The 142496-nt window shown below is 50.3% G+C and overlaps 1 protein-coding gene across 1 annotated transcript; it reads left to right on the top strand.

The window, feature by feature from the left end:
• Nucleotides 1-57039: 57039 nt before the first annotated feature.
• Nucleotides 57040-101288, top strand: ZBTB40 (zinc finger and BTB domain containing 40). The gene is given in 24 exon segments (XM_032131330.1): nucleotides 57040-62794; nucleotides 63798-64600; nucleotides 65202-65335; nucleotides 70594-70684; nucleotides 71567-71860; nucleotides 72368-72510; nucleotides 79945-80137; nucleotides 84304-84390; nucleotides 84393-84436; nucleotides 85504-85672; nucleotides 89581-89965; nucleotides 89967-89986; nucleotides 90432-90446; nucleotides 90449-90492; nucleotides 90494-90516; nucleotides 90518-90603; nucleotides 91403-91573; nucleotides 91991-92159; nucleotides 92161-92200; nucleotides 93028-93190; nucleotides 95676-95759; nucleotides 96721-96944; nucleotides 97672-97808; nucleotides 97810-101288. Coding segments are annotated over 23 exon segments (3462 nt in total). The 5' UTR covers nucleotides 57040-62794; nucleotides 63798-63888; the 3' UTR covers nucleotides 97844-101288.
• The last annotated feature ends 41208 nt before the right edge of the window (nucleotides 101289-142496 follow it).

Here is a 142496-nt window from a genome sequence, read left to right as displayed (position 1 = left end):
CTAGAGAGGTGCCCCAAAGGGATGAAGCCCTTCCTGACCGGAATAGAAAGGATGGGTCCCTGTGCCTCAGCTCTGATCAGTCTCCTCATGGTTTGGCTGATAATTCTGGGACCAGCTGAGAAACAGCTCCAGCACTGTCCTGCCTTTGGTGTTTCCAACTGTGCCCCAGCACCGCATGCTACCAACCACATAGTTGTGAGTGAGTCCAGTCCCACATACCATGCACAGGATATACAGGGGCCTAAGTCTGCTCCTGGAGCTGAGACCTCCCCTTGGGTTCTGCCTTGTGGATCAGAGAGAGGTAGTAAGTTTTCCAGGAGAACAGCTTCATCCCATGCTCAGCTCCAGCTGGATGACTAAGGCAGGGGAGCTGCAGGTGAGTGTGTACAGGATACTGAGGCTGGAGGGTTTGAGGGGGCTGGATTACAGTGTACACCCAGACTTTCAGAGTGGCTGGAAGTGCTGTCTTGTGTTTGCTTCCTTTCTTTCATCACTTTCAGATCCAAAGAAACAGCTGAAACCTCTGGAAACAGCAAACTTAAAAGGAGAAAAAAAACCCCAACCCTAAAAATAAAGATCAAGGGATCTTGAAGGGCTTTATCTTCCAAGAATCTGGGTTTATTTTTAGGAAGGCAGATGGGGCAGAGAAGCAAAAGACAGCAGATAGCCCCTGCTTCTGGTCCCATTGGGCTGTGGGTGCCGTAAGGCCAGCCCACGTCTTAGATCCAGCTGGGCAGATCCCAGGCTGTGGAGAGCCAAGACTCAGATTTATTTCTGCAGTTTCCCATTATCCGAATGTCCTGCTGGAACAGCACCAGAACATGGTGCTGGGAATTTTGTAACCCTATGTCTCGGTTTTGAAAGACAGGTGTCTGCTAAGGAAGGCAGAGGCCCCCCCTTGAAGTGGCAGATATAACCCCTTTTCCCTCCAAGTTATTATATTTTGAAATCAAGGGCCTTTAGGCAAAGATATGGGAAATAGGAATAACAGTTCTTTACTCTATATATATATGTGTATATAACCAGTCAAACAAAACAACAACAACTATGGCAGTAACAGCAATCACAAACCCAGTCCCAGCCTTCTCGGCTGTCAGGCCCTTTCCCCTCGGGTGCAGTTCCGCTCGCAGCCGGCAGGGGCGCTGGCGGCTCCCGGTGAGCAGGGCAGGTGCGATGGTTCCCCCGCGGCTGCAGGGGGCGCTCCGGAGCGAGCTCGGGAAACACGCGGCACCGGTGCTCCGGGGATCCCGGGAAGGGATGGGACAAAGGCTTCACAAACCCCTGGGCAGCCGATCCCGGACTCTCAGGAACAGCAGGCTGGAACGGCAGAGACGGACGCAAATCCCGGGTGGCAGGCGAGATGTATCCAGATGGGAGAACCCCACGGAGGCCCAGGCAGGCAGGGCGAGCAGGGCTACAGCGTAGCGAAAGCTCGAAGCAGCAGCGGGGCAGGGCAGCCACAGCCCGATCTCCAGCAGGGCAGGGAAAGCGGCTTTTGGGGTCCCGGCATTGCTTCCAGCAGAAAGAAAGAACGGCCAAAAAGAAAGAAGCAGCAGCTCCTTTCTCTGCAGCTTCTCTCTCCGGACGCTCAGAGCGAACTGACCCCACACCCAGGTGTAGACAAAGGAGTAGCCAGGTCTGCCCCACTCCCCTTTTGTCTTTCTTAAGTACAGCTATTTGTCCCCTAGCAACATGCATATGGGAGAAAATTCCTTTAACAGGAAAAAAAACAGACTAAACTAAAACCCCAACATTATCCACCCCAAATTTTTTCCCATACTAACATGTTACATGAAACTTAACTTTTTTTAACCATATAAATCTATGCATTACCCAAATTATATACAAATATACATGCTGATACTGATACAAGTACAGAGCCATGGGTAGTTCACCCTAAAACAAGGTCCCCTTGAGGTAAGCATCGGGTCTCTCCATCCTTTTGCATCACCCACCAGGTGCAACCTGGTCCCTGAGCAAAAACAACCCCACGGATGGGTTTGTCTTTGCTCAAGGCAGACTTTACCCAAACAGTTTTTCCAAGCATACCTCTCATGTGCACCACTGGAACCTTATCCCTGTCTGTTGTTTGTAGGGGTTCAGATTGGGCAGGGCCTGCTCGGCTGGTGGAACCTCGAGTGTTAACTAACCAGGTGGCTCTTGCTAAATGCATCTCCCAGTTTTTGAAAGTCCCCCCACCCAGTGCCTTCAAGGTGGTTTTAAGCAGTCCATTACACCGCTCAACCTTCCCAGCTGCTGGTGCATGGTAAGGGATGTGGTACACCCACTCTATGCCATGTTCTCTAGCCCAGGTGTTTATAAGGCTGTTCTTGAAATGAGTCCCATTGTCAGACTCGATTCTCTCAGGGGTGCCATGCCTCCAAAGGACTTGCTTTTCCAGGCCCAGGATGGTGTTCCGGGCAGTAGCGTGAGGCACAGGGTAGGTCTCCAGCCATCCAGTGGTGGCTTCTACCATTGTGAGCACATAGCGCTTGCCTTGGTGGGTTTGAGGCAGTGTGATGTAATCAATCTGCCAGGCCTCCCCATACTTGTATTTGGACCATCGCCCACCATACCACAGAGGCTTCACCCGCTTGGCCTGCTTGATCGCAGCGCATGTCTCACAATCCTGGATAACCTGGGAGATACTGTCCATGGTTAGATCCACCCCTCGGTCTCGTGCCCACTTCTGGGTGGCATCTCTGCCCTGATGACCTGAGGCATCATGGGCCCATCGAGCTAGGAACAATTCTCCTTTATGTTGCCAATCCAAGTCTATCTGGGACACCTCTATTTTCGCAGCCTGATCTACCTGTTTGTTGTTACGATGTTCTTCATTAGCCCGGCTCTTGGGGATGTGAGCATCTACATGACGGACCTTCACGGATAGCTTCTCTACCCGAGTGGCAATGTCTTTCCACTCTTCAGCAGCCCAGATTGGTTTTCCTCTGCGCTGCCAGTTTGCCTTATTCCACCTTTCCAGCCAACCCCACAGAGCATTGGCTACCATCCATGAATCAGTGTAGAGGTAGAGCTTTGGCCACTTCTCTCTTTCAGCTATGTCCAGAGCTAATTGGACAGCTTTGAGCTCAGCAAATTGGCTCGATCCACCTTCTCCTTCAGTAGCCTGTGCAACTTGTCGTGTGGGGCTCCATACAGCGGCTTTCCATTTCCGGCTAGCGCCTACAATTCGGCAGGAACCATCAGTGAAGAGGGCGTATTGTCTTTCACTCTCTGGTAGCTCGTTATATGGTGGGGCTTCTTCGGCACGTGTCACCTGCTCCTCTTCTTCTTCAGAAGATAACCCAAAAGTCTCACCTTCCGGCCAGTTCGTAATTATTTCCAAGATCCCAGGGCGACTTGGGTTTCCAATTCGGGCGCGCTGCGTGATGAGGGCAATCCATTTGCTCCAAGTAGCGTCGGTGGCATGATGCGTGGAGGGAACCTTTCCTTTGAACATCCACCCCAGCACCGGTAGTCGGGGTGCCAGGAGGAGTTGTGCCTCTGTGCCATTACTTCTGAGGCAGCCTGGACTCCTTCATAAGCTGCCAGGATTTCCTTCTCTGTGGGAGTGTAGTTGGCTTCAGATCCTCTGTAGCTTCGGCTCCAGAATCCCAGTGGTCGGCCCCGAGTCTCACCAGGCACCTTCTGCCAGAGGCTCCAGGACAGACCATTGTTCCCGGCTGCAGAGTAGAGCACGTTCTTCACCTCTGGTCCTGTCCTGACTGGGCCAAGGGCTACGGCGTGAGCAATTTCCTGTTTGATCTGAGTGAAGGCTTGCTGCTGTTCAGGGCCCCAGTGGAAATCATTCTTCTTGCGGGTAACCAGGTAGAGAGGACTCACGATCTGGCTGTACTCGGGAATGTGCATCCTCCAGAAACCTATAGCACCTAGGAAAGCTTGTGTTTCCTTCTTGTTGGTCGGCAGAGACATTGCTGTGATCTTATTGATGACCTCAGTGGGAATCTGACGTCGTCCATCTTGCCACTTTACTCCCAGGAACTGGATCTCTCGGGCAGGTCCCTTGACCTTGCTCTTCTTGATGGCAAAACCAGCTTGCAGGAGAATTTGAATTATTCTCTCTCCTTTCTCAAACACTTCGGTTGCGGTGTTCCCCCACACAATGATGTCATCAATGTACTGCAGATGTTCTGGAGCCTCACCCTTTTCTAGTGCAGTCTGGATCAGTCCATGACAGATGGTGGGACTGTGCTTCCACCCCTGGGGCAGTCGGTTCCAGGTGTACTGCACGCCCCTCCAGGTGAAGGCAAACTGAGGCCTGCACTCTGCTGCCAGAGGAATGGAGAAGAATGCATTGGCAATGTCAATAGTGGCGTACCACTTCGCTGCTTTGGACTCCAGCTCGTACTGGAGCTCCAACATGTCTGGCACGGCAGCGCTCAACGGTGGAGTCACTTCATTCAGGGCACGATAGTCCACAGTCAATCTCCATTCCCCGTCAGACTTGCGCACAGGCCAGATGGGGCTGTTGAAGGGTGAGTGGGTCTTGCTGACCACCCCTTGACTCTCCGGGTCATCTTGTGGATGGGGATCACAGCATCTCGATTTGTCCGATACTGCCGGCGGTGCACTGTCGAGGTGGCAATTGGCACTCGTTGCTCTTCCACTTTCAGGAGCCCAACTGCAGAAGGATTCTCAGATAGTCCAGGCAGGGTGTTCAATTGCCTAATGCCCTCTGCCTCCACAGCAGCAATCCCAAATGCCCATCTGAGTCCTTTTGGGTCTTTGTAGTAGCCATTCCGGAGGAAGTCTATGCCCAGAATACACGGGGCCTCTGGGCCAGTCACAATCAGATGCTTTTGCCACTCCTTCCCAGTCAGGCTCACCTCAGCTTCCAAAAGGGTCAACTGCTGTGATCCCCCAGTCACCCCAGCGATGGATACAGGTTCTGCCCCCACATGTCCCGATGGCATTAAAGTACACTGTGCCCCAGTATCAACCAATGCATCATATTTTTGTGGCTCTGATGTGCCAGGCCATCGGATCCACACCGTCCAGAAAACTCGGTTCTCCCGTGCCTCTTCCTGGCTAGAGGCAGGGCCCCTCTAGCCCTGGTTATCATTCTTTCCCTGGGTGTACATGCTCGAGGTACCTTCAAGGGGATCCGACATATCATCCTCCTTTCTGTAATACCTGGCAGCTCGGTCACGGGAGGCTGAGGCTACCTTCACCTTAGCGGAACCCCCTCGGTTAGTGCCTCCCTCCTTGAGTTCACGCATCCGCGCTGCCAGGGCAGAGGTGGGTTTCCCATCCCACCTTCTCATGTCTTCCCCATGCTCACACAGGAAAAACCACAGCTCAGCTCGTGGGGTGTACCCTCTCTCTCTAGCAGGGGGACGATGGGCTCTGACTTGGGGGCCTGTGACTCGCACTGGTGCCACACTGACCCTCCTCATCTCCTCCCTCATCTCCTCCCTCATTTCCTTCCTCATCTCCTTCATCTCCTCTTTGAGGTCCTGGACCACAGCAGAGACATGAGCTTTCAGCGGGCCATTGATCATGCTGTCATAATGCCTGAGCCTGTTGGCAACAGAGCCCACTGTTTCTCGTGTATTGTCAGCATCAATCGTTGCAATGAAGGTGGTGTATTGTGATGGCCCTAGCCTTGCCAGGTTCCACATCATCTGTCCTGTGCACCTGACCTTATCGGGGTCATTATCATGCTGTCCATCCTTCCCAAAGAGTACCTCTAATATTGCCACCTCTCTTAGCTGTTGGATCCCTTGCTCGAGTGTCTTCCACTGCATTCTATGATGATACTCCTGCATTCTTTCTTTGTGAATGAACCTTTCTCTCACACTCATTAAGAGCCGCTCCCAGAGAGAGAGAGGCCCTGGCTCCCTCACAAATATCTGGTCCACACCTGGGTCCTGGGTCAACGATCCCAGATACCTTGCCTCACCACTATCCAGTTGCACACTTGTGCCCATAAGGTCCCAAACCCGAAGCAGCCAGGTGGTATAAGGCTCACGCCCCCTTCGCACAATGTCGTTTCGCATAGCACGGAGACTGTCGTGCGACAGGGACTCAGTGATGACTTCTGGCTCTGGCTCTCCTGCTGGTTGTGAGGGCCCTGGTTGCCCATCATCATTAACTGGTCGTACTGATTTGGTCTTATACTTCCTCCTTTGCACAGGGGCGACTGCTGCTGGCTGTGGTTGTCCTTGTGGTTCAGCTGAAGCCTGGACGGTTGTAACATCCGTGGGTTCCACTGCTGCACCATCGGACTCACCCTCTTTGGGGCAGGGAGAGGGTTTTTCACTAGCTGAGGAGGTGTATTCCCTTAGCAATTGGCATATCTCCTGGCGCACCTGGCCCATCTCCTGGCACATCTCCTTGCGCACCTGGCCCATCTCCTGGCATATCCCCTGGCACACCTGACCCATCTCTTGGCACATCTCCTGCATCCCTTTTGCCAGTACCCCCACCCAGTTTGGGTAGTCCATTTCTGAGGTGGACTGTTGGGCAGTATCAGTCTGTGGGGCGGGATCTCTAGTGTCTGGGGCTGTGGCAGGCTCTGGCTCTGGGGTAGGATCTCTAGTGTCTGGGGCCGTGTCAGGTTCTGGAGTAGGAACTCTACTCTCTGGGGCCATGTCAGGCTCTGGGGCAGGATCAGGCTCTGGGGTAGGAACTCTACTCTCTGGGGCCATGTCAGGTTCTGGGGCAGGATCTCTAGTCTCTGGGGCTGGTGTCTGGGTAGATATCCAAGCCAATCTCAACTTATCCTTGAATGCTAAATAGAGTAGGCCTATCAGCAGCAGATGGTTAGTATTCAGAGGGAATTTAAACCCTTCGAAAATTGATGGGGTGGGCCCAAAGAACTGCTTGAGGGGTTGGGAGAAAACTTCCCCTGGTGTCATTTCCTCACAGAAAGTACCATTGTTAACATAACCCCAAAAACATGTGCTCAGTGTGTGATAGCTGTTTATCCATGTGCCCACATTCCGGAGGAAGTTAAAAACCCATGAATTCCTCACCTTCTCGACCCATAACGCAAGCTGGATAACAGCAATGGTAGCCTTAGTCAGAGGACCCATATTCAAGTAAGGAGCTGCAAAGGGGAAGAATATAGCCACGGCTACATGCCACCCAAACCAGGGTAAACTAGACCACATAGTGCTGCCTAACAAGGTTCCAATATCCAGCACACAAAATAAAGTTATCGAGGAACTGTTATTCCTTTTTCACCTCTATCTCTTAATGCCCTCAGGCCCCACGTTGGGCGCCAAGATCTGTCTCGGTTTTGAAAGACAGGTGTCTACTAAGGAAGGCAGAGGCCCCCCCTTGAAGTGGCAGATATAACCCCTTTTCCCTCCAAGTTATTATATTTTGAAATCAAGGGCCTTTAGGCAAAGATGTGGGAAATAGGAATAACAGTTCTTTACTCTATATATATATGTGTATATAACCAGTCAAACAAAACAACAACAACTATGGCAGTAACAGCAATCACAAACCCAGTCCCAGCCTTCTCGGCTGTCAGGCCCTTTCCCCTCGGGTGCAGTTCCGCTCGCAGCCGGCAGGGGCGCTGGCGGCTCCCGGTGAGCAGGGCAGGTGCGATGGTTCCCCCGCGGCTGCAGGGGGCACTCCGGAGCGAGCTCGGGACACACGCGGCACCGGTGCCCTGGGATCCCGGGAAGGGATGGGACAAAGGCTTCACAAACCCCTGGGCAGCCGATCCCGGACTCTCAGGAACAGCAGGCTGGAACGGCAGAGACGGACGCAAATCCCGGGTGGCAGGCGAGATGTATCCAGATGGGAGAACCCCACGGAGGCCCAGGCAGGCAGGGCGAGCAGGGCTACAGTGCAGCGAAAGCTCGAAGCAGCAGCGGGGCAGGGCAGCCACAGCTTGGTCTCCAGCAGGGCAGGGAAAGCGGCTTTTGGGGTCCCGGCGTTGCTTCCAGCAGAAAGAAAGAACGGCCAAAAAGAAAGAAGCAGCAGCTCCTTTCTCTGCAGCTTCTCTCTCCGGACGCTCAGAGCGAACTGACCCCACACCCAGGTGTAGACAAAGGAGTAGCCAGGTCTGCCCCACTCCCCTTTTGTCTTTCTTAAGTACAGCTATTTGTCCCCTAGCAACATGCATATGGGAGAAAATTCCTTTAACAGGAAAAAAAACAGACTAAACTAAAACCCCAACACCCTATTTTCTACAGCAGTGCATGGAGCCTGCACATCCCACACCTGCCCCGGCTTCCTGCCTCAGCCAAAGTGTGAGATGAGGCCAAAGGGGTATTGCCTGTCCTGCAGCACTCCAGATATTCATGTCCAAGATAAATGGAAGCTCCCTCCCAGTGTCACAGAGAGGTGAGAGATAGTGGGATGCTGGCCCTGGAAGAGGGGATGTGTCCCAGCTTCATTCCTTTTTCCTAGGGTGAATGTTTGGATCGGGCAGCGTGATTTGACCCTGGCTGCATCTCTTCTCTTCAGCTCCCTGTTCCTTGCCTCCCAAAGTTCTTCCTTGCCTCTCCAGAAAAGTTTCTCCAGCAGGGAGCCAGGATCTAGTCACAAACTATGAAATAAGGCAAATTGTCACCCATTTACCCCAAAATTAAAGCTTCTACAATGAGAGACATTAGAAACATCTCACCTTGGGGCAAATCGAGTCAGAGTGGCTAGCAAAGGGTCAACTCCCACCTGCATCTGAGCTAAAGGAAGAGGTGCGATGTGTTCCCCTAATGCTGTGGTTCTCCTTCAAAATACAGCATCACTTAGTGCAGGATCCCTTTCCACTGGGGGCACACAGGGTTGCTCTGCAAAGCACCGCTGGCCTGAATGGGTGTTAAAAAAAAATCACCTGTCTAGCCAGGAAAATCCCATGTAGGTTTTCCTGCAACATTTGCAGGTCGAAGAGCTAGACAGCAACTGCCATCTAAGGAGAGGATTTCTGCACATCTGCAAAATAACACTGTCTGCAGTTGAGGGGTTTGTCTGTAAAGGGCTTCTGAGGTGTCAAAAAGTGGGTTTTTTGAGTGGGTTTCTTTCTCTGTGTGTTTCTGCATGTGACACATTACTCTTTAAGAGTATGACACTGGCTTAGAGAAATAACTGGTTGGAAGCTGTCACCCCTCCCTCTGAACTCCAAGACATTTCAGCAAAGCCTTATGAGGCAGAGGCACCTTCAGTCTATCTGGTCCCAGCAGGTCCCAGGTGACTCACCCTTGCCCCAGAAGGAGTGTGCTGGCTGCTCCGGAGAGGCTGCTTTGCTGCACAAGGACGCCTGTGGCTGGAACACAGGTTGCACAATCCTGCTTGGCAGCTCTGGCTGTGGGGTTGCAAAATGCAAAGCCATCCATGGCAGTCACGCTCCAGCGACTCACCCAAGAGCTGTCCTCATCTGCCTGGGCTGCCAGGCTTTCCAAAAGCTGGTAACAAGGGTCTTAATAAGTGATAAATTGAGAAAGTCCTTATTTCCTACTGAAACTGGGCAAAACCTGCAGCTGCTGCTATGCCCTGATATTGCAGATGTCAAGGCACATGTGAAGTGCTGGATGCTGGCACAGAGAGGAAGGGATGGGGAGAGAAGGGATAAGTTTTCATTTTTCAATACACTTTTCATAAATAAAGCACCTGTGTGAGTGCACATCAGGCCCTGCTGTGTTGAGGACTGGGAGCTGTGCCATGCTGGGTGGCTGTGCCAGCTCCTATCCCTAGGCAGGGCTGTTCTGGTTTAATGTGGCTAGGAGCAATCCCACACAATTATTATGAACAAGTGCTGTTTTCCTTGGAAATAAAGGGCCTTCTTTCAAAATATCCCATTTTTATGAAATATTGTTTTTTCTGTGGCCAAGTTTGATTAGGATTTTTTCCAAAAAATTACGACTTTTTAAAGGTTGGTTTTGTGGTTTTTTTTTTTGTTTGTTCTGTTTCTTTAGTCTGAAACTCTCCCAGAAAACTCCATCAGAGAGAATGGAAAGAGCATGGAAAGAGCAATGCGTCTTCTGCTATAGTGCACCCAGGTTTGGTGTGATGAGCAACCTTGGTTCATTAATCTGAGGCCCTGGCACAGGGTGCCCAGAGCAGCTGTGGCTGCCCCATCCCTAGGAGTGTTCAAGGCCCGGTTGGACGGGGCTTGGAGCACCCTGGGATAGTGGAAGGTGTCCCTGCCCATGGCAGGGGGTGGAAGGAGATGAGCTTTAAGGTTCTTTCCAGCCCAAACCATTCCATGATTCTATATAGCCAGTAATGCTGTAGTAGAGCAGGGGAAAACCACATGAAAAACCAAAATCCATCAGAGCCAAAGCATCAGCACCCACCACAGCATGTCCTGCACTCTAGCCTAATGTACAGAAACTGGATTAGGAATATATCCCAGGAAAGGAAAGTAAGAAAACCTCTTTCTCCTTGGGCTTGATTCTCCCACACAAGGAAGAGGGATTCTTTAACTGGTGTGGGATTGCTTTCCCAACCACATGACAATGGCCAGGGTCTCTGTGGCATTAAATTTGACAGCCTCTGCTTTACATGGTATAGTTTGCAGGCTGAACTTCAGAGCTATTTGACTGGGCATGACGAAGTTTCCTAGAAAATTTTAGCATGTGAGCTTGGCGTTGGCACCTCATAGCAATAAACAAGCTCAGTGCTGGTGCTTTCCATCCCCAACACTGCAAGTGAGAACATCAGGGGTTTCTCTTTCCTGTGAAAAGCCCATAAACCAGCCAGGTAATTAATTTTCTGCTTTTGAGGAGAGCTTAGTCTGGCAAAGAGTTCAAGGCTGGAGCATTAGCAGAGCTCAGCTTCCGCTCAGCCCTAGGAGAGATGGATGTACCTTCTCCTCGGGGCCCGCTCAGCTGGGAGGCAGCAGTAAAAGCAAAACAGGCTTCCTAACAGGAATTGCATCCTGAGTCATTACTTTCAGATACTTGAGTGTCAGCCAAGGACATACAGTTAGTGTGTCCCAGTGTGAGCCCTGTTGATTTTATTGTCCTGTTATTCCACTGTGCACGAGGTTGCTGCCTGGGGGGTGTGGGGGAGAGGCTGGGGGTTGTTTCTGCCCCTCTCATTGTTGTAGTAGTCATCCTGAGGGAGCGGGGTTACAGCTTTCTCCACGTGCTAGGATCACTGACCTGCAGTTCTGTGTGAGGCGATTTGATGAAAGAAAACCACACATTTTGCCAAGTCTTTTTGTGCTGTTTGCTCTTGATTGACAACTGCTGCCTGTGCCCCAATCAGCTCCCTGTACAGGTGGGTTTTAGCTGGTGGTCACCATGGAGGGGCTGCTGCATGCTGAGTTGTGGCTTCTGTGCAAACCCAGGCACTGCTCCCAGGTCGGCTGGGCTAAATGGGCCACTTAGGGCAGCAGGCAAAGCCACACCTGCCCAGCACACTCTCCTGTGGGTCCCTCACTCAGGGCCATGCCACCTCTTGGCCCCAGGAGTGTGAGCACCAGCCACCTGGCAGACCTTGCATGGGCTGGGGGCCTCATGCACGATCCAGGATGGGTCCCTTGTTCAGGCCTGGCCTTTCACTTCTGCTGCTGCAGTAGGAGCACAAGTCAGGGGTTTATTATGACCCAACACAACAACGTGGCACATCACCTTGGGGACAAATGCATGTCTGTGAGGAGTGACATTTTTCTTCCATGCTGCTTGTCCCCTCTATCCTTTCCTTTGCCCCATCCTGCTGAGCCAGGAGTGCAGCAAATGCCTCCGCAGCAGCTTGGTGCATTTTTTCAGGGGCTGGTGGATGACTCCCCCTGCACTGCCCGCTGTGTGTAAGTGTTTTATTGTTTGCCTGTTGAGGTGTGAATGAAGTAATGGGCTTTCTCAGTCACTTCATCCGTCTCCGGCTGACAGCTTTGCTTAGACACATTGTGCTGTGCTGTATAAACCCTGTCACCTTGCCATCTCCAAACAGACAGCTTCCTCTGGGAAACTGTAATCAAGCCCTCCTGAGCACTCAGCTAGCACTGTCCACGGCTCATAAATCACAGCAACTTTCCTGGAAAATTGTGAGAGGAGACAGACGGACCGACATGCACGCACCCAGCCACAGGGTCCCACAGCTCCTGGGCAGGCGCCTGGGCAGCAGGGCTTTCTGGGAAGGAGCAAAGCTTTGGCCGCTGAGGTGAGCATGCCTGGATGGGGCATGAGGACCTCAGCAAGGTGAGGAAATGTCTCTGTTGACCCCAGCACTGCACAAGACCCTGCATCAATTGGCACTGTCATAGCATCTCTGATGTGCCTGAGGTTGGAAGTGCCCCTTTTGGGAGCCAGGGCTGATCCACTGGTCCTGAGGATGCTTGGCAGGGTCACTGCGTAGACCTCTTAGCACCAGGTGAACAACACATGGGGCTTTTCTCTATCCACCTAGGTTTAAACAGTGTGCCAGGAGGACAGATGGCTGCTTCTGTTTGCAACCCGTGCCTCTCCCTCAGTTATTTTGGGAACAATGCTCAGCCAGATTCAGCTCGGAGCTGGTGGGGAGTGACTTGGTCACTGTGATGAATTGCCACCACCAATCCTGGAGCGGCGTAGGCACGGATGTACCCTGTGGGACTGGCTGTCCTGACTGGCTGGGGCTGCGGAGAGGTGCTTCAGGGTTTTGCCCTGCCAAGTGCTCACTTGTCCAGGGACACTTCAGCTGGAAAAAAGCATCATGCTCTTCTCTCTCATTTTTATCCACTGGCTTGGGAATTTCATGCACATGGAAACAGAAGCAGGATGGGAATGACTGTTTAAGCATGGCTGGAGAAGGTCTGTCATTCTACTGAAGGGACCAAACTCCCACTTCCCCACTGACCTCCGTTGCCATCAGTTTTGGACAACAACAAGGCTCTATGGACCAGTCCTCATTTCATGCTCCCCTTTTCCCTGAACACCATCACCGCTTTCAAGTCATCCTTTGCCTGAGTCCAAACTTCTGGCAAAGGTTCTGAGAGCCACAAAAGAGACCAGCAAGCTGCCTAATTTGTAGAAGATGAAGGCAAGTTGCTGATCCAGCACAGGTGTTGGGGAGGCATTGATCTGGCCTGGGATGATGGAGCATTAAATACCAGCGAACAGGGAAGGAGACAGGCCCAAGAAGAGTTGGGGCTCTCTATGAAATACAAGAGGACTTTCTGTCTCTTCAGAGCCTGCAGCAGCAGGCTGAGGTTGAGCTGGAGCACAGTGCATTAACCTGGGATTAACAGAAGGCTAATGATCACCCGTCAGTGCTGTCATCCCTCAGTGTGACAGATGCTCACAGATTTTGCTGGCATGGTCCTGGAAGATGGACCAGTATGGCCGGTGTGTGTGTGGGGAGAAGCAGTGAGCCCCGAATTCCCAGCCCAATTCAGGAAACCATCAGCATCATATGCAGCCCTAATTAGGCAAATAAACTTAGCAAAGAATTCAAACATAAATTTGCTCTTGCTGATTTCGGGCTTCGCACACGTTTACCGAGCGGATGGGCTCCCCCAGGACCCCAGATTGAGATCTGCACTGTCTCTGATTTATAAGGTCCTCTTGGACATGCTAAATATAGTATTAAGTGTAATAAATGCAGATCGCTTTCTTAAATATTCTGTGATTTATGCCCAAGCTCCTTCCCCTGAGAGCTGGGCTCATAAATCCTCTGTGCAGATCTGTAGTGGGGGCACTTTCCTCAGGTGGGTTGGAGAGTTAGTAAGCAGGAAGGGACCAGCAGGCATAAAAGGGAGCAGGGGAGAAAAGCGAAGATGGGGAGGGTCAGAGAGAAAGAGGAGGGAGCCGTGGCGAAAGAGGGCGGGTTCCCATTGTTCTTTTTTTTGGTGTATGTGGCACCCTCTGTTGGGCAGCAGGACGCTGGGATGCTTCTGCTGGGAAAGGGGCTGTGGATGGCTCCTCCATGCCAGGCAATACGGCTCTAAAGGAGTCTGTGGAACAGCCCTGAAGGGCTGGACACTTTACTGTGGATAGGATAATGTGGCTCTGGTTTGTAGGTTTGCTTGGCTGAGCATCCTCCTTTGCTGGCTTAAAATAGTCGTATCCTACCGGCATGGGCTGCTCTTTGCCCCCCTTCTCCATGCAGCACCCACCATGAAGATTAAACAGGGGAAATGGTGTCATGAAGGCTAGAGGATGTGCTGGGAGACACTGGAGCCCAGCTGGAGCGAATGGGAAGTGGCTTACTTACATCCTGGGAATGGATGCACAGCCTGGGAATGGACGTCTCTGGGGACACCCAGGGCAGGTCTCCACCCTTCCCCTGGGGACCACAATGAGACCTGCATACCACCATGTCCTCTGCTAGATGGAGCAGCTCTCAGAGCCTTGCAGTGGCGTTAACCCCACCACAGCCTGGAGACTAGGGCTGCTGCTGGAAAGGGCTGAGGAGTGTGGAACGACAAGGGAAGATGCTTTCCCTGCAGGGCTGTGGCAGGGGCTTTTCTCAGCTGAGCTGTCTTCTTCTTCAAACTTGTGTCTGCTGATGCAGTCCTTCTTCACTGTTCTCTCCCCTTCTGACCCTAGCCACCTCTTTTCTTTTTTCATCTCAGGCGTGATTCCCTCCGTTTTGTTCCTCATACTTTTCTGGCAAGGTCCAGACGCCTGCACACCACCCCATCACAGACCTTCACTCTCCTCCCTACCAACCACTGACCTTCTCTTCCCACCCCTTCTCCAGTGCCCATTCTCCAACCTCATCACTAAACACACTAGCTCATCACCCTGCCCTCTTCTTCCCATGGGACCACCCTCTCCAAAGCTGTTGCTGCAGCTCAAGCACTGTCTTGGCAGTGGGGGGACCAGCAGCTAAAATCGTGTCTCCCACACATGCTCCCCAGGCCCCCCTTGCAGTTATTTCTCACTCCACCCCATGAGGAAGCAGTCCAGGATGAGGTGTGGTATCTGACGGGAAAGCAACAGTGCAGGATGGGAAGGCTTGCAAGTTCAGAAAAGAAACCTCTGGGCCAAAGGGGAAGGGGACCTGTTTGAAAGAGCCTCTCAAAGGGAGGAGAAAAGGGAAAAAAAAAATGGAAGAAGTGAAAAAATAAAGCTGTGGATTGACATCAGTGTGCCCTGTGGAGAAAGGTTCATTTGTGATCGTGGACCGTGCTTCCCGAGGAGGACAAGAGGGTGATTTATCTGCAGAAACAAGGGATGGGTCAGGCAGGCAGAGATGTGAAACACAGATTTGGTCATAGAAAATGGTCCAGCCAGCCCTGGACACAACAAGGGAGGCTGTTGTGGAAGAGAGGAGTCTAGCAGTCCCTTTTTTGGGGATGATTGTCCCAGTTTGTCTCCTTGGCATGCAGAAGGATAATCCCAGGGCGCAGTTTTGTCACTGCTCATCCATGGCTGAGGCAGGAGGGCTTGAGTGGGGCATGAGGCTAGTTCTGTAATGACCCTGCTCTGTGCTGAGGATTTCCAGTAAAAATCCATCATGATTAACACATTGAATTTGTCACAGCCTAGACTTTCATGACAAAAACCATGACTTTTTGGTTTTTTTCACAACAAGTCATGTTCTTTGTAATCTAATAAGCACTGCTCCCCCACAGTCCTTTATAAACTCAGCTCTGTTTGGTTCCTGGGTCGTCACAGATGGGAAAATGACCAGAGCTGTGAAACACTTTAATGCAATTTGTCAAGTTTTATTAAATGGCTTGGAATATTTTTATTACCAAACAAGGGTTTCTCAGTGGGGCTTGGGACCCTGCGTGGGCCCTACTCCATCTCCAGAGCTTTTGTGTGTTTTTCGTGACTCTTTTCCCCTACTTTGCCCCTACAAACAGGCAGCTTAAATGAGAATCTGAGATTTCTCAGCAGCCTTTTGTCAAGCAGAGGAAACCTAGAGGAGCAGTTGTATTCAGTTGCTTGAGGTATTTCAGTGCAAAAATGTGGACTGAAAATGGCAGCAAAGAGGCAGTGAGGTACAAAACCTGTTAAACCATTTTTCTTTTACTGGAAGGAAAGAAAAACACCGCACGAAAATTTGTCCCCATTGGTATCTGCTGCAAGAAGCTCCCACAGGTGAGGATGGGACATGCAGGTCACATCACAAGCATGACACCTCTGCTCTCCATCCCCGGCCATCCCTTCCCTGTGCCATGTAAATTCATGCCACACCACGCCATGCCATCCTGCCTTATCTTATCCCATCACCTGTTTCTCAGTGTTGGCCTCCTCATTCCCTGCTTGCAATTCATTTCTAAGGTCAGTGCAGGGACTCTTGCATGGAGAATGCATCCCGTCCAGTCAAAAAGTCTCTTGGTCTAAATTTTTACAATGAAAATTGAGAAAGAGGTTATAAAAAAGAGGGAGAGGGACTTTTTACTTGAGCAGAAAGGGATAGGACAAGGGTGAACAGTTTTAAACCAATAGAGGAGAGATTTAGATTAGGTGTGAATGAAGAAGTGAACGAAGTAATTCTTCCCTGTGCCCTGGCACAGGCTGCCCAGAGAAGTTGTGGCTGCCCCATCCCTGGAAGTGTCCAAGGCCAGGATGGACGGGGCTTGGAGAACCCTGGTCTAGTGGAAGGTGTCCCTGCCCATGGCAGAGGGTGGGAATGGTTTAAGGTCCCTTCAACACAAACGACTCTGTGACTCTCTGAAGAATGTGAAATCCTGGCAGCTGATGTGAACTGTACAGTAACAAGCTGGTCTTAGTACATCATCTCTGCAGCCAGAGGGTATTTGTGACCCATGCCACAGAAAGCCTGTGTACAGTTTAGGTATTTATTGAAGAAATTTCAGGGATTTGGCAAAGAATGATAAGGATACAGTTTGGAAAATCTTCCCGCCATGGGGCTTTGTCATGAGAGTTGGGGACTCCCCACTATAGGAAACTGTTGGAGGAGGGTTTCCTGGGAGACAAAAATGTCTTGATTGTTTTGACCAGGCTTTAATTATCTGGCAGGAAGATGGGGCTTAACCTGGGGCAGACTATCCACTCATGTTAGGCCAGGTGAGGTACAGCCAGACCCCCAGATGACCTGGATGTCTGGACGACTCTGCAGCACCTTTGTGTTTCTGTGTCCTAGGCAGTGATGATCTGGGCAGAATTTAATGCTAAAAGTTCATTTTTCTATCTCAGGGGAATGTTCTTCCTGTGATGACAGCAAGACTGGACTGGTACCAGTCCAGGCAGACTGTGGGGATGAAGGTGTAACCTGCACTGGAGCACAGACAAGGGACCACCAGAGGGTCTGAGCGCAGTCCTGAAGAGACGCCCCTGCACATGTGGTATCAAACAGACAGCCCTGCTCAGTGCCTAAGCCTTAGGGCAGTGCTTTGCCCTGATACATTTTGTCATGCTGAGTTCTACAGTACCTTGAAGGCTGAGGACTCTGTAAGATTAACTCTAAAATCCATAGCCAGTAACCCTGGTCCAATAATCCAGGGTCCGCACCGTGATGTCTCCTGAGTCTCAAGGGCCAAGATTGTGCTTTGGATGAAACAATGGTGTGCATTGCACTGATGAAAATGAGCTGGCTGCTGGAACTCTGTTCATTGGATGCTGAACATGTGCTGTGGGTTATGTGATGCGATTATTTATCCAGAAAAAACATTTTCTTCTGTGCAAGCCTCACAATCATCACTGTGCAGTGTGCACTCCCCTGCTCAGCAAAGAGCAACACATCCTCCAGCCTAACCCGTGAATAAGGATGAAATACTTGAATTTTATGTAAGTCTCTGTAGGTTGGGAGACAGTTTGTGGGACCAGATTCAGTATGATATTGGAGTCTGCAGGCTAGTTTGCTCAGGAAGAGAAACCAGCAAGGAAAGTCTAGCTAATCTCCTAGTGCAATCCAGTTTTTCATCTTACAGATGTCACTCTCCCATCACAGGCATATAGGAAGGATCCTGGCAAACCTAGGGAATGGGCTTCTTCCAGGAACGGTTGCAGGTAGATGGATGGGGAAAGAAATTACTAAATCCTATTTTAGGGGTTTTGTCCAGAGTTTTTGCTTGTTCCCCAGGTTGAGGCTGATGCTGGGAACATGACCCAGCTGTGGAGTTCAGGGAGTCACAGACCTGGGACACCAAATCCCCCTGGAGCCATGTCCAGTCTCCCTTCCTGCTGCCTGCAGCAGTGATGGATCTCCAAGAGGTCAGTGAATTGTACTGAGTCCAAGCACCTTCTATTTACTTCTCTGCCTTAGATACTGCATTTTCCTGAGCTGATGATTGCCTAGTTCTGCCCCAACAAACCTCCTCTGTAGAGGCTTGCTGCGTGTTTTCATTTCACAAATTAATATTATTTCTTCCTGTCCTTAGTACTGAGCACATTCAGCTATTTGAAACTTCCCCTGTACCATTTGGTGTTGGCAGTGTGTCTGGTTCTCTTCATCTTATCAGGATAGTAACTTTTCTTTGCTATGATATGATATGTCCATACATAGATATCAGTGTGTTCAACTTGCCTGTTTCCCTTCTCACCAATTTAGTTTGCTTCTAACCTTATGGGTTCTTTCAGGGCTGTTGCTCAAACCACGTGGGCCCTTCTGTTGTTTTTTATGGTAGAACCCATGTCCACCTTTCCCGAACAGAAGCCTGAGGATATTGGACGTGCTTCATTACCACGGTAGTACTGATGATCTTTCAAGAGCTGCTCCGTTGTTCCCCTTCAATTGGAAAGTGATCCTGAAATGTACAGTTACACCAAGCATTGTTCTGACTCACTCCATGCATGTCTGAGAGCTGTTCAGGTTCTCAGGAGCCTGACACTGATTTGGTGCGTCCAGCACCATCCATGCCCTGCTGCCATAGCACACACTGTCACATACTCTGTCGCCATGTAAGTTCTTGGGTTTTTAACTTTTTTCTTTTTATAAACTCCTGTTTCACATTTAGTAGTAGCAGGAAAACACAGATATTTCTGTAGGATGAGAACATTGCCATCTGGTCTGGAAAGGCAGGTTTATCTTCTTGGGAAGGATGCTGATAGCATCTTTAGACCAAAGGGGCTGCATGCAAGAGAGAGCAGAAACATCCTGGGCTGGTACAGCAATGCCTGGGGGAAATGTTCTACTGTAAATCCAGGATCTCAACAGGCTAGTGGAAGGGGACTCAGGGTCTCCAGACCAGCCTCCCACCAGCAGCAGGACTGTCTCCAGCACTGCCTTGGTGGGGCCATGGCTTTGCCTAGATGAGCCCTGGAAAATCCCATCCTGCCCCTCTCTGGGAACCTGCCCCAGAGTTTCCCAATGCCCTGCCTGGACCTACTGGAGCCACTGCCCCAGTTTGGAGCCACTGCCCTGATACCATCAGTTTGGCTCTGTGCTCCGGCTCCAGGAGTGGCTGCTGCATGTCATGGCAGGGCGAGGTGGCTGTGTCCAGACTGCCACCCAGTGCCTGCACTGGGCAGAGCTCAGAGGATACCCCAGAGCCAAGACAACCGGGCACCAGCCCTCGTATATCCCTGTGGCAGGCTCCCCACAGCTGCCACTTGTGCAAGCAGAAGAGATTTATGCTGACTTTTCATTCTGTTGTTTAGTAAATCAGGAACTTGGAAATCAGCATGGTTTCTTGTGCGAGCCTCACTAAAGGCCGAGGTTATCACAACAGCTATAAATCCCCCTCGATTCTGGATGGGAAATCTCATTATTTCTCCTCTCTCCTCCCCTCCCTGGGCCATGAGACCTGGCAGAGCCATGGGAGAGAGGAGTTGATTCAATCCAGCTTTGGCTAAAAGTGATCAACCATGAATCATCATCTGCTGGAGACCCTCTCCTTCACCGAGCCTTGACTCCCAGGGAAGCTGTGCTGACTGGTCCATGAGCAGGAACTGCCTTCAAGGCCAGAGCATAGAGTGAGGTAAGACACCTCCTGTCCTGACAAGGCTGGTCGCCATGTAAGACAGTGGTAGGAATTATGCTCATTTACTTGTTTTGTCCCCTGCTGCTTCTCTCTGGGGACACAAAATGACCAAGACAGAGTGTGGACAAGGATGCTGGGATACCACCATGAACAAGTCTTCTAGGACTGTAAAAGGCTGTAAAAGGCCTTCAGTCAGTTCAGACATGAGTAAAAACACTCATCAAAAAAGACAGACCCAAAGGGAATTCCTCTCCTCTCTCCTACTGCCTTCCCATCTTTCTCTGCCCCCTGGGAGGGAAGTGTTTCCTCTCAGCACCCTGCCCCATAGGTCCCACTCCCCTGCTGCCTGCACCCCTCCTCCTGCACCCCCTGAGCAGGGGTGTTGTCTTAAAGAGATGTTCCAGGGCCTTGCAGTTGGCATGTGAGGAGGACAACTTCCTCCTTGTCAGCAGCCCAGAGAAGTCAGATGGCTTGTGACCTTCCCTTGCACTTGGAACACTGGACAAGCTGTGGGTGTCCGTGTGAGGCCACCTGAGCTGGTACATATTGTACAAATCGCTGCTAAGATAAGAACTGCTGCACTGCTGCACATCAGTGAGTCCCACAGCATCTTGTGTGAATTACTCCCTGACACCTCACTTTTGGGTAACAGAAGAGGGTGAGGTGTAGGATACTGAGTTGTGTGGGTATCCCTATCCCAACATCTCCTCCTTGCCTGCTCGCTCCACCAAACTACTCTCCTTCCTGGTGTCCCTGGTGCACTCCACTGCTGTTGCCCTCCAGCCTTTCCGCCCCTCTGCTCCCCATATCCCATGGGGTGGGGCAGCACAGGACCGTAGGAGAGGGAGCAGCTTGGGAGGAGGGCACCCTGCTGGCTCTGTGATGGCTTTATAATGTATTCCAGATTCCACCCATTCCCATCCCTGCTGCGTCCTATCATTTGCCTGGTTATTTTTGATTGCTGCTGAGCACAGATCTTCGTGTGCATATTTCTGTCAGTAGTTCAGTCATTTCATTCTTATGTTCCTACACAAGTCTTGGATGCCTCATTGGCACTCAGTGACTTATTGCTCTTTGGCATGTCAATTTATTCCAGCATCTTCTTTTGATACCCCCCATTGCTCATTTTAAAACCTGAAATGAGCTGATCCAGAGTAGCTGTCTACCCCCACCCTCTGTGGGCCTGAACAATCCAAAGAAACCCCTCAGCTTCCCATTCCTACTTTTTGCCATCACCCTCTGTTTCCCTCCCAGGATTCCACCTACTTGCAAACATTAGATTTTATGGATTGTTATGTCTTTTCACTGCTTATTTTTGTACCTTTTCATTTTATAACATTTTTTGCCATTCGCTCTGATGAAATCCCATCCTAATTCCCTTGTTAGGTAATCCCTGGCATGCTTTATATTGCCTCTATTGCCTGTACTAAGGCTGGATTTCCTTTTTCTGAAGTGCCCCATCCAGCTCAAATACGCGATGAAACCCTGTCATTTCAGCAAATGTTGTTGATTTTCTTTCCCACATGGGCCTTTCTGCTTTTTCTCTTAAGCTGCGCAGCCTTCAGAGCATCATAGATGGGCACATCCACAGCTTCCATATCAAAGCTATGGCCTGAAATGAATTTGCCTTTAGGGCCCTTTAAATGAACTCTCCTCATTTATTTATTTTGAAGTAAGTTCCCACTTTCTAACACTGAGCAGCCTCCAGCAGTTTTGGAGGCAGCATTTCCCCCAGTGACTCTGGCTAATTGCATGGTGATCACTGGAAATTAATGGCTCATCACTGGCAGCTTCTTGAGGTAAAACCTCCATGCGACTTTGGGCCAGAAATGGCAAAATATCTGTTATAAAAACCCAAATAAACAACCCAGGCAGTAGCCATAACTGTGTGTGCTGCTGTCTGGTTCATATCAGTCATCTCTGCCTGAACTAGAACCCAAATCCTTTGTACAGCAGTGGCAGTTATTGTGGGGGAAATGTCAATTTTGATAACAGACATTACAGTCAGTTTTGAGGTGCACAGAAGCTTAATTCAGAAATCAAAGCTGTTTTGTCAGATGGGTTATGGATTCTTCGCCTCCAAAGTAGACATGAAAATGAGGCTTGAAGTAGCAGACATTCCCTCCAAATACTGCAGATTCCCCAGCTTTTCAAACCAGAGTAAACTTGAAAGCACAGTTATACTTCTGGGCTGAAATGTGAGTCTTAAAAGCATCCCTTGCAAAAGTATCCTGTGTGTGCTGTGGTGAGAAAGGATTCCCTAAAGCATGTCTCTCTGGGCTGTCCCCTCAGGCTGCCTGGATGCTGCAGGCCTTCTGCTGAGGACTTGCAGGCACACTGCACCTCTGACACATCCCCAGCTAGGGTGTAGCCTGGGCTGGCATGTTCGGAGTGCTGCATCCTGGATGAGATGCACCAGCCAGGACGTGCCTCCTGAAACAGCAAGGCAACTTCTCCCCCTTGAGGGTTCTGCACACCCGCTCACTTATAAATAACTTCATCCCTGTGTCCCTGCCGAGGGGACACCGCTCCTGCTGCCCTCAGCCCACAAACAGCCCCCGGTCAGGGTGGGCAGGCTGTGGGCTTCATCGCAGACCTGCCAAGCCCAGCGCAGGCAGCTCCCTGCCAGCTCCAGCCGGGAGCCAGCATTCCTCAGCCGGCAAGCCTCTCACCTGATGAAAAGCCCCAATTCAGCTCCTGCACGGCGAGTACCTGACACCTTCCCCAGCACAAAGAGGGCTTTCTGCCTCGTGCCCCGGCCGCGGCTGGGGAAGCGGTGGCACAGCAGCTGCCTCTCGCCCAGAGGGGTCACTGAGCCACATCCTGCACACACCCCAAACAAAACCCACTTGTCTTGGGGAGTGGAGGAGAGCATAGCTCCGGGCAGGTGGCTGCCAGCCGGGCTTGTGGCTCCAGGTCTGCCAAACTTCTGGATGGGATGGTTCTCCCTAGTCTGCAAGCCTTGCTCTGGTCAGTGGGATGGTGAGGCTTGAACTGTGAAGGTTTTAGGACCAGCTCTACATCTGGGCTTCTGTCTCTGAGCTGCTGACCTGGCCAGGCCCACTGGGGTGACTGGTGTTCCCCTACCTCTATGCTCCTCCACAGCAAGCCCTGAGCTGGGATGGACTGGGTGGTCACACGAAGACTGACTTGTGTATCAGACGGGTTTGGGCTGGGAGGTGAGTGGTAATCTCAGCATTGAAACAGGGTTTGTGAGGGATGGAGAATAACTCATTTTGGGAGGTATCCACTGAGGAAGCACTGGAGAGGCTATTAGTCTTTATACTATCTTTGCTCTTTCCTTCCCCAGGAGAGACCAAGTTGGAAGCAGTCCACAAAAGTTCCCTCACCCAGCAGTGCCTGAATGCAGGCTACAGTGTATGCCACAGACCCCACAGGATGCAAATTACTCAGCTCAGAGACCCTACAACATCTCTGCTTTTCAGCCGGGGACTGTCAAATGTGATGTGCACAATCCACCCAGGAGGAGAGGACACATATCAGGGCTTCCATGCCTCAGCTGAGTGCCAAAGCGTCCAGACCGCAGCCAGGGCCTCCCTCCCCAGTCCCTGTCTGTGGCTCAGAAACTCTGCCTCGCTCATCAATGGTCTCTGGTCCAATGCTCCCAATGTGGGATATTGGGAAGCTGCCCTGGCCCCTTCCCCAGCTTCCCTGTCCACCACAGGGGTATTCCAGCCTCACAAATCCATCTCTTGATCCAGACACCTAAACCCAGACTGTGCAGTGCAGAGCATTGCAGCAAACCCCCTCCTTGTCTCTCTGATCCTGTGAAACCCAGTGTGCATGTTGGCTTCAGCTGGCTTCACAGAATCATGGAATCATTCAAGCTGGAAAAACCCTGCAAGATCACAAATTCCAGCCATTAACCCAGCACTGCCAGGTCCACTGCTAAACCATGTCCCCAGATGTCACATCCACATATTTTTTGTGCACTTCCAGGGGTAACTCTACAGCTGCCCTGGGCAGCCTCTTCCAACTCCTGACAACCCTTTCTGAGAGACTCAGGCCTCTCAGTCATCCCGATGCAAAAGCACAAGGACAAGTCATCCTCCCCATATCTGGTGTCCCACAAGCCCCTGGTGGTGCCCAAAGAGGCTCAGCCCATTACAGGAGACCAAGTTGATGCTGGATGCATTTGCATTCCTTCTGAATGCAAGCCAGATGTGACGTGAAACATCACATGTCAGGCAGATTGGCCCAAAAACAAAACCAAGATTATTCTCAGCAAGATGTGCAAACCCTTCCCTGTCTCCCTTAATCATCATTCTGCCTTTTATTGCTCTCATAAACTCTCTTTGGAGAAAACACATGGCTTAAAGAAACCCAGATTCATTCTAGGTTGAGGGGAAGTGAGAAATCACTGTGAGTGTCTAATGAAGGGATAAAGGGCTGAAGTCCCCACTAGGTACCATGGGAGATCTTTCCCAGAGATGTGCAGATGTTGCACTGGTGTGTCTGCAGGTACCCTGGCACAGTTCACACAGCTCATGGCCACGTGGACCCCCAACAGCAGTGTGCAGACTGCTGAGTGGGTGCAGTCCTTTCCAAACAGAACGGAAGAGCCTTGCTCCATCTGGACACAACAGCTGGGAAGAGCAAAATAAATCAGGCTCCAAAGACTTCCCTGCTTGTCTGCTGAATGTGCTAGAGCCCCAGCCTCCAAGCTCTAAGCAGGGGCTTCACAGGGGCTGCAGGAACTTCTGATGCTCAGGGAAAGCTGCTGAGTAGTGCAGGAATGGCTCTGGGAATGGACAGCACTGCAGCAGCCACAGCCTAGGGCAGGTCCCTCAACCACCAATGCAGCCCAGTTGGTCTGGAGACCTCATCCAGACATTCCCTGGATGCACTTGGGACGATTGGAGGATATACTTGGCTATATTGAAGCCTGAAGAAATTCTTCCCTGTGAGGGTGATGAAACCCCGGCACAGGCTGCCCAGAGAGGTTGTGGATTCCCCATCCCTGGAAATGTCCAAGGCCAGGTTGGACAGGGCTTGGAGCAACCTGGGATAGTGGAAGGTGTCCCTGCCCATGGCAGGGAGTGGGACGGGATGGGCATTAAGGTTCCTTCCCACCCAAACCTTTCTGATTCTGAGATTGTCTGTTGCTGTTGCTCTCAGTGGAATGTGCTTGGAGGTGGCAGCAAACATTTCTCCACCTCCTTCTTTCAGCATCTCCCCCTCAACCCCTTCTCTCTCCTGTTTGGAGCTCCCTCATAAGCAGCCTTGGCAGAGATGCTATAAACAGGATATGGGCTCTCTGGAAATCTGCAAGCAGGAGCGGCTGAAGGTATTTAAGAGTATCTCTGCAGTAAACAGAGATAAAGGGGGATCAGCTGTATGGAGCAGGGAGTAAGTATCAGATGGAATTGCTCTGCCATGGCGACTATTTACTGAAACAGGAGACAAATATTTTTTTGGCTTTTGCCAAAGAAAGATTTCTTGAAAAATGTGTTAATATTAGAAGTAAAAATGCATCTTTTAGACATGTTAAGTGGCCACATTCACTGGAGTTTTATTTACTATATAAAGGTTAACATTGGTCTGTTTATCCTACAGACGAGATTTCCAGAAAATTACAAGAAGGGTCATGTAACAGTCAGCTCCTGCTTGCCTTAGCTTATTTGCCAGAGCCAAATCCCTGGAGCCTGAGGAGCTGGAGCAGATATTCAGAAGGACTCTGAGAACAGGAGAAAAGAAATAACTGAGCTTTAAGTTTTTCGAGTTCATTCACTGGGAAGGTGGGGGCTGGGCTCACCCTTGTGCTGGTGGGGGGGGGTGAAAGACAGAGAGGCTACATCGGTTTTCCCCAAGCTGTGAGAGGGAGCGGCCAGTTGGAGGGAGGCTGAGGAAAACCCATCGATGGTGCAAGCAAGCTGCTTTCCTGCTAACCCCAAAGAACCATTTTAAAGCCTGGATCAGGAGATTTGATCCCCTGCCCAATACTTCTTATGTAATTTTACTATGATTACTCTGCTCAACAAATGGCGGTGCTCCAGAGAAACATCCAGCCCCTGTCCTTCATCCAGTAAAGACATCCTGGGACTTTTGCTGAGGGAACATGGTCATTTAAATTTCTCTCACAGCTACGCTGTCTCTTTTTTGAGGGGTGAAACTGCCTCCCACCTTGCCCTGTCCCCCTGTGATCTGGCAGTCCCCTGTCCTGGATGGGCTTGACAAGGTTGTCCCATCTCCTCCTTCTGCCAGTTTTGGGACTTGTTTCTGCCTGCAGCTTCCCACACTGCTCCAAGGGAAGCTCATTGACAAAAGAGTTGTGAAAGTTCTGGAAAATCATTCTGTATTAAAAAATACATCAAAAAATGGGTTCATTATTAATGGCCCTGCTGTCAGCACCATGAAATCCCGACAGAGCAGTGAGGCAAGGATTTTCTTCAATGAAGCAGTGCTGGTGCAATCCAGTAGCGTTGCTATCTGGAAGAGAAGCTTGTGCCAAATTATTAGCTCTAATATAGAAAAATCAAAGCAAATATCAAAGGCCTGAGATACCCAGGAGGTTGGATTAGGCAATTTACTATTTTTCTCATGAGTTGCACAGTCTTATTAGCTGGAATCAGCATGGCCTTATGAAGGTCCTGACAGAGTCTGGCCACAGTCCGGAGGTCTTGGCTTTCAGCTATGAGATGGCAGCCCTGGGATCCAGTCCAGCTAACTGTCTGTTTAACACCTGGGGACACCTCGGTCACTGGCTGGCATGGACATTCCTCAGTGTTTGGCACCAAAAGGTGCAGTGTGACCTGTTGCCCATTCATGGCATGAAGAGGCACCCTGGGCTCAAGTTGCTGGGTCCTGGCAGCACTTCAACTGCACAGATGTAAAACCTGGCATCGCCAGGGTGGGTGGGGATGGCCACAGCATGGAGGGGAGGGATGGCCAAAGCAAGCCTGTCCAGATATTGGCCAGGCTTTGCACCTGCCACCATGTGTGGTACTGTCTGGCTTCAGGCTTCACCATGGGCTCTAGTGGAGGGGGGCAGTTAATTTCTCCCTGCTGTATTTCACAATCTACCCATGCCAGTGAGGCGTAGGAGCTGGTAGACATTAAAATATCACAAACACACTTTCAGCTCCAAATCTGAAGGCCGGAGGCAGCCAAGAGCCACTCCACAAGGATGCACAGCAGAACTTCTCGGCAGTGTTAGCCGTAGCCGCTGCCAGAGGCATTGGCTGTTGCAAGAGGGAAAATCTGAATCAGATATAATGAACCAATTGAAGATACCTGGGCACAGTAAGACTGGAGACTGCTGTTCCCTGAATACTGCGAGCATCCCAGCCATCAGCCTGAAAGGGATTGTCCCTCTCAGATGAACCTTTCCAGGACCAGTCCTCCTCAGGAGTCCACCTTCTTGCCTTCATTGCCTGGTGAATAATGAGAGATGTCCTCAGGACCTTGCTTTGTCAGAGAGGTATGAATGGCTTTCCATGACCCTCATAGATCTCTGTGTCCCATGCTGAACGAGCAGGAAAGCTGAGCTGTGTCCTGTCGCAGAGAGACACTGTAAGTAAAGAGGCCATGAATGAATTCTCCAGTATGCCAGATTTCTTTTCTACCTTGTAGTGGAGGGACAGCCTGCACTGTAAAGTAGGGGGAGAAAAAAATCTACTCAGTTACATCCCAAAACATCAGGTTAAGTACCTTCTTTGCGGGATCAGCCCAAAATGCCATTAAAAAGGATGGGTTTTCGCCCTCTTGAGAATAGCAAGCTGGGACTTGCCCCCACTACATGCAAATGTTTCCACAGATCTCCTCACGTATTTTCCCACATTCCCACAAATTTTCCCGTATCTGTGAGAGAGGAAGGTGAAGGAAAAGGTGATTTAATTTCAAACAAAACTGTTTTCAGACACCCAGTGTCTCACACCCATCTGGACCAATGTCCAGCATTCAGACTAGAGAGGAGAAGGGATCTCAGCTGGCGAGTCCTCACATCTCCTCAGTTACTGGGGTTCTCAGTTACTGCCCACGCACTGGCTTTGGAGACATTTAGGAGCTGAACTGTGTTTTCATGTAGGTCTCATGGGCATCACTTTTTTTAATTTTTTTAAAGATTCCTTTAGACTCCTTTCCCCTGGGTATGGTCTGTCCTTAATTTTATGCTGTTCCTTGTTTTGAGCTGCTCTTTATTTTCCCAGTGTGTGGGTCTTGAGAAGCTACTCACAGATGTGCTGCAATCTGAATGGCCTTGGTGCCATCAATGCCTGATATTCTTCTATCATATTTTGACACTTTTTCCTGGGTTTTGATCCCTCATGTAGACTTTATGTTTCTACTACTCCTCTCCATAGATGGTCTCAGACAGGTCTTTTGAAGGAGCTGGCATGGCCTTTGCCCTCTTAGGAACAGTCTTTTCTTCCTTCCTCCAGGGAAGTCTTGATCCATATTCCTTTGACTGCTGGGCAAGGTGAAGCAGCCATGGCAAAGTGAGGAGTCATTGGGCTTTCAACCACTACCCCACTCCTGTCCAGCTGGCACAACTCCAGTGGCGTGTCCCCTCTTGCTGGCCATTGCTATCTTCACACCATTGCTGGAAATAGAGGATTAATAAACTGCAGCTCAGAAATGTCGATGAACATGTGGGTTGGCTGTGTTGGACAGAAGATAATTTGTGGTGAAATCCACAAAACGTCTGGGATTTGTAAACGTTTCATGATGACTTGGCTCTTCTCCAAACACTCCCATCTACTGACAAACATGAGCCATGAATCACTGAACACAGGAAAAACTTCCAAGCCCTTGACTTACTCCTCACCCAGTTCTGCTACACTGACAGCTGAGAGCATTCACTGCCCAGTGGGGAACAGGGGCTTCAGGGTCAAGGTGAAGGAGATATTTGGCAGCCCCATGGATGCTCTGTATGGGCCTCGGGGCAGAGGAGGTGGGGACATGGCACACTGGCTTTTCTGGGTGACAGAAGCCCACAGGACTGAGCTGGGACTGTCCCAGCTGATGCCAAGATGTCAAGGGCAGACTCCCTGACACAGCCCAGAGATTATCTCTTTTCCCAGAGAATGGATTCACTTTCCACTGCTGAAGGCAGGGCACAGGAGGTTGCCTTTCTGCAGCCTGGACTATTTCTGGTACTGCAGAGCTCCTTGCAGGCTGCCTGCAGCATTTCCCACTAGTTCTGAGTTTTGGACTCTGGAGGAAGGCTTGAGCAAGCTGGCTTTGCATGAAAAGCCCTCAAGAGCTGTTGCCTCAAGGCATCTTTGCCATTTGTCACCCTGCAACCAGCAGGACCCACGGGCAGGGAGGTGACTCACCCCAGCCAGGCAGTCCAGCTGCAGGGGACTGATCACCTCAGCCCAAATCATCAAATGCTGAACTGCTGATTCATAAACACAGTGTCTGGCAGCAGAACACTGGCTACCAGTGCTTGGCTTGTGGGTCAAGGACAGACTCAGAAAAATAGCTGGCGATGTTGAAGCAGGATGTCTTAGCCTTCCGTCTGTGAGCCCATGTGTTCCTGCTCCTGCCTCTATCCCCTAGTGAGGCCAGAGGAATACAAAGAGGTGATTTCCCAGGACCTTCTGGTCTCTGGTGGACCAGTCCACTTTTTGGACTCTCCAAATGGAAAGAATTAAGCCTCTGATGTGGGCTCTTAGAGCAGCCACACTTTCCCTGGAGCCCTGGAGCACCTGAAAAGCAGCACATCCCTGCGGGGTGGACATCCTTGGTGGCTTTTGTGGCGTGTTGTACAGCCATTCAAGCAGGACCACAGGCAACAGTTTGTGCACAATATTGCTCCTGGCGTGGGAACAGCTAGCAGGGGCCCTCCCCTCCCCTCCCTTCCCCTCCCCTCCCCTCCCCTCCCCTCCCCTCCCCTCCCCTCCCCTCCCCTCCCCTCCCCTCCCCTCCTTCTGCTCCAATGAGCTCCAGTGCCATAATCTTCTAAGAAGATACAAAGTTGTACCAAGGAAGGACTCCTCTGGCCTGAGGAATGCAGGTCTTTATGTCAATATAGCCTCTAGTCATGGCATGGAGCACTACAGTTCTTCTTCAGGTGGATGTGAAATGTGGTATGTACCTTAGCTGTAAACATGATGGAGGCCAAGGATCTGAGTCTACAGCAATTCCTGGAAAGACACTTCATGTTTCTTCTGAAGTCACCTTCACTTTTGTCATCAGACACAGGGTTTCCCTGTGGGTGTGCTGTGCTCAGCATTGGTGAAGCCCCTTGGATCTTAGGGCTCATTTGAACATGGCCAGATGCCAGCGTACTGTTTCTGTCTGATCCAAGAAATTCTTTTGCTATTTTGCTGCCTTGGATCCCCAGAGACTTGAACACATTCTCACTACCTGCAGATTTCTCCTCTGTTTTTCCAGCATCTCTTTTCCTTGGGTCACAGGAGATTTTCCCTCTCCCTCTCACTCTCTCTACTGACATTTTCTTGTAATGTGTCCTGCAAAATGGATCAATAAGCTGATCAAACTCTGTCTGGCATAAGGGGATAGTTGATCTGAAAGCAAGATTTCCAAGCACATGGATCACCTAGCTGGTCCTGGTGTCTCCTCAGAAGTAGGAGCTGCTGTGCCATCTCCTGGATGAAAGGGGAGGGCTGAGATGATGTGGGGCAGAAGGAAAGGAAACTTCAGACATGAACTCCAGACAAACCCATCCTCTCTGTTTGCTCCTTGCAATCTTCAGTACTGGATTTGCAGCTTGGCCTCTCTGGTAACCTTGTACAGATACTTCAAAGATGGACCAAGCACTTTTGAATAGCAAGTAGAGGACAGAAACTGTTGCAGTGACCCAGCCCACTGTTGGGCTGGGGGAGTTGAATGCCAACAATTCAGGGCTCTCCCTTGGGTGGATTTCCCCACCCAGGACAGTGATTCGGAGGGTGGGTCGATGGGCGGCACAGAAGCCTAAGCCGCATCCCCCTGGGCAGTACCAGGCTCCACACCGCCTCCCCCTGTTCGAGAAAGTTCTCTGGTATTCAGTTGTTCATTGGCTCCCTGTTGTAACTCCCGCCTCTGGGTTTCCCCCAGTGGTTCTTGTTAAATTGTATCCTCTCCCTGGCTTGTATCTCATTGGTTGCCTTCTCTTTCCCTGCCATTTTCAACCCCCCTATAAAACTGAAAGCGAAAGCCTCTTGGAGGTCTTTTTCTGGTTCTTGGACCCTCTGACAATAAACCTGTTGGAACCCAGACCAGCGGCCCCTCTCTTTTCCTTTGCCTCCGGATTAACGTGAGCCCAGACCACTGGCCCCTGACGTGCCTCCTCCATGGAGGAACCAACACATGTGCCCAGCCAGCGCCTTTCTGCTGCCGAAGTCAGTTCTGAAGGACGTCGCAGAAGTAACACTGCGTCCCCTCTGACTGAGGGCACGCCAGAGCTCGTGCCAGCGAGCCAGGGACAGCATTAAGAAATAGCTCTCTCAGCTCTAGCAGACCAGTCCAAGGTTGGGATTAGAAAAGGGTTCCTCTCAATTTCTATGGAAAAACACTGCCATTGTGGGAAAGGCTTGGGAATTTTGTTTTGCTGCTTCCTACCTCTCTGTTAGTGATAGAATGTCAGACTGCACCTGTCTTCATCTCCTGCAGGAGATGTGCCAGGAGGAGAAAAGGAGAACAGAGCAATGTTTTGGTGGTCAGACATGTGGCTCCAAAGCCTTGCCAACATCTTGAGAAGAGAATTTGTGGACTCCCCATTCCTGGAAGTGTTCTAGGCCAGGCTGGACAGGGCTTGGAGCATTCTGGTCTAGTGGAAGGTGTCCCTGCCCATGGCAGGGGGATGGAATGACATGAGCTTTAAAGTACCTTTCAGCCAAAACCATTCTGTAATTGTTGGCACTGGCAGTATTTTGCCATCACATGGCACAAGTGCCTCCCCTGGAAAGTTAGGAAAATGCCTTTGTCTGAGCTGGACTGACACAAACTTCATGAAAACTTTCAAAGAAGGAAAGCTACTGAGATGTTTTGTTTTGGAAACACCTGCAGTCCAAACACTTTGCTATTTCTGAAAGCTATTCACAACTTCCTGCAGACCTGAAAGCTGCTGCTTCCTGCCAGCTGCTCTGGAAGTGGCTGAGGAGCACGGGAGGTCTGCAACTTACGGTTGCCCCAGAATCACAGAATGAGCTAGATTGGAAAAGACCTTTGAGATCAAGTCCAACCTATGACCTAACACCTCCTCATCAACTAAAACATGGGACTGAGTGCCACGTCCAGTCTTTTTTTAAACATGTCCAGGGACGGTGGTTCCACCACCTCCCTGGGCAGATGATTCCAGTGCCCAATCACTCTTTCAGTGAAGAATTTTTTTCTGATGTCTAACCTAAACTTCCCCTGGTGCAGCTTAAGACTGTGTCCTCTCATTCTGTCAGTGGTTGCCTGGGAGAAGAGAACTAACCCCCACCTGGCTACAATCTCCTTTCAGGGAGTTGTAGAGAGTGATGAGGTCTTCCCTGAGCCTCCTTTTTTCCAGGCTCAACAACCCCAGCTCCCTCAGCCGCTCCTCACAGGGCTTGTGCTCCAAACCCTCCACGAGCTTTGTCTTCCTCCTCTGGACACGTTTGAGCATCTCAACGTCCTTCCTAAACTGAGGGGCCCAGAACTGGACACAGCACTCGAGGTGCGGCCTCACCAGTGCTGAGTACAGGGGAAGAATGACTTCCCTAGTCCTGCTGGCCACACTATTCCTGATACAGGCCGTGTGCCATTGGCCTTCTGGGCCACCTAGGCACACTGCTGGCAACTAGGTGGGCAGATGAGCCAGCAGAAGTAGGAGAGCTCAGAGGTACCAGCTTACACTCAGTCAAATGTGCATGATACATTTCAGTGATATTGTGTGCTACCAAAAACCATCCACCAGTGAGCTCTTGGCTTGTCCCAGTCCCACTTCCTGGGGAGATTCATGTCATTTAGCAGACTGCAGCAGAGAGGAGTAGTAGCCAGGATGGGTAAGCAGTGGGCAGTTAGTGCAAAGGCTCAGCATGTGGCTCCCACACCACAGGACCAGGAATACTGTTCCTATGCACACCTGGGATCCATGCTTTCGGGGCAATGCCACACAACCCGAGCAGGGGTACCTTTATATGGGAGGTGATAGTGGCTGTGATGGGATGATAGTCGGTGGTATCTGTCTTCCCACAAGGAAGGTTAGTGGTATATGTGCTCCTCTGACTATAAGTGTCAAGACATTCCCAGTGCTCTCACACAGGTTCTCCTGCAGGGTACCTGCTGAGGGGTGCTCTTGAAGAAGGCCAGGATAAGGGTGGGATTGGAGAACAAACAAGCAAGGAACAATGAAATATTGCAAACACAGAGGCATAGAATGTGTCTGCTGGGAGTGGCTTTGTCCAATGCCTCTTGGGTGAGTGTCACCATTTACAGGTAGATCTTTTTCTTTCTTTTTCTCCTTGGGATTTTTGTGTTTGGTGAACAGATCCTGCTCCCAGGACATGATTCCTGGTGTGGCAAAGGGGAGGATCCTTGCTCCTGCCAGAACTGCAGGGACTCACACCACGAGCCATACCTGTCTATATCCTTGTGGTTCAGAGTTCAGTTAAACCAACAGGGCTCATTGTAACAACGATGCTGTTGGGCTGCTGGAAGCAAGCAATATGTGGTCCCTTCCAAAAAATATCTTTGTTCACACTGCATATGGCCACAGTATCTCTGCAGGTCTTCCCAAGAGATCGTCTCTCTCCATGCCCAAGAGTGGGTTTCAGATGAGATTTCACCAATGGCAACAGGCTTCTAGAGAGGTCTTGCTGCACTACAGAGGCCAGTTGGTAATTTGGAGAGGTTGGTGTGTGAGGTCTCATACTAACAATAACCCTTGATAGAAAGAAGGTGCATGTGTGGCATTTCCAAGCAGAAGGAGGTGACTAGAAGAGATGGTTTGGGAAACTCCATAGGGAGCTTGTGGTCTGTGGACAGCAAGTCTCCCTAAAACACGTGCAGCATGTCTGTGGGGAGTGAGTCTATTTTCTGGGGATTTGCAGTGAAGTTTTAATTCAGCATTGGAATTAAAATTCATTTTATTAAGGGGTCTTTAAATATTTCCAGAGCCTGACCTTTTCTGGAGGCTGTTGACTAATTAATGTCTGGTCTGGTGTTCTTCAAACTTTCCACACAGTTAAACTTGTTGCCAGCTGCTTTCAAACACATTTTTCAAGAAATTAGGTTGTAATTAAGTACAGTTATTAATGACTGTTTTTCCTGCCTTTCCCATTGGGTTTGCAACTTACTTTTCTCCATGTGGCAGAAAATGGCCAATATTTCACAGGGTGAGTGAAGGAATGTCTAATATGATCTTTAACATGTTGATTTTATTCAGTTCCAACTTTGCAACACAGTGGTGATCACCCAACCGCGTAGGAGAGACCTGGGTAAAAAACAGAGTCACAGTCAGGTCCCTGTGGGCAATCAGAGAGAGGGGGCAGGGAGCTCCTTCACCCTTGGAGAGCCAGTGCATGGGGAAAGCAGTTCATGCAGATAGGTTGGAGGATAGAGAGGAAGAAGGTTGGAGAAGAGAAGGTACAGGCCTGCTGGACTGAGGGGAATCACTCTTGTGCTTAAAATTCAGGGCATGAAACTGGGAGCTCTGCAAATAACGTGAAGCCCATTCGTGTGAACACTCATCTCCTGCCCGGTCGTCTCTCCGCCCAAGAGGGACTATCAGGGAGACCCATGTGTGGAGAGAGCAGATGGAGCTGAGAGCAGCCAAAAAAGGACGCGGCACTCCTCCACAGAGCCCAGAAAGGTTTTATATACTCTCTGCTCTCTGGTGTCGCTGAGGTCACTCCTCTTTGTCAGGCACATGGCAGCAAATCCCCCTCTAAGTCCCAGATCTCAGAGGCATTATAATAATAAAAGCCTGTGCTGAAGCGTCTAAGCAAACACATCAGCTGAGCAAAGTGTTTTTCCCCAGCCCCGGGACCCAGTTATTCTGGGAACTGGCAGTGCTGAAACATCAAGGCGGCAACATCCTCCTGCAAAATCAGCTGCCAGAGGGTCTGCAAGGGTGCGGGGGGCGACAGGCAGGTGAGGGAGCCCACCCATGAGGGGGGGACAAGGCGGGGACATAGCACCTATTTCATTTCCTGACTGGCCTTCAGCTGCGTCCTGGCGGCTCTGGGCAGCCAAGGCACAGGGGTGGAGGCAGAGAGATGCTGACAAGTAACACACATGTGCACAGCCATGGGGTGCACAGATAAACAGTCCCTCATCGGGATCGGATGGGATTTCTCCAGGCCCTTTTTTTCCAGGCTCTCACCCTTCTCTTTTTGCTTTCTCTTAGTGGTCCAAATGCTGTGTGTTCCCAGTGGGGCAGAGGAGCCCTGTGGACTGGCACCACTTTGGCCACAGGGATGAGTGTGGATGCATGCACTGACTCATCCCCACCACTTCTGGCACGTGTCCTCATACTGCACAGCAGGTCTGCAGGCACAGCATGTCCCACAGCCAGGGACACGCTCACAAGCACCGGGTAATGGACCAACATGGACACTGGTGCTGGAGGCATCCCAATGGCACAAAACCCCATCTGTGCTCTGCTCCCAGTCACAACAGCTCTGCCCAGGAGGGAATAATGAAAACGAGCTGAGTAGCCACCTGCCTGGAGAAGGGCGGAGGGGCAGATCATCCCCCAGAGCACCCCTCCTCCTCATGCAGCTCCAGCCACAGCTGGACCTGTGCCCATTGTGTTTTTTCAGAAGATGCCCACACATCTCAGTCAGGCTGCTGCAGTTTATCAGCATCTACTGCTGTCCTTCAGCAGCTGGGGCCTGTTTGGACTGTTCTTTATGGGGTCAGTACCTAATGCCAGCCCTGGAAGCAGCAGGAGAAAGGAATTAGGAAAGAGGTGGGGAAAGAGGAGATGGGGAGATGAGCCACCAATGGAGGTGAATCCAGAAAGGAAGGACTTGGCCTTGATCAGGATCCAGGGCAGCCTGTGTCCATTCCTAGAATCAGAGCAAGGCTGGTGTCTCTAAAAGGATGAACAACAGGCCTGCTTCATCAGCTCAGCCGCTAGAAAGGAGGAGCAGAGCCAAAAATCCAGGAGAAAAATGTTATGCAAAATTGTTCATCTGTTACTGATTGGGAGGCTGAGAGCTCAATGCAAACCACCCAATAAAACTGGCTTGGACAAGAATTTCCTGAATCCCAGATTAAGTGAATAAAGATGTTTCAGGAGTTCAGGGCCACAGTTGGGTGGTTTGCACACAATTTGCTGTTGGTTTCACCCTTTGTTGCTTAATGAAGAACAGAAGGAGGATCTCCCATGTCATTCGACCAAGGGAAAAAATTATTTCTTCTAAATTTAAATTAATTTCCTGTTGCAGGCACAGCTCTGCTTATCTGTCCTACACAGAGGCTCCATCTTGGATTGTGGCTCATTCTGCTCCCTGCAAGACACTGTTCCCCTCAGGGATGGTGGCCTTCCAGGCTGGTGGCATCGAGGCAGGATGGCAGGATTTTGCATGGCAAGGTTTTTTGTCAGAAGCTAATGGTAAGAAGTGTTTTGAAAGCCAGGTCCAATTCTGAGGAAAAACCTGTGATATGACACACCCTGTGTGTGTCTCTGACTCATTCAGGCCTTCCTCTCCATACTCTTCACTGCTGCCAGGATGCTCCCGGTTGTGTCCTTGGAGGAAGTCACAAGGAGCAGAGGGTGCTCCGCTCACCTGTAAGGGCTAAGCAGCACCAGGTGGGCAAGGAGCACATGCCACACTGAGCTTGCCAGGGACTGAGGGGATTCCCCACTCTCTCAGCATCTGATGTTGGAGAACTGCTCTACCACAGGGCTTGCACAACCCTGAAAACCACTTATTTTAATAAGCCTCTTATTCACAGTGAGGGAAAGGACCCAGGCTGTGTGCACTGAAACCCTTAGAAAGTTTCACGGCTACATGTCTTGCTCCTAAAGGCATCAACCTATAGATTTACCTATCTTCCTTTTATTCCATCTTCTATCTTTCAAGGAAATGCCAGAGTCTCTTTATAAACTGAATACCGTTAAGTCACCTGGCACCTGGAGCATTCCTCCAAGTGGCATCATGTGCCTTGTTGGGGCTTCAAGCTCTAATCAAGTGTGGAAATGGGATGGAGATCCCTGAAGAAATCAGAGAATAAATTTTAAAGCAGGAAAACTAGATCAGAACAAAAGATAAAGAATTATCATGAGAAACTTGACTCAATGGTCCATCTCTCTAGGCCTCATCCTTAATTTTGTACAAAAAACTCTTCAGAATATTTCCCTTTGCAGAATATCTGGGGAATCTAGCTTCTTAGGAGGAGTCCAAAGGCTCCAAGGACAAAGAAAACTATTTGCAGGCTTGGGTCTGGAGTCATTACCACCAAACAAAAATGCAGCAAACCACCACAAAATGCAGCTTGTCTAGATGGCAACCCAGGGAAAATCTGACTGTAACTGTCAGCAGGAGGGTGATGGGCATGGACACCAAGGAGAGATGTGCTTCCAGAGGGAGGATCAGCAAGAGTAATTGGATGAATGTGAGCAACAGCATATTTAGGCAGGATATCGCGAAACGTTTCCATCTCAGCGATTAGTTTTATTAGGAGAAGTCTCCCGTGGGAAACTGGAAGCTGCATCACTTGACTCACTCCAAGCTCAGCACTAGATAACATGAAGCAGAGAACAGGCGTGTGTTGGCGGGGGTAGATGGCCCAGATGACCTAATGGTCTTTTCCATCACTCCAGTTACAATCCAGCCTGGATAGAGGCTCTTCACTTGTCTCTGCCTGACTCAGGGTAACGACAGGCTGGAGAATAACATCTGAATTTGTTCCAGTGTTATTTTCCAGTGTCTTCATTTGAGGTCTCTTGGGTAGAAGATGGGCTGCAGAGTGACCTCAGCTGAAGTGACAATATTTCCCAGTCTTCTTGCCAGGTTCTCCTCCTCGCAGGGCTTATGTGCGTTGGTGTGGGGGCTGCAGGGTTGCCTGGGCCCCAAAGGCCAGGTCCTGGGTCAGGAGCTGGCACTTAGCAAAGGAGTGAAAGAAATACAGGTACAAAAGCCATCCAGAAGAGCTAGAAGAGCCTCTTACCAGCTTTTGCCATCTGAGACACAACTGCTCCAGAGCTGGTTATTTCCTTTGCTTGGCAGTTTCTGGGTTCTTGTGGATGGATGGTGGGAGCAGTGAGAGGTGCAGGATGTTTTGGTGCAGTCAAACAAGCAGCAGGAGCTGAGTGCATCTTCCTGGTGCTGGGGAAAGCACAGTTCTGATGAGACGGTGTCAAGAAAGATCTAGGGATTCATCTTGTCCCCAAAGGGAACCCTCTGGGAGCCTGTTCCTCTGAAAATAAAAGCCTTTCTCAGCTCCTGAGACCTCATCTCATGGTCTGAGCTTGTCAGAGGAGTGCAGACTGCCATCTGCTTAGCTGATACCCATGTGGGACCCATACTGGGGTCCTCCTCTCTGCCCTAGGATGAAGGTCTGGGTTTACTCTGGAGTGGGGACCTCAGAGCCTGTGGTAGTTCCCCGTTCCATTATCCTTAATGTCTGGGAACAATATTCCTTTTTCTCGGCTGACTCCACTCTCCCCTTTCTTCAAATACTCTTTTAAAACTATTTAATCAGAAATCTACCAGCCAGCTGTCCATCAGAGGACATGGGGCACAGGCTGCCCCGTGCTGTTCATGGTTGAGACAAAGCAATTTATGATCTACCAAACAGTTCACACAGCCTCAGTTCACACAGCCTCAGACCACCCCTCTCCCAGCCACATGCAGAGCCAAGTGGGGCATGCAGGGAGACAGTGAAGGGCTCCTGGCTCAGACTGGTGGCTCTGGGACCCATCCAGCTTCTCTGCTGAAATCTCACAGGTTGCCTCTGGCTTCACAGGGCTTGGGTTTGACACTGTCCCCTCAGCAATACAGCTCAAACAGGTACGATCCAGCTGACACTTCCTCCCACGGCAAAGTGCTTCACTGAAGTTCGCCTCTTAACATCAAAGATATTCCTAAGTGCATTATTAAGGGGCACCAAAACCTCTTAAATACTTTGTTAACTAAGAGCCTTGACAGTGAGATGGGAAGGATCCCTGTGAGATGTGCAGTGAGGGGAGCTGGAGGACAGTGTGAGAACCCAGCAGGGGGAACAAGGGGTGCACAGCGATGCTGCGGCCCTGGCTTCACCTGTCCTGGGCCTGCAGCAGGATCCTGAGCTCTGCTAAAAGATACATACATGAATGCTGGAGCAAGAATCTGTGGGGGTTGGGAGGCTACATTTCATTGATTCTACAGCTTCCTGAAGAAACAATCTACATCTTCCTCACAAGGGTCAGCAGAGGGGCAGGTGCTGAGCTCTGCTCTCTGGTTACAGTGACAGGACCCTCCCCCAGAGGGCTGTGGGGCACTGCCCAGGCTCCCCAGAGGATGGTCACGGACCCAAAGCTGCCAGAGCTCCAGGAGTGTTTGGACAATGCTCTCAGGCAGAGGGTAGGATTGTTGGGGTGTCCTGTGCAGGGCCAGGAGCTGAACTTGATGATCCCTGTGGGTGCCTTCCAGCTCAGGATATTCTGTGATTCCCTGATTCTATGAGTCTTGTTTGCTAATTGAAGAATTGGACTTTGTCATTCAGCTTTGCCTCACTTTGCTGTCTAGTCTAGGAGCTCTCTGGGATTCTCTGCAGCTGGAGAAGAAATGTGGATCCCTCCAAATGGAAACTCCTTTCAGTACTTCAGATGCTTTTTCAGAGTGCGATGCACTGCCTCTGCCAAGCCCATGATACCCTTCCCAGAATACAAACATTGGACTGCCTGTGATGCTTCCTAAAACATTCTCATTTTAGAAATACCTAACTTAATGCTATAGAAATCACCTGGTCTGTACTGCAGAGGGATAGCACAGACTTACTTTCCCTCTTGGAAGCAACTGGTACACTGCAAGTACAAGAACATAATGGGAAAAGCTTGTTTATGGGATTACTGACAGCACAGAATGGTTGTCTGGGATGGGATAAAACCTTATCTAAAGAAAAACACAGACAGATACTTGGTGGCACAGGAAGTAATCAAGCTGGAGGGATGAGTGGTTCATAGGCACTGGAATACAGAAAATCAGGGATACTTCAGTCAACATTTAACAACGGCTTGATATGAGATCTGCAGGCCACTCTGCAGTGATGGAACAGGGTGAATGGGGACTCCTAGGAGGGTTCAGGCTTCAGCCAGAACCCAAGAACAGACAGTCCCACTGCCACTGCAAGGCTGGACAGGACCTTGACATGCACAAGCAGGGAATATCACGGAGGTGGCATTGCTCCTGCATGTGATTTTAGTGACATCATCACCAAAATGTCACATTCAGGTCTGGTGCTTATGCTTGAGAGTGACACTGAAAACTTGGAAAAGACTCAGGAAAGAACGAGAAAGTTATCCCAGGGCTAGAAATCATTCTCAGTGAGAGACAAATGGAACATGATCTGTTTTGTTTATCTGGTTTTTAAGAGGTGATTTAATCGTGGTCTGTGAGAACTGATGCGGGGGAATACTTTGAGTGCAAAGGCTCTTTAAGAGGGCAGACAAAGACAGAAAAAGATCCAGGGACTGGAAGGCAAAGCTGCTGGTTATTGGGCTTGAGATAAAGTAACTATTTTTAACAGTGGGAATAACTGACCATTGGAACAAGGAGCCCAGAGACGTGGTAAACTCTTCATCCCATACAGCCTTGGAACATAGACTGGCCACTTTTCTGTGGATGTGAGCTGAATCATAAGCTGCTGGTCTTGGTGAAGTTAAAAATGTGAATTTTCAGCTAAGAAAACCTGAAATGACCCATGGTGGCATGAGAGAGATATTCCATCTCCATCATGCTGAGATGGTGGCAGGGCCAGGCTTAGCTCCCACTGACATTGGCAAAGGCAGTCAAGCACAAAGCTGCTCTTCCTGTGCACCAAGTCCTTCCTGAGACTGCAAGATGTCTGCTATTGAACCTCCCTTGTGATCCTTTCTTCTTTTCCATCAATGCAATGTTCCTGGGTGCTTGTTCAAAACCTGGCAAATGTGAATGAATATCTTTCTGCAGCTGACTGATATTTTGAAAATATATTTTGGAAATGTATTTTCATGAGGAGAAAGCTCCTGGGAAGTTGTATAGAAAAAACCTTGGTGAAACAGGAGTGTCATGGCTGAGACTTGTGGCAGTTCAGTTGTCCTCAGCCCAGCTTAGAGGAGTGAATTGGTGTTACACATCTAAGCCCAGCCTGACAAGATTGACAACATGAAGGTATCAAGGGCAGGATTTCATGAATGTGCAGAGTGTCACATTTGGAGAGGATCCTGGCTGACCTTTGGAAGGGAGAGTCCTCCTTTCCCTCAGCATGCAATACAAGGAATTTCCCCAGGCACTGCTGGGAGGCAGCCCCCAGGTCTCATTACTCCCAAACTCATTGAGTGGCCTCATTTGAAAATTTCTGTAATTCTCCTGAAAGGCAGATCTAGAACAACAGAACCACGTTTCCTAGGAAAGCAAGAGGTTAGGCTTCTGAGAACAAAACTGAAAATAAATTTTCTTGACAAAAATATGTAATGAATTCAGCCTGAACTTCTCTGGACATTGTCTGCTCAAGGGTCAGCAGAGGGAATGTTGGGTCCTGCAGGTGCTCAGGATGCACTTTGCTCAGGAATTCCCTCTTTCCAGTTATACTGGAGGGTTAACAATATTTTCATTTGGGAATTGTGTCCTCCTGCCGTTAGAAAGGAAAAACACATCTTTCAGGAGTGTGGTGATGAAAATTGCTGGGCTGCAGCTGGCACAGCAGAAGCCTTTTATTAGTTGCTTTGGCCCAGGAGGAGTCAGTCAGTGGACTCATCACTTCTCCAGGCACCTTCTGTGGCATCACAACAAATCAGTTTCTGTATTAGGGAGACTGGGAGATACTGCAGGAGCTCCCAGGGCATTGCTGGATGATATTACAACAATCACAGCATACAAATAATGTAGCTCTGCTCTGTGGGGATGGGGTTCCTCCTCTGTGTCTTGTGGTTCTAAGAAGGTTGCAGCACTGCCACAAAAATATGTCTTCTGCTCAGTCAGATGAAGGTTTGTGTAGGTGGTCTTTGCATCTCAAACACCCTTTCTCTGATGTGGGAGGACTCAGACAAGCATCGCGGCAGGAAGGCGGCATCTGACATTGATGTGACTTAAATTGCAGGCTTCCCACTGCAGCCAAGCTGGTCACCTTTCTGGTGCTCTGCCCAGCAGGAAGAATGATGCAAACAGCAACTGCGGATGCTGGCACTGGCTGGAAGACAGAAGGAGCACACATCTGTGCCGGCTGCACTCACCTTCTGTTTGCGAAGATTCAGGCCCACCCAATCCATGATCAGAAGCCACTGCGTGTGGCCAAGCAGCCCAGTCAGGCAGCGTGGTGAATGAACAGCAAATAAGCAAAAAATATTCTCAAAATATTTTGAGGCTAAATATTGTTTGTCCAAGTTACTTGGCCAAGACTCCTGACTGAGGGAATCACTGCCAGGAACTGAGATCACCTGGGAAGGATTCAGAAGAGAGGGAAATTCATCAGCGGCTTTGTCTCACTGGATAATGGCAGCTTTTATCCCTGACCAATCGTGTTTTGAAATGCATCTCATGCCTGAAGCCAGAGTGGATGCTTTGGTCAAACTGAAATCCTGGGCTTGAACTGTACCCCTCAGCTCACTGCTGGAGACAAGTTTTACTTAAACATGTTATTGAGGCTGTGAGGAGTCCTGCATCCTGATCCAGATGTGAAGAAACACAGCTGTATCCTTACACACAAGTTTCTGTGCCCTGGGAAGGACTTAAAATCTTCTAAATTACTTCTCTGTGAAACTAGGAATATGTTGGGAACTGAGAGATGAAGACAGAGCCTTCTTCCTAATCAAGCCAAACCCATGTTACCCATCCCTATTTGCTTCCTACGTAACTTTATGAGCACTTTCTTGTCATGGAGCACTTGGAGTGAGACATGTGTTAGCTGTCTGGGATGATGGTTCATTATTATGATGTTCTAGGTCTGTCTGAACCATGAATCACACCATGCCTCCTGTTCAGGTGGGACTCACAGAGTCACAGAATAGTTTATGCTGGATGGGACTTTAAAGACCCTCTGATTTCAACCCTCTGCCATGGGCAGGGACACCTTCTACTAGACCAGGTTGCTCCATGCCCCATCCAAAGTAGTTGCAAGAATTCAGGAGAAATATGTTGGAAAAGCAGATGGGTTATTAGCCTCTGCAAAGACCCTGAAGAGAAAAAACTAAAACTGCATGGCCTTCATGAGTCTGTATGGTGTGTGTTACACAGCTCTGCTGATAGGTGTGCAGGATTTGTGCAACAATGGTATGTCCCCATTGGACCCATACTGGTACAGATCTCATCTGGACCAGGACAACTTTAACCAGTGCCTGCATTTTCTTTTTCAGGAGGCACTTGGAGCCCACCCTGGGCTTGCATCTCCAGAACAGACACACAGCAAGGCTCTGGCTCCAGCAAAATGCACAGGAAGTTCAGGGCTGTGCAGGCAAGGGTCGCGCTGCCAAGGGCGTTACGTGTTTGTAGCTGAGTGTGGATGGTCTCACTGCTTGGACACGGGCACAGCACACACTTCCCATCTGTTCCATCCCTATCAATAGGAGCTTGTCCTCACCATGATGAGGGTGGATGTTATCCCCATGGGCTCAGTCCTGTTGCTCAGCCCCGTTGCTGAGATGCCCCATTAGCTGAGTGCTAACTAATGGAAAAATCCCGCAAAAGAAAATTGGAACAGGAAAGGGAATAGGAACCTTACTGGGTCAGAGCTACAACCTGTCTTGCCTGCAACTAGCAGAGGCAATAGGAGATGCTGTTTTGGGGGAGGCTTCTGCAGCCTATGCACCTCCTACTTCAGTATTCTTGGTCAATGGGCTTGGGACAGCAGAAGGCTGACTGTTCCCTCTGATACTCCCTTACGGACCTGCTCTCCACTGGCTGGTCTAATTCCTTTTCACCCATGCTGACAGCCTCTTGTGGCAGCAAATTCTTGAGGTTTTACTCACTGTGTGAAGAAATCTTTCCTTCTCTGTTTCAGTGATATCCTACCAGTGCCACTGACTGCCCCTAGGTCTTGGCCTTGGGATTGATTTCAATTTCATTTGATTCACTCCCTTCAGTCACTTCAGTCACATCCCCCCCAGTTTTCTTCTCTTCAAGCTGACGAATCCCAGCCTTTTCAGTGCTATTCACATGACAACCCTTCCAGCCTCTTGATCATTTTAATTATTAATTGAACCGCCCTTAGTATATGAAAGTTAGAGCCTTCAGGTTTGTTTCTATCCTCTGTTTAACTTCAGAGGAGATCTGGAGGATCTTCTATTGGGGCTCTAACTGTGGTGAGTGAACATCCAGCTGCTTAAAAATATATCCTAAAAATTTCAAATGCCTTGTTCGTGGGGTTGGCTACAGTTCTTCTGGATTTATAGTTTCTTTATAGGGTATTGCTCTTGCTCCAGCAACCTGCATTAGTAGTTGCAGATGCAAGTGACCTACTGCTAAAGAAAATGTCAGGAATTCTTGCAGCTCTGCAGAAAGAAAAGGCTTTTGTGGTTTAACCTCAGGCTGAGAAAGAGCAAAATTATGACAGCAACCTTAGACTGAGATCTCACAGGCCAACGTCCCTGGTGGTTTACCATAAACATGCATTTATTTAACACTGGGCTGCATGTGGTCTTGGAGCATGTGCAGGAGAATGGTTGATGTGTCTTACCTGGCTTCCAGAGTTGTCTGAAGATCCCAAGACTTTGCTCTGCAGAAGCACTACTGTGGTTAGGATTCTCAAAGCTCACTACAAAGGTTAAGCTGTGTCAAAGGAAGATGCTTTTCCCAGGTCAGGGTTGAACGGCAGAGCTCTGGTCCACCAGCACAGTTTAAATGTGGTTGTGATGGTCCATCAGAAGGGCTTTGGGACAGAGAAGGTGGACATTTATTTGTAAAGTTTCTGTTCTCCTGAAATGCTCAGTGCTGAGAGGATGAATAAAAAACAATTCCCTGCCATGTTACATCTGCTTCAGCTTCTGCAAAAGCACAGATGATGGGATAAGGTCATCTTGAGCATGGCATCAAGCTAAGCATTTCCCTGGCTTTATGTTCATCCCACATCCCCTGCTCTGTCCTGGTCTCATGCTAGTGTGGTCCCTCCCCTGGAAACACCAGGTAGAGCTTGCACTTGGCTTCTGAGCCTGGTGCCCACAGTGGCAGCTCTTCAGTGAGGATTCTGGTAGCAGGACACAAATGGCCATCAGGCCCCTGCCCACTGCACCCAGCACAGTGTGTGCAGGACACCATGGGGCAGGAGGGGGCAGTTCAGCTGCCTGCTCTTTGCAAAAACACAGGTGTGCAAGCAGCAGAGAGGAACCACTGCGGAGTGCAGGGACCACAGCACAGAGACTGCAGTGTAGGGACTCTTCCCATCAGGTGCTGCTCTGTTCTGCACGCTCATCCATGGCAGGTAAGCATGGAGCTGGGGCTCTCCCCTCTCAGGGCAGAAGGTGTTTTGCTCACCAGGCCATAACTCCTGCAGAGCCCCTTTGCCATGGCCACAGACCACATGGAGCAGAGCATGGCAGGTGAGGAGGTACCCACCCATCCTGTTCCCCTGCTTGGAGACCTCTGTGTCCCTTATGGGTAGACCCAGGCCTGCCCTCGCTGTCTCCATGCAGACCCTGTGCAGCACAAGCAGGATGCTGACCTCTCCCTGCACAAGGCTGGATGCAGCCTGTGCTCTGGGACCTGCTGACTCATGTATCTGACTCACTCCAAGGCTGAATTTCCATTGCCACAAGTTACTCTGTTCTGCCAACTCAAAAGACTCCCACCCATGGGGATCCTCTCCCTGGGGCAAGGAGGCTCAGCCCTGCACAGGCAAGCAACAGCAGCACCAAGGGGCACAAAAGTGGCTGACAAAGACAAACGGGTTCACGGTTTGGCTGCTGATGTGCAGAACAGAGCTCTGCACACACGTATTGCCTCTACTGGCTACCTGCTCCCTGAGCAGGGCAGGGGAGCCCAAGAGCCCCACTTCAGCCTACAGTGATAGCTTCCAGGAGGAGGCTGCCTGGGACAGGTGCTGTCTGACTGTTCCCACTTGCAGCTGCACAGCCTCAGCCCAGGGCTCCAGTCTGAGGTGCGCTCTGCTCCAGGCTGGCCACACACATCACCAGTGGAGCACCAGGCTGGTGCTGCCCGGTGCTGCAGACCAGTGTTTCTGCCCTCCCCTCTGACACACGGAGCAATGTGCCTTCCTCCTCAGGAAGGGATGCAGAGCCTTGCCCAGGTGGTGAAAGGGGCAGAGCTCAGGAAGAAAGGAGTGAGCAGGATGGGTGCGTGCCAGCCCAGAACTTGCTCTGGCAGCCTGGTAAGTGTGGCTCACCTTGCCTTAGGATTTCCAGTGCACTCTGTGCTCCAAAGCCCATCTCACCAGAGATCTCTCACCACTCAAGAGATGCACAGTTACCCAGGAAGGTGTCCTTCCAACAGGTCCCTGTGCTTGTTGTGAGAAACAGCTCTTCCCTTGGGATGCAAGAAGAGGATCCACTCCAAGTCAAGAGAGTGCAGGATTGGCCCTTCATTTGTCCCTATGGGTCTCAGGAATGGGGTCTCTTTAGCACAGCTGGGCTCCCGACATTGTTGGAGCAGCAAACCCACAGTGCTAAGGAGGGCGGATGGGCTGGCTCATACCAAGCTGGTTTGAGTTCAGCGGTGGGATCTCTGGGATGCTTGTAGTCCCCTGAGCCCCCCGTGCTGCCCTGGCACCTGCCAGCCCACGCTGCCCGTCACTTTATTCCTCAAAATCCTGACCACAACCCAGTAACATGGTGAAGCTCTGTGCTGCCCCTGGGGCTTGGCTATGCTGGAGGCTCTCCTGGGAGGATGACCAAATGCTCACCATCCATCTGGCCTCTTGTCCCCATGCCTTGTCCTCTCCTGTATGTCAGTCTCAGGAAGAAATGTCCTCAGCTGCCAGGTCAGGGCAAACAGCAAAACACCGCTGAATATCTATAGAGAGGATGACCTCTGGTTCACAGCACCCTCCCAAGCTGCCCAGATCAATGAACACAGGTTTGGTTTCCTCTGCGGACCCACTATGGTCATCTGTCTGATTGGTACTCTGCCCCAGACAGGACAGTCTTACCCACATATTTAAGGAATTGTTGCTAGACAGATGTCCAGCACTGCTTACTGAGAGATCACATGAATCTGAAATTTTGACATTGAGTTGAATTTGAAACCATTTTACCATGACTGAACCACTTTCTCTTTCTGGAGGTTCTCATCCCAGGAGATCATGCTAAATCAAGGTCTCCGCTTCTCACCCAGTGACCTTTCACATCCAAGAGCAGTGTTCCAGCCCACCAGAACAGGTGCCATTTTTCATCCTCGAGTAAAAGACCTCCCGATGTTGACGCGCAGGCTTGATAAGAAATGCTTAACCCACATAACCCACCCACAAACTTCCTGGAGCCTTGCAAGGTGCTGGAAACCTTTCACCACCCTATTTCTGAGTCTCCCCTCCATTTTTCCAGGTGGTACCTGTGAGGTACAGAGAAGTGCCAATGGAGTTTTTCCCAGAGGATGACTGTTGCTGGGTCCCATACATTAGAAGACAGCACAGCATACAATCAGCACAGGGTTAGCTCAGCCCTGGGCCAGCTGTGCAGGGGTGGGTGGTTGTGCACAACCTGTCCCCAGTATGTGGGGACAGGGCTAAAAAAGCCAGAGGCCTAAAACCCTTCCCCTGCAAAGAGCTCTGTGACAGACAGACAGACCTTTTCCATGTCTGCCCTGCTGGGAGAGATCCCAAAATAAATAACCCCGAGGCCCAAAGCCCCAAGGGAGATGAGAAGGAGCAGGGAGTGGGCCCAGGCCAGAGCACTCAGCTCCACACACAGGGCAGCCACACAGATCCGTGCTGTTGACAGAGCCAAGAATAATTCCAGCATCTCTATTTAATGCTATTTAGAAAAATCTCCCTCTCCAAAATAGTGAACTTCCCCAAAGACAGGATCGATATTTATAAATACCGTGACTTCCATGCCCCAGTGATTTATCTGGGACCCAGGTTGGGCAGGGTTGCTGCAGCCCTGGCTGGGCCTGTGGGCAGGGATAGTGTCCATCATTTTGGCTGTTCCCAGGGAAGCAGAATGCACTGGGGCAGCCTGAGGAGGAGGTCTGGACTGTTCAGGGAGGCTGCTGGGCAGGGGTACCTCACAGAGAGCCTGAATTTTCTCCCACGTGGAAACATGAATTTTTGAGGGAATTCAGTGCCAACCAAGTCAGGATAAAGTTGCCCAATAAGGCTGGCTGGTGATAGCTGGTTTCCCCCATCAGAAAGAGCTGGGGGCTCCTCTGTGATAGCAGAGGGAGTGGGGGGTAACCATGGACACAGGAGACTGACTCCATCCTCCCACATCCAGGTTTTAGGTCACCTTTCCCCCTACCCAGGAGCATGTTTTCTAGGGGGACAAAGATGATTTTACTAATTTCCCTCTCTCATGCCTTGCCGCCCCCTCCACTGTTCCCATCCAGCTGACTGTGACTGCTGTAGAAAGCAGACGGGGGTAATATTTACCCCTCCCCCCCCAGTCATCCCCACGACTCAATCTTTAGCCCAAACAAAGGAGTCAGCAGATGGCAGGGACAGCACACTGTTACTGAGGATGGAGAGATGATCATCAGCAATCCCATAAAGTGATTTTTAAAGAAAGCTTCCTTTGCAACAGCACTTCCCAAAATGTCCTGCTCGGCATTTGGATTGGGATAGCCAAAGGATATATGGGGTGCATGTTGCTCTGCCTGCATCAGTTAGGGATGGATCTCGCCTTGCTAGATGCCACCCATCGGGACCTCTCCCACTTGGCCTCCATTCATCCTATAACAAGACAGGTCCCGGTCCACAAGAAAGGACCCTTATGAAGTGTTTGAGGCACTATTCCTCTGTGATGGAGACCTAGAGGATGGATGCTCCTCAGACAGGTGCACAAGGCACAGATTTACCTGCGTGGCTGAGTGATGGAGAACATTCCCCTAGACAGGACAAGAGGCAATGGCTTTAAGCTGAAGGAGGATAGATTTAGTTTGGATGATAGGAATAAATTCTTCCCTGTGAAGGTGCTGAGGCCCTGGCACAGGGTGCCCAGAGAAGCTGTGGCTGTCCCATCTCTGGAATTGTTCAGGTCCAGGCTGGATGGGGCTTGGAGCAATGTGGGATAGTGGAAAGAGTCCCTGCCCATGGAAGGGGGATGGAACAGAACGAGCTTTAAGGTCCCTTCCAACCGAAAGCCTTCTGTGATTTTGTGATCAAGCCCTTCTCTGTTCTGCAGCTCAACACTGCTGCCCAGAGAGGAGCTTCTGATGCAAACCATGGCACTACCTTGGAACCATCAGGGGACTGCAGGAGATTCCATCCTCTGCTCCTCCAGCAGAAAAAGCAAAGCAAGGTCACAGGCAAGCTGAGCATGCTCCCCACTCCCAGCCAGCAGCAGGTACTGGTGTGAAGCTGCCTGCCTGTGCTGAGGGCCAAAAAGGGATTGGCAGTGTTCTGCCCCAGCAGGAACATGGTCCTTGCAGCAACTAGGTTAGGACGTGCAGAGGGACATGTGCCATGGGGGGTAGTTTGGAGGGAGAGCAACTAAATAAGCAAGGGAATGCATGGCTGGAGCCCTGCCAGCACCTGCCACCCCTGGAAATAGCTCTTACAGAGCCCCAGGGTCCGGGCATGAAGTCCCCTTCCCTTGGGTTATTATGCAGTACAGGATACATTAAACATGTTGGCAGCAGTCAGTCTAGGGAGAGCTGAGCAAGGGAGGGAGGAAGATTAATAGGAAAACAAATCAGCACCTAGAAACAGAGCAAATGGTCAACATGTAGGGACCCAGACCACCGGGGATGCTGGATCACAGACAAACCCAGGCACATGCATAGAAGGAAACAGGCTGCGAGAAGAGCTGGCCACCCAGAGCAAAGGCAGGAAAATGAAAGGAAAACACTTTATTATCTAAATGGGGATACGATTTCTGGAAGAACAGACTCTTCAGCCCAGGAATGGTGTTTGAAGCACTAGAACAGCTGAGAGAGGTGTTGATGGGGGCTGTCACCAGAAAAAATGAGAGTATGGAGATACTGTTTTTTACCTAAAGCCAAAGCATGGGAGAAGAAATAGATACTTGCTTCTGAAGAAGGGAACACTGCAGCAGTAAGGACCTGCAAAGGGAATAAAGCAGTGGAAGAACTGCATGTGCTCAGTGCCCAGGGCAGTCTGCAGCTTGAAGATCTTGGAGCAGGGATCCTGACAAGCCAGGAGTTTGCTGCTCTGCTAACAGCAGCGATGGAGAGGAGGGAGGTTGTGCTCACACAGAACAGGAGCTGTTGGCTGCAGCCTCTGGCAGGGGAGAACTGCCCAGCTCACTGCAGTGCAGATGCTGAGCCATCCCTGCTCACCATGAAGCCCCTTCTGAGGAGCCTTGGAAAGAGGAAAGAGTTCAAGTTCAGCTGGGCATCCCTTTCACCACATGCAGATGGATCTTCAGTCTGTTAGCTTGTGATAGTACTGGTGTGGCTGGAAGGAGAGGCCCAAGGGATATTCCAAAGATCCCAACAGACATGGGTACTGAAGCAGGACAGTAATTTGTACAGCAAGTTTGGTGACATCATAAAAAAATCAATGTCACGGGTACCAGTAGCTCCTACCTGCCAGTAGCAGATAAGAGGTGAACTCTGGGCCACATATAAGGTGGGATTTTGCTTAAAAGAGGCCAGGGGACTGGAGAGCTGACATCATGGACAGATGCCTAGGCAAGCTGAGTGGAGGATGAAGGCATGCCTGGAGTGGTGCCAGGGCTGGATATTGATGCTTAGCTGAAGACAAGTGCTGTGTCCCATCCTGAAAGGAATCTGTGCAGCCTCCTGAAACTCCAACCTGTCTGTGGAAAGACTGGAAGAAACCTGATCACATTTAGTAATGGATCACAGATATGTGATAGCTCCAATAGCATCCACAGAGCCTTGGAACTGGACTTTCTAGAGGCCACAGAAGTCAGAATCTGACTGAGAAGCAGAAGATCGCCTTTGGAAAGCTGGATTTCAACATGTTCTGCTCAGACTGGACCACCACACTCAGCAACAGAATGAACACAGTTCAGTATCCTGTGGGAAGCTGGATATAAGACTTCTTTCCCTACATACCCCACAGAAAGAAGCAGGAATGGCAAATGCCATGGAGATGGTCTCTCTTGGGAATCACTGCAATAAAAAGTAATCAAATCAAAAGCCAAGGAAGCTGATGGATCAGGAACTACAAGAGGCGTTACAAATTCAGTCTGGGTGCCAGAAGTCCATCTCTTCAGGGAAACTTCAGTTTGGCTGGAGAAACACAGAAGTGAAATATTTCAAACCCATTTACAGTCCCTGCTTCTTAATGGGAGCAGGGACTTCCCTTCCCCAAGACACCATCCAACTCAGTTTTGAAGGGCAATTTAGATGGAATAACAGGGCAAAATACAGTCTCTGAGTGCAAGCCTGGAATGTGCTGGCAATGGCAAGAGGATGGGGCAAAGGGGGCAGAAACTCCTCTGCCATGAACCAGCTGCTCCAGTGGCAGGAGGGAGGAGGACTGGTGTGGGAGGAAATCTGGTTTGGTACATAGAGAGTGCACTTTGCTTGGTAACTCCCAGTGTGTCCTCTGGGACAGCTCAGAGAGGTCGTGCATGGTGTTCCGCTTCATTAGCAATTACTTTATGCCAGCATATGTAAATAATTATTCTGGCACAGGTTCCCAGCAGAGAGCTGTGTGTAGCCCTTTGGAGCCAGTGCAGCGCTGACCCCCAGCACAGCCTGTGCTGCTGCCTTTCTTGGAGACCAGCACCAGGAGCAAGGAGATTTGTGTTCACACATGGACAGGCTGTGCATCCTTGCATCAACAGTGCTTTGGAAAATTAAACCATCTGTGCAGGTGAAGTATAATTCCATGTGATCAAACTTTCTGCCTCCCCTCAATAACTCATTGTGCAGCCCAGCCTTTTCCCTGCGATCTGACCCTCATGAGAGAAGCCCTGGGATTAAAAAGATGGAAGGGAGAAATGTTTACAGAAAAATGAAGATAAAAGAAGTCCACATGACTTGATATTTTCTGTGAAAGGTTTTGCCCAAGACGGAGCGTTCAGGCCAAAGCTACAAACCCCTGAGAACAGAAGCCACAAAACGGATGTTCTTCTGCATAGTACGACACGCAACAAATCTTTCACCCCAGGAATCTGCCTCTTTGCAAACTCCAACAGTGCCCTCAAGTGCTCAAAGAAGAAGCCGCAAGCCAGGGATGGAGCTTGCTACCACCCAGGCTGTGAGGCAGAGAAGACTTATGAACGAGAAGGCGGAGAGATGTGGTTGCATGGCCTTAGGCGTGGCTCACTGCTGTCCCTGCCTGAGCTAAGGTGTGTCTTTTCCTACTTCTTTTCCCCTGAATGGGTAGATCTGTGCTGTGCGATAGCCCATCTGTCACCAAGAGAGCATCAAAAACAGATTTAAGATCTGTGTTGCCTGGAAAAGATGCACATGTCACAAGCTTGTGGAAACAGCAATGTTTGGATTTGGCCACTGGAGTGATCCCACCCAGCTAGACCTCCTGGATCCATTCTTCAGAAGACATAGCTTCTGGAGGGGACTGTGTCTCAGTGTCCCAGCTCTGGAGGGGAGGTTGGGTTTCACCCCGTCTGACTCCCTGCCCTGAGCTTTTTAAGCGGTGTGGAGGCTGTTTTGGCAGAGCTAGGCAGGGCTGTCCTCACTTCTTCAGTGGGCTGGGTCTCAGCAAGAGGGGCTCTTTCAAGGGACAGGAGACAAGGCCTGTTTGGATCTGTGGGACTTCTGCCTGCTCCCAGTGAGAATGGTAGCTGGAGACATGGTACATGCTCACCTGGGCTCCTTTGTGTGACACTCAAGTGATCCCTGGCAGGATGCTGAACTCAAAACCAGCTCAACTCGCTTAGGTCTTTCCTTGCGGGTTCCTTGGAGAGTCACCTGGTAAAGCTTTATCCTGCAGTCCTAAACATACACTTTGGGGAAAGGAAGCATGCAATGGTACAGCCCCACTCACCGGGACTTGCTGTACAAGAATTAAGATGTTTTCAAGGGACAACTGAGTGTTACTGTGCTTGCAATTGACAAAGTTACACTGGGAACCTGTTCGTGTCCCCTGTTTCCTCACCCTTTTTCTTATTTGGGGAGACTACTCCTGGATCATGGAATTGGTTTGATTTACATGGCATGGACACGAATCCCATTGATTTAAGCAGCAGAGGGGACAGAAACAGGGAGATGGGGACAGGAACTACCAAGTCTGTTTTTGTCCCTGTAGCCAGTGTGTCATGCCTCTGACCACCCTACCCTAGCCTTTGGAGAAAAGTCTGTGTGGCTTCTCTGAAGGCATATGTGTTGTTCTCTTCCATCGCTGCTCATCATGCCACTGCCCTGTCACCTCCACACACCACCATCCATCTCCTCCAAGGTAGGAGACCACAGATGCTCTTCCAAGCAGGCTGCTGTCAATCCCATTAGGCCCCCCTGAATCCCAGACACCGCTCAGCAAACATCAATTTCAGTTCAGAGCTGGTTTCAGCAAAGAGCCACTCCTTTATGACCTTTTGCTGCACTGCCTTGGTCTGGGCAGGGACATTCAGCTTCTTCTTCTAATTCTGACAAAAAGCTGTTCCCACAGGTGCCTGCTCCAGGTGCTCGCAGGAGTATCACAACGCCAAACAGGCAGGCTCAAAAACCCGTAGCCAAAACCTCATACCTTTTTGTGCCAAAGCTGCAAGTTTCTCACACAGGGAACAATTCTCAAGGTATCAGAGACATCAGGACTCTTCTCTGCCATCAAGGATGGCCTTGCAGGAAAGGTTTTGCTCCTGCAGAGAAGCCAACTGCTGCAACACACAACTCCTGCTCTGCTGCAGTGTGCTGTGGATGCTCAGCATGCCTCAGACAACATGAGATGGCTCTGCAGCAAGTGTACATCTGACAGGGATGGGGATGTTGCTCCTAGTGTAGCAATCACTGCCCTTCATCTCACCAATACTCCTTGGCCAATGCCAGCCTCTCCCCCAGCAGCCTGGAGCAGGTCATTCTCACAGCTGGGGTGTCACCTCCAGGTCAGCTGCTGTCAGCAGCCACAGAGCAAGAGCCACCGGTGACTTCTCAGTATCACCTTGCTTTGATCGTCACCAGTCTGGGGATAAAAATAACCAGATCTGGGTCCAGAGTTCTCTCACAGAGATCCCTTCAACACTTAAAATAGGAGCACTCAGGAGAAAACTGGTGGAGCAGTGATTGACACCTGCAGCAAAGACAGCTCAGTGCAGGAGAGTGGCAAAGAACCATAGTCTGAGCAGGGCCCCACGAGCCACTCTCCACACCTCCACAAGAAAACAGCCTGTCCTGCTTTTGTTGCATTCACCAAAAGTGACCTTCAAACCTGCTTCTGCAGTGCCATTTCTATTGTAATGGCAGAATAGCTTCCGTGCCACTGTCGGCCGAGAATCCCAGCCAAGAGGCATTTCCCTTGCAGAACACAGAGGTCTCAGAGCAGAACAGGTCTCATCATGAAACTGTGGGTTTCTAACTAATACCCATTTGTCTGCAAGCTGATCTGCTTGACCACATGCCAGCCCCAGAACTTCATCTGCTTCCCTGGGGATAGGGCTTGGTAGTCGCCAGGACCCACAGTCCCAGGCCCTACAACCTGCCTGCTGCTGGTTACCAGGTCACACACAGCCCAAGATATCAATCTCCACACCTCTGCACACTTCTAATCCCACAATTAGCACTTGTTTATGCAAATGAGTCAGTTCATTAGCTCTCCTCTGCAATCTATCAATAGATGGAGCAGATAACCCCCTTCCAAGCCTGAGAATGTAAATGGAAACAAACCTGCTACTCCATGTACTGGCAAGATTGCCTTTTTTGTTGTTGTTTTGTTTTGTTTTGTTTTTGTTTTTTGTTTGTTTGTTTTTTTAATCCAAATTTCAGCCAAAATCTTTCTGTTTCTCCAATGATACGAGTCAGACAAAACTTCCCTAGAGCTCTGTTAAAGCCAAGCACGGAGGGACCAGCAACTTTCAGGTGTGCAACCATACAGAGAGCAGAGAATGCCTGCTCGGCTTTAGCACTCGGGAGAGGGGTCTCTCTGAGCCAGCCAGGGCACGGTCCCCGCACAGCTGTGGCTTAGCAAGGCCAGCGGGGACACTCGGTGGCTGGCCTTCACTGCACTGCTGGTGGCAGGGGCGGTCCCACTCACTGGGGCCATCTGGAAGCTCTCAGAGCTGCTGAACAAAATGCCCCCAGAGGCCCTTTGTGAGCCACAGGCTGGGTCAGGTTACCGACAGAGAGACAGGGAACAGAAACACAGTGAGGTCTCTGGGAGGAACAAGGAGCTCTCTTGCAATGGCAGAAATACAGATAGGGGTCTCGGGGAGGAACAAGGAATACTTCTGCTTTGGCATAAATACAGATCGGGGTCTTGGGGAGGAACAAGGAGCACCCCTGCTATGACAGAAATACAGCTATGACAGAAATACAGATCAGGGTCTTATCACCCCTGTCCCCGAGAGCAGGATGCCGGCACATGGGCTGTGAGAACAGCCTGGTCCCATCCTACATCCTGTTGCACACAGACTGACACATGGCTGACATGCACAAAACATGGGCAAGCATGGTGGCATTCAGCATCGGGGGGCTTCTTAGCTATTTGCATATCTTAGGGGCAGCCATACACCCCAGGGTCCCTGCCTGTGACACACACGCCCCTCAGCACCCCAGTTCTAGACCTGGTGCCCCAGGTGACCCTGGTGCCCCAGGTGTCCTCCCCAGCACACCACAGTGAGATGCTACCAGGACAGCACAGGGAGCTGTGCCTGCAGCATGCTGGGAAGCTAATGCCTGGAAACCAGGTAAGCAGGTAATGGAGCAGCAGATCAGGGCCCACAGCCAGGGCTGTGTCCACCTGCCCCATGCCCCACAGCCGGCACCCCAAAGTATGCCCAGAGCATGGGCTGGAAGGTCCAGCACTGCCCAAGCATTCCCTTGGCCCAGGCCAAGGGCAGGTGACTCTGAGGTGGACATGGCTCCTGCCGCTTCAGCCGCACATGCCCCTCACAGCTGGCTGCGCCCAGCCACCACCACCACCACCACCTCCCTCAGGGAATGAGCCCCGGCTCTAACACAGAAAGGTGATGTTTTATTACAGAATCACAGAAACAGGTTCAAAAAGGCCTCTGAGTCCAACCTGTGACCCAACACCACCTTGTCAATTAGGCCACGGCACTAAGCACAATGTCCAGTGTTTCCTTAAACACTTCCAGAAACAGTGACGCCACCGCCTCTCTGGTCAGCCCCTTCCAATGTCCGACCGCGGGGGCTGCGACGGCGGCTGAGTCGGGCGGGCACGAGGCAGGGGAGGGGTGCGACAGCAGCTGCCATGGCCGGCGGGTCCCTCAGGGCTGCCCGGGACGGTGAGCCGGTGTTGCCGGTTTTAGGACGTCCCAAAACACAGACACAACGTCTAGTTCAGAAAGGAGACATCATTTAATCTGCGCATGGTGTAAGGTGGAGGTTTCCACAAATCAAGTACACCAAGGGGTAAAAACCTCTATCTTTTAGGCAGTAAAATTCACATGAATCTGCCATCTAACACATATTCTCCACCTACCTAATGCATATTTATTTAGGTGATGTGACCTTGCGCAACGCTTGAAACACAGAGTTCTTTTCTTCATTAAGCAACTTCTATTGTAGAAGTTATCTGACTACATCAGTTACGTTTACAAAGGTGAGAAAATTCAGCCAGGGGACATAAAATCCGACCGGAAGACAACAGGCGGGAGGGGGCCGGAGGCCCTGCCGCGCCCCCAAGATGGCGGCGCCGAGAGAGGGAGCGGGTGGGGATAGGCGCGGCTGTTGTTGTAAAGCTTTGTTGCTGCCGCCGTCGCCCGCCGTGTCCGCCGCGCCGCGCCCAATAAAGGTAAAACCATGGCGGCGGGGCCGGCCGGGCCCACTCGGCACCGGGGCGTCGGGGCGGCTCGGCTTCCCCGCGACCCCGCCGGCGTGTCCCGGCTCCAGCCACCCCTCGCTACCCCGCCTCGGTGCCAGACCCGCGGCGGGGATGGGGCGCTTCGCCTTGTCCCGGGGAGCCGGGGGACGAGACGGGGCGGGACGGGACGGGACGGGACGGGACGGGTGCGTGCCTCCCCCGCCCTTAGGGAGGGACCGGCCCCTACTAAGCCTTTCAGGCGGATGAGGAGGTTGAGGGAGGCCGAAGGGTGTCTCTGCCTTCAACGTGGCCGGGAGCGGGGACCCGCACACCCCACCCATGTTAAATCGAAGTTAGCCTTGTAGGTGCTCCACGGGTGCCCAAAAACCGCAGGCCCTCTCATTTAAAACACTTCCCATGTTCCCTCTGCCAAAGGGAGCTGGGCGATCCCATTGCTGGCTTGTGGCAGGGGCTTTTCCTTTTGTAACCTACACATAAAATGTTTCCTCCGGAATTTTGTCTTTACCAGTGAGTCAGAGTCTGTCCGCTGGGTACCACTGACCCTCCAAATGTGTTATATTAGCTGTGCATTAGGGCTGTGCCCCTGCTTGGGCCGGTGTGACCCTCCAGGAAGTTTTTTAAAGGTTGCCATGGAAGGGGTTTATCTTGTGCTTTGGTCACAGCAGATTCCTCTCCTTGCTTTGGCCCACTAATCCCATCTGTTCTTTGAGATGATCCATCAAGACTGACCCTTCAAGAGACAGTTTTTGCACTACACCAAAAAATGAGCAGTCTCACTTGGTTTCCTTTGTGATCTTCAGCTCGAATGAGCTGCTGCACGGGAGCAGGGAGAAGAGAGCCTCAGGGCTGTCCCTGTCCCCAGGTCAGGTGAGATGTGTTACGGAGGGGTGCTGGGGTGGGTCCTGGTCAGGGAACCCCACCTGCTCCGTCTAGAGGGACAGGCTGCTGTAAGGTGAGGCTCGCTGGCAGTTTGCTCTTCTGTGCTGGACAGGAAGGCTGACACACCTGATTCATGGGCCAGACGTGATATAAGGCAGCAGGATTCTGCAGGGTTTTGGTTAAGAGATGCCAAGTGTCTTGTGTTTGAGGAGGAATTTGGGTTGACACCCTGGTTCAAAGACAAGGTGGTGCAGGAACAGCCTGTTGGAGTATGGACCAGAACAAAGGTACTTTCCCAGCCTCCATGCCCTACTCATTCACTCGTTTTCTCTCTTTCCAGTATGTTTTAACTGCCCTGACATACCACTTAAAGAAGGTGCCAAAAAAGTTCCTGTTGTCCCTCAAAAAGCAGCTCAGCAGTTATAAAATTCTTCCAGGAGATGGAGGAAGCGCATTGGCTTTCTGGGGCGAACAGTACTTGGCTTTCACAATGCTGCATCTTCCTCTGCACTCATGTTTGAAGAGCTGTTGAAAATCCTTTTGTCTTAATGGCGTTTTGGGGCTGAGGAGGTGCCTCTCTGAAAGCCTGATGCAGGAGGTGACAGCGGTGGAGGTTCAGGTGTCTTGACAGACTCAGCTCACAGTAATTCTGTGTACTTACTAAGAAGTCTGAGGGAATCAGACCCGTTTTGGGGTGACCATGCCTGAGAAGTGTAATTTTAAAGGCCTTTGCATCAAGGCACCTTAGGGGTGTGTTGTGCCATGTCTGTCCTTGGCTGTGGGAACAAATGGCTCCTGTACTTCTGCTGATGCAAAATGGGTCACAAAAACTGGTCAAAGTAGTGTAGTTTTGTTTTTTTAACAAGTCACGAAGAAATTGCAACATACCGTCCTCTCTGATGTAAACCTACCTGACAAAAAGTAGTTCAGATGCCCACCTTTTGTTTTTTGACGATGTTAAGGGAACCTGCAAAATATAATTAGCACTTTCAGTGTTCTTGGGCACAGTGATCCGTGGCTGAGCAGTGATTGGAGCAACTTTGGCAGTTTCTTTGGGTTTGTGCAGGTTTTCCATTGCATGATTTTCCTTGCTTTTTGGGGCAGCCCTTGGTTTGAAGAAAACTTGCCATTAAGAGTTGGAGCAGAGCTGTTTGGTTTTCGATCTATTGTATTTCTATTCAGAGCATTAGTGCAGACAGACAGCCAAAATGTGTGGGGTTTGAGTGGTATATTCTGGTGCCTTTAGAGACTGTGGAGCACTGAATTTAGTCAAAGTGTTGCGTATTTTCCTCTTTTATCAGTCTGCACTGATGCTCTGAACTGCAACAAAATAGATTGAAAAACAAATTGGTGTTCCCTGGTTCCTCGTGCTGGATTTCACATTATCCTCTGGGCGAGCTGCCTGCTCTGCCCCTTTGGAGCACCCCAGAGACAAGTAATGACCCCTCAGCCTCTTTCAGCACTTCAAAGGCTGAATTACTTTTTGTGGGAGAGGTAAGAAAATTGAATTGCAGTCCTTGATTTTCTGGCTTTCCAGTAACTCTCAGTGTAAGATCATCATCTTGGTAACAAGAAAACAGGAAACTGGTAAACAGGCGCAGAAAGTATTCAGATTGTGATTTAAGGCTGTCACTGCTCTTTACTCTCCAGAGCTAAAACCAGAACATTGCCCCTCACTCAGAGGTCACTGTCATGCCCAAGGGACTGCAGGCTGAGCAACAGGAGAGATGTATCCCAGCTTTCTGTCCTACTTCGTTCACTGATTTCCATGAGGATTGTGAAATGAGCCTTTGATTGAGTGCAAATGGGCTGGGATGGGATGAGCCCCTCTCACAGGGCAGAGAGCCTTCCTGGGCTGGCAACTTTGCCCCCTGCAATGATCACTTTGGATTTTAGGTCCTTGAGCAGAGAGCTGAGTGTGGGGAGCAGGAGGGTTGTGGGGTGCTCCTGTGAGCCCCTCTGATCAGCTCCAACAGAAGTGGCATTAACTGAGGACAGAAAAGTTGGATTCTTCCATTTTGCTTATCTCTTTCTTTACAAAGCTGCATTATCCATGTGAGCACTGCAAGTTCCCTGCAGCAGAGCAGCAGGCTGTGGGTCTGTGCCACACAGAACCACTGTGCTCAGAGGGCTTCATCTTTTGGCAGTGCAGCAATAGTTGTTGGGTTTTTCCAGATTTTTTTTTTTTTTTTTGAAAGCTACAAAAAGCCTGCTCCATGTGCATCTCCAGGAAGAATTTCAGGCATGGAATACATCCTCAGGCTAGCCACTGAGATGCATACAGGAAGAGCTTTTGTTGTTATGTTATTAATGGCAGCAGCTGTGTTGACGAGCACCTTGTAAAAGTCCTTAATTATATAGCAAGGGATATACAGAATCCTTTTGCTTAAACCTTGGAGGCATTGCAGTTCTTTCTGGGCCTTGTGATGGATGTTCCAAAGGTGTGGATACTGTGGCAGCAGGAACTGCGAGGGACGGATGGTCTCATCTGTGCACCTTTGGAGCACCTGTCTCTGTAGAGTCTGATTGCTAAAGTGCGCAGTCCTAAATTTCAATTATCTTTTGATGAACCTGGTGATGTGCATGGCTTTTGAGTCTGTTGGATCTAGATGGAAGTAATATGAATAATGAAGAGAAGTGATTTAATTTGGGCACACTTTTCAGTTATGTGGATAGAATTGGGTATCTCCTTTCCTCCTTCCTTCTTCCTTCGACTTCCCCCAAGAAGGGTTGTTGCTATCAAGAGACCTTTTTCCTGTTCTAATGTAGCTTAAAGAAAACAACATGATAGCCTCAAACTGTGGAGGTGTGGGAGGACAGAAATAAGTGGAAAAAAGGCAGAAAGAACTGAAACTGGACAGTGGAGGGTGATGTTTTCTGCAGACATGTTCTGGACCTCCTATACTTGGGAGGTTCAGAAGAAAAAGGGTCATCTTTCCTGAAGTGGGTGTTCTGGGAGCAGTCACAGATGACAACTGCTGCTTAAGGATGACAGGGGAACAATTATCAACATGTTATCAAGTAGAGCCTTAGGAATTTTAGGCGCTGTTGAAAATTTGGCTTAAATGGATTGATCTCACAGTTTCATTGGAAGTCAGTGGAAGGAAAACTAAGCCACCCTGGTGCTTCCCCTGGAAAGCTGACAGGTTGCAGCTTAAGATGTCCCCCTCAAAGGATTAATTTTGCAAGACCTGTTTGTTGTGCAGCTCAGCTGGGCAAATGCCCTGTCTCCTTTGTCCCCTTTCTGACCCCAGTGAGTGGTGTTTTGGAAGAGGGTAGTTCTCATGTGGCTCAGGTGTCAGAGGTCCCAGGAACAGTCTGCTTAAGCCGTGTTTTACCTTAAGTTTTAAGTCCCCAGTGGACCTGACTCCCAGGAGGAGTCAGAGAAGTAGTTTTAAGCTGAAGAAGTGACAATTGGCTTTTTCCTACCAGTGGTGTTGGCAGAGGCAGACAGCTCAGGCTCTGTCAGCACTCATTGCTGCTGAAGTATCAGTTACCTGCTCTGAGAGAGAGATTCCCAGTTCTGCCCAGTCCCCCAGCCAAATCTCCCAAAAGTCATCTAGAGGATGGCTGGGAGACATAGTCACACAAACTCAGGTGAGAAATGAGATGTAATTTAACAGTCTAGCAGTGGAGGGTCCTCTCCCTAAAAATTAGTTCTTATCATGACGGGGCTCCTTAATGGAAGAGAGGCTTTAGCCAAACCGAAGTTACTGAGCCTGGAAGTCTGGGAGGCGGTGATGGATGAGCAATTGGATTGCTGGTGGTGGTCCCTTCTGGCCTTAGGCTTTGAATAAAAGCCTGAAGTGTGCTCTGAGTAGGGTGCAATTGCCTTGAGGCTGGTCTTGGCCAACACCCCTTGTTATAAATGCCTGTTCTCTTTGGCAGTACTGGATGGTTTGGGTCCCTATAATTAAAGAAATAAAATGTATTTAAACAAATATGTCTGTGCTAATTGCTCAAGACACATTTCCCAGTGCTCTGAGTTGCTGTAATGAAGAAGGGGACGTGCTGGTAGGCTGCTTAGAGCTTCACTGTTTTGAGCTCTCATGAGCAAATATGTCTTCTATATTCCTGCCAAGAATAGAGGGAGCAGACGGTGCTGCTGCTTCCTCCAGCTTGCCGCAGTGCAAGCAATAGGTTTCATGCAGAAGGCTATTCATGGCAAAGTGAGCAGACGTCTCTTCCAGGACATCGATGTTTCCTGCTTATCCTTTTGTAGGAAGAGCCATAGTTGTTATTATTTAACTAGCAGACCCAATTTCAACTCAGATACTGGAAGTCCTTCAGCTTCAGGGAAGGAGTGGGTGGACTAAAACTGCTATTACATCGTGTCTGGCAAAAGAATCGGGTCTGTCTCTTCTCCCACGACCAGCAGCAACTCTGCTGATGGCAGTTTGGTTCCTTGTGATTTAAAATGGCGTGGGAGGAGAGCAGAGCCTGTGTGTTGGATCGAGTGGAAGTGCAGGTGGCCGGCCCTGTGCATGGGTGATGGGGTGGATCTTGTACTCGGAAAGACAAGCTGCAGATCAGCCAGCCTTTGGTAGCGATGTGCCTGGAGAAGCTCTGGCTCTGTGGGGGGCAGGAGGGTGGGCTATCAGCCCACTCAGGTTTTTCTGTCTTCCAGAGAAGGACCAACCCTGGACCTGTGCTCTTGTTTCAGAAGTACTGAGGAGCGTAACATCTCTGCTTTGAGGTGATGTAAAGACCATCTGTGATCTTCTCCTAGTGATTGAAAAACAAGTTTCATAGCACTTCATCTTTAAAGCCCAAGGGAGCTCTTGGCTGAGCAGGAGAGCTCTCCTGCATGGCTGGGATCCACCAACCATGTTGTTCAGCCTTCTGTAGCTCTGGAATGAGGTGATGTTTCTTCAATTCTTTTGTCTTCCCACGGTCACCACAGGCAGTGTCACGCAGAAGGACAGCTGGGGTCCTGCCTACCTGTGGACATGAAGTCCTGCGTCCCACAAAAGCTGAGCTCCAGAGGGGTTGGTGCCTTGAAGAAGTGAGATGTCAGCTCAGCCTGTGCCCAGCATCTGCTCGTGTCGTGATTTGGTACAAGTTGGGAGTTGCTCTGAGCCTGATTTCATGTGAGGCAGAGCTTCGAGATTGGTGTGTGTGCATTGGTTTGTTAAAGCTCATACCCTGGTGATAGGCTGTATTACTCCTGTTCTCTACAAGAGAGCAGGAAGCTGAGTGCAAAGATTTTAATCATTGAAGGTCATGTAACTCGTGTCAGTCCAGTTGCTCTTTCTCTAATGATTATACTGCTTTGTGGCCCACGCCAGTGTTAGGCATCCTAGTGTGTAGGCAGTAACATCTTTATCTTGTCTAGCTTAGGTAAAAACTCTTGGTGTCCCACTGATAAAAATTCTGTTAGCAAATGTCCTATCTGTTCTCCCTCCTGCAATGGGGCGGGGGGGGGGGAGGGGCAGGAGTTAAAGGGAGGCTCTGGTAGATGGGATAAGGATTATGGACTTCTGCCAAGAATTACATTTTAGGGGAAATAAATTCATAAGTTCATAAATTGATGAACTGAGACCATGGTGTGCTGAGAAGGGGGTGCTGAAGGCCCTGGGTTGCAAGCAGACCTCTGTCTGTAATGTTCACATGGCCCTGCTCATCTTACCAGTGATGTAGGGGAGAAAATGAACTGGTCCCAAATTACTTAGTGCTTTGCAGGCCCAAACGAACACCTCAGATTCTCCTCTCTGTTTGGTAGATGATCTGAACAGGTCTTCCTGCCCTGCATCCCCACCTGCCTTTCAGAAACCAGCTGCTGAATTCAGCATCAGCTCCAGCCCCTGGCTGCAGGCACAGCCTGGCACTGCAGTGCCTGATCTGATGGGCACTCATACCTCTGTGAGATGTATGGCACATCAAGGAGGCTCTACTCCTTTTTTATAGCTCCTGGGACTCGGGACTCAGTACTCAGTCCAAATCTGCTCATTTAGGTTTGAACACTATCTAGACTCTTCACCTCTCACAGTAAGTTGCTGAATTTGGGGAGTTCAGAATGAGGATCTTGCTGTAACCAAAGAACTGAAGCATAGTAAACTACTAAAATGTGTAAACTGAAAAGTCATTTTTCTTACTGTTTCTTTCTGTCTTGTAGAGAAAAATGCTCCAGGATCCATTTCCTTTTCATTATCTGGGGTTTGTGAAAGCAGTGTGGAGACCAAGGCAAGAAGAGGCCAGTAGATGCCATGGAGCTTCCCAGTTACAGCTGGAAGCTGCTGCCCCAGTTGTACGCTCTCTGCAACTGCACCATCTTCATTGGGAACATGCATTTTAGAGCACATGAGGTGGTTTTGGCTGCTGCCAGCCTGCTGTTTAAATCCCTGTTGGACAGCACAGACACCATCTCCATCGATGCTTCTGTGGTGACTCCTGAGGAGTTTGCACTCTTACTTCAGATGATGTACAATGGCAAACTCCCACTGGGGAAACACAGTTTCACCAAAGTTATCTCCATGGCAGATAGTCTGCAGATGTTTGATGTGGCTGTAAGTCGCAAAAACCTCCTCAGAGATCTCATGAGCTGTTCTGCTCAGGACCAGGTAGTGAGAGGAGTCTCCAGCCAGGAAGCAGATTCATCTGGAAACCAGGCTGAAGCTAATTACTTGCCCCAGTCTGGAAGACCCGATCAAGAAAAAACATTTGTCATCCTCACTCAGAGAGTTTCTCCTTTACCTGGCCCTGTAGAAGCAGAAATGGAAGCAGGTGTTTCTCCTTCTGGCCAGGAACTTACTGTGAATCATACCTAGGCTCACCAGGACACAATGTTGAGTGACTCCAGCTCCCTCCAGGAGGATTCAGGCTCTGGCCCTGATCAGCCTGCCCACGCTGAGTGGAGTAGCTGTGTGGAAGAGGAGCTTGCTGAGTCTCCAGAGGGGAAAGGGCGATCGAGGGATTTAGGTGAGACTTCACAGGTCTGGGCACGGCGTTGCCTCTTATTTGCAAGATGTTGACTCACATTTGCCTGTTCTGAGGTATTTTTACTCTGTGTTCGATCTTCTTAGTTTGCGCTGGGTTGGGAGCAACTGCAACGTATCCCCGTTCTGCAGAGATTTTCTTCCTTTGGCTTTTGTAGTTGCCTCATGCTCATTGCTCTGCCAGAGCTGTAGCGAGCAAAACTTTTCTTGCTCAGGCATGTGATTGCATCTGCCATGCAGTGGGATCTGTGTTAGTGCAGGACATGGGGCTGATCAGACAATCTGTCTAACAGCAAGTGAACAGAGTTGCTTGCTAATGCAACCTTATCCTTTAAACTCCTGTTCAGCATGGGGGGAAAACAGAGGCTGTACTGGGTTTAAAATAAATGTTCCATTTATAACTGGTGTTAAATAAACCGTTGGTTTTCCCTCCAGGCTGTGTGATGTCTTCAGAAGGGATTTATAAGTCACAGTTTTCCTATTATAGCCAATGTGCTGGTTACAAACTGATGCCTTTCAATCGCATCACGCTTTCTGCGAATCTCTTCAATTAGCAAATAACTCATCTTGTTTCTCTTGCACAGCAGCAGAGAGCAAAAGCTGTAAACTGGATTCCTTTGTTGGATATGAAAGTGTTTTTTCTGAGACTCTTTCTGATGCCCAGGCTGTGCTGAAAAGACTAGAAGAATGCAGAGAAATTGATGCCTCTCAAAAGGAGGTAGGTGTGCTTACTTCCATAAATGATGCAAGTTTTTTCTTCACCCTGCTAAGGGCTGTAATAGTTTGTGCCTTGTTTAGGAAATTGTTTCATGGGAAACTGGTGCCTGGTTGTTTGAAGGGCAACATGTGCTCACCTGCATAACACCCTGGAGAGAAGCATCTGTAAGTGCAAGTTGCTTGGGGTAAAGAAGTATGTCCTGCCCTGAAGACATCCTTTTGTTGTAGGAAGAGCTCCAGCACAGATTTCTCTCCTCCTGTTTATGCCATTTGCTTTAGGAACTATATCGACTTGTAAATGACTGACATATGAGATCCCAAAATAGATTTCCTGAGCCCTCGGCACTGTCTTGCTGTGAAGCATCTGCTGCTCTCTGTGTATGGCAGAGCTGCTGAGGGAGGAGTGGGACAGGGGGTGGCAGGGGGAGCTGGGTGCTGCCCCATGGTGCTTCTCCTGTCAGTGTGCTGCTTTAAGAACAGTCGGAGCTGGTGAACGATGCTCTATTCCTGTTGGAGGGGGTAACTGAGTCTGCTGCTGAGCATATGCTGAAGGGTTCTCTGGGCTCTGAGCAGTGGTAGCCAGATGCCACCCATTGTCCCAGATCAAAGTCAAGACAGAAAACAGAATGTGACGTCTGTACTAGTGTGACAGTGGAGCAGGAGGACACAGAACTTGGGAATGATTGTGGTGAGTCCAGGTGGGCACTCGTGCTGGCTGCACACTGCTGTGCAGTGGCAGGGTCTGCAGAAAAGCTGTGGCCAGCTGTGGAGCAAGGATGGGACTGTGCTTGCTGTCCTCTGCCTGGCCATTTCCGGTAGAGCATTTTTCATATGCATGAACTGCCCTGCGTGCCTTTCTGAAGGGGAAAAAGTATTACTGTTTCACTGCTGGCTCTTACATGGCTCCCTGGTTATTCAGCCTTTGGAAGCTGTTCCACAGGCTGGGGGCTGCCATGCTCTCTAGGTTCCCATGTAGTTACTGGCTGGAAGCTGTCTAGATCAGAGTCCCTCCAGTAGCAGTGTGATCACAGGACATGGTACATTTTGGCCATGGTGGCATTCTGCTTATAAAAGCCCAAGACCACATCTCTATTAGATAAAAACCCAAACCTGTGACAGCAGGGGAAGAGAATTCCCTTGAGTTGGGGAGTGCAGGATTGTTTTCTGCTGAGCCCTTAAATGTTCATGGAGGGAAGCGTGTGTTCCCTTAGCTGCTGGTTCTGCTGATGTTGTGGAATGTAATATCTGGGGAGCTTTAGGAGAGAGGTGTGGGTCCTAATTCATGTTTGCAGTAGCAAGCACAAGCCCATCTGGGCAGACAAGCACCTCTGAGTGCCCTGCTCAGAGAAGGATTAGATTTTTGTATGTTTGTTTTTTACCATGACCAGATAAATATGTCAGGTTTAGGGTTTTACCTGTTGTCCACGTTTACAAATGTGGATGGGTGCTGCCAGAAGGGATTTGGCAGCTCCATGCTCCCATGCCAGCAGGCCCTGTCCCTGCTCCTGCCTCCCCTTAGTGCTGGTGGCAGGGCAGAGCTGTGCTGGCAGAGTGCCCAGGCAGGTGAGGCGCAGCTTCTGCACTGCACAACAGCCCCGTTTGCTATTGCTTTGCAGTCACTGCTGTTTCGTGTTCCTTCAGGGAAGGTTTACAGATCCATTCCTGGCCCTTTGTGCTCCCAAATGAGCTGTTAGAGGAGGAGCCAAGCAAGAGGTTGTGGAGCTCAGAGCCAGTTTGGGTGTCTGACCGCAAAGCAGTAGCAGGACAATTTTTCTGCAGCTATAAATAAATGCTGAATAAATGTGAAATGGATTTTCTTTAAGCCTTCCTGAAAAATCACTTTTCAACTGTGACAAGCATGAAAAGTGTCAACCCCAGGGCAGTGGGGAGAACAGGCTGCAGCCTGTTATAAGCAAGAGCTCAGTGAGATCTATCCCTCTCTGAGCTCTCCTCTGGGACCAGCAGGACCTGTGGACCATAGCACTGAGTCTGTTTCCAGCACACAGAGCAGCTTTTCCCCACAAGAGCCTGGTGTTTCCTTTGGGGGAAAACACAGCGGTGTATTTTAAAGTCATGCTTGAAGTGCAAGTTCAGCTCCAAAGAGCCGAACTCGGATGTGTAGTTCAGGCTGAGGTTGTGCCAGCGGTAGATGTCAATGGGTTTTTTTCTCTCATTTTTTTTTCCCTCCCCTTCTTTGTATTCTTTTGCTAGTCATTTGCTTGAAGTTTCGGGTGCCTCAGGGCAAGTAAAAGTGTGTCTGGAAGCCGGTGAGACACTTCCTTTGCAGAAAGCATTCTTGCTGATTGTGCTTGCCCTGCTGCACGGGAGATCTCCCATTTGTTGGGAGTATTGTCTCGAGAGCCTTTTGAAAGTAGCTGATCTCTCTAGGCAAACACCGGTTGTTTTGAGCAGTAAAGCCTGGGCAGCGTAGGAGTTCAGGGGGGTTTTGCCAGCCTGCCTGTTGGCACCAAGGCTGTCCTGGTGTTCAGGCTCCACTGGATTCAGTGGAATTTGGCCTTGGATAGGTCTCTATTTCTTTTCCTTTGCTGGTGAACTCATCTCTGCATGGTGTCTTGTTCTCTGCAGCACTCCAGTCTGCTCCCCTCTGCTGTTCCTGCCTATTTTCTCCTACCTCCAGTGGAGACTTGTCTGGTTGTGGGGTTTTTCCCCAACAAGGTTTGTGGTGCAGGGCTGGCTTTTGTGAGAACTATTGCTTCTCTCCGAGTTAGATGTTCTGTTGTGCTCCCCAGACTGAAAAATGCAGATGAATTGCTTTTCAGTTTAGGGAGATGTGACTTCTGGGGTTGTTTCTGTTTTATAGTTTCTCTGTTTATTTCATATAAACTATTCCTATCTAATTTCATTCTGGCTTGGATGAAAACTGCTTGGAAAAGAGAACAAGACTGAAATTGCAGTTATTTAGGGAAGCGTAGAAGAGCTTTGCTGGTGTCAAGTCTTATCTTCCTGTGCTCTCTTAGAGAAACTCAATTCAAATTATTGCACAGCTCATTTGTTCCCTCTACTACTGGGTTCAGATGAAGTGGGGGAGCGTTGATTCCCCACGTAGAATAAATGTCACTGTGTTTGTGGATCATTTCCATTGCCTGTGGGCCTGTCCAGTCATTGTTGCCCTTCATTTGCAGCTGCAGGGATTTCTGGATGAGGCAGAAGAAAGAAGTTTCCTGTTATCTTCTGCATCCTGATTAGGAGAAAGAGCTTGTGAGGGCCTAGGGGTTTTTTTCATGGTGACAGAGCTAGAGAACTTTTTTTTCCTCTGTTCTGGTGTATTTTTGTAGAAGTTTGGGCTCAGCTTTTGTTCTTGTTGTGTGGAGCAAGCAGGGGGTCAGTGTTTTCCACACAGCCTTCCTGGGGTCTCCCTCATGAGTCACGTACAGATGCAGGCTTGAAAAAAAAATCACTTTAGCTTTCTGAAGGCAAAATGCGAACGTAGTTTTTCTCTGATTATTGTATGCACAATACAATAGTTGATGGATGGTTGATTGACTTCGTGGTGAGATCACAGCAGGGGAGCTTCTCTGAGGGTTAGGTGTGTGGAGCCAGTCCTGGGGCTGTCCATGCCACTCACCCTGTGAGCAGCAGCAGCCTATGGAAGAGCGCTGCTCAGCTTCCAATGGTCGCATAACCGCAGAACCATGGAACAGCCAGCAGTGAAACAGTCCCTAACCATGCAGGTTTCCAATCACTTTTTAATGTTTTCTTCACCTTCTCTACATCAAAACCCAAAGCAGTGTGCATTTACAGAGGACTGATGATTGTGGCTGTGGAAATTTCCCCGCAGTGCCCGGCCTTCTGCGGTGTACCTGAGTGTCCGTTGGGTCTGAAGGGAGTCAGCTTCTTCTGCCACCCTGAGCAGGTGCTTCCCAATCTGTCTCTTCCAGATCCCTACCCACCACCCTCTGGATGCTTGCATTCACTCTAAAGCTGATGCTTGAAGGAGATCACTCAGAAATAGTCAGTAAATTGGCTTTTGCTGGGATGTGCTCTCACGGTGGGAGCAGGACCATGGATAAGGCATGAAAAGCCGTAACCACACTCATCCACCTGCAGGGAAGAGTTAATGCCAGCTGGGCTAATGACTGCCCTGTGTGCTCTCCCTCTCTCCTCACATCCCTCTTTAGTCTCAGTTATGGGCCACTGCACATTGCTTGGGGGGGATGTACATTACTTGTGCATGTGGTTGAGTTCCTCTCTGGAAAAATATGGAAGATGTGGAGATAGATATGGAGACAGGAGACCTACCTCCTGGATCCTTACCTGCAGAGGTTCTTGATCAGAGCTTGCCTTGGAGCTGCTGTGGACAATGGGAAGGTTTGAGATGAACTGCGAAGGCTGTTCCACGGTGTGTGACGTGTTCCATGGTGCTGAGGTGGGAGCGTTGTGGCCACCAGAACTGATATCCTCAACTGGGACCAAACTTCTCGGGTGCCATGGAATCTGTTTGGTGGCACAGCTCTGACCAAGCTTAAGCCAGGTCTTGGTGACTCAGTTTCCCTGCATAGAGAGGCAGTCTCTTCCTCCCACGTGGAAGCTGGATGTGTGCTAATTTGTGCCAACTTGGCCATGAAGGGTTTTGCAGTGTCCCAGGCAATGAAAGCCTGGTGGATCTGGCTGTAGTGTGAGGGCACATTATGACAGAGTGGAAGCTGGGATTCCAGCTGGTATCAGTATTTCTCCATTTTTTCCAGGGTCTTTGGGAATTGTTAGTGCTTCGAAGTAAGTCTGAAATGTACTGTGTGCTCTTTCACAACAATGCTGAAAGGCTGTTGTTCCCATTGAGCAGTGCATCTAAGGAAATGTCTTTTGGAAAGAGCCAATAAATAGCAGAGCATTTCAGCTACTGAAAGCTCATTTTCCATTAACCAAATCCATGCACTGAGGAAGGGATGTTACCTGGGGCTCTGGGTAGCAATGCTGTGCTGATTTTAATGAAAACCCCTCAAAATTAAAAAATATATTGCAACAATGCAAGTTCCTTGTCATCCATATTAGTGCAAACATGGATTTGGCAGGATCTGAGCAGCTTTAGGGTGGTGAGAGTGGAGATATTTTGTGTTTTACATGCTCATTTTGATCTGGAAGGGGCCAGGCATGCAAACCTTGAGAACAAACATGATCTGGTTATCAAGTATCATTACAATTAATGTTTGCATTAAAAAAATACCTTTAAGTTTGTTCTTCAGCACATCTGCATTTTTCTTTACACCAGAGCCCTTCATGTCCACACTCTCTGTTTGGCAGGCACGCTGCTGTGAGTGGGAAGAGCTGGGACTGCTGCAGTTTCCCCTCTGTGGAGTCGTTGCAATAGGTCATTGCAGTGCCCTGCTGCCCTAATGTGTGAGCATTTACACCTGCTAGGAAACGCCAGTCCACCGGTGCAGCCCCAAGCAGTTGCATTCAGTCTTTTTATCATCGGAATAAAAATGACAATGACAGCACAAAATGGCCATTCTCCCTGGAGCAGAGCTGAACTTCCCACTTCAAAGGTACCTTTATCGCATCCCTGGAGTCTCCAATAAAGGCTGCCTGCTACAAAAGGCTGGCATCTCTCCTGGAGAGCTGGGGAGCATGTGTCTTCAGGGGCAATATTTACAGCATTAAAGGACGCTGGGGAAATGGGAGCAGGAGTTCCAGCTTATTTCTTTGCTTTTTATTTCCATAACTGTACAGGCATATTTGCCTCTGGTTGCTGTTTCAGGTCATTGAAGTAGATTTTGGGTTTGATTGCCAGGTGTGCTGAGAGCCCTTGGCACTCAGAGTTTGCATGCCTCCTCTCCAGAGTTTTCTCTAGGAGACAGAACTCCATTGTGATTGAGAATGGAGATTCCTGAAAGTTCCACTTGAAATGCTCTCTGCTTTCTGTGCAAGTGATCCCTCCTTGTTCTGCAGCGAGAGCCAGTATCGCTTGCTCTAGCTTTGCCTTCCAAAGTAGCAGTGTTTAATTCATGCTTTATCAGGTCTTTTACACTTAGCGGTCTTTGGCTATTTGGACATGAAGAAATGTTTGGTGCTGGAACCAGCTCCAGTTTGTGGGATTTGCTGTATGGATAAGGGCTGGCAGCAGGACTTGCTGCCCTTTTTCTCAGGGTGGGCAGCCACAGGCCAGAGCTTGGTTTCAGTGGTGTGTGTCTGTGTGGTTACTTTTTTGTTCTGTTTAATTTTTTGTCCCCTGACCGAAATCCCAGGATTCTGCTTGTTGTGTTTGTCTGTATAGGGCAGTCGACTCTGTTCTCTAAACCTACTTCCTGCATTTCTGTTCTGCTGTATGCTCTGGCTGCCTGTCTGGCCAAAGCAGAGAAACAGTCAGTGTTCAAGGAGCTGCTGGGCAAAGTGAAGGATGCTAGGTCCCAGGATGCTCACGCCCAGGATAGTGACACTCGGGACACTCGGCCCCTGGACACTCAGACCCTTGTGTCTTTTCTGAAGCTGTTTCAAGACACGAATCCTGAGCTGAGAGTGGCTTTGCTGGAGAGGGAACACAGCAGCAGAGAAGCCCCACAGTAAGCAGGTAGGAAATTGGGTGCAACCTCTCGCAAAGTGAGTGGGCAACCTTACAGAGAAACGCTGTATCCAGATGTGGGAGGTTTATCACTTGCTGGCCAAATCCTGGAGCATTTCTGCCTGTAGCAGGAGGTGTAGCTGTACAGGGCTCTCCCCACTGCTGCCTGGAGGCCTGGATCCATGGCTGGCAGCCAGCGTGGGTCAAAGCAGAGCTGAGCCTTGGGATTGAAAACTTCTTTTTTACTTGAGTCTGACACAAAACAGTGGCCTTGCAAACCTGGTGTTAACCTCCAGCTTGCTTTATGGCTTTATGCTCTGTTAGATAAATGAGACATTTTCCTTTCATAGAGTTTAAAGAGAATAGTAAAGTGATTTTCCTCTGCTGCTTGTGCTTGGGATGAGCTTTGCTATTCACTTAGATCTTTCAGAGAGTCTCCCTCGCTTCAGGAACCTGTCAGTTTCTTCAGACTGGTTTATTTCTTCTCTTGTGTTTCTGAATCTTTTTTCCCCCCAGAGAGCACAGCCGGGGAAGAGACGTTGACCGCTCTCTTGCTGTGCTGCAGGGGGGAGCTGATCCAGAGTGTGACACAGCTGAGCCCCATCATAGAGTTTCTGGAGGCAGTAGAAGAGGCATTCCTGACCGCCTCGGAGAAGCAGGTAAAATAATCTGAAATAGGCAAACGGTGTGGGTGAGGTGGGGTGTGTGTGTCTGCAAGGCAGCATTGTACACATGGTTTACCACGTGATCGGCAAGCCTCACCTGGCACTTCCACCTGCCTTCTGCACAGCATTGACTGCATATGTGTGTGTGGTCTCAGGTCCTTCTGTTCTGGACTGTGGGAATAATGAAAACTGAGCAGTGAAGGCAACCTTGAAACCAGGATCAGTGTCAAGACTACCCCTGCGAGGGGAGCCTGGGCCAGAGGAGGTGCCTGGTACTCCTCATACCCCCAAAAAACCCTTTTTGGGAACAAGGACAAGGCTCTATATGGGAATTTAAACAGAACCACTAATACCTCTCTGCTACCTGCTCGTCAGTTCCTGGTCATCAGCTAACGCAACCAGGGGCTTGTCACCACAAGCCCCGGCGTGCCCTCGGGCAGAGGGGACGCAGCGTTAGCCTCCACAGCGTCCTTGCTGGATGGCTCAGTGGAATCAGCGTGAGATGGGTGCATGCGCTGGCTCCTCCTCAGAGGAAGCACGTCGGGCAGCCGATGGATCAGGCCTGCGTTAGTCCGGAGGCAAAGAAGGCGGGAGGGGCTTCTGGTGTGAGTTCCAACAGGTTTATTTGGAGAAGGGACCAGGAACCAGAGAAAAGTCCCGAGAAGAAGCGGGCTCACCCCTTTATGGGGGGGGTGGAGCAAGGCAGGGAAAGGGAAAACAACCAATGGGGTACAAGCAGAGGGGAGGATACAATTTTTCAGAACAAATGGGGAAAACAGGGAGGCAGGAGTCATAACAGGGAACCAATTAATAACTAAAAAAGGAAGAACTTTCTGGAACAGGGGGAGGTAATTTAGGATTGGGAGCCACCCAGGGGGAGGTAACCTAGATCTCAGTGATCTCTTCTGGTCCGCCTTCTGATCCACTGTCCTGGGTGGGGAAATCCACCCAGTGGGCGGCCCTGGTTTGACTGACATTTGATGGTTTCAGCCCGAGAGCAGGCTGAGCCACCCCAACAATCAGCTTCCCTTTCATCTGTCTCCCAGCTTTGTCTTTTTTGCAACTCTTACCACACAGTTGCTTGCAAGATTAGCACATCCACTAAATGATTTGGTTTTGTTTTTTATGTGTTGAAGGCAGCAGTTGTTGGGAGGACTGTTGCTTTCCTTTCCTGTAAGCAACTGCACTCTGTATGCTGATTTGCAGAAGCCATAAAGGACAAAATACTGTTTATAACTTGCTTTCCTTTGTCTTTTAGGGGAGCTGGCTGTACCCTCTGCAACTAGAACTTACAGGGTGCCCTCACATGCTGTGATCAGAACACAGCTTGAGACCTCCTGTCCTAGTTTGTCACATCACTGAGCTCCCCTGACACAGGATTATAATGAGTGGAAAGTTGTGCTCAGTGGCATGAATGATCTTTGCTTTCTGTCTGAGTAAGCCTGACCAGAGCCACAACAGGTGGGCTGAGAACATCTGCCCAACTCATAAGCCCCTCAGTTAAGGTCTCGTGATCCCTCATCACGGCCAGCATGGACCATCCCTGAGCACAGGCACAGATTGGAACAGGAGACCCAAAAAGGTATTGCCTAAGAGGCATCTGCCCTGTCCTTGTGGGCTGGGGTATGAGTGGTGTCACTGGCGTGTGACTCGTGACTGATGAATTTTTGCCTCCAAAAGCACATAGCTGAGCCTGGAATGCAGATGTGATAGGAGAGAGCAGGGTATGAGTACAGCAAAGGACTTGGCATCTGCTGGGGGCATTGTGGCTGTCAGCAGATACCTGTGGGGGGGGCCTGGAGCTGCAGCTTCATCGGCAGTGGGGAGATTAGGATTTTCAAATATGTCTGTTTGTGTTGCAGTGCCTTCTTTTAAAGGCTTCACCTTTTCCCTGCTCTCTTCTCTTTGTCTTTATGGAAATAGGTGGTTAAAATTCAGCAAGTTTTTATCTCCATTCACAACGAAAAAACAAAACACAACCCCTCAATAATAAACCAAAACCCTTCTGCCATCATAATTCTGCTCCTTGGGCACAGGATACAGCCTGTAATTGCATCATCATGTACTGCAGAGCTCCTGCCTGGTTCGGTGGAGGAACAGTGTTTTGTTTCATCCTCACCAGTCACTGTGTGCTCTGTTTGCTACAGAGCCTCTAAACCCTGCTCCGAATACCAAATCCTGCTCCTCTCTATGGGATCCCTTTGTGCTCTTGTTTCAGCCCACAGTTTCTATCAAATGACAGATCTATTTAGGGAGCACTCTTGTGAGGCTGGGGGCAGAGCTCTGTCCTGCTGTGGCGCAAGAAAATGAGAGAAATTGCCAAGTGTAGACTGACCTTGGGGGGGGGAGGGGGGTATTTGTTTAATTCCACCCCCTCTCCGCCAGACAAGTGGGAAAGTGTTAATGATTCCAAAAGTTAAACTGATTAAAACGGTGAGCCCATGGCACGTGTGCAGGTAGGATCCCTGGTGTCTCAGGTGTAGGACTGGGAAAACTAACATGGAATTAGCAGCCACTTCTGAAGGTTTTGTCTTCCCTGGTTCATCCAGTGTTGCACTGGAGCTCTGGGCTGGCAGGGATGGGATCTAGTTCTCCAAGGTTCATAATGATGAAGCTTTCGTTTTTCTTCTCACAGTCACTGCCTCATTAGCTACACACTTACTCAGCAAGACAAGTGTGAGTTTCTCATGGAACAGCCTTTTTTCTTGGCAGCTGGGTTCTTTCTGTGCCTGGTCTGAGCTGTGCATGGAGCAAGTTTGGTTTTCTTTGCTGGAAAACCAGTACATGATGTTTTGTGAAACATCTTTGTAAATATCTGTTTTTTCTGGGTAACTTTTGAACCTAGTCTTTCTCTTTTTTGAGTGCTTAACTTCTGTGGCTTTTTTGGTGTTTCTGTAATTGGGAAGGTGGGGTGGAGGATTTGGATACAGATTATCACTTAAGAGAAATAAAGTGGGTACAGAGGAAGAGTGGGTAACCTTTCCTGTGTGGTGCCCCACATGGCTTAGGTTGTTGCAGAGTTCAGAGTGACCAGTCCACAGTACAGCCCTGAACCCAGAAAATCTGAGTAGGTAGTAGAAACATCAGCCCTTTCCTTCTGTCCAGGCTCTCTTCTAGAAGGCACCTGTGTATTCTGAGCTTGTGGTTTCTCTCCCCTTTGACTCCAGTGCCTGCCCACCTTGATGCTCAAGCTGCTTCAGAGCTCAGACAGGTATCAGGGATAGTATGAGCAGGTTGCTGGCCACTGCAGGAATCTTAACTGGGTGCACTGGGGATGGAAAAATCCTGCTGCAAGCAGAACTGGGGGATGTTTTCTAATTGTCTCACCCAGTGCTGTCAAAATAAGTCTTAAAATGTCACCACTGCATCTCCCACTGCCAGGGACATCACTTCTGCCTGGGAGCAGTGGTAGGTTACAGCAGGAGCTTCCCAAAGGATGCTGCTCTTGTAGCTCTTTTTGTGTTCTCTCAGAAGAGGACTTCAGACTAAGGGATCCAGAGGCAGGTCGGTGTGATTTGAATGGGAGAATACATCAGCAGGTTCACCAACAGAGTTTGGGCTATAAAAGGACAGATCTTTAGAAATGAAAGAAACTAATTAAGGAGTTCAGGTGCTCATTAGAACACAGGAGGAGCTGTTGGATTAGTTTCTTTTATGTTAAAGGTAGGAGAACTGTCTGAAGTTTGCATCCTGAATGAGAGAGAAGAACTTATATGAGAGGTTACAGACTTGAGTGAGTGAATAACTTGAGGAAGAGCTTTAGGACGTTCAGGGAATGGCTGAAATGTCTGACTGGCAAACAAACATACTGTAGAGCTATGGCTTGTGGCACATCAGCCTGCTGGGCATTATGGCAGATATTGTCTGACCAAGAAAAAAAATAAGGAGAGGAGATGACCTGCAAATTCATGGCTTAGCCTAGAGCCTGATGCAGAAGAAACACAGAAATAGAAATTTCCTGCAGCTGAAGGGAAATCACAACTCAAATGACATCCCTCAACAGTCAATTAGGACCAATCTGAAAGCCTTCTATGATGGCATGGCAGGACGGGTCAATGAGGGGAGAGCAGTGGATGGGTGTCTACCTCAACTTCATCAAGGCTTTTGATACAGTCTCCCACAACATCCTCATAGGTGCACTCAGGAAATGTGGGTTAGCTGAATGGACAGTGAGATGGATCAAGAAACTGGCTGAATGGCAGAGGGTTATGAACAGTGATGCAGAATCCAGCTGGGGGCCTGTAGTCAGTGGCATTCCCCAGGAATCAATACTTATTCAACCTATTTATCAATGCCCTGGATGAGGGATAGAACGGGCCCCGAGCGGGTTTGGTGATGATACATAACTGGAGGGAGTGACTGATACACCTCAAGGCTGAGCTGTCATTCAGCAGGACCTTGATAGGCTGGAGAACTGGGTGGAGAGAAACCGAATGAGGTTCAGTAAGGGCAAGTGTAGGGTCCTGCACCTGGGGAGGGATAATCCCCAGTACTCGAACAGCTTGGGGGCTGAATTACTGGAGAGCAGCTCTGCTGAAAAGGCCCTGGGAATCTCAGTGGGTGCCAAGCTGTCCATGAGCTGGCAGTGTGTCCTTGCAGCCAGGAGGGCCAGTGGGATCCTGGGGGGCATCAGGAAGAGTGTGACCAGCAGGTCAAGGGAGGTCATCCTGCCCCTCTACTTGTCCTTGGTGAGGAACACCTGGAGTGCTGTGTCCCGTTCTGCCCAAGAAAAACAAGGGGCTACTGGAGAGGGTCCAGTGGAAGCCACAAAGGTGATGAGTAGCCTGGAGCATCTCTCTTACGAGGAGAGACTGTGGGAGCTGGGCCTGGATAGTCTGGAGAAGACTGAGAATGTATCTCATGAATGCATACAAATATCTCAAAGGGAGGTGCCAAGAGGATGGTGCCAGACTCTCTTCAGTGGTGCCCAGCAACAGAACAAGTAGCAGTGGCCATAAAATAAAACATAAGAAGCTCCACCTCAATATGAGGAAGAACTTCTTTTCATTGCGGGTGGCAAACAACTGGAACAGGCTGCCCAGGGAGGGTGTGGAGTCTCCCTCTCTGGAGAGAATCCAAACCCCCCTGGATGAGTTCCCATGTCACCTGCTCTGGGTGATCCTGCCGTGGCAGGGCGCTTGAACTAAATCATCTCCAGAGGTTGCTTCCAACCATAACTATTCTGTGATTCTGTGAACAGATGGGAAGAGCTGACAGCAAGGCTTCTTATTTATTATTCTCCAAACCAAGAGTGGTCCTGACAACTGATAAGCAGGACCAGACATGTAGGAGAGAAAGGCAGTGATCTGAGCTCTGTGGGTGCACAGGAAAGGTATTGGGACAGGCTGGAGAGCACATATAGCTGAAGCTTGTAAGCAAAAAAACAAAAAAAAAAGAAAAAATGCAGTAAAGGGTGTTCAGTAACTTGTTTCTGCTTGACCTGGGTTCTTTATTTGATGAGATAAAAATGGGGTTTTTTCTGCCTTGATCTACATCTAGAGCAAAGCATTTGAATTTCATGTGAGGAAGTTGTTAAACTAGAAGAAACAGTGATACTAAAAAGGATGCATTTTGTTGGGAGACAACTACAGGTTGTGCTGAAGGCAGGACTGACAACGTGGAGCAAGGTCACCAGTGGGATTCTTGGCGCTTACTTAATATTAACACAGATGTTATGGACACGAAAATATCAAGGCACGTTTAGCAAAGCTTGATGATGAGCACTATCAAGATCTTTTGTCCTCATAGAGGAGGATCTGCAAGAGAGAGATGAATGAACTGTATTCAGTTTTGGGCCCCTCGTGACAAAAAAGACCCTGAAGAGCTGAAGTGTGCAGAGAAGGAGCACAGGGAGTGGCTGAGGGAGCTGGGGCAGCTCAGCCTGGAGAAAAGGAGGCTCAGGAGGGACCATCTCACTCTCTATAACTCCCTGAAAGGAGGTCCAAGCCAGGTGGGAGTTGGTTTCTTCTTCCATGTAACAAGTAACAGGACAAGATGAAATAGCCTCAAGTTGTGCCAGGAGAGGTTTATATTGGATATTAGGAAAAATTTCTTCACTGTGAAGGTTATCAAACTACTGGCATAGGCTGCCCAAGGCAGTGGTGGAGTCACCATCCATGGGGAGAAATAAAAGATGTGTGGATGTGGCACTTGAGGACATGGGTTAGTGGTGAACATGGTGGTGCTGCTGGTTGATGGGTGATCATGATGATCTTAGAGGGCTTTTCCAGCCTAAATGAGTCTATGACTCTGTATGAGTTCTATGGCTGGAGAACTGAGTAGTGAGAATTGACTGATGTGGTGGTATAATGTGAAGGGCATGCATTGGATGCAGTAATGAGAACTAAGAATTAAGACTTCATCCAAAATTTCTGTTCCAGTCTGGTTCAGAAAAGGTGAATTCATATTGGAACTTGACATATCTGCAGTGGGAAGTCCAGGGGAGCGTAGAAGTTGTTTTACAAGAGAAGCTGCCTTATTTAGACTGGGGAAATGAAGGCTGAGAGGGAATATGATCATGCTCTTATAATGAAATCAGAGACGAAGGACAGGGTAAACACCTCAGAGCGTTTAAAAGGCTTTTTAAGCTAAAAGATAATGTTGGCACATGAACAAACGGGTATACACTGGCCATGGATAAATTTCAGCTGAAAATTAGAAGAATCAGCAGGGGACTGAGGCTGTGGAAGAGCTTACCAACCAGGGAAAGGGAGCAAAAATGTAACTAGTTTTAGGACAGATCTTAATAATTTTATTGATGGGACTGGGTAGTGCTTATTGTCATCAAGGAACTGGGCTGGTGCTCTGCAGAGGTTCTGCTCAGGAGCACAATGTTAGTGGAAAGGAGGTCAGTCTGTATTTGCCAAGTGCCTCTCACTTGTAGGAGTCTTGTAGGTATTTTACTGGTGTCCTAGAGCTTTTCCAAACTACAGTGGTTGCATCTCACGTAAGAGATGTTTCATGTGGCCTTGTCACAGAAATAATAATTCAGTTAATAGGTGCTTATTTAAATAATAAGAGTCTTTTTTTCTGGCCATCAATTTTTTGATGGCAAACAGAAAAATCGTGGAGACAAGGGAAACAAGACTGTCAGTTTTAAAAGTAGTCACTAAAAATACTAAAAGAAATGTTTTGAACACTCTCTTTAAGTCTATTTTTGTTTTCTTTTGAAAAGTAGCTTTTGCTTGTCAGCCACTTCCAAGAGCTGGACTTGGTGGAAGAACGCACCAGGTTTGTTTTCAAGGTGACACGTCTGTTACACCTCAGCCATGTTTGGGTGTTCCTCACCTTCCAGTTAAACTGTGTAAGCAGTGGGTAGGGATCTAGTGCAGTATTGTGGTACTGTTCCTGTTTTTCTGATCTCTGTTCAGATCCAAGGGTTTGTAGGAAGCTCTCACAGACAGTTTTGTGGCTGTTTCTTTCTTACAGGTAGTTTTGGATTGCTGTGAAGGTGGCTCTCAGAGGGAAGCCATGGACAATCTGGTCAGGAAGGTGAATGAAGAGAAAACCCTGAAAGTGGAAAGCTTGGTCAAACTTCTGGAGGCTGTGAAAGCATCCTTCCCTGGACTCCAGCTTCTGTAGGACAACTTGGTGGCAACAGCAAACATCTCTGATGGTAAAGGTATGAGTAAATTAAACTTCCATTGGTGATTTTACTGTGTGGTACTGACTGCCTTTGAAAGCAAATAGCTAAAAATTCCCCTAAGCTGGAAGTGTCTTGATATTAAATACAGACAGTGTCTACTTGGAATTTCTTGTGATTGAGGGAGATGGGGAGGAAAATTTACTTGGGCTGTGCTTCTTTCCTCTATCCAGGTAGCATTTCTGCTCGTGTTGGTCACTGACCCATGGTCTGCTGTGTGGAGCAGAGTGTGCTGATTGGAGTCCTACTCTTAGTATCCCCATTACACATCATTCTGTTGGATGGCCAGGCCACTCCTCTTACTTGTTTTGGTGGGATTTTATTGTTTGCTGCCTGCCTGTGGTGGCCCAGGGACCCAGGAAGACGCCTTCTTTTGCCTGGTGGGACAATCTTCCAAGTTTAGGTGGGTTTAGGCACAGCCTGAACAATTCAGATCAAGAGACTCTGAAGGCACATAAAATTTAAAACTAAACTAACATGCAGTGAAATATAAATGAGTGTTTAATAGAAAGCAAAACTGTGCTCATAATGCTGATAATTTCCTCTGTAGCAAACATTCCCAACAGGCACTTGGCTTTGTCATTTGTTAAGCACAATTGCTTTCTTGAAACACCAGACTCCCAGCATGGTTAATTATCTCGTGGTAATACCTGTGCCAAGGAGGAACATTCCTTAATTACATAGAACTGAATTTCCTCAAATTGCAGCTTGAACAAACAGAAGCACATATATTTCTTACGGTGGAAATGAAGAGGGAGGGGATGATTTGAGTCTGCTGGCAGTTTAACTGGTGGTACCTTTGGTGTCCCATGCTGTCCAGCTAACAGGGAGCAGGAGGTCCTGCACTGTGACACAGGGCATGTGCTGGTTCTTGAGGTCACCTTGGCATGGCAGCAGAGTAGAGAGTGCATTCATAACAACTCAAGTTTGTGTCGTAAAATAAGAAACATTCTGATGGGAGAAGAAGGAAAATATTTCATCTGTGGATTTCCCTTGGCTTTGCTGGAGATCAGATTCATGTCTCCAAGAAGTCTTTGTTCAGGGAGCTGTTCATAGTAGCTCCGAAACTTCCACTGAATATTCCCCCAGCCTGCCATTGCTTTCTTCCCCATCCTGGAGAGTTTTCTCTTCTTACATGGCACTGTGTATCTTCTGGGGCGCAAAGACTTTACCTTTTTTTCCCAAGCTGTGCTTCCTGCTTTTCTCCCAGTGCTGTGAAAATGATGGATTGTTCTGGTTGGTACTGAACCAGAATAATTAAAAGACACAAGCACAAAAATCATGCATGGGTGTCTGGGATGAACTACAGCTTTTGGGTTTGGTTTCTCCCACTGAAGTATAACAGTGCATCTTCTTCAATTTAGTAATTGCAGTGGTGAAAAAATCCTTTTCAGGTTAATACATTTGCCAATTTCCAGTTTTATTTATCAAGTAATCAAGTGACAAGTACAGTCCTAGATTACTCTTGAGACACAGTAGATTTTGCCCAAGTCTCTTCATTATCCTGAGTAAACACTGCTCCTCTTCCTGACTTAGTCTATCATGTCCTGATGCTGGGGTGTCTTTAAAGGGTTGCGTTTTACTCTGGACTCATCATTTTTGTGATTCATCAAGGCAAACTCAGCAGATCCAGCTTGGAATTAGATAAGAGAAAGGAATGAGGTTAAAGTTGCAGGTTTTTGGTGTAAGAGAGAGAAGAAGTTGCTACAGGTGCTCTGCAATCGCAAGTCTGGTTTGTGTGCCCTTATCATTTTCACCAATGGCAACTCAGCCCACTGAGTTCTTGATTACCTTGGACCACCTGAGTGTAAAATGTTGGTGTGTTTGATAGTCATACACGGGCATGAGAGGGACATGAGCCAGGGCATTTCAGAGCTCCTTTTTGGTGGACCGGATCAAACACTGACTTACAGGCCTCTTACAATGAAACTCTAGTTAATTAGAGTCAGTAATGGGATCTTTGTGATTCCAGGGTATCAGAAGAGGCTGATGAACATCTTGAGGTGTTGGAGGTGTTGCCTTCACAGACAAGGCCACTTGTTCATCTGCTGAACACTGAGACTTTCTTCCTCTGGGCTCAGACTGGGAGTGATACTCAGGAGATATTTGGGTGCCAAATTTCTGTTGGCACATGGGGGTAGAAGATATTCTGTATTGTCTCTGCATTGGAGAAGTACTGATTTGTCATGTTCATCTTCTGCTTGAAGGTGAATCCAGGTGTGCTAAGCATAAGGCCCTGAGCATTAGTGACCCAGGGAGAACTGGCTGCCTAGGCTTTTTCTGTTTCCCCTACCTTTGAAGCCCTTTGGGAAGATGCTGCAAGCTGAGCTGTTTCTTTTTCCATTCACTGAATTTGGGCAAATGGAGCCCAAAAGGATTATGGAGCCAAACTGTTGTGACAATACTGAGAGAACTTTGTGGAGCTCCTGACAGACACCCAGGTGCTGCTGGAGGGCATCTCTGCTGCATGGAGCCTGGCTCCTGCAGAGAGAGAGATGAGCAGGCTCCTGCACATCTGCAAGCAGATACAGAGTTTTCATCCCCATCTGCAGGGAAATCCTGGAAATCCTAAGGACTTGTTTTACTACCTGCCATGCTGGGTTTGGGGCAGTCAACCCGCAGGACTTGGTTTAATGATTCCTTAGTATTCTTTAGTGGGAGTGAGGCAGGGTAATGTATATGAAGCTGATTAGCAACTAAGAGTGGCTGATTTCGGGCTCTGAGGAGAGATGCTTGTTCACAGCAAGGGAATGGGAATGAGGGAATGGCTGATGTGTTTAGGTACTAAGTGGTCACCGCTTGAGTTGCACTGTGAGCCAGGTCTGCAGCGGGTAGGAGCAAGGGCAGGCTGGGTTTGGGTGAGCCTTGGTCATGCCCTTGTTCCTTCCAAGTCAGAATATTCTGTAGTTTTCTGAGGGATTCTGTGTCCAAGTGTGGTGAGGGAGGCATGTGGATGGGGTCCCTGTTAGTGCCTCCCTGAAGGTCTCTCCAAGGTGATGGAGCAGGTTGTGAGCAGGAGGCAGAGGTTTTGCCTCCCTTGTGTTGGCAGTGCTGGAGTGGCAGTCCTTGTCTGTCTCTGCTGTTTGGCAGCTGCTGATGGCTGTGCAGGAATCTGCATCCCTGAAACTGTCCATGAAGGATATCCAGAAACAACCCAGCACAGAATTTTTCTTCCAAAGAGGTGTCCTCCTTCTCTTTCCCTGAACTTCTCCTGCTGCTGGCAGCAGCTGCTTTCTAACTCCTCACCCCTCCCTGGCCAATGACCTCTTCTCTTCCAGTGGCTCTCAACACCCATGTCCCTGGTGAAACAGTTATAGTTGGAAAAGCACTTTGGCAAACACAGCTGCTTTGCTTGTGGCTCTGTGCATGCAGGTTTTATAATGAGCAAACCTTTGAGAGCTGGCCACCATCCTGTGGTAACAGGCAGCTGGAGGCCCATCAGCCCAAGAGCCCAGGGTTCATCGTAGGTCTCTGTGCAGCCACCATCCTGTCCTCCCCATAGCCTCGGCTTCTGGGTTTCAGTTTTCCTGCTTTAAAACCTAAACTGTGCTTGTACCTCTAAATTGTTGTCAAACACTCACAAAGGTGTGAGGAGTGCTCAGTTTGGTGGTCTGTGCAGCAGACCCTGGCTGTGTGTGCTGGCCCTGTGGGCACAGAGCTGGAGTTCACCTGCAGCCAGGTGCCTCCATCTGAACTCCTCTATCCCCTCTGTGCACTGCCTGGAAAAACCAGCATTTCTGGTCCCTGGTGCATCCAGCCAGTTTTCATGTGGCTGTCCTCAGATGAGGCAAATTGTGCCTAGGAATGCCTGTTTTCTGCAAAAGTTGGGATCTCTATCACTAGGGAGAGAAGAAATCCTGAGTCTTGGGAGAACCATGCCTTGCCTTTTGAAGTCGTCACTGTCTCTTTCAGCAACATACTTTGGAAAACCTTATCTTCTCACTCGAAGTTGGACAAGCAGTGAGAAGGGAGGTCTGCAAGGACCTCATGCTGTGTGTCAGTGCTGCAATTAGTACAACCAAAGCTTGAATGTAGTAGTTTGCTGTTTTCTGTGCCATGAAGAAGTTACTCATGTTAACAGCTCAGCTTCAGGTTCTCCTTGGGTTTGTGTTTTTAATACCTTTGCTTTTCATTTTTACCTTCAGTGGCCACCAGTGAGAGCACAGCCAGTGAGATCATCCTGCAGCACGGCAAGCTGATCTCAGAAGCCATCCAGCAGAAAGAGGACCTGAAGGGCTTGGCTCCGGAGAGGCAGGGCTCAGGGAACAAGTGAAAGAGGTATGAGGGGATGTTCTCAGAGCTGGCATGGTTTGAGGCTCAAAGGGTGTACAGGTCTAATGTGCACTGAGATCAAGGGACATTGCTTAAGTTGGGGAAGCCATCCAAAGTTGGAAGTGCTCCTTCGCTGAAGTGAGTGTGTGCTGGATATTTTATTGGGTGTTTTATATAAATGAGGGCTTAAAGGAAGGCTGGAGAGGGACTTTTTGCAAGGGCAAGCAGTGAAAAGACCAGGGCAAATGGCCTTAAACTGACAGAAGGCAGATTTAGATTAGGTATGAGGAGGAAATTCCTCCCTGTTAGGGTGGGGAGGCTCAGGGTGCTCAGAGAAGCTGTGGCTGTCCCATGCCTGGAAGTGTCCAAGGACAGGTTGGACAGGGCTTGGAGCAACCTGGTGTAGTGGAAGGTGTCCCTGCCTGTGGCAGAGGAGTTGGAACTTGATGATTTTATGGTCCCTTCCAACTGAAACCATTCTGGAATTCTGTATAAATTCTGCAGGAGTTCTTAAGTAAAAGAAGGTGCCAGTGAGATTCTCAGTTGATGAAGATGTGGGTATTCAAATGCAGCAAAACATTTCAGCTTTGCAAGGTTACTGAGGTCCTGGGGAAAGCAGAGCTGTGTGTTTCCATTTGAATTGACTGTATGGGAACGAAATACTCCCAGAAAATGCCCTGAGGATGCCATAAGTGTGTAGCATCCCAGAGTACCTTGCCCATTGTCCCTTTGACAACAAAAACATTTATGAGTTAGGTAAGCTGGTAATGCTGTCAGGTGTTGAGGAACAACCTCTCTTTCTATGCAAAGGTGGTTTTAAGTGGGCTAATACCAAATCAGAAAGTCAGACTTTAATTTGTTGTAACTTTTTAAATCCTGAAATTCTCTCAGCTCATGCACATATATCCGTGTAGGAGCACAGACCTGTATGGAAAGGGATTTATTTTCTGGTTTCTCAAAGCAGGTTCCCAGCAGTAGAGATGAAACAGAAAGGATGTACCCTCACTCCCTGACCATCCCGAACTTTCACAGCCCATAATCTGTCATGTGATCTTTTCTCCCTACTTCTCCAGCTACTGAATATTTCTGCTCAGACTGAAAGTTCAGAGGCCTCTTTGAAAGCAGCTCTCTGCACAGCCCAGGGGAAGTCTGTCCCAGCCATCAAGATCTGCCACCTGCTGTGCAGTGTCCAGGAGTCCTTCCCAGACCTGCAGCCAGTGATGCAGGAGCTGGGCCGTGTGGGTAAGAGAAGCACAGGCTTTACCCTTCGGTGGGCTTTTACCCATGGTTGTAGGGGTCTGGGGCAGTAAGGTGATGAACCAAGTGTCCTGGTGGCCTGAGGCCATTTCACAGAGCTACCTCTGGCCAGGTGTTTGGGTTGTACTTGCAGGAAGATTTGCAGGGGGCACTGGAGTGTGTGTTTCTCCTGCTGGTAACATGCACTGTGTTAAGTTTTGTATGTTACAGGGGTTGTGGAGCCCATAACTGACCCCATGCTGGTGTTCCTTAACTGTGTTTGCATTTCTCCACCCCAGCCCTTGATCTGGAGGCATTTAAGCAGCTTAGTTCTGTAATTTGTATCTGTATTGGATTATTTTTCAGAATTATTATCCTTAAACTGTGGGGTTTCATTGGCTTTTCCTGTGCTGTTTGATCTGTATGAATTTGGACTTTTATTATATTCCCTTGACTTCCTATGTGTATGTTTGGATTTTTCACGTGCTGCAGAAAGGTCAGGACAGAGCACACCCCTCTTGTGCAAAGATGACCAAGACAGTGCAGTTTGTAATCCCAGACTATTTTCTGAGTTAATTTTCTTAGAATGTTTTAATTTGGTCTTGCTCTGTATGCACTTCACAGATAAATACTCCCCTGTGAGGGTCCGACAGCAGTAGGACAATGTTACATGCTATACTAGTTTGGCAAACTTGTGAATGGTACACAAGCAGATAACAATTTGTGAACTCCAAAACAAATGCAGAGCAATAACCACGTGTGAGTCCTGCCCTGAGCTGTGGGAGGCTTTCCAGCTGAGCCCAACTGTATCTTTGCATCCATCATTTGAAGGAAAAATTCTTCACTGAATTTGGTGCTTTAATGACAAGGATACCAGAGGGTCAGGAAAGTAATTGCTGGTGTACGTCCTCCCAGAAAGGATGCAAATGTGACTTGCTTATTCTGTTTGCTTACATACGTTTTCATCTGTTTCCCAGTGTATCCAGATTCTTTGGACTGCAAGTACTCTGGGATGTGCACAGGGTGGTTTTTATCCAAGTACAGGCTCAATCCATTCCTATCTTCTCATGGTACCAGAGCTGCTTAGCTGACAAGCAGTGTGGAAGTGCCATCAGATCGCTGAGGAGTTAGAGTAAAAAGCAGGTTGCTATTAATGTGTCGCGTTTTTTTAGGGATAGAAGGTTTAATTACTTTAACTGCAAATTTGGGTCAAGGCTGTCAGTATGAATGAACACAAGCCTTGTGGCTTTGACACTTGCCATCATTTCATGTGTGGCAGGGACAGGCAAAGCCTGTCCCCAGTGTGCTGGGGGCAGGTTACCCTGTGCACCCTGGGCTCCTTGGCCTGCCTGTGGTCTTGAGCAGTGAGGAAATGCTGCTGGAGTGGAAGGCGGGAGTGGGTGACTGGGAGGAGGGCACAGGTAGAAGAAACCAAGGATCTCAATGACTGCTCTAGCTGTAGGGCTTGGAGGATGACAGCACATGCTCCACTCCCATTCGTTGCCTCAATGGCCTCCTGAGAGATGTCCTACCCTGCAAATCCAATATTCCTGCCCAATTCAGATCTACGTCCTCTCTTCTAGCTCCACCAAGAGCTGCTACCAATCCAGCTGGCATTTTCACCTGGTCATGGTTTTGATTTCCTTAGAAAGGATGATTCTCTCTTATCTGCCATTGATTCTGTCACCTTCTGATGCTGCAGGCACTTGTCCCACTCCCCGTGAGTCTGTGTTTCTCTGGGATGTGCCAGGACCGATGCCCTGATGACTCTGGAGCAGCCAACAAGTCATGTGTCTGTGAATGCGCTGCCCACGTGAACTCCTGGACACCTTGGCATGTGTAGCAGAGGGGCCTGGGGAGTCAGTGTGACTGCTCTGGCAGCTGCCGCCTCTCTGGCAGCAGTATCAAAGAGAGCAGACTGCTGCCACTGAGTGGCTTTGCAGGGATTCAAGCCAAGGTTGAGACGAAATCAAGCAAGAAGCATCATGAAAAACAGAAGCTCTGGAAAATGTTATTTACTTGGCAGAAACATCTATTCTGGATGAAGTGTCCAGAGGAGGATTGCCAGGTACCAGCTTCTTCCTGGCATCCTACAGATCTTTGCACTGAACTTCTGTATCTTTATTTTGAGGCCAGTCTACTCAGCTCTGACATCACTGCTTACCAGGCCCACGTATAGCAGGTGATTTTATGGACCTTGTGGTTTTTGGCATGAGATATGAGTGATAACTGCAGACCTCATGTCTGAGGGGTGTGCGCTTCTTATTAAAACTGAGGAGACCTTGTGTTTCTGAGAACGTATGTGCTGCATGGAGATGTGCTCAGTTTGCACTTCCACTTGAAAACAACAGTTTTTGCATATCTATTGCAAAAAAAGCTCTCAAAAAGTTCTGGTAATTAAGTTAGGTGAACCGAAGCACTTGGAAGGCACAGAGCGTCTCTGTGGCAGAAACTGCATCCATCCCTAGCCACGCTCAGCACTTCAAGTAATGGATTGGTTTTTTTGGTGGAGGTACAACATGGAATCTCTTGGCTTCTCCTTTGGACCCTGCTGTAGTCAGAGCACTGTCACTGTTGGCACCTGGTGCATGCAAGGGCAGGGTTTGGCTCTTTCAGCCAACTCCATAACCTCCTCTCTAGCCATCTGCTTTCCAGGGCTCTCTACAGCCACTTAGGAGATCATGTTTGTCAAGATTGGTCTTACTCTCATATCTCAGAAATGTGTCAAGAGCTCTACAAAAAAGGCTTTTCATCTCCATGGTCTTGTTTAAAAAAAAAAAAGACAGTTACCATCTCACTGCTAGATTTAAAAATCATTCTTCACTTAGGTCAGAAAAACTGACAGTGTTGGCTGAAGGGATGTGGAAAGAAACCTTAGAGGTCACAAGTCAAGGTGACTTTGACAGAACAGGACAAACTGGAAACCAGTCTTCCGGTCTGCTGTTGTCCCTTGACGCGTTCGCAGATTATGGATCACCATTTGGTATCTTAAGATTTCCAGGTCCGTCAAAGTATGTCATCTAGTCTTTAGTTGGTTGGAAATCTGGGGCAGTAGTGCTGTGCAAGAGGACACTGTGCTGAGCTCTTCCCATGGTGAGGAAGGCAGAGATGAAGTTTTTCAAGCACCGGCTGCGTTTTCCTGTACATTGGCAAAAGAAGTCTGTGTCTGTTTCCATGGCCACGCAGTTCCTGGGTTCTCATTATAGCAAAGAAGACAAATGTATATCTGTTTGTATTTTGATTTTTTCCATACATACATTTCCTGTGGGTCTTTTCTGTAGACTGAGATCCTGGGTGAATTTTCCAGCTTTTGCTTTTTGAGATGATGGTGTTAGAGGGACTCGGGAAGGCATTTATGCTTTGTAAGAAATGAACATAATGAGCAGTTTAAAATACCTCAGGTCCCTGAGTAGAAGACTCAAAATGATCGTAGCAAGATTCCCTTTTAAAGAGATTGTGTTTGTGAAGTGTTTCTGAGATTTCTTGTAATTAAGGGCTGGATGTCCACTCTCAGTGGCAGATTTAGACAGTATCATACCTGGGGCTCAGGTCTGCAAACATTTAAGCATGGCTGTAACTTCACGTGTCTGAGCCGGAGGCAAATGTTTGGAAGCAAGAGTTTGAGAAAGAAGCTTTTAAGAAAATCTGGCCCTGGCTCTTGGCATCTCATGCAGACCCTTGCGTGTGTGGTGGAGAAATTCAAGGATCACTCTTTATGTTTCTAACCATGCATGGCCAGAACCACTTCTGGGCAGAGCCATGTGCCACTATTGTGATGGGACAGCATGTCTGATGTGTTACTGTTGCATCTGAGCAGGGAAAACTATGTAGGAGCATTCAGGAGATGGGAGACTGAGGGGCAGGTTGCTCAGTCCTACTGGTCACCACCGAAACAGTAATTACTGTTTCCATAGGTCTGTTGACTGAGGGAAGAGGGGAGAAACCTGGGATCAGGAGGTGGATGGTGAACAATGAATCCCAGCTTGAAGCTCTGGACAAAGATGAGGACAAGGTGGGAGGTGCCAGTGCCAAAGAGGCAAAGGAATCCCAAGACAAAGCTTCTTCCAAGAAGAGTTTTGTCTGCAAAGCCTGTGATAAGGTCTTCCACTTCTACTGCTGCCTGAAGGTGCACATGAAATGCTGTCGGGTGGCCAGAGGAAAGCAGATCCAGTGTAAAGAGCACAGCGAGGTCAAATCGACAAAGAAGGAGCTGGAGAAGCATCAGCTGGAGGTCCATGGGATGGTGGGGATGGCCAAGAAGAAGAAGAAGAGCATCCCTGTGGCATGTGACATCTGTGGAAGAGTTTGCTCATGCCTCAGGTAGGGTTGGTGGGAGCAAGGGTGTTTAGACAGAAGTTTGGACAATATAGTAAAGTAATAGTCTGAAATCTCATCCCTGCAGCTCTGTGAGTGCCATGTGTGAGAAACACAGCTCATTTTTCCTGCCCCAATGAGCAGAACCACTTTCTGATTAGTTCTTCCCTAATTGTTTTCCACATAGCTCATCAAGGAAAAGTGGGGCTACGGGCAAATTTAAAAGCTTCCAAAAATAATCAAGCTGTTCCAGTTCCTGGCTGCTTTAGCCGGACGCGTGCAAGGAGCCAGATCTCTTTGCCCTTCCTGGGGCAGCTCACAATGTTGTGGTGGACCTCCGGGCTGGAGGACACTGGAGGACCTCAGTGTCGCTGATGGGCTGGTGGACCTGCAGTAGGGTGGAGTGGTGCCTCTGCAGCTGAGTTAGCCAGTGTCCTGCCTGCCTCACCAGGGATGCAGTACCACAAGTGACAGAACACCTTGATGAGAAGCCCTTCTCCTTCCAGGAGTGGGGGGGCCAAGTTCGCGGCCAACTCCAGGGGATGGGCCCTTCATGTGCAAGCACTGCTTGATAACCTTCAGGCAGGCCTTGGCCCTTGCCTACCACACCAAGAAAGAAGCATGCTGAGGGGGAGCTTCCCTGCAGGAGCTGGCTCTGGGTTCAGCTTGCTCCATCCACTCCTTCATGCCCTGTTCCTCCCTTTGCCTCCTGCCTGCTTCCCCAGCCTTTGGGCTACCCCTGGGCATCATCAGGCTGCTCCCAGATCTTCTCCACCTGCATGGGTTTGCTTTCAACTCTCTACTCTGCCTTTCCCTCATCCCCTTATCCAGGTCCTCAGATTACCCACACACTCCTCTTCGTCCACATTCCTTGTTTTTCTCCTGAATAGCTGCTTTCTGTCCCATCACATCTAGACTCCAGCGATGCATTCTTCCTCTGGTTATCCTACTTTCTCCCATGCCTCCCTTTGGCTGAATTTCACATATTTTTCATGCCACTGCTTCTCCTGCCCCACACTCAGTGCTGTGCACTCCTGGGACTGAGGCAAGGGTCTTCCAGCTCATTGGCACAGACGAGGCATCGCTGGGGTTGCAATAAATGTGCTTGGGTGTATTTCCCACTGTTCCATCAGTGTGATGCAGTTGGACAATTCATTTTGAACATGATACACACCAGCATGTAGTACCCCTGGAAGCATGTAGTACCTCTAGATACCTGAGGTCTGTATCAATTTTATCCTCCCTGTGCAGGTGTGGTTTTCTCCAGCACCTCCAGGACATTTTGCATCTTGTACTGAGATGCTCTGGTACCTAGGAAATGGCTACCCCATTCACTTCACAGTCTCTTCTTCTCCCTCTGAAGTCAGGCATAGTCCGGACAGAGCTGCTGTGCCATGGGTGTGGGCTCTCACTGGGGTGTCCCTGCAGGGAAGGTGTATTCCTGCCAGTGCTGTGACACTGTGTTCACCCAGTCCATCGAGCTGTCGCGCCACGTTTACGCCCACACCGGGGACAAGCCCTATGTCTGCTGGGAGTGCAGGAAAGGCTTTCACCAGGCCAACGGGCTCTCCATCCACCTCCAGACCTTCCACAGTGAGTGTGGCTGGCTGCCTCCCCAGCGTGGGCAGCCCAGCCTGCAGGGCATGGCTTCTGTGGCGTCATGGCAGCCACATGCCAAAGTGTTACTGATGTCTGCTGGGGGTCTCGTGGGGGGATTTTTCCTCCCGAGAAAAATGAGATTTTAGTGGTTTGATGCTATGAGTAGGGTTATCCCAAAACCAGTGGCAGGGCTAGCTTCCAGCAAACAAGCTGCTGGGGGCCCACTGTGGGAAGTTGTCAGTGAGTAGGAACAGCTGTATGTAAAGCCCAAATCCCAGTTTTAGTTTTCACCTGGGAAGTAACATTTTTTCCCCCTTTTTCTTCCTCCCTCTGTAAATTTCCCTCTTAATTCTTCTCTTCTTTTCCCTTGATTTCTTTGCCCTCACTGGTTTTTGCTGTGTTTCTGGGCAGCAGACATTGAAGATCCCTATGACTGCAGGAAGTACCAGATGAGCTTTGCCACCCTGCAGGAACACCGCAAGCATGTTCGTGAAGCCCATTCCCGGGGATACCACCCCTGCCCTACCTGCTCCAAAATCTTCAGTGCCCCATCGCTCCTGGAGTGCCACATGGTGTTGGGTTTCACCCTTTACTGGTGAAATGTGTAACAAGGCTTACCAGGTGAGCCGGTGCACCCAGGAGTTGATCTCATATGCCAATGCTGCTGTTGCCCGCTTCTGCACCAGGGTGTCTCTCCTGGCCATATGCAGCAGTTTGGGGTTGGCAGAGGGAAAAACTGTGCAGAGGCAGAGTCCATAGGGAAAAGACAGGTCCATGGGGAGAGACGGGCTTTGGCTGCAAAGGGCTATGTATCTGCCCATCAGGACCCGCAGGAATCTCATTCACTCAAGTTTCCAGCTGCCAGGAAGTGTAGGAGTAAAAATAGTCATGTTGCAAATGGCAAGCCTTGGAGGGAATGTGTGTGGGAGCACGTTGCTGCAAGGAAACAAGAATTCACACCAAAAGGAGACGTGCAGTGAGTGAGACAAGGATCAGGGATTCAGCTGTATCCAGGGACAATGGAAAAAGAGAGTGAGGTGTTAGCTCTTGTCGTGTGGGAGGACAAGCAGGTCTTGTACCTGCTGAGCACAACTCCCCTGTTCTATTGCTTCCCACGTGGTTTCTGGCTGTCATGCTGTCCCTGGAACAGAATCATAGAATGTCAGAGTGGGTTGGGTTGGATGGGACCTTTAAAGCTCATCTTGTTCCACCCTCTGCCGTGGGCAGGGACACTGTCCCCTAGCCCAGGTTACTCCAAGCCCCATCCAGCCTGGCCTTGGACACTTCCAGGGATTGGGCAGCCATAGCTTCTCTGGGCACCCTGTGCCAGGACCTCACCACCCTCACAGGGAAGGATTTCTTCCCAATATCCCATCTAAACCTGCTCTCTTTCGGTTTAAAGCCTACAGCTTTGGATGGTAACCGTGATTTGATCCTTGTCATTGCAGCAGTTGTCAGGGTTATGGTATCACAACACGACCCACCATCCTGATGTCTTTGCAGCTCAGAATCACCAGTCCTCCAAGTTCTCCTCTGTGCAGTGCAGCTGCTGCGACAAAACCTTCATCAGCACTGCTGCTCACTGAAAGCATGTCGAGGCAGAGCACACAGGTAAGAACCCATCATGAGTGATGTGGTGACTGCTGGGAGAGAGAGAGAATCACAGAATCATTTAGGTTGAAAAAGCTCTCCAGGATCTAGTCCAACCATTAACCCAGCATTGCCACTTTCATCACCAAGCCATGTCCCTAAGTGCCACATCCATACATTTTTTGAATGCTTCCAGGGATGGTGACTCCACCATTGCCCTGGGCAGTTTGTTCCAATGCCAGACCATGCTTTCCAGGAAGAAATTTTCCCTGATCACAAAATATGCTGAGTTGGAAGGGACCCACAAGAATCATTGAGTCCAGTTCCTGGCTCTGCACAGCACCGTCTCCAAGAGTCACACCATGTGCCCAAGGGTATTGTCCAAATGCTTCTTGATCTCTGTCAGATTTGGTGCTGGAACCACTTCTCTGGGGAGCGTGTTCCAGTGCCTGACCACTCTCTGGGTGAAAAGCTTTTTTCCTGATATCCAACCTGAACCTCCCCTGACAGTACTTCAGGCTATTCCCTCAAGTCCTGTCACTGGTCACCACAGAGAAGAGATCAGTGTCTGCCCTCCTCTTCCACTCACGAAGAAGTGGTAGATTGTGATGAGGTCTGACCTCTCTTCTCCAGGCTGAACAGACCAAGTGCCCTCAGCAGCTCCTTACATGGCTTCCCCTCGAGGCCCTCCACCATTGCCCTGGCCCTCCTTTGGACACACTTGTCATACATGAAATCCCTATTTGTGCTTGGTCTTTGCATATTAAGTGCTTTAATTAATTAATTTTGAGTTAATTATTTTTAAATTGAATGTTACAATTAACTCATCAGCCCAGGTACAAAAGTCCAGTTCCATTATCAGTGTTTTCAATTGTTCAAAATAGTTTATTAAGAGAGTTGCACCCTTCCCAATTAAAAATTCCCCAGTTAAAAATCACCAACTTATGCTCCCATTTCAAACTTCAAACCACTTGTACACCATAAGAGTTACCTTTCCTGTGTTTACTGTATACTTTTACAAGTGTTTTGAGATGTGTTGGATGTATTTTAATACTTTTTTGTAGGTGGTTTTCACTTGCATTCTGATTCCAAGGCCAAAAAAAACCCCACCTAGTCTAATAGCCAGCAGCTACTTTTAGCCACGGCCATTACTCTGCAGGCAAGCTCCATGGCAACCTGAATACCTGAATTTTAATGAAGGCATTGTAGTTCCCTTATCTCAACCAATACCACCCCCCCCCCGACAACGATGAGCCATTGGTGGACGGAGATGATCCATCGAAGGGAAAGCACCAATCGCTTTGGACCAAAGGGGCGGGCTGTGGGTGGATTGGGGGCAGAGCAAAGACACTATAAAAAGGATGAAGCAGAGCGGCGGGGTCTCTTTTCCCCTTTTGCTCTCCCTAGACCAGCTGTGGGAGACATTGGTGCTGGGCATTCGAAGCCTTACCCCTTTTAAGGGGCTTTTAGTAATTTTTTTAAAGTCAGCCCAGCACTGCAAGTTCTTTTTCTCTACCTGAGGTCTAGTGCTGTCTCAGCCAGAAGATCTCAAATCCCTGCGCTCCTGGGGCATACCATCTACTGAGCCATAGGATCCCAAATTTTTATGTTTTTCTAATTTCTGTAATTTTTCAATTTTTCTGTTTTCAATAAATTAATCCTTTTAAGAGTTGTCTCATTTCTCACACACTCTAATATTTTAATATCTTTCTTACTTTGCGATGCCCATAACTGCCCCAGGACTCGAGGTGAAGCTGCCCTACTGCAGAGCAGAGCAGGACAATCCCCTCCCTTGCCTGGCCAGCAATGCTGGGCCTGATGTCCCCCAGGACACGGGTGGCCCTCCTGGCTGCCAGGGCACTGCTGACTCAGATCCAACTGGCCTTTGACCAGGACCCCAGGTCCCTTCCTGCAGCTGCTCTCCAGCCTCTCGTTCCCCAGTCCATCCACACAGCCAGGGTTGCCCCATCCCCGGTGTAGAATCCGGCACTTTCCCTTGTTGAACTTCACACGGTTGGTGATGGCCCAGTCCTCTGTTTTGTCGAGGTCTCTCTGCAGGGTCTCCCTGCCTTTGTGAGAGGCAACAGCTCCTCCCAGTTTTGCATCTTCTGTGAACTTGCCTCGTATTCCTTCCAGTCCTGTCTCCAAGTCATTTATGAAGATGTTGAAGAGCACAGGGCCTAATCCTCCCCTGGTGCTACTTGTGGCCATTTCCTCTTGTCACTTGTTATGTGAGAGAAGAGACCAATGCAGTAGTAACTCTGATAGGACAAGGCTACACATCCTGTTTACCTGCAAGTCACAGTAGATTCTTGTGACCTGTAGTAGTCTCTTCTGGCTCATCTCAGCATCTTGCAGCTCACTTGCTCCTGGCTGCATCTCTACGGATGCTCCTCATGCCTGTGTGCAGGTGTGGTGGTGATGAAATACTAGACAGCTCTGGTCCAGAAAGTCTCATATAGATGACTCTGAAAGCACATTTTTGTGTTCTTGGCTTTGTTTACAGATGTGAAGTTCCACAAGTGTGAGTCGTGCAAGGAGCTGTTCCCCACGCTGGCTCTCCTGCAGGTTCACATGAAGTACAGGCACTCAGATCTGTCACCTTTGCTGCTGTTCAGGTTACCTTTTGAGCAGTGATGGTTCCTCTTGGTGATGTCTGAAATTTAAGCAGAAGGGTGAAGAGGGACATGGTAAGGAAACAGTGTGAGGAAACAGAAAATAAGGATGAACTGGAAAAACACTGTGTTGGTGAGGCTGGGACATGTTAAGTTTTTGGACCTACTGGAATCATGGAAAGTTATGGTTTTGCCTGTTACAGTAGAGAAGAGAGCTAAGTGTAGGTGAAGAGACATCAGCATGAGGAATGATGGACTGAACCCCATGCACCAGGTTTGTCTATGTAGCTAGAGGGAGACTGGAAAGATCAGAGAGAGACCTGGGCTTGGGGGCACCACGTTAAGGACCCTTTGAATCATAGAACCGTAGAATGGTTTGGGTTGGAAGGGACTTCAAAAATCATCCAGTTCCACGCTTTTGCAAGTTTGCAAGCTGTAAGGGCAGAGTGAACTGTCAGACCAGGCTATTACAAATAGTGGGTCCCCAGGGCAGTGCATGGGATAGTAGGAGAGAATATGAATCAGGAGACATTGGAGGGGACAGCCAACAGCAGCCTGGAGAGTGAGGAGAAGAAGCTCTCTCTGAAAGTGGAGAACTCCTGATGTGGGTAATGATTTTGGGATAGCTGAATCAGGAGGTGCAAGCTAGGCCAGCAAGGAGCAGTGCTGGATGGTGTGAAGGAACAGGGAGGAGGGATTCCTGTGAGCAGGGACAGCCACAGCTGCAGGCAAACCAGCCGGGCTTCTTAATGCCAGTGCTGCAGGGAGCCAAAATGAACCTGAGCAGCCGTGAACTGTTTGATAGCCAGTGGTGCAGCCAAGAGAAGGGACACTAGCACATGCCAGTTCCTGCTGGGTTTCAGCCCTGTGTGTCCTGGCCATTGCAGCTCCCTGTGCCCTCAGGCTGGCCCTTGGCTGTCCCAGCCCAGGCTCAGACAGGTTCTCAGCTGTTCCGCTGCTTGTACTGCTCCATGGCCTTCCGCTCCCCGGGGGTCTTGCAGAGCCACATTACCAGCCAGCACATCACACAGACAGACAGCACCTTCACCTGTGAGCTCTGTGGGGAGCTCTTCCCCTCCCAGGGCAAGCTGGAGGGGCACCTCAGCACTGAGCATCCCAAGGTGGCCTTCTCTCAAGCCACCACGGCCCAGATTGTGCAGGTAAGGACTGCTTCGTGTCACAGCCGCTGCGGTTGTTCATCCATCCTCCTCTCCCACTCTCTTATCCTTCCCAAATCCACCCTGTGGGCCCTGTTACCCCTTCTGCTCCCTGATTTCCCATTCTTAGAGGGGTCCATGATGCAAACCCCCAGCTCACAGTGCTCTGGGATTTCTGTGCTGGCATGAAGTGGGTTTGCTGGAGGGGAAGCAGCTCAGTCATGACTTTAAGGAGCCGAGGAGGAGGATTGGCACTGTGTGTGGAGGTGCCTTGTTACTCAGGGGGTGTTAACACCTCGATGACACCCCGTGAGACTGCAGCTGTTTTGTTGGAGGCCCAGTGCTAGGTTTGAACCCAGACTCTTCAATTTCTCATCCATCCATCGAGATGAGTTCCTTGGATGAGGGAGCCCAGTGTGCAAGATTCCCTGGGATGGCATTCACACAGTGGATAATCACAGAATGTTTACTGTCTACGACTGCTTGTGGAGTTAAATTATAGCAATTTTGTAGAGAGAAATATTTAAATTACTCTCCTGTCTTTTACATCACTGGTGTGTGTGGTTTGGTGTTTCCCATTAGTCTCATGCCTGTTGTAACTGCAGACATGTGGTGTGAAGCTAAATGTTACTACCTGAGCTGGGGCTGGGAAAGGTGTGGGCAGCAAAGGGATCCAGGGGAAAGTGGTACTGTATGTGTCTGACTCTTGGGTCATCTTCTTTCCACACAGGTGACTCAGACATTGGAGCAAGAAGCAGCAGAGCACATCGTCTCTTCTGATGATGCCAAACCTATGATGTTGCCCAAATCCCAAGTGAGCCAAACTGGCTCTGAGCTGGTGGCAGTGACTATGGAGGACTTGTCTGATGACAGTCACTTTGATTTGTGAAGAAATCAAGTGAGGAACAGTGGAGGGTGCCTGTGCCTGGCACCTGGTATCCACTAGGCTTGTTCAGGAACTCAGTGTACTGCTCCACCTGGGAGATCCAGGGTTTCTTTGGGAAAGCAATCCCAGGCATGCAGCAAGCACAGCATGGCCACAGGACAGGAGAGGTTCATTCACTGCCTGGGAAGTCTCCCTGCAGTCAGCCACTGGTAGACTACTACACATGAGAAATAAAGCAGCAGAGGAAAAGGTGGGAATCAGGTGTAATTCTCCGCTGCTGTGAACAGACAGGTACAGGACAAAGCTGGGGTGTATGGATATGGGTAACCAAAAAAAGCTGTCCTGACAATTTAGGATGGAGATTTTTATGGCTGAATCAGTGATATGCTCACAGGTACCTTTTCTGCAAGATGTAAGGGCTGTTTTGTTCCTTCTGCTCTCACCTGTATTGTGCAGCTGGAGAACTCTTCCAGCACAAAGCTGAAGAGCTGACCTCTGGGCCTCTCTTCTGCAGCAGAGACTTCCTGGGAGTTGTGCTAAATGACTTCAGCACTGTTTGGATGGCCACACAGATCTGATCCCATCCATATTTTTGCTGTGGGTGTGAAGTAAATGGATAAAACACTAGCCAATTTATCTCTCTCTGGCAAGTTTATTAGCAGAAACAGTAACAGAGCAATTAAGGTTCCTATCAGCTGATTGGCCTAGCCCTAGGGAGGAGGACCCACCCCACGATGCCTCGCCCGGGTCGATTGGTCAGAGACCTGCAGTTGCCAAGGGAGTCAGGTTTTATACGCCTCCCGAGAACAGCACCCTCTTTCTGAGAGTCGTCCCCCTGGAGGTGTTTTGATTGGTGTATGTTGGCTCGTTGTCTAGATGATTGGTTTTTCCAAATGGAGTGAGGTCAGTGCATCGAGTGATTGGGTAGGTCTTAGTCCAATCTGCGTCCTGAGTTCTTCCTTTTATGCTAATCCTAGATGACACCCTTGTAGATCGTTCCACCTTCTAGTAGATCATTCCACCCCTGTCAATCACATCAAGGCCTGTTGCTAGTAGATAAAGCAGGTCTAACACTAGGCCTACTTAATCCCCATTCCCTAAAAATTAATGTACTAACAGGTTTAACAGTGACACATAAAACAGGAGAACCACTTAAACGCTTACCAGACTTAACAGTAAGTCTTATAATTAATTAACTATTAACTATTCAACAGGCAATTAACAGAAAAACACTCTTATCATGAAGGACTACAAAAGCCAACTTTCCCCACTTATTCATAACAGGGTGTCTGTTAGGAAGGAGGGTCCCAGGCAGGTCTGGCCATATCCATCCTCTCTGTGAGCAAATAGCCCTGAGATCTGCCACCACCCTCTAATTCACCTGGGTCATGCTGAAAAAAGGGAAGGAGCTGTGCCTGTGTGCCAATGTCCTTTGTGGCGTGGCATAATGAAGGTGGTGGAGTGTGGGATGGCTGCTGTGACTGCATGTGAACCTTCCCCTGGCACACGGGGCACTGCCTTGTAAAATGCACTCAGTACCTACTGTAAAGTTTGCTTCTCTGGTACCAGCATGACGCAACAGCTTCATTGCGCACACCAGTTCCTTTAAGACTAAATTTCATAAAGCTTTTTTATCTGCAGCTTCCTAAAATATAATCTGATAATTAATGGCTTGCTGAATCCATTATGAAGTGCAATTAGATAGATGCAGGGTTCCTATGGCTCTGAGGGGACTGGTAGCATTTATCTTCCTTTTCCTCATGCCAAAAGGTTGAACTCTGCCACTGTGATATTTACACACAGAGCAGTGATCCCGCTGGATCCCAGGAACCCACCGTGAGCAGTGCCTGTTGTATCCTGCTGCCCAGAGTCAGGGCAGCGCAGGAGGGGAACAGATTGGAGCTTTCCAGAAGCATCTTTTGCCGGCTGCTCAGTGCTACCAGGCACAGGAGCATGCCAAGGTGGTTGTGCCAGTGTGAGAGTTTGTTCCTGTTAAAACTTGGAAGGAGGGAGAGAGCAGCAGAGCTCCCAGGAGAGGGGCTGGGGGAGCTCATGGCATTTTGTGTGTGTGGCAGCAAGTGTATGAATGACCCTGCTGAATTGTTGCGCGTCTTGAAGGGCTCCCATGTACGGTTTGTCCCCTTAAGCTTTGCAGGGATGGTGACATGGAGGAAGCATGAGGTTAAGTTGCCACTAAATCCGTGAATGACCAGGAGATGGTGCTCAAGGCCTTGAGGATTAGTGCTGGTGCCCAGGTGCCTCAACACCTTTGTGGAAGCTCCTCTGAGCCTTCCCAGGCCTTCCCCAGCTCCTGGGCTGCCAGCTGTGGAGAAATCTTGAGCCACTGCCTGGCTGAAGGAAAACTCCAAGCCCCGGACAGGTCACCTCCAAACCCTGAATATCACTGCTTAAAGAGTCTGAAACTGGGCCTTGGAGAGGGTAAAATGCACCTGTTGCTGAGGTGAAGAGGTGAAAAACCTGGGATGCCCCTTGGCCAGGAGGAGAAGGGCCAGAGGGGGAACTGCTGGAGCCCATCTCATGCCTGCCTGGACACTGTGCGGGGCACTTTTGATGAGCATGGGGATAATGACAGAACAAGCACCTATGTCTTGGTGGTTTCAGAATAGATGTGTCGGGAGGAAAGCAGTGGACTTTGTCCCACAGGCTGGTGAAATTGGAAGCTGTTCCCTGTTTTCTGACTTTGTGGGGGCTGGGAGCTGTGGAAATACTGCATGGGCTGTGGGAGTGCTCTGGAGTGGGAAATAGATTGTCCAGACAATGCTTTACAGGTGTCCTGGCCTTTATGTGTGAGCCAATATCTGCAGGGAGCACTACGGTGAAGATGATCTCTGTTCCTGAAAAACTGTGGAGGGAGGAAAAAGGTTCAGCAGGGCTTGAGGAGAAGTTGCCTTATTCTAGCCCTGTCCTAGGGCAGAGGCAGCTCAGCCAGGGCAGAACATGAGCATGGGGTCTGTTGGCTGTGATCCCTTTGGTCCCTGTTGCTGGAGTGTTGTCACAGCTGAAAGAGTACAGTGTAGGTGTTACATCAGGGGTGATTCAGGCTCACTTGTCCTGTTTGGGGCCATCTCTCCTGCCTTTCTGCCCAGCAAGATCCTGTGTGAACGTATCCTCAGCAGAGTCCTGCTAGCAGCACACACCCAGCAAGAGATCTGCAGCTTTACAGAGCCCATTGAGCATCTCCCATATCATTATGAGGAGGTAATAACTCACATCCCCCCATTCCAGTTCCTTCTTGATGGATGAGATGCGCATAGCAGAGCAAATTGCAGTGTTAGCAACACCTATGTACTACCCGGGAGGGAGATGCATTTCCCAGGACACGTCCTGGTCTGGTGTGCACCACACTGGAGATAGTGATTGCTGGTGATTCCTTGTTATGCTGCCTTTTTTCTTTTCTCTGTAGAAATAAAACATGGAGAAGGAGAGATGTAGCTGCAGAATTTCATGTGAAGCTGTTTTCTGGAAGGAAAAATCCTTGGGTTTTGAAAACATGATTTTTTTTAAGTCTTGTCCTGGGTGCTGGGTGACCTGTTGGGTTTTGGGGCGTCCTGTACCCCTCTTGACCTTGGTGCCATCCTCTAAGGAAGCAGAGAAACTGTTGTAAGGTCAGGCTGGAGCATGAGACCATCCTGACTTTCATTGTGTCCTCCTGTTTTTGGATGTTTTTGGAGAAAGGGCAGAGTGCCTGTAAGAAACTGGGAAGTGACATCCCATGGAGGATGTTTGATCAGGTAATGGTGGAGTGACAGGACAAAGGGGGATGGCTTTAAGCTGAGAGAAGGTAGATTTAGAATGGATATTAGAAAGGAATTCTTCCCTGTGAGAGTGGGGAGGCCCTGGCACAGGTGGCCCAGAGCAGCTGTGGCTGCCCAATCCCTGGAAGTGTCCCAGGTCAGGTTGGACAGGGCTTGGAGTAACCTGGTGTAGTGGAAGGTGTCCCTGCCCATGGCAGGGGGTGGGACTGGATGAGCTTTAAGGTCCTTTCCCAACCAAACCATTCTATGATTCTGTGATTTATACATCTCCTGGTTTAACTCCAGCCAGCAGCCAAACGCCTCGCAGCTGCTCGCTCACTCCCCCACCAACAGTATCAGAGAGAGAATTGGAAGGGTAAAAGCTGGAGAACTTGTGGGTTGAGATAAAGACAGTTCAATAGGGAAACCAAAAGCCACACACACAAGCAAGAAAAACAGAATTAATTCACTGCTTCCCATGGGCAGGCAGGTATTCAACACCTCCAGGAGAGCAGGGCCCCATCCCATGGAACAGCAGCTTGGAAAGACAAGCGCCATCACTCCAAATGCTGCCCCCCCCCCCCCCCCCCCCCGCCTTCTTCCCTCTAGCTTTATATACTGAGCATGATGTCATGTGGCCTGGAATATCCCTTTGGTCAGTTTGGGTCACCTGTCCTGGCTGTGCCTCCTCCCAGCCTCCCATGCACCCCCAACTTCTTCCCCAGCATGGCCTTACGAAAAACAGAAAAGGCCTTGGCCCTGTGTAAGCCCCACTCAGCAATAACAAAAGCATCTCTGTATTATCAACCCTGTGTTCAGCACAAATCCAAAACACAGCCCCACACCAGCCACTATGAAGACAGTTAACTCCACCCCAGCCAAGACCAGCACAATCTTCTTGCATTAATTGGTGCCATTTAGGGTGCAGGACTAAGCCTGTGACCATTGGGAAATGTTTGTTTTCTGCACAGCTCCCCATTGTGAGCCGGTGTCTGTCCCATTGCTGGGGGATCCTTTGGAAGACGGCAGAGTGCCCTGGGTACAGTAGTGCCCTGTGGAGCCCTCACTTGACATTTCCCATGCAAAGTGTTGTTTCACAGCCCTCAGGTGTTATTTTATAAGTTTATGCAAATTCAGTGCTCTAGGCTTCGTTTTGGGGTTAAGGTTTTTATTATTTTTAAATCCAACCTGTCTGTAATTAGGTGGAAAGATCTGCTGCTTGCCCAGAAGTGAGGGATGGCGGTGGTGGAAGCACGGTGGCAGTTTGGATGTTCCTTCAAGCTTCTTGTGGGGTAGAGCAGGAGGAGAATGGGTACCAGCGGTCTGAAAACCTTCCTTGTGATTTGGACAAGCCTTGGCAGCCCCAGATGATGCTGATGTCCTGGCAAATTTTATTATTCATCTGGCAGGCTGCCAGCATGATCCCAGTGAATTGAAGCACTGGAAAAGGGAAGTGATGTCTCCAACAGCCTCCATCCAGCTCAGCAAACCTGAGTGCCCTTTCACAGCACAGACATGAGATGCTTCAGCAGCCAGAGGGACTTTCCCAAATTTTGGTGGTTTGCTGCAGACAGTGAAATCTGAGGCATGTCCCTGGGAGATGGGCTTGGTAACCTTCTGTCCTGGGGAGGAGCAGGCTGGCTGATGGGCGCTCACTGCCTCTCCAGCTTCAATTTATGTGCCTGAGCCCCCAGCACCATCAGCTGCATGGGGCCTTCTTCAGTAAGTCACCACAATTCCTGATTTCCTGTGTTAGCACAGTAATTCATTTTATTGGGAGCAGAAGCTCTCGCTTTTCCTTCCCCGCACCATTTATGATCATTCAAAGCAGGAAATCTACCCAGACTTCTAATCATGTTAAGCAAACCTGATAAAGTGTAGTTCTTAGTCGATATAATAGCAGACACATGGATGCTTTGTACAATTTGTGGTACAGAGCTCTCATCTGCAATGGGAGTGGGGCTGGGACACACCCATGGGTCGGGCCATGGCACTGGTTTCTGTGACCTGCAAGGAAACAGAAAGCCCTTGCTGAGACAGAGGCTGAAGGAGCAGTAAGGAGCAGTAGGATCTGAATTGCCCAGCACATGGGCACAGTTGAGCAGCTCAGCACTGCTAAATGTCAGGCCATGTGCCTGGGAAGAAGCAACGCTGGCTGCATGGGGACAGGAGGGGACTGGTCAGGGTGCATGACAGCGTCCTGAGGGTTGCTGGTCAGAACTGGAGGCGTGCAGAGCCCTGAGTGATGTTTGGGGGCTTTAGGAGCTGCTTTTGGCAGGTCAGAAGGCATTCCCTGCTGCCCCTGCTCTGAGCGTTGCTGTAATGACGTGTCATTGCCTACAGCTGCTCACCCATGGCAGCATGTGACCTGTAAATGATGAACTGGAGGCTGTGCAGGAAACAAGTACCAGCATGAGCCAAGAGGTGGGAAATCTGCCATCGAGCACAAGGGTGAAGGAGCTCACTGCTTGCTGTGGCTGAGGAGTGAACTGGTGGCAGCCTTCACCCCTGTGATGGTGCTCGCTGCCATCTCTGCTCTCTGGCAAGTGCTGAAGGGCATCAACACTAGTCAGGGCCCATCTGTGCAGAGCACAAATGCTTAGATTTGCCTTATTTCCCTTGTCTTGGACACCCTGGAGATGCCCAGCATTGCGGGCAGTCCAGACAGTGACCTTTCCACTTCTAAACAGGAGCAGTCAGTCCCTGTCTTGCTCCCAGGGAGCTCAGGGTCAAGTTTGTTGGCCTATATTCCTTCATCCCATGGGTCAGGGATGCTTAGAGCCCTGCAGCATATGGAAAGCTCTTCTCTGTGCCTCCCAGACCTTTTCCTGCTGGCCCCAGAGCCTCCTGCTGATGGGGAGGGCTGGCCAGGATGGGTCTGGTGTGCACATCCTTGCTAGCAGCACAAAGGAGCTGCCAACAAATGAGTCTGTCTGGATAGATTAGATGTAGCTTGGGACTGTGCAAAATTGTCTCAGCCCACAGGTCTTCCACCCGCTGGAGGCTTCTTGCTGGAGATGGAGTTTGCCCTCCTCCTCTTGGCTGAGATAAGGTGAGTAGAGCCCTGCCTCAGGTTTCAGGCTGCCTGGGGAGATAATCCATGCCCCTCCAGCTGTGCTGAACCTGCTGGTGGGTGTGATGATGTCTTTCCCTGACATGTGAATCTGGCTTTCTCTGCCCAAGGAGGCCAAGGCCATATGTCACCTAGTCGATGACCTTGGCCTTCTGGCCAGCACTTCGGTAGGGAAGAGTTGAGCTCCAGCCCTCACCAGCCACCCTTGTCCCTTCCTTTTGCTGTCCTTCACCTGGACAAGGTCTCCCTGCAGGCTCACCCCAGCCCTCTACCCACCTTTCCGTGGTCTGCCATCACCCAGGCCTTCTTCCCAAAGCTCATCCTGTGGAGGTGGCACCTCTTGACATATGCCTGCCCGTGCTCTGCTCTCTGTAGAGACTGGAAAGTCTACAGCTGTAGGTAAATAATTCCCCTTCTGGCCTTCTGCAGGAGTCACAAGGAAGGCTCTGTGCTGGGTAGATGGGTGGGATGGCTGGAAGGATCCCTTGGGAATTACAAGTGTGGGGGTTGTTCTCTTTATCCAACTTGTGTTCTTTTTATATTTTCCAGCTCAGAGGGTCCAGTGAGACATTGCTTAGAGCGGAGCTGCCCGATCAGTTGATCTTAATGCCACACTAACATCACCTTGGTTCAGTACATAGCACTTCAGACCTGAAGTTGTTTCTTTTGTCTCTGAGCATTATTCAAGCTGTTATTATTGAGCTGTCCAGTAGACACAGGGCTTTCTCCAGTGGGGTTATAGATGATGGTGAGTTTGGTGGTACTCAGGAGCAGGTCACATGATCCCCATGGTGAGGGTGAACTCCCGTTTATCAACACTGCGTTCCCCTTGCCACACAGCCAGTCTCTGTGAGCAGTGAATTCCCTCCACAGCTCCCTCCAGCCTCTCACATGGACTCACCCAGATAATCCTTTGCTATCTGCCACATCTCAGTAGATCTATTAAACACACACGAGTTCTCGTGTCCTTGTGTGTAACCAGGATATGCTGAAAGATTTCAAATCCCTCAGTGTAGGATTCTATCAAAGTTTCTGTCAACGTCTAAATAAATGCACCCCTTTTACTCATGTATTTCTCTGTGGTTCTGAGGGTTTTTCTGTTTTAAAGGTGAGGCATTGCTGTTCCCCCAATGAGCTGGTTCAGATCATTGGTGGTACAGCTGGCCAGGAGCTGATGCAGCTGATGGGAACCCATGGTAGGAGATTGGATTTGGGATTCCAGGAGCTTTGCACAAGTGAGGTTGGGTCTCCCTACAGCTCCAGTGGAGGATGAGGACAGGCTGGACTTGCTTTGGGGGGTCAGAATGACTCATGTCATGATGATGAAACCAAACCCTCAGCGTTGCCAGTGTCCAGACTCTTTGCCTGTGTCTCTGTGGGATGTGCCCAGGTGTTTGCCAAATGTTGGCACTTAGGAGGGCCAGAAGAGCAGGTAGCACAGGGAGCACGTTCTTGCTCAGTGCCAGTACCTGTCCCCACCTCCCTGGCTCTCTCTGCAAAGGGCTCTACCACTCCTGCATTCCTAATGCAAACATTGCAGGAAGATGATTCAGCACTTGGCAGAGAATTGCAGACACTCCAGAGATTATTTTGAGCATCTTGGAGCAGCTCTAGGAAGTGATGGGGTGCTCAGGGTCCCTGCATGTTGGGGTCCCTCCCCCGCCGTGTAGCCCTGGGAGAGGGGCCCTGAGGGCACAGACACGGGGCTTCCCTGCCCCTGCTCAGCCTCGTTCCCATGGGTTGGTTTGTGTTCCCTGCGCGGGCAGAAGGACCCTTGGTCCCGTGACTGTAGCAGTTCCTGGGCAGAGCTCCGGCCGTGCGGCTGGAGAAATAAACATCTCTGAAACAGCTGTCAAGAATCTGTCTGTCCATATATATTTCCTTTCCACGGGACTCCTGGTTTGGTACATGTATGTTGCAGTATCCCCACTGCAACACCTGCACTCCTCCATGTGTCAGCCACGGCCCACGCAGGGATGTGGGACACAGCCCTGGGACAGCCCCACACACTGCCGACTGCTGCGCTCCTGTCCCTGAGCCTGCCCGGCTGCTCTCCCCCTCCCAGAACCCTGCGACACCGGCAGGGGTCCCACGCTTCCCTCTCCCCTCAGGGAGCAGGCAGCTCACCTTGCCAGAGTGATCGAACACAATTTCCTTTTTCTGTGTCACAAGCTTGTTCCTGGGGCTCTGCTCAGGCCAGATGCTTGCAGGGAGAGGTCTCCTGTTGGGAACAATCCCTTCCCCTGGGGTGGGGGGATTACTCAGACCTGTAATTTGAGGAGGGGCTAAGTGGTGTTGGTTTAAATGTGGAAACTCCTGTCTGCCATGATGGGAAGCAGAAAGAGCAAAAGCAGCTGGAATCAATGGCTGCAGGTCAGGGGGATGAAGAGAGCCCCAAGCTGGTGGTGGACTTCAGCAGGGGTTGTAGGATCTTCTCATCCCTTGGGGACACTGACTAGGCCCTAAGGTTCAGACATGGGCATCTCCGGTGATCTCTGATCCTCAGAGCACCTCAGCTGGCTTGGCCCTGTGCCTCGCTAAGCCCCAGTACTGAAGGAAACCACACTGCTGGAGCTCTGAGGACCCTGAACAAGCCTTCAGCAGTTTCACCTGCAGAAGCTGTTTAATTTGGGGCAGTCATGAGGGCTGGGGCAGTCTCCCTCCCTGCTCTGAGGGGAAGCTATTCCCACCCTCTGCTCTCGTGTGTTTGAGGCAGGTCTCTGCTGCTCTTCGAGGGGTTGCTCCACTTTCTTCTGGCCCTGCCCGCCATGCCATGTCCCTCGCTGTCTTCAGTGAGCTCTGCTGCTGAGTCTACCCTCTGTACTGCATGTGCTGGACAGATTGGATGAGGTTTCCCCTCACACCCCTTTGGAATCATGGCCAGAATAACTGTCTGCTTCCTGCCTTGTCCTAGCATTGCTGATGGCCCTGTTGGCACTGAGCGCTGGGGAATCAGCCTGGTCACTCTGCCCTGGAGGCAGCAGGGAGGTGATGCAGGGCAAGAGTTTCCGGCTGCCTGCCCAAGGGATGGTCTAGGAGGGCATCTTGCATACACAGGTGGATCAGGACACTGGATGGCTCCAGTGGGAAAGGGGAGAGTGGGCAAGTGCACACGTGAGCCTATTCTCAGAGGAGGGGTAGGGGCAGAGCCAAGCAGCTGTTGCTGGGCAGGATGATGGAAGAAGAGGATTATGACGAACAGTATTACCAGGGAGTGCTTCCCCCGCCTCACTTTTTTTTTTTAATACAAACTCAGATAATGCAGAACACGGTCACAGAGATTTTGGCTCAGGTTTCCCCAAAAAAACCTTTTGCGTGTGATGAAGCTTGAGACATCTCCAGCACAAAGAGTTCTTGTTTTGTTTTTAAGTCGTTAGCGCCTTAAAAGTGGGGTCTAGGAGAGAACAACCTTTGGTGTTGGTTATAATCTTATGGCATGAGTCTCTAATATCCCTTGCTCACACGAATACATACACCCAGCTACCTCCAGAGCATCCTTCAAGAAAATTGATGAGGAAATGGGATTTGCCATGCTGGTCCAGCTCACTCAGGGTCCCCTCTTCTGAGGTGACTGGACTCATGCACTAAAGGTGAAAATCCTCTGCCATCCACCTGAACACTTCTGCAGCAGCCTGAAGGGGAAAGAAATCCCTTTGGATTACTGTATCCCCTCAGATTTTAAGTAAGTATTTTGGCCATCACTGTTGGAGGGCCAAACCCTGTTACACTGCTGCAAAGCCTATGGTGTTGTCCAAGTTGGAATGAATTTAGGGATTGGTTGGCAGGACTTGCTCCAGGCCCCTCTTATCTAGGGGAGCCATTCCAGGAAGCACCAACTGTTAAATCATGACCTCAAAAAGAGTGAAGCAGAAGTGATATCTGATGGTGTACTAGTTTGAAAACAAACCAGTGGGAGGGACCAAGTCAGAATAACAATTTAATAGGGAAAAAAAAAAAAGGCAGAAAACACTGGGTTAAAGTGACAGAGTCAGTCCCATAAGATGGTGGCTGCAGTCCTCCTGAAGTGGTGGATGTGGTTCTGTCGGAGCGGTGATCCTGTAGAAGGGGCTGCTCTTCCTCGGAAGGTCCAGTGGTGGCTATGTGCTCCTGTCCTCAGGGAATCCAGTGGAAAGGGTGTCTGTGGTGTTGGGAATCTCAGATTATATCTGGGATGGAATGCTTGGTTCCTCCTTCTGGGTGGAGCATCTCACAATGGGATGATGAGTCATGAGGCCAGGCGCTGATGGGCTCATTAACAGAAGATAGTCCACGTGAAAGAGGCAAGGAAACACTGCCCCACCTGGTTTCAACAGCTCATGAGGTTGGTGATAAAATACACTGCAACCCAGGACAGATGGGCACTGTTGATGTTGATGTCACCCATAGAAGGACGCCACCTGTGTGTCCTGCTGTGCCTCTTGTGCTGTTATACCCTGAGCCATGACCAGCTCCATCAGTGTGAAATCTCTGAGGGCTTAGTGAAGTTGGGAGAAAAAGGCACAGCAACGATTTGAGGAGGGGGTTGTGGTGAACTAGGTGATTTTCAGAGCTTCTGTCCAACCTCCACTTACTCTGCGATTCTGTGATTGCAAATTTTTAACAGATCTTTTCAACTTTTCCCCTGAGGATTGAATCCATGGCGTTGGCTGTGTTTCTCTAACTAGAACAGAGAACTATCATGGAACTGTACAATAGTTTGGATTGGAAGGGACCTAAAAGCCCACCCAGTTCCACCCCCTGCCATGGGCAGGGACACCTTCCACTATACCAGATTGCTCCAAGCCCTGTTCATCCTGGCCTTGAACACTGCCAGGGATCCAGGGGCAGCCACAGCTGCTCTGGGCACCCTGTGCCAGGGCCTCCCCACCCTCACAGGGAAGATTTTCTTCCTAATATCCAATGTAAATCTACCCTCGTTCACGTTAAGGCCATTTCTTCTTGTTCTGTCACTACATGCCCTTGAAAATGTCCCTCTCCAGTCTAAGTAAACCCCAAACTCAAGAGTGCTGCTTCCATTTTTTAGCTAGAAAAAAAAATGGACCAAACCCCAAAGACTTTTAAGTGTGGGCTCCAGTGCAATCCTACTGCCGAGACAGGATGGAGCAGGACAAGGTAGACAATTTGTCTCACCAGGTTCCTGAGGGAGGAATATCTGACACAATATCTGAAAGTTTTGCCACTTATCCAGGGCGTGCAGTACTTTGGTCTGCTCTGTGCAAAGCCAGGGAGGTTTCCTGTGGTTCAGATGACCATTTGACAGGTCTGTGCCCACTGCAGTAGCTCTGTGAGAGCACTGTTATGACTGCTTCTCCTTTTATGATGAAACAAAGAGGCAGTTTCTCACCTATTCCATTTCCCACAGGTCCCACCAGCTCTGTCTTAATGTGATTTGGACCCAGCTCTGGAGGTATCAAGTGATGGGTCCCTCTCTCCTGGGCCTCTGTCCCTCTGTCGCTCTCATCCCGGTGATGTTCATCTGACCATGCAGGTTCCATGAGTACTCAGACACCCAGCTGGATGCAGTTTTGGGGCCTCAGGCTTGCTGTCACAGTGCAAGACATGACGAGGTATGTCCCAGAAGTGCTGAGACCACACACCTGAGCAGTGCATCACTGTGAACATCCTAACCAGGGACAGGCAGAGACATCAGCCCTTCTCTCTGTGTTCAGCCTCCGTGCTGGCTGTGGCTGTTTGCCATCCTGATGCTGTAATTCCAGGGGTTTCCTTTCTTTGAGGAAGCTGGTGTTCCTCGGTAGTGCCTGATGCCTGTTCGCCTTTTCCCTGGCAGGGCCAAGCCTCCTCCCACCCGCACAGTTGCTGCAGCTCCAAGCCACATCCTCCATCTGTGCTGGGGACACAGTGGCTCTTGCTGCCTGCAGGCATGTCCCAGCATTCACAGAGCTGTTCTAACTTTGCCCTTCTGCCTTCTGTTCACCAGCTTCTGGATCTGCCCTTTCTGGTTCTCTCCACATGTTGTCTCCAGGACTTTTTCAGCTCTAGGATGGTGTCTGGTCCTCGATGCAGGATATTCCCACTCTGGGCTGTCCTCAATGGGAGTGGACAAAACTCTCCTGGTACCAACGTGAGCAGCCTGGTAGTGTTCACTTCAAAACCCCATTGCTCATCCAAGCTGTAAATGCTCCAGCTACTGTTATTCCTACCAGGAGCCATGTCACAGGTTAGATCTAGTTTCTTTCTTTTAGCAATCACAGAATCCCAAAGAAGTTTGGGTTGGAAGGACCTTAAAGCTCATCCCATTCCACCCCCTATGTTCACCTTCCACTGTGTTCTAAGCCCTGTCCAGCCTGGCCTTGGACACTTCCAGGGAGGGGGCAGCCACAGCTGCTCTGGCAACCTGTGCCAGGCCCTCACCAGCCTCCCAGGGAAGAATTTCTTCCTAATATCTAATCTAAATTTTCTGTCTCTCAGTTTCAAGCTATTCCCCCTTGTTCTATCAATACATGCCCTTGTAAAAAGTCCATCATGCTGCTCAGAGCAGGCTGCTGACTCGCTGCTGGTCACAAAACTGAGCTGCAAAACCCACCCACTTGTGTCCCACCGCTGCTGCAGTGCTCCTGCCTGCACTTCCTCTGGGCAAATCCAGTCCCCTTGCAAAATTTCCTCTCCAGCAGGGTGCAGGGAGGCATGTGAATCTTCTAATGACAGCTGAGATTTGTGAGTATTGACTTCATTATTCAGTGATTAAAATATTCCAGCTTCATTGCGATACAGGGGTGCATTAATGATTTATAGTATTGCATTTTGATTCGACACCTTAGCAACCTTTAAAAGCAGATTGTGCCATGGATTCTGCTGAAATCTGGAAATAAGATCTTAAAATTTAGCAGTTCATTGCCTTGAAAGGTAGGGCAGTAGACTGGATGCACCATGGAGAAAATAATCTGAAAGGGTCTTTGAACAGTGACCATGCCCCAGTGCAGTGTGGCTGTGCCAACTGCCCGGGGGGGTGGCACTGGCTGGGGGACACACCATCCATTTCCACACATGACAGGGGGCTGGTGCCTGGCATGGCTGTGCTGACTCTCTGTCATTCTTGAGAGACTGTTTTCAGAATTTTAAGTCTTTTGTGAAGTGATGGGTCCTGGGAGCAGAGGGGCTTCCAGGAGCATTTCTGGGCCATGGCACTTCTCTCCATGCCACGGTCCCACCTTTCCATGGGACAGTGACCATCCCTGTGACCATCTGTTCCAGCAGAACAACCCCAGCCCTTCTTGCTCCTCTAGTGGAGAAGGCTGGGAATGAGACACAATCACTTGTGTCTTTGCTGTCCCTGCAGGGAATCCATCACTGAGTGTCCATCTCCATCCTCTGCCTCACCTGTTATTACCAGCAAATGCTTTGAGACCTGCTTGTCCGAGTCTCTTGTACACAATGGGGGTCCCCATCGATCACTTCATCTCTTACCTCTGCTCTTAGCAGACCCCTGGGGCTGTGTCTTTTCTTCTTGCCTGTGTCCTGAGAAGAGCAGCAGGGACAATTTCAGAGCTACGGATGGGAGGAGGGATGTTTCACTCCATACATCCCCACCACATGAACTGATGCCTGCAGCAGCCTCAGCCCTTGGGGACCCCCAGGTCCCTTTTGGGAGTGTCATCCTATCCCCTCTTATCTCCACTCCTTCCCAGCCCAATTAGCTGTTTGTTTAAGGTACTGAAAACCTCACTTGATAACCTTACCTAATTGCTTCACTTAAGTTAATTACTTCTTGGCTGAACAAGAAAGCAACATAATTGATGTCAAAGCGTATTTGTCACTTCAATTAATGTCCTGGGAGAGGGAGAACTTGGGCCTCCACCACAGCACCCTTCCTTCACCAGGCAGCCAGCAGCACCCTGCTCCCCATGGCTCCCCATGGCTGTGGGAGAGTGGAGGTGGGTGCTGCACGTCAGGCAGCCCTACCATACCTGTGTGCCCCCATGGACAGGTTACAGTGTGCTGGGGATGCTGCCTCCTGCCCCCAGCTCTTGCCAGATCTTGGGAACAGGCAGCAATTTTGAGGCTGTAAATCCCATTATCTGGCACTGCCTGCCTGATGCATAGGCAGGGCAGGTGAGGGCAGGGAGGCTGCCCAGAGCACAGGTAATGAGCCCCATTACAGGCAGCAAACACCTCTGGCATTAACCTGTTGTGGGGAAAGGGATGATCCTCATGGATCCAGCCTGCCCTCCCTGGAGAGCAGCACGATGGGGACGCCCTTGGCCAGATCCAGACCAGACCACGCACAAGGCTAAATCCAGTCCCTACTCTGGTTGCATACAGGTTGGGTTTGGGCTAGGACACAGCCTCAAGTGACTTCCCTGAGTCCTGGCTGTTCACTGGCTGTTAGGATAGCTGGCAGGATGCTTGGCTGAGGTCTTTGCTGCTAAATGAGGCTGGCAGTGATTGTCAGGGAGTTTGCGCCCGCTTCTTTCTTTTGGAGGGTTCTTATTTTTGTTTCCTTTGCATGTGAAAGGATTTGAGGCAGTAGGTTAGCTCATAAAAAGGTTTCCCTGGGAGCAGCTGCCTGCCAGACTTGAGGTGAATGCCCTGGAGAAAACGCCTCCCACTCCAGTGAAATCTTCCTCCCGTGACCTGCACCGGGAGGTGAACTTTTGTTCGAGAGAAAGATAATCCCCTTCGCTCACCGGGACTGAAGGCGCTGTGATAAAAGCTTTATTCAAGATCAAAGACATATGCTGCTTTTTTTTTTTGCTTTTTTTTTTAACTACTACCTTAAACAAAAAGTTTGGTTTATGCTGGATTGAAGCTCAGAGCGGTGACAGCTCCAGAGCTCATCTTCCCGGCTGGTTGGTGCCAGTGGGGAGTGGGACAGTGTGGGGATGGAAGGCACCAGGACCATTATCTCAGCACAAAGAGGGTTCGGGGGCTCAACTCCATTTCCCAGTGCATGAAACCACTCAGGGTTCAGGTTCTCTTTCAGTTGGAGGGATTATCTGGCAGCTGGAGAAGGCGGGGGGGAGCCTGGGGAATGGTTTGTGTTTGATCTTGCTCAGCAGTTTTGTCTGTGCAAATGTCCAGTGGGGCTTTGCTTGGGGGTCCAGGAAACCTTCTGTGCTGGAGGTGACATAAAGGGCTGGGGCTGTTCCCAGGGTGAGCTGGGCAATGGGGGGTGTTGTGCTGGTTTGCACTTCAAAAGCCACAAGACGGGCTTCCAAAACCCTGGGCTCAGCTACAAATTGCAGGGTTGTTTCTTCATTATTGGAGCCCCAGTGCTGGGACCATTTTTTTTTTTTTTTTTGCTTTCTACCCAGCTGCAGACATTTGCCTGCAGCCAGCCAGGCTGTTACCCAGTAAAAATCCACCCAAAGTGTTTCTTCTCAGGTACTTGTCTTGTATCAACACCTGTGTCGTCAGGACTTCCCATTCTCTGGGATACCCTGCAATTGAGGATACCTTGTGTGGTTGGGTGTCCCAAGTGCAGGACTCCCCATGTCATGGGACACCCCCAACACACATACTCCATGTCCCCAGACACCCTTTGGTGTAAGACACCCCATGCCCCATCCTGCAGAATGGAAGAGCAGCTACAGCTTGAGAAGCTTGATTACCAGGACCACGTGTTTCAGTCAGTGAAATGTCCCACATAACCCCACTTTCACCCCAGCACTGATTTTCACATCACAGCCGTGCAAAATGGCAGAGGTTCTCTCACTTCCACTGCTACAACCTCTCTGTGTTTAGCCCTTTGTAAAATGAGGGATCACAGGTCAAACTGTGTGCTCAGGATAACTCCTCTGTAGTTAATGGACTTATTATGGTCCCTCATTTCAGACCTAAGCTCAGCAAACCTGGTCTCAGAGGAAAAAAAAAATCTCTCCAGGGATGAAATTCACTCTGTCATATGCAACATGTTTTGCACGGAGATAAAGTTCCCTCTGTGTGGTTTCTGCAGGGCCTGGTCCCCTCGCTGTCCCCAGGCACTGCTGGGCATGCAGCCCATAGCGCAGATCCAGCTCTGCTGCACCTGGAGCAAAGTCTGGCTCCCAACTGTGCTGAGCCGGGGACATCAGATGATGTTTGCCAGCTTGTTCTGATGAAAATCTAGCAATCCACAGGCCAGGGCATTGGAAAAGACCTACTTTCCTGTTACAGAAATGAAACTATTTAGAGAATTCGCTCTCCACCATCCTCCAGCTGGCTTAGGCACAACTGTCTCACCAGATCAGCATTAGGCTGGGAGAAGATCCTCCCCAGCAGGACCAAGGAGCCAGGAAGGATGGACCAGCAGCTGTATTGCTGATAGGATGCCACCACCTGCAGCCTGAAGCCTCCTTTACCTTATGCTCCTGCTGCACAGCCTTCCCCTGTACCCACATGCAGATGCCAACTTCGATGTGTGAACATGGCCACGGAGGGTGAAATGAGAAAGCAGGAAGCCCAGGGGACTGGCTGAGTTTGGGATCTCATGGTCCAAGCAGAGAGAAGGGGTTAACCCACACAGATTTAGGAAAGGGGGACATTTTCCCTGTGGAGCCTATTGAGACCGTGGCCATATCATAGGCTGCTGCCAACAAATATGTTTTGAGAGGCTGAGATTGCTCCTGATTCCTGCTGGGAATCCACAGAACAGAGTGGAAAATCAGCACAACATCCTACATCCCTCCAGAGATAGGAGTGACACAGACACCTGGTCCCACTGAAGGGTTGCAGGGCTCTACCTTGCAGTTTTGAGGTCTGCCTTTTATTAAAGGAGAGCAGCTGAGCTGGGATAGTTCCCAAATCTTGGGGAGGACTTTCCTTCCCTGGAAAGAAGATGCAGGAGGTTTGTGATGTGGGGAACGGCTTTCCCTGAGGGCTGGGCCAACACTGAGTTCTTCTGCTGTGCCTGTGGAATGGAGCAATGTCCCACGCTGTTCTTGTAGCTGCCAAGGATGTGGCCATGAGCCACACAGAGCTGTCTGAGAGCAGTCAGGGAACAGGTGGGCAGAGGATAGGGGCACAACCCAGACCTTCTCATAGCGAAATTGTCCTTTTCTTTAGTCAAAGCTGCACAGTCAAAGGGGTCGTTCTGGACACGGGGGACCGGCAGCACAGTGGCTGATGGAAGTGCACTCTCACTGGGTAATCCAAGAGCTCTAATGATCTGCCTTTGATCTCCTATTCAACGGGGAGATTTATTACAGCTTTCATTTCAAGTCAGAACTGATGAATTTCAGTGGACCTGTCGAGTGGCTACAATCTGGAGGCATTTATCTTTCGGGAGGAAGAAACCGTCTCCTCTCTTTGTCTCTTGAAATGATGGGGGGCGACACAGTACCCAGCCAGTAAGGGTCAAATGATACCTGCTGCATGGCAGCAAGGTCTGCCTTGCTCAGGGCAGGCTCTCTGCTCCAGCTGTGGTGCAGCAGCTGCTTCAGGGGCTTTTCTGCTCTGGCACAAAGCTAATCTGCTTAATACATGTTGCTCTCCCTCTTCCCTGCTTCTGCAGACAGCCCAGAGGGGCTGAGATCCAGCATCACAGGCTCCCAGGGCCCTTTCCCTTCAGCCGAGGATCCTCTGGATCTGGAAGATGCCTCTGCTTCTTCAGCAGAAGGTGGCCTGGAAATCTGGTGTCCAAAACTGTCTTTTATGTCTTGGATTGTGCAAAGGACTTCTGTTGCATTTAAACTATTTTCTGCAATTTAATCAGAATCAACACATTTTGCTTCTGGCTACTCATAGGTGCTAGGGGGAGCCCATTCCAGACTTTTCATGTAGGTGCAGTTTACCTGTCCCATCTTACTGTATTTTCTCTCAACACCTTCCTGCTGCTGCAGGTCTGCTGCTGCAGACCCCTCAGAGGAACTCCGGGATGGCCTGTGCCGTCCTGCAGCAGGGGAAAAGCTGGGGGTCTTTGCTGAGCAATGCCAAATTTTTCATTGCTAAGAGCCACAGAAGGGCTCTCAGGCACTATTTGCAGCCACTTCTCAGGCTGCTCCTTGTCAGGCTACTCCTGGGCACCCCTTGGTGCTGTTGCTGCCGGTCTCTGCCCACATCATGTGGCTGCAATGGCAGGAGGGTGTTTCTGTTCCGTGTTGGCACTGCTTTGGGATTTGCACAGAGAGATGCAGTCCAACTACATCTGCAGCTATTCCTCCCAGTCTCCAGAACTGGTACCATTGCTTTGGTTCACCCTCTACCCCATCCTGCCCCCATCTCTCTCTTTGAGGAGGAGGCTTTCGCCTGGTCAGAGCCTGCACCTTCTTGATACTCTGTCTCAGTGCAGCAACGAGTGTTCCAGGAGCACTGCACAGGTGAACACAGCATCCATGCAAGCTCCCACCACTGTCCTGATCATCCCAGTCACCCTGGCCCTGCACCACTGGCCAGGGTGGTCCCTCTGCAGCACTGTAACATGTCCCAGCAAGCCCTGCACTGGCAGTGGCACCTCAGCAGGGCTGTAATGCTGCTTCCCATGCACAGACAACAAAGAGCCTTCGACATGCTTCTATTCCTGAGCAGGGATGGGCTCCTGTGGGACAGGCTTGGCTGCCTTCCCTGGCTCATCTCTGCATCACGAGTAGTTATCTGAGCAGTTGTCTGAGTATGTTGCCAGACCTGTGGACTCCATGTCGAGTCCTTGATCCTTTGCTCCAGCAGGACCTGTGGTAGCTGTGGGAGATCTTTCCTCTCCTTTCTTCCCTGATCCTTTCAAGAATCTTGCCTGCAGGAGCCCCAGGGGCAGGGCAGCACAGGATGCTGGGTGTCCTGGGCTTTCCCTTGTCCATGCATGGTCCCTCAGGACCCTGCTTCTGGCCCTGGCCACACAGCCCAGGGAAGAGTCATGTCCCCAGACCAGCAGAGCTCAGCCAGCATGCAGAGGTTTGGGTGAAGATCTGGATACAGCCACAACTTCTCTGGGCAGCCTGTGCCAGGCCCTCACCAGCCTTCCAGGGAAGAATTTCTTCCCGATATACAAATCTAACCCTGCCCTCTGGCAGTGGGAAGCTGTCTGCCCTTGTCCTGTTACTCCATGCCAGTGTAAAAAGGGCAGTGGGATGGACTCTCTGGCAGCTTTCTGGGACTTTCTTGCAGCAGTGCCTGGACCAGCTGGCTGTATCTCTGTTGCTTTTGTTGTAAGGGGTTTGGGCTCTGCAGCAGGACAGGTTAAGCCAATTTAAACCCAGAGTGCTGGGCTAAGCTGAGCATGTTCCCTGGTGTCCATCCACCTCCTGCTGATGGTGGGACTGCACATGACTCACATGGGCAGGTGCTGGTGGCATCATGCCATGAGCCTCCTGCCATGCACCAGGACTGGCTCAGCACAGCCTAGGCTCTGTGTTGTCCTGCTGTGCCATGCCCAGGGAGCACGTGGTGCCCTGTGGAACCTCGGGGATGGGGAGGGCTCTGTGCAAGCTAATGCTGTCCTCCTGCAGTGTCCTGAGCTACACACGTGTGGCAGGATGGGACCTGGGCCCAGGGCCTCATCCCCACATCCACAGGCCACCTGCTGCTCCACACAGTGCAGTTGTGATGTGAGTGTGCGGGTGGCACAGGCAGGGCAAGAGCCACCCATTGTCACTCTGTCCCTAATCCTGCAGATGAGCGGCTGCCTCCCTGCTTGGCAGAGAGTGCTGGGAGAGCTGTCACTGCCTGCCAGGGATTGCTGAGGAGCAGCCACTGTATTGATTTGCCTTGTCACCGTGTGAAGGATGTATCGTGTGAGCAGCCTCTGGCATTAGCAGGCTGTTCAGGTGTTGGCTGCATCAAGGGCCACCAAGGTCCCCATCCCCACAGATGCAGCAGGGACAGGGCTGGGGCTCATGGCATCACTCAGCAATGCCTACTCCAGAAAGCCAGACCACAAGGGTCCGAGGTGGCCCTCAGCAGTTCAGGAGGGGGAAGGAGAAGTCCAAGCCAGTGTTGTGTCCTGGGCTTCAGGAGATGAGGAGATGCTTGGTGACACATCTGGCAAGCTCTACATTGGCACATGGTACAGGTGTGGAAGCTTTGACCTCATGCTTTGTGTCTGCTGGATTTGATTGTGTCTTTAGTGGGATCAAGGATGCAGGAGGGTGACTGGGGCTGGACAGTTTGGGGTTTTTTCCTCGGAAAATGCTGTTTTGCTAATCTTGAAGGCATTTAAAATTATCTTGGGCAAAAATACCACTTTGGGAAAAAAATGGGATTCAGGAGGTTCCAGATTTTTTAAAGTGACCCCTTTGGAGGCCATCAGATTGTCAGTATCTCTTTGTTCAGAGCTGGTCTGTGCTTCAACAAGTAAAACTGATTCCTCTGCTCCTGCCTGGAGATGCAAAACTCCTTCACAGTCATTCATGTGCCTGTGGGGAGTGTGGTGTTTGCTGAGCCCACGCTGTTTGCAGGTGTTGTTTCTGTTTCCGGAAGGAGAACAGTGACCCAGCTCCAGTGAGAAGAGTTGGGATGTTCTGCACCAGCCTGTCTGTGCAGCATCAGGCTCTGCACCGGTGTTTCCAAACTCTGCTCCAGCCTCTCCAAACTCTGCTCACTCGCATTTGTTTATCTCTTGAATGGGAAAATAAGATATATGTAGTTTTCTTTTTCATCTGCCCCCTCATTAAGTTAATGCTGAGCAGGAGAGCAGATCTGAGCAGTGCTGTCAGACTTCATTACAGGGATCCAGCCCAAAGAACATGCAGCTCTGGGAGCTCGCTTCAAGGCCATCCATCACCTAGACCCAACCGTCCCCGTGCAGATGAAGTGCCAGACCCCAGCAGAAAGAGGAGAGAATGATGCCCTCAGCCCAGCACAGACCGAGCTACTCCTACCATTAATCCTTCCAGAGAATGTGGCTCCTTTCTTTCACAATAGCCTTAAATTGAAGGAAGGCAGATTTAGAATAGATACTGGGAAGGAATTCCTGGCTGTGGGGGTGGGGAGGCCCTGGCTCAGGTTGCCCAGAGAAGCTGTGGCTTCCCCATCCCTGCAAGAGTTTAAGGCCAGGTTGGACTGGGCTTGGAGCAACCTGACATAGCGGAAGGCATCCCTGCCTATGGCAGGGGGTGGGACTGGATGGGCTTTAAGGTCCCTTCTGACCCCTGTGATTCTTGGGTAGCATTAAAAAGATCTTGGTTTCTTACTTACCTGTCTGCATTCTTGGTGCAGTCACCCCATTTCTGTCTCTCCAACTGCCTCAGTGGACCCTGGATTCTTCACCACCAGGCATGAAGGCTGATGACAAATCCAAAAGGATGATAAAGCAGTTCATGAACACTTGAAACTGTATTTGCCTCTCTGACAGATCCTTCCTTTGGGCAAGACATTGAGGGGATGCTCTGCAGTTTGTGTGTGTTGGTGTGAAGGTCCCCTTGCAGCAGCAGATAAATTCTCACCAGCATTCAGAAATTCAGATTAGTTCTTCCTTCCCCACAGGGCACAGACCGTGCCCTGAAAACAGCTCATGACCTGGACTTCTCCCCCTGTACCTATCCTGCAAACTCAGCCTTTGTGCCCTGCCCTGGGAACAGCTAGCAGCAGAGGGTTAGTTGGGAAAGACCTCTGGATGGGAGGCTGTGGCTGTGGCTGTGGCTGTGGCTGTGGCTGTGGCTGTGCAGAACGAGGACACAACCACCAGTGCAATGGGCAGTGACTTGGCCCATGATCTGCGAGGTGAGAGATGACCCTGGAATCCCCAGTGCCTCCCAAAGGGTGTTAAAGCCAGTTTGTTGTCACTACTGCTGGGGATGGGACATTGACTGACATTCCATGTCCCTTCTGTCACACACAAGGGGTTCTGCTGATACCACTTGGACACTGCTGGGTGCCGAGGGCAAGTGGATGGGTTCATCTTGGAAATGGCATTAAATAAATCCCTTTCCCATTCATGCAGTCTCCCACTGGGGTTTTACATCAATTTCCTGTCTTTTGAGCTTACCGACAGGAAAAACAAGCAGGTTTAAAAGGAGAAGTCTCAAGATCACTTCAGATGAGAGCCTTGTTGGATGTTGTGCCATCATGCTGGTCCCTGGACTGATACGTGTCTGTTCCTGGACATGAATTCCCCACTCCGCTCCTCCAGCCCACTTCTCCTGTGATCCCATAGGAAACAATCCTATTCTTCTCAGGGGCTTTTCAAAACCCTCAGGAAATACCCTGAGAAGGGCCTCCCACAACACACAAGGCTCTCTGGGTTCAGCAAAGGAATATTTGGGGAGCTGATGCCCAGGCTGGTGGGACCCTGTTGGCTCTTGCAATGCCCACCTGCTAGAAACCTGACCAGGGCTTTCGACTCAAGGACTGCTCTGTGTGTCACCACCTCTTGGGTTGTTACAGCAGAAAATGGTGACATTTAAAGCCTTTCTCCCTGAGAGGAAGTGGAGCACACAATGAGAAGTTAATGAGGGTGGCTGTGCCCTGCGGGCTCTGGGCTCTGCCCTTCACTGCCATCCTCCCTGTTCCCCATTAATGCCACGTCTGGATGGCTGGGCCGGGCCCTGCTTGCCACGACAGGAGGCAGCGGGGCAAGGGTGGGTCAGCGGGGCACCAGCTGCTGCTCTTGTTGCATGGTGCAGATGAAAGGAGCGATCCTCCCGTGGTCGATGCGGTAACAGAGGCCCTGCACTGCCTCCTCCACTCCCGCTGCAGCCGCTGTCCTGGAGCCAAGCATTCCAGTGGCAGCAAAAAAGAGCTCAGCAGGTATTGTTGGGGTTTGGTGCTGGGGTGAGTGATGAAGGTATCTGGCCCAGATGGGCAGGAGGCTGCTGCCCTTGCCCCAGGCACACTCTTGTTGGCACTGCTGGTGCCTGTGGAGGGATGGAGAGCTGCTGGGGAAAAGCAAAGCACTTGGAGTCTACAGCATCCCAGCTTCTGGCATTATTTTAGAGAGAGGACAATTAACAGCCCAGAGCTGAAGAAGTTTTGTTTCTGTCATGGCTTTCTGGCCATCCTACTACTTTCCCGGGCAGCCAAGTGACAGGATTTCTGGGGAAATGCAAGGGGGTGAGATGAGACCCTGAAAACCCAGATTGGAGTTTAGAATTTCCAGCTCAGGCAGCACCTTGCAGGAGGTGACCAGGATGTCATCCCACCAGTTGCAGACCAACTGGCCACCTGCTTATCAATGCTTGGGAGGCTTAGGCTGGGTATCAAGAAAAGGCTCCTCCCCCAGAGGGTGCTGGGCACTGCCCAGGCTCCCCAGGGAATGGGCACGGCCCTGAGGCTGCCAGGAGCATTTGGACGATGCTCTCAGGGAGAGGGTGGGATTGTTGGGGTGTCTGTGCAGGTGCAGGGCCAGACGTTTGACTTTGGTGATCCTTGTGGGTCCCTTTGAGCTCAGGATATTCTATGGTTCCATGATGCTATGATACTATGAAAAGCAACCGTGGTGGATGTGCCCAGTGATCCCTGGGCACTGCTTTTCCTTCCAAGTTGGAGGCTGATGACCTTGGCCACACTGCAGTTGCTGCTTCAAGCCTCCTCCCATAGAGGAGATTTGGGGTTGCATGGCAGAAACACACGCTCAGAACCCTGGCACTGGCTTCCCTGCTTGCTGCTCCTGCCTGGGGTATTGGGGTGCTGGGCTCTACCACAGCATAGGCTGCATGACGTTCAGAGAGCCCCCACCCCCTCCAACAGTTTGGTGTTCAGCTGTTTCCCAGTCAAGGCTGGGAAATGCAGTTAAATGCCATGAACTAACCAGGGTGGTGGAGAAAAACCTTCTCACTATGCACCCTGAGGGTGTATTTGCTAGATTGGATCTGTGCCTCCTTGTGCCGCTTTGTCAGAAATCCAGGGAAAATCACGGTAAGGAGCTAACAATTTGGAGGACAGGCTCAGCCCTGGACTGTGTGACCTTTCTGACAAAACCCTCAGCAAAAGCCTCTGCTCAGCCTACGCCATGTGTGCTGATGACGGCAGGAGCTCAGGCCTCCGCCTGGGTTGGTGCAATTTGCATTAGCTCAGGAAAATGTCACAGGTTACATGCTCTGGGGCAAGTTCTGCTCTGTCTTCTGCAGTTCAGGGGGGAATTGGCCACACTCTCCACCTCTGACCTGCTCCCAGCCACTCTCAGAGCCCTGTGAAATCTGCAGCCAGTAGCTCTTGGCTCTAAGACATTCTGTGTCAAGATACCAGAGTGTGACTAGTGCCCCTCTAAATCCCATCACATCAACCCAGGAATGAAAGAAACAGCTCTATCCAACAGCAGCTGTCTGCCTAAGGATTCGGGCTGAGAGGGAAACCTCTGCTCAGAGATTCATGGCAGGCAAAGGAAACTGAATGTCCTGGGCTAGTGGAGCTGGGAAAAGAAGGAGCAGTGGCTGGCTACCTCCTGAAGAGCAGGAACGCTGTGCTCAGCCTCCCAGGAGAGGGGAGGGTGCTATGGTGCAGGGCCTGGGAGATGAGAAGGGGGCTGGTACTCATCCTAAAAACTGGTATTTCTGGGCAAGTCCGTGTTGGACTGAGCTGGAGCAGGTTGACAGCCCAATTTTGTCCGTGTTGAAAATATTCGCTAATGGGAGATTCTGCAGCTGTTCTTGGGGCTACTGCCCACCATCCCACTGAATCCAGTTCACTGGTTTCCAGTGTCTCAGGGGAGTCCCACCACAATCTGTGGCTCACAAGGGCCATGAATGCCTGCACTCACTTCCGACAGGCACCTTTGGGATGCAAGGCACCTGGGGTTCAGGTGAGGAGAAGCCACTGCTGGGACCGATCCTCTTTTTCAGTGCCAGATTTTCAGAGGAGATCTGTCTGGGGCTCCTGCTGCTGCTGCTGCAGCTTTCCAGGGGTGGTCTGGGGTTCTCCAGGGCCCTTCCTTGGGGCTCAGCTACCTCTGAGATGGCAGGATGCTAACTCCAGTCTGTCTGGAAGGTGCTGGAATAAAGCACAATGTGGAAGAAGCCTGGGGAGGGGACTGTCCCTGCTTTTGTGGGACTGATCCTGTCTCTGCATCCCCCCAGGGACTGTGATGAGCTGCATGGTGGTCCTGAACACCATGTCAGCTCTGGGAATGGCCGGTGCCTGGACTGGGACTGGAGAGGGCCCCTCTCTCCTGGGCATCAATTTGGCTCTGCTAACGAAGCAGCTCCTCATTTGCATGGGTAGCGGTGCCGTGGCCGGGAGCTCGGCTCCGAGGGCACGGACACGGGGACAGCACTGACCTGTCTTTTCCGCCTTCCCTGTGAGCTCCAGCCCGGCCCCCTTAATGGGAGCTTTGAAATGACTCGCTCATTTAAACTAATGCAGTAAGAGCCCGTTTTGAGTGTGGGCTTTGTGCGGGAGCAGACTGCCTCTGCTCCCTGGAAAGGCAGCATTATGCTGTCTCTCTCACTCCAATATGCTAATACACCAACTCCCTGCAATTTCATTTTCAACAGGGACTAATTTAAAAGAAATGACCAGCCTGCCAGTGGACTTCAAAGATATCTTTTGATGAGTTTTAGCAGCTTCAGCAAAACTCTAATTTGAATTTCAGTGGCTGCCGTGTGATTTTCTCCGTGACAGTTAAGAGAGATGATAGCACCAGCTCCATCTGTCATTGGAGCCTCTACTCTTCCCTCTTTTCACTGATTTGTTACAGAGTGGGGGAAAGGACAGAGGGGAAAAGTTGAAAGAGAGGGTGGCTGAATTCTGGTGCCCTTGTGCAGAGGCATACAAAGGGGAACTGTGGAGCTGGTGGTGGGAGGAGGTGATGGGGGCAGCTGGGCAGCATCCCTGACACCACAGGCATCATCCCAGCACAGGTAACATCCCAGCACAGGCAATATCCCAGCATAGGCAGCACCCTGCCCGCACAGGCAGTATGTTCTGCAGCTCCAGGGTTTGACAAGATGGTGCACTGGCTCAGGCATTCTGGGTTAAACTGATAATGGAACAGAAATACTTTCACAGGGAAATTGGCAAGTGTTTTCTGTCCTAGCTGGGCACTCAGACTGGCAGCCCAGTCAAGGTGAAGCACCCTGGGTGCTGCGATCCCCTTTGTGTTAAGTACATTTCATTCAGGGTTGCAGCATTGGACAGCAACATCCAGCAGCTGGAATCATGGCCAGGATTGGGACAACATGTCACCCAGTCCCTGTGCCGGTGAGACAGGACAGAGCATCACCAGGCAAGGGGCCAGTGCAGGGCCTGTCTCCATCTCCTCCTGTGTCAGTCCTGCACCCCATCACCGCGTGCACCACTCACTGCAAAGGCGGCCGCGCCTCCCGGGTGGATGCAGCTCAGCTCCTGCTCCCCCTCGCATGTCTGGAGCTGCCTGTTACGGTTGTCACCCGTGATTTCATGCTGCCTCTTACATCTTTAGCTTCCCTTGTCAGAGACAGCTTCATCGCTGGCTCCCCTGGGCCCTGGGAAGTCCTCTCACGCTGAGCTGGCAGCTTTGGGGGCAGAGGCGCCGCAGCCTTTTGTTCCCGGGGACCTGGATTTTCATCCTCCCTCTGATGCCCGTGGACAGAGCCATGGCCGGGCATGTTCAAGGCCAGGCCCAGCATCTGAGCTTACCCTTCTCTCACAGGGAAGCCCTGGCCTGGATGACGGGAGCCACTCAGGGCAGCTCTGGCTGGCTGGGGCATCCGGGCAGCATGAGAATGCCTGTCAATCCCACTGTAAACCCCAGGCAAGTGGCAGGACCTGTTCAGATCATGTAAAAGCTGGGATTAGAGACATTTCAAGTGCCCCTGTTCCCAGTTACAGCTGCTCCAGAGACCTAGGCCAGGAGTCACGCTGGCAAAGACTTGTTTTTCTCTGGTACCCTGCATTGCTGGCTGGTCCCTGGGAACGGGATGATCACAGCTTGGGTTTCTCAGTGAGCATCCTGCTAGTGCACACTGGAGACACCCTGATGCCAGGCTGGGCCCCTGCCCTGACAGAAGAGTCTGGAGAAGGAAAGGATATGCCCCATCCCCATGCACCCATCCATCAATGTGTTGCCTGTACACTCTGGAGCTGTGCACTCCCAAACCTATGGGAGCCTAGCACTACAGGGGTTGGTGCCAGGAGGTGTCTATGTGAGACATGGTGTGCTGCCAGGGTGGGCAGCAGGACCCTGAGAGCTGGAGATAGTAACTCTCTGCAGGCCCTGGTTGCAAAAGGTGCTGGAGATATGATGAGAATTATAGAATCCTGAAATATTCAGAGGTGGAAGGGACCCAGAAAGATCATTGAGTCCAACTCCTGGCCCTGCATGAACACCCCAATAATCCCACCCTTCCCTGAGGGCATTGTCCAAAGGCTCCTGGAGCTCTGGCAGCCTCGGGGCCATGACTGTCCCCTGGGGACCCTGACCACCCTTGAGGACTGTCCTTGGCTGGGGTCAGCTGCATGAGTGCAATACCAGCTTTGAGGGGTCTTTGCATCATGTGGGAACATGACACAGCAAGGAATGAGACAGAAGCAGCAAGGAAACCCTGCAAAAGGCAGGTGAGCGTGTCCTGAGTGGCAGCTGCAAGGCCAAGGAAGGGTTGAATCCTGCCCCTGCTGCACCTGGGAGTGTTTGGACCAGGACTGCCAGTCCTGATGGTAGAGGCAATGACATTCCCTCCTGTTTCTGAGCATTCCCCTCTTTCGGCTTAGTAGAGCTACTCCTACTGATGATGGCTCATGGATACAGCACTCGCCCATTGCACCTCTCAGGTGGTACCCCAGGAGGACACGCAGGTGGGGACCCTTTACAGCACATCCCTGCCGCTCCCATTGTCCCCGATGCATAGAGCTGGGGCCAGTTGCCATCTAAGCCCATGTGACAGTGCTGTTGAGGCTCCCTGGTGGGGATCCAGCTCTCAGAGTCAGCCTCTGCTCTGAGAGCCTCTGTGAAATCACTCCGACGTTAGGCACTTCCTAATAAAGCTGTCACAGACACCCCCATTATCTCCCGGCTCAGCCCCCTGCCCTCTGTTTAACCAGATAATCTGCTTTTTAAAAATACCTTTTCCTCTGGCTCAGTGGAAGCTCAGGTCTGTCCCAGTTCCTTGTCACCAAGGCGCATTATCAGCATGCAGAGCTTTTTTATTTTCCTTTGTCATTGTGTGATACTGAAAAGTCTATTTTGTGGCTAATTATGCTGGCATCTGCGTGCCTCCCTTGGCGTGCATCTGAGCCTGTCCTGCTGCAGTGGAACAGCCTGTGCGGGGAGGCTTCTCTTCCATTAGGCATGCAGAGATCAGACCTGAAATTTGTCCCAGCCCTAAGCACAATGCTGACGCTACGGTCCTTACGCATCCTTTTGTCCTCGACCCTGGGAAATTCCCATTTCTCTCCCACAGCCTGGGGATGAGTGGGTTTTCTCTCCAGCAGCAAGGTCTGCCACCAGACGGTGGCAATGGGATGTGTCAGGATTTGAGAACGTTCCTGGGATAAGGCTGCAAATGTCACTGTGGCATCATGGTCATTCTGTCCTTTGCTCCAGCCTGGCCATGTCCCCTGCTGTCCCTACCCGAAGCCAGTGCCTAGGTGGCCTTGGGACTGTGGGCAGAGCCAGTGTGATCCCACTCCAGTTGCCCAGGGTCTCAAGCTGGGACCCAAGTGGGGCAGTGCTACTGCGGATGTCCCTGCAGATGTCCCTATCCCTTAGCCTCACCCCAAGAACCACGGTGTGAATCTGTTCCCCTTCCCCACTATGCCCAGCCCAGGTAACTTGCCCATGGTGATTGTAGCCTCAGGCATCGGGGACAGCCAGGGACAAACAGCACAAAGGTTGTTCCCACCTTGTGGAGGAGCACTGGGCTCTCTGATCACCTGTGAAGTGCCAGGACGATCCCCACTGTAAGGTCTGCCCTTCAGAAAGGCTCCCTAAGCCCAGCAAACTCCAGCAGGGCAGCATCTCCCTGGGCTGTCCTCAAGGCTGGCACTTCCTCTCTGCATTGGTCAGCTGGTGGTGGCCTTTCCTTACCTGGCCTGTCTCTACAGGAAAAGGACAGGGTAGAAAGGATTCACCTGTGCTTTCAGTCTTGAATTATGCTGTCAGTAGGGGAGTGGCAGGAGAAGCCACCCTGAGCCCCACCATTCCAGGCTCTGCTGGTGGTGCTGGTCAGGCTTGGTGTGACACCTGGTCATCATCTGGAGACCATACATAAAAACCACTTGGCCATGAATGGGCAGACTACAGAGCCTGGCTGCCATTGCTAATGCCTTGGTTAGTCACAGGGGAACTGGTGTAAAGCACTGCACCATGCTCTGGGGGTCAGGAAAATGACATATCAGCCTGGAGAAGAGCCTGATTTATATTCCAGGACTGAGCTACCATCTCCTGGGAGGATGATGTCTCTAATCCCGCTCACCTTGCTGAGACAGAGCACCTGTAACACCCACAGCCCTCGAAGAGCTGGAGGCAGCTCCAGCTATAATTACCCAAGTTCACACCAACGTGTCCGGGGTTAAATTGCTGCTTTGGAGAGCTACTGGAGCAACACTGCGGATTTATGTCAGATAAGAAGTGTGACATTGTTTTGCAGAATAAAAAAGAGCCTTATCAGGAATGTACCAGCACAAGTGTTTGTTCAGCTCTCTGAGCACTCTGATGGCTGAGACAGGACCACACCACACAGCTAGAAATTCCTCCAAGCCACTGCATCCCTCTGAAGGGATGGCCATGGTGCCGTGCTCCTGATATCCAGGAGCAAATTGGTGAGGAATCATGGAGGGGCACATGGTGCATCTTCCTATAGCGGCATGAGACGATGAAAAGAAGGAAATTAAAGATAGCAGTGCATCAGCTGAGAGGAAGATCATCTGAAGCTGGAACAAGACCCTCAGATGTGTTTCCAATGCCCCTGCATTGAGACAGGGCCTGGGAATGGAGAGCAATGAGCTCTCACCAGGGGACGGTATCGCCACTAAAAGGGAGGAAATTAGTTTTTCCACATGCATTAAGACAAGACACGCCAGCCTGAAGGCAGATGTTCCGCACACCCAGAAATGCACTGAGAACTGCTGCATCCTCATGTCTCATCACAGTGGATACAGCAGAAAGTGAAATCATGAAAATGATAATGGGTGGAGAGTGATTTCCACATGAGAAGAGAGGAGAAAGGAGTTATTTAGTTTGAGAAGGGGTGAATGAAAGGGAACACAGTGAGATGGATAGAATAACGAATGGGACAGAGGAGATGTCCAGCAGCCACCCTCAGCAAAGCAAGAGGCGCCTGGGGAGCTGAAAGGGCCCTTCTTGCAAATGGATGCAGGAAAGAGATTTCTTAGGGTTCAAGTGGTCTGTCTGTGGAATCTGGGGCAGCGGGGTTCAAGTGACCTGTGAGATCCAAGGCAGCAGGAAGCAGAGAACAAAGTACCAGCTCATTTCTGCCTGCAATGTCTCCACATCTCTCCACCTTCCCACCAGCATTGAGCAAGGCAGGATTTCTGCTCTGCTCTGTCTGCTTTCCCAAATGGCAGAGATGCCCAGCAGCTCCTAGTGTGGTGTTTCCCTCTGGTGTTACACCAAGCAGATTGTGGCTGTGGTCACTCATAGGCGCAAAGACTGTAGTGGTGGCCACAGGGCCCTGGCACGTTGCAGACAAGTCAGCCAGGTATGAAATGCGGCAGCTCCCAGACAGTGCTGAGCACCAAATGCCTTCTGAAATGACTGTGTACTGCAGACACAGTGGGCACATCCATGGGGATTGGAGTGCCCACATCCCAGCTGCACATTCCCAGCCATGTTGCACCCCAAGGCAGTGAACGCAGGTTGGGGTGAGTTCAAAGACAGTTCCCTGCTGAGTCCTGGCCACTCAGTGCATGTGTGACTGGGCAAGGAACTCTGGAAACTGGGAAATACTGCCTGAGATGAAGTTGGGTACTCCAGAGTAAAGGTGGTGGGTGAGGGGGAGGCGGCTGCGGGGGAGCTGCATTGCACAGAGGCTCAGAGGTGCGTGTGATGTGGAAATTGATATCCAGAGGATCCCTGTAGGATTTAGGAACTGTCAGAAGGGAGTTACCCATCCAGAGTGAATGGAGAAGGAAAGCAGCATTAATACCGTCTTTTGTAGGTCCCTTTTGTCCCCTTTCTCCATGGTCAGACAGAAATGTATGTCCTGGGGCTTCCCATGGATGAGGAGTTGCTCTGTCCTTTTCCTGTGGAGAGGGGAGCTGCCAGGTCCCTGTGCCCTCTCCCTCGGGCACTGCTCTGCCAGGCACACTGGGCATACTGGAAGCTGGTGGAGGAGCCAGTCCACAGCTCTGTACCCCTGACCCTGCCCGGTGACAGTGACAGCAGGAGGGTAATGCTATGGATGGTGACTTGGTGCACATTGCTCCCACAGTGCTGCATTAGGATCATTTTGGGTGGTTTTCCTGGGTCTGCTGACGTGACAGTCCAAAAGGCTCTGCTGCCACCGGGAGGTTCTTTCCACAGTGTTTCCATCCCAGTTGGTGTCCCCTGCTGGGGACCACCTGTGTCCCAGCCTCACCATTCCTGTTTGGGCAGATGAAGCAGGTGGGGAAGGAAAAGACCTCAGGTCTCCTCACCGCATCCCTGTGGCATCCCCAATGGTTTTCCACGCCACGCTCTGCTAAGCAGCACTGCCTTGTCTCACCTCTGTGCAAAAGATCCGCCCTGCCCCATGGTCTGGCTGTGGTGGGGATGACAGGGCTGGGCAGCTGCAGGTGGTGGCAGGGGCAGTTCATCACCAGCAGCCCCCCAAGCACCCGGGAGCAATGCTGGCACAGAATTTGGAGTGAACTGTGGAGAAGCCTGACTGCTGTCGCCTTCAGAGCTGTGTCCTCCCAGGAAGTGGTGGGTGGGGCAGAGTTCAACTTTGCTGCCAGGTCTGGAAATAGCACCTTTAAATCAACACCTGAGACCAGTCCAGAATGGTACTTGCTTCTTTTTCCCTTCTTTTTTTTCTCTTTCTCTCCTTCAGCATTACCCACAAAGCAAAAACTCAGAAAAAGTCTCTGGAAGGGTTAAAGAAATATGTAGATGTGGTGCTTAGGGACATGGGTTACTGGTGGATCTGGCAGTGCTGGGTTAGTGCTTGGACTTGATGATCTTAGAGGGCTTTCCCAACCCCAGTGATTCTATGGTTCTGTGACTGTAAGTTGGTTTTGGGGTGAACTGAGTGATTTTTGCCATTTCAGCATGCAGCAGATCTTGGGCTCATGAGCCTGAGAAAAAAGGGTACACAGGCAGGGATCTGGTTGAGTTTTAAAAGCCATGGACTTTGCAGATGCCTTGCAGAGGAAGGAGAGCACCCAGCCAGGAAGTTGCACACAGCAGTTGTTGCAAGGGGATTCATTGCATCATCAGGGATCCATTTCATAATCAGGGATCCACAGTGTTTCCAGCCTCAGCCTGCAGCAGGTCACCTCCTTTCCTGAGGGGATCTGTCCCGGTGCTCCTCACTGGTGACCCCCACATGCTCCTCTGGATCCACCAAAGGCTGGGGCTTAGCCAGTGTGCAGGACCCTTGCCAGCCCCTTGTCTGTAGAGATCAGGAGGGCAGGATTCCAGTGTCCAGCACATCCCTGTACTTTCCATCTGGGAGTGCCTGCACTTCTCAACACTGACAGGGTAATTGCAATATTGTCATGACATGTAGCAGATCAAAGACTGGGTGCAGGGGAGGTGGCAGTGGTGGTAAGAATGACATGCAGTTTGCATTTAGAAAGCACTTAAAAAGCAATTATCCAGCGCTGGGAGCCCTGGCCAGAGAGTGTGGCTCATGTATTTTAATGTGGATTTCAAAGAGATGAAGATTGGTGCCCAGCAGGAGGCCTGGCAGTGCAGGCAGCTGTGTGCAGCTTGCTGCAGGCCAGGCTCCACTGCAGTGGCCTGGCAGGAAGCTGCAGGCACAGGCAGCTGCCCTCAGCCCTGCCCTGAGCCCCGCTCCCGATGCTCTGCTGCAACCAGACGTCCCTCCTCTTCCTCTCCCTGCAGGGCCATCCTGCAGGTGAGCAGACAAGAGGTGAGGAGGAGGAGGAGGAGAAGGGAATCTTGGCATTGACCCCAGGCATCACTGCTTTGAAACAGCTCCTTGTTCATGGAGAGGGAGGTAGGGTTGTCTGTGCAGGGCCAGGAGACTTCCATGATCCTTGTGGACCCCTCCCACCTCAGGCTATTCTATTCTATTCTATTCTATTCTATTCTATTCTATTCTATTCTATTCTAATTCCGTTCTAGATAGGCTCTGGTTGTTACAGCCAACTGCATCAATACCGGCTTTCCTGCGCTGGCACAGGGGCTCAGGGCCTCCCTTCTGCCAGCCACTGACCATGTTGCTCATGGGGAGGGTCTGTTTCAGCCTCTCCTGTTTGCTAATCCCAAAACAGCTGCAGCTTTGATAAACTGAGCTTATAAAAAAGAGGAAAAGAGACTTTTTGCACAGGCAGACAGTGACAGAACACAGGGAGACAGTTTTAAACTAATTGAGGGCTGTTTTAGACTGGGTGTTAGGAGGAAATTTCTCCCTGTGAGGGTGGGGAGGCCCTGGCACAGGGTCCCCAGAGAAGGTGTAACCACACCCCTGCAAGTGTTCATGGCCAGGTTGGACGGGACTTGCAGCAACCTGGGATCCTGGAAGGCATTCCTGCCCATGGCAGGGGGTGGAATAAGATGATCTTTGATGTCCTTTCCAACCCAAAACATTCTGGGATTCTCTGATCCCTCTGCATGAATTAGGTGCCTCCCATGCCCCTCTGTGATGCACAGTCGTGCTGAGGGCTGCCCTGAGTCAGCCGGAGTCCCTCGCTCCTCCCCAGCCCCTCATTCCTGCGTCCCTGGGAGGGCAATACTCCGCAGCTCCATTGCTGCTTAGCAGTGGGCATTGCTGATGGAAAAGAGAGACCACCCAGGACAGGCAGCTGGTTCCTTGTTTCCTAATTAGAATCACAGAATCATTTTGGTTGGAAGAGACCTTTAAGATCATCGAGTCCAACCATGAACCCAGCACCACCACGTTTACCATTAAACCATGTCCTCAAGTGCCACATCAACACATTTTTTTAACAATTCCAGGGATGGTGACTCCACCCCTGCCATGGCAGCCTGTTCCAATGTCTGAACACCATCTCAGTGAAGATGTTTTCCCTAATATCCGATCTAAACTTCCCCTGGCAGCTTGAGGCCATTTCATCTTGTTCTGTCCTTGTTCCCTGGGAACAGAGCTTGACCCCCACCCGGATGCCCCCTCCTGTCATGGAGTTGTGAAGAGCCAGAAGGACCCCCCTGAGCCTCCTTTTCTCCAGGCTGAGCTCCCTCAGCTGCTCCTGGTGCCCCAGGCCTTTCCCCAGCTCTGTTCCCTTCTCCAGATACACTCCAGCCCCTCAGTGTTTCCTGTCATGAGGAGCCCAGAACTGACCCCAGGCTTTGAGGTGGGGCCTCACCAGTGCCCAGCACAGACGAGCGATCACTGCCTGGTTCTGCTTTGCCATTGGCCTCTTGCCCACCTGGGCACACACTGGCTCATGTACAGCACCCCCAGGTCCTTTTCTGCCCAGCAGCTTTCCAGACTTTTCCACATGCCTGGAGCACTGCCTGGGTTTGGTGTGACCCAAGTTCAGGACCCGGCACTTGGCCTTATTGAACCTTGTGCAATTGGCCTTGGCCCATCAATCCAGCCTGTCCTGATCCCTCTGCAGAGCCTTCCTGCCCTCCAGCAGATCCATACTCCCACCCAGCTTGGTGTTGTCTGTAAACTTATTGAGGGTGCACTCAATCTCCTCATCCAAATCATTGGTAAAGATGTTAGACAGGACTGGACCCACTACTGAGCCCCGGGGAACACCACTTTAGGACAGCTGGGACCTACCAAGTGTGCCAGGACTGCTGATAAATGATGGAAAGTAGCTCAGTGAGCACTTCCACCAGGTCCTTCAGATCCCATCTGACTCCATAGACACGTGTGTGTCTCTCTGGTGTAGTTTACTGACCATTAACCCTTTTATTATGGGGGTGTCATTCTGCTCCCTGGCCCTGTCTGCCAGCTCAAGGGGAGCAGGCTTAGACAGAATAAACAGGTTAGGCAGTAATGAATAAATTATCACTTGTAATTATCATAGAACTCCAGGATGGTTTGGCTTGGAAGGGACCTAAAAGTCCATCCAGTTCCATCCCCTGCCATGGGCAGGGACACCTTCCACTGTCCCAGGCTGCTCCAAGCCCCATCCAACCTGGCCTCGGGCACTTCCAGAGATGGGGCAGCCACAGCTGCTCTGGGCACCCTGTGCCAGGGCCTCCCCACCCTCACACAGAAGGATTTCTTCACATTATCTAATCTAACCCTTCCCTCTCTCAGTTTAAACCCAGTTAAACTTTTTCATTGCTGGGTGGAGCAGCAAAGAGCGCAAGAGATATCCCCTAACCCAAGCTGGAGACCTGTCATCTTCCAGGGAGCATTCCACCAAGGCTTCCCAGCTCCTGGGCTGCCCTAAGGGTGGGCAGCCAGCAGTGCCCCAGAGCAAACCCGTCAGCAGGTGGGTGCTGAGCTGAACTTCAGCATCTGTGTGTGAGGAGGCAAAGGACAGGGGGAGGCCAAGTGGGTGCAGGTGGCATTGCACCACGGGCAGGTTTGGACTGGGCACCCCTGTGCAGGCACCTCATCCCTCTGCAGGACCAGATGGAACTTGTTTTTCACTGAGCGTAGGAATATCCGGACGTGGCTGCCGGCATCAGCCCCAGCCCGTGCTGCAGCTTGATGTGCTGCTGACAGCGCTGGGCGGCTGTTCCCGGCCCCGGCCCCGGCAAGGGCAGGCTGGCGGCCCCGGCACGGCGCTGGCACTCAGCCCGGGGCTCTGTCCCCCGCGCCCAGCGCAGCCAGCCCGTCCGTCAGCCCAGCGCCGGGGGCAGCGCCGCGGCCGGGGCCGCTGCCTTTGACAAGCCTGTGCTGGGAAGGTCTGACAGCCATTCCGGGGGAAGGGGCCATGGGGGCCGCGGCGTCTCACTGCGGTGTTTGGAACTCTTGTGGACGCTCCACCTGGCTGAGTCTGTGGGGCTGCTGAGAGCTGAGCACGTCGGCAGACCTCGAGCCAACCCAGCCTGCAGTGACCTGATGTGCGGCTTCCTCCTCCCAGCATCGCCTCCTCCGCTCACCAGGGACCTCCGCTCTCTGGAAACACTTCGCTCTGAGCTGCGGGGGTGCTGCTCTGCTTTCCCAGAGGCTCGGAAAATCTGAGAGGTGTCTCCAAAGAGCCCCAGCAGCCCCTGTCCTTGCTCCCCACCACCTGTTGGAGCAGGGAATGCCTTTGTGGGAAGATCAACGGCTTTGTGCCAAAGTGGGACAGGTTGAAGATAACAAAGCTACAGGGATATTAATTCTGATTTCAAATCACAATTTTTTCTCCAGTCTAAAGCTGTTTGCTCTGTGTTACTGTTCCCATGCACAGCAGTACCTACTGCAGTGCCCTCACACCGCCCTGGGATGATAACTGGGGCATCAGCTCTGCTGCAGGGAAGGAGATGTGGTCAGTGGATCCAGCAGAGCCATGCAGAAAGTACTTGGCCCAGTCCTCAACTTCCCCACTGATTTTGGAAACTTTTCCTTGGTGATGTGTATGTCTTATCCACATTCACCAAATTATTTAGGCAGGAGAAAAGTTCTGGCTTAGGTTTAGGTTTGTCTCCTCAGACATGTCCACTGAGGAAATTGTCCCCTCTGTGGGAGACCCTGGTGCCAGGCTGGAGCCCATTCTTTAGGACACCTGCCACTCCTGGGTGTAGGTTGTCCTCATCCTCTCTTCTGCTGTATGGGAAGTACTCACAGTGTCTTTGGGAGTGTATAAAATAATTTTCCAACCCTATGGGGCAGGACAAGGTCATTCCATGTAATGTGCATGTGGAAGAACTTGGGAGGTAGTAGCCTGGCCAGGACATCTGCTGCCTGGGCTTTAAGGCAAGGCAAGACTTGGGAAGTAAAGCTGCAAGCAAAGGAGAGAACAGGACCCAGGTCTCCATCTGCTGTGCAAAGGCAGTCCTGCCCTCTCTGTCCCCTTCTCTTCAGTCATTTTCTTTAACAACTTCTGGAGCAGCATCCTTTTCTTCTGGGTAGAGGAAAAATATGGTCTGGAAATCTTCAACCTTGGTCATGTTATGGATAGTCTGCTGCGCAAGACTGAGCTTTGCAGTCAAGCAGGGAGATTTTTACTTGGCTGGTTAGAGCCTGGTACAGTTCACTGTCGTGTGCCTCAGCTCTGGATGCAACGTCTTTAATGGGATTTTGGCACCACAAAACCAACCTGGTTGGTGCAACCCACCTTTCCAGTCCAAGGCAGCCAAGACAGGCTGGAGTCTTCTGGAGCTTGGAAAAAGCTGAGAAGCCAAAATTTCTACTCTTTCTAAGGCTGGGGCACACCTCAAGTGTGATCCTAACTCCAGAGTGATCTTCTGAGTTTGGTTTCCACATACTGACCCTCCAGGCACCTTGTTGGGACAAACTGTCTCTCCAAGCCCTGCAGAAAGGTGAGCTGCTGCACGAGGCTCTGTGTTCAAGGCTCACATCTGCCCAAGGGGTCCAGCCATACACCATCTGCGAAAGGCTGGAGCACAGTCTGGAGAGGCAAAAGGTGGGGGTTGAATCCTCTTGGGCAGAGGGAGGTGTGACTCTTCTGCCCCACAGCACAGGTGAGTTTGCTGGTCACTTGTGCTGCCGTATGCCTGCAGTGTTTATTCTCCTGACCTGCTCCTCCAGCTCCTGGGACCTGTGGGAGGATGCTGGAGTTCCCTGGCATGGGAAGAGAGCTTCAAGTAGCTTTCTCACAGCCACTGGAAGTAGTAAGTTGTGGTAAAAACAAAGGTGTCAAGGCCTTATTTTTGACACTGGCTGGTTCTGAAGCATTTGATTTCTCTGGTAATGTTCAGTTGACTGAGGCTGAGGAAGCTAATTATGGGAGTGTGGCACAGAAACCTGAGGCATGTGGGAACACCATGGGAAAAAATGAAACATATAAAAGACATGGTTTAATCAAAGAGAACTGAAAGAAAGGGAAATCTCAGAAGAGCGGGTGACTGATGTGTGGCTGGAGAACAGGCAACTTAGAGGGAGGCAGAGGCAGTGAGCAAGGTCTGGTTGCAGAGCTAATGCTGGGCACAGCAATTAGAATTTGCCAGCAGAAGTCACCTGTCCAGAGTGACACCTTTGAAGGGTGAGCAGTGTGGAACCTTCATAAACTGCTGAAAACACTTAACACCACCAGAGTGACCCGTGGCGGAGATGAGAGCAGATCTGAGAGAGGGATGAAGTCAGCACAGCACCTGAATGCTGCATGGGCTCTGATAAGCGCTGAAAGCAAAGCGCCTGCAGCTGGGAGAGGCAGCAAATGCAAGAGCCTGTAAGCATCAGCAGATGCATGGGGAGGATAAAGAAGAAAGGGCCCATGCTATTAGCTCAGATAAGTTCTTCAAAGCAGTGAAGGAAAGAGCTGCTGCAGAAGGCAAATGGACTCTAAATATCCAGGTCAAGGCGACTTGCTTTACTTTGACTACAGATATTTGAGAGCAAAACAGAAAGTATCTCTACAAAAGGAGCTACCTCTGAGAGTGGTGAAGAGTCTTGTCTCTGCTATGTGTGAACATCACCTGAGTGTGCCACTGACCAGATAAGAACCTATTTCTGCTAACATCAGCACCTGAGTGCTGTAACTGGAGGACCAAAGGAATGAAATGTGGTAGGGAACGTCCTCCTGCGTAGCTAAATGAGAGAAACACCGGGTATGGAGTCTATTGCAAGGCTTTCAGTGGCTAGATTGGGATGAGAGACCCTCAGGGCATGACACAGTCACAAGTGCAACTGACTGCAGAGCTGCCTTCAAAGGGAGCCTATTGCCTAAATTAGGGCACATCAAGACCCCGGACACATTGTTGGGAAGGAGAATTACTATGCTGTTGAGAAGTATTTTCAGTGAGAGCTTGGAAAGAAGATTCGGACCTAGGGGTGGTGCCATGGTGGGCTGAGGTGCCTAAGCAGGAGACAGTCTTGCCTTGCAGGCAGACCAAAGCCTTAGGTGGCTCTTGCTAGTGCCTGGTGCCCCATGGGACCTCACAGAGCACAACAGGGCCCGTGCCAGGGTTGCTGGCAGTGAGTGAGGAGCTTTGCTGCAGTGACCTCAGGACGGGGTACTGGAGAGGAGAACAGCCACGGGGAAGCTGGAGTGACTAAATCAACTCTTGGAGCTCTGTTTACTTTGCCTTATGGAGAGACTGTTTCCAAAGACAGAACGGGAAAAAATGTATACATTTAAAAATTAGAGACAGCTTGCTGTCAGTCAGAGCAAGAGGAAGATGACTGGGGAGTGTCTGTCCTGCCTGTTCCTGGGCACTCATCTCAGGCCCTGCAATATCTGGGGTTTGATGACATTCTCATCTGAAGCCACTTGACTTCAATTTAGCCCAAATTCCCCAAATGATGGGAGAAATAAACTTTCCCCATGCTGCAGGCTAGGAAAATCTCATGATGTTTGAAAACACGGCATGGAGAAAAGTGCTGCCAAAATCTGGCAATGTGGCCCCTTGCTCCTGACTTGGCTGCTGATCCTACTGTCTTCAGCTGAGCAGGCAGCAGTACAGAACAGTTTGGTCAAGCCCTTGAAGACTCTCCAGGGGCTAAGCTGGTATCTAATCCTGGAGCTGTGATATGACCCAGGAGCACAGTGGCTGGTTTAGCAGTGAGGAGGCTGTGGGGTGGCAGCTGGTGATGCCAGATGCTGCCAGTCTTGGCTTCTCAGTGATTGTTCAACAGCTCCTGGCTCCTCTGTGCAGCTGGGACTGCTTGCACTGACCTTTGGGAGCAGCAAACAGCCTCCTGCTGGCCTGAGCAGGTGAGGTTCCAGAAGAGACATGCGGCTTCTCCTCTGCCTCTGGTCATGGTGACAGCGTGGTCACACGTGGTGCTTCCGTGAGGCAGCAAAGCCTCAGCTCCAGGCCAAAGGCTGGGCTTTGTCTACGTGTGAGTCCCAGACCAGAGTCCTCTCTGTGTGAAATACGTGTGTCCTCCCTGACCCTGTTCCACCTTCTGTTAAAACCCAGGTAATATTCTGCACAATTTCCAACTCAATCTGTTAACTATTTCCTGAGACAGTATTAATTGAATACACTTTCTTTACAAAATTTCAATTAGTTTTTTCATCTTCTTCTGACCCTTGAACTGATGAAGGGCTTTTCACTGACCCCTCACACCCCACAGGGAGTTAAATCTCAGTGACAAAAGGTGCAGGGGTGGATGTTTGAAGAAATTAGGCTTCAATTCTGAAAGGTTGCCCAAGATAACCTGGTTATTTATAACTTTCTGCAATAGCCAGGGCTGGGTGCATAGCTCCAGTTCTTCCTAAATATTCCTGCATCCAACATCCCACTCAAAGGAATGCTACTGGGCAGGAGGCTGGCTCCACACTGCATACACAGAGACCTATGCTGGGTAATAAATAGGCCCAGCTGGTGGCATGGTCCCTGCTATAGCTGAATTTTGTCATCGGAGAGAGCAAATATTAAACCTGAAGCTACAGCTGGGGATCCCAAGATGTGTAACCAAAACCAGAGGAGAAGATCATGGCTCGGGACTGTCCTTTACCATTGCCAGCCCCACCTTTGCACACTGATGGGCTGTTCCCAAATTCCCTAAAGTGGCAGACAACACACAGACAGAGCTCTGGGAAAGCATAGCCCAGGTAAGTAGGACCTGGGTACCACTCTCTGGGAGCAGCTCCTGCCTGTTTTCCTCTGCACAGGGAAACCCTGCCTGGGCTCTGAAGTGGCTGTGGCTGTTCCCGTATATTTCACTATTGTTCCTCCATTACTCACCCCATTTTAAATGCAGCTTTGTTTGGTTATTTTTATAGCATCAAAATTAATTTTGGACAGCATCTCATTGTCAGCTTTCAAAAGGATTATGTCTGGGTCTGCCCAGCTCTGTAATTAAGTCTCTTTGAGATTTCCACTTCCAGCAGAAACAATGTGCTTGAAGTGAAGCTGACAGTTTCAACAGCATCAGAGCATTCTCTTGGCTGTGCAAGGGTTGCCTGAGATGGGGCTGGAAGTATTTTCTGCCTGTCTTGTGTCTTTGCCCCTTAGCACCAGCGATTTGGGGCCAAACAGAGATCTTTAGCTTGGGATAGCAGAGGCTGAGAATGCCAAAGGATGGTGACTCTTGCTGTAATGTACTTCCAAGGCCGTCTGCAAGACTCTGGAGGCAGCTGGTGTGGTTGTCCTGCTTTTCTTTCCATCTCATGACAGTGTCTGAAGACAGGCTTGATTATTTTGGTCCAGAAACCACAAGAAGAAACAACCCTGGAAGTGCCCCATTTGATCCTGTGGGGATTTGTATCCCATAGCACAAATATCAGGGGGTTTGGGTGCCTTGGAGAGCGCTTCTCTCATTGCTGCTGGAGAAGCCTGGTGCTGCAGACAGGATGAGCTTGAGCTGGGAGCAAAGCAACCTCTGAGCAACTTGATCTAGGGGAAGGTATCCCTGCCCGTGGCAGAGGATTGGAACAAGATGGGCTTTAAGGTCTCTCCCAACCCAAACTATTCTGGGACTCTGGGATTCTTTAGAAGCAGTGACCAGCTCTGCGAACAAAGGAGGCGGTGATGGGTGGCAGGGGATGGGGACGGAGGTGCCACAGCCATCTGGCAGGCACAAAGCTGTTCATCTGTCCATGTGGGATAAAGCCCCAGAGACAGAACAGAACAAACCATGCACAAGAAAGGAAAGAGCAAGGACAGAAGGGAGTGAAGAAAAAGTGTGGAATAAATTGGGAGGAAAGAAGCACAAGCTGAGTCCAAAGACACAAGAGGGATGGCCCAGAGCAGGGTGATGCCAGGGTCCTGTGTGGGAGGGATAGGTGAGCTGGGTTGCAGACTCAGCTGTCCTGCAGGGACCCTGTGTTTTCCCAAAGTTTGAGCATTTCAAACCACCTGCTTAGCCCACAAAACCATTCCCTTTGGCAATATCGGAGCTGCTGGGCTCTGGAGACTGGGGTTAAACACATGCCGTGCTGCCTGGGCTTGTGGCAGCCCCCGTTTTATTAGCTCCAGCTAATTTCTGTTTGTTTGTACCAGCCCTTCTCTAGAGAGCTCTGGGGCTGTCCCTGTGTCCCTTTCTTTTCCAAATGCAGGTGCACTGGATGGGGGTTGCCTGCTTTCTTCCACAGCTGCTGTCTCTCACAGATACCATGGGCAGCCTTGTTGTTTTCGAGTATTTTCAAGACCCAACTCCTGGAGGCCTGTGGTTATAGCAGCAGAGCCTTCAGCCTCTATGATCATTCAGAGCAGAGCCACGGGCATGCTAAGGTTAGAAACTAGGCAAAGGAGAGATATTAAGAGCGCTGAGGTGTCCTTGTGGCTCTTGTGCCATTTTAGCACCTGATTCACGGCTTTTGTTTCATGATGTGTCTTTGAAGTGGTTGGACTTGGCTGTGTTGCACCTCTCCTTCTTCAGCCAGCAAGGCATCTTTGCTTGGGCTGTCTGCAGAGAAATCCAGAGGCTGTCACAGCCCTGCCTGGGTGTCAGAGCTGGAGTGTGGGCTGGAGCTCCTGCAAGTGCTCAGCTGGCCATGCCAGCATTGCAGACAGGCTTGAGACCCTCTGCAGAGCACCCCAAACCCTCTCCTGTGGCCCTGTGTGGCCCCAGCCCTGCAGTCAACCCATGCTGTAGCACTGAGTGCTGTGGTGGCTCCCCCCAACATTCCCATAGCCATGTCCCTGTTTGGGAAGCTGAGGGATGGTCCCTGAGGTCATTACAGCACTGTGTGTTCCCCAGAGTGGGGCAGAGGTGTTCCCCAGACCTCCCTTCAGACAGGGCACAGAAGCATTTTTCTCCATGCTTGGAGATGCCTGGGGATCACCAGGACTCAATGCCAGATACATTTCAAGGGTGTAGCCCATCCCTCACCATCTCTCAGGTGGTGCTTCCACCTTGGGCCTGGGGCTTTTGGGGTGATTTCACTCGGGTTAAACTTCTGACTGCTCATCCCCGTCTCCTCACAGGACCGGACTGCCCTGCCAAGGCATGAGCTAACATCTCCTTTTGGGTAGCAGGAACGTGGTGGGACTGGGAGATACAGGGACCCAACTCATGTCCCTGGGAGACTCTTGCTGTGCATCTCTGTACAGCCCTGGTCCCTAAGAGCTCCAAAGCCACTGTGTGCCCATGTTAGGCAGCAGAGACTTAGTTCCACTTCAGCAAGACACAAAATAGGCAAGAAGGCAAGTGCAACCCTGGCACTCTTGGATAAAGGACATTAATGCTGTTAATATCCAGCAATCAGAATTTCTTAGAGAGAGAACAGTGCTGCATCCTCTTCCCTCCAGCTCATCCCCTGCTTGTTTAATGAAAATCAGAGACAGCCCTTAAAGAGCTGCTTAGCATTTCAATACATTTAATATCCTCACTGATAAGGGAACGATGGATATTACCAAAAGACCTTTCTTAAACTCTCCCCTTCTGCAGCTGATTCTCTTGGCTTGCATTTGTCTCAATTCCAATTCCAAACTGTCTCTTTCAATGAAGAAAAATTATGATAAGATTTTTTTTTTAATATAAAGGATATTAATACACAGCATTTCTGATAATGACAAGGAGGAGAGGCATGCCCAGCCTCCCCAGCCTTGACCTGAATTAATTGGGTGCTGATTGCTCAGCTGGCCAGTGGTTCCCACAGTTGTGCCTCATCACGAGTGATGCCAAGGGCTGGCCCTCTCTGCTGGCATTAATGGAACAACCTGGGCACCTGCCTGTGATAACGAGGAGGGAGCAGCACCCTCCACCTGGCTGTGCTGAAGGACTGGAGGAGATCTTGAGCCATGGCATGTCATGAAAGATCCTGGCTGGATGGCTGCTCCCCTGCATAAGAGGCCAGGCAATGATGGGAATACTGGTGAGCCCCAGGGAGGACTGGGCAAGCAAGGAAGGCACCTGGCTGAAAAAGGGTCTTGACACATTAGGAAAAGAACAACCCCACGGCACTGGAGAGAAAAAAAGTCTGTCAGGCTGCCCAGGAGGCAGGGGGGA

This window comes from Corvus moneduloides, chromosome 22 (genome assembly GCF_009650955.1).
Source record: "Corvus moneduloides isolate bCorMon1 chromosome 22, bCorMon1.pri, whole genome shotgun sequence".
NCBI lineage: Eukaryota > Metazoa > Chordata > Aves > Passeriformes > Corvidae > Corvus > Corvus moneduloides.
This window is presented reverse-complemented; position numbering and strand designations above follow the sequence as displayed.